This window comes from Sciurus vulgaris (genome assembly GCF_902686455.1).
Source record: "Sciurus vulgaris genome assembly, chromosome: 2".
In the NCBI taxonomy this organism is placed as follows: Eukaryota; Metazoa; Chordata; class Mammalia; order Rodentia; family Sciuridae; genus Sciurus; species Sciurus vulgaris.
The window spans coordinates 204,168,826-204,310,847 of record NC_136462.1 but is presented as its reverse complement, the minus strand read 5'-3'; the positions used below and the strand labels follow the sequence as shown (position 1 = coordinate 204,310,847).

At 51.9% G+C, this 142,022-nt stretch overlaps 4 protein-coding genes across 16 annotated transcripts in view; 1 reads left to right on the top strand and 3 right to left on the bottom strand.

Moving 5' to 3' along the window:
* Positions 1-18,780: 18,780 nt before the first annotated feature.
* On the bottom strand, positions 18,781-36,004 carry PCMTD2 (protein-L-isoaspartate (D-aspartate) O-methyltransferase domain containing 2). Of its 2 annotated transcripts, none has more exons than XM_079128529.1 (6): positions 35,851-36,004; positions 31,438-31,768; positions 27,448-27,550; positions 26,664-26,835; positions 21,944-22,067; positions 18,781-19,726 (listed from the first exon to the last, which is right to left on the bottom strand). In XM_079128529.1, the coding sequence occupies exons 2-6, from the start codon at positions 31,742-31,744 to the stop codon at positions 19,350-19,352; spliced, it is 1,083 nt and encodes a 360-aa protein (XP_078984655.1). In that variant the 5' UTR covers positions 31,745-31,768; positions 35,851-36,004; the 3' UTR covers positions 18,781-19,349. The 2 variants fall into 2 exon arrangements, with proteins under 2 accessions (XP_078984655.1, XP_078984656.1); XM_079128530.1 differs by lacking the exon at positions 35,851-36,004 and adding an exon at positions 32,340-33,970.
* An 8,666-nt stretch (positions 36,005-44,670) lies between these two features.
* MYT1 (myelin transcription factor 1) lies at positions 44,671-106,063 on the bottom strand. Of its 8 annotated transcripts, XM_079127410.1 has the most exons (24): positions 103,305-103,610; positions 87,176-87,276; positions 84,746-84,848; positions 81,485-81,539; positions 80,534-80,564; positions 76,095-76,157; positions 75,062-75,309; positions 72,828-73,709; positions 70,965-71,099; positions 70,334-70,424; positions 69,070-69,183; positions 66,121-66,335; positions 64,701-64,906; positions 64,058-64,327; positions 61,440-61,594; positions 60,560-60,622; positions 60,379-60,447; positions 57,146-57,208; positions 56,656-56,739; positions 53,109-53,330; positions 50,263-50,354; positions 49,626-49,729; positions 46,793-46,936; positions 44,671-46,473 (listed from the first exon to the last, which is right to left on the bottom strand). In XM_079127410.1, the coding sequence occupies exons 4-24, from the start codon at positions 81,537-81,539 to the stop codon at positions 46,333-46,335; spliced, it is 3,447 nt and encodes a 1,148-aa protein (XP_078983536.1). In that variant the 5' UTR covers positions 84,746-84,848; positions 87,176-87,276; positions 103,305-103,610; the 3' UTR covers positions 44,671-46,332. The 8 variants fall into 8 exon arrangements, with proteins under 8 accessions (XP_078983536.1, XP_078983535.1, XP_078983534.1 ...); XM_079127409.1 differs by lacking the exons at positions 84,746-84,848; positions 103,305-103,610 and adding an exon at positions 105,437-106,063; XM_079127408.1 differs by lacking the exon at positions 84,746-84,848.
* Positions 106,064-134,575: 28,512 nt separating this feature from the next.
* NPBWR2 (neuropeptides B and W receptor 2) lies at positions 134,576-135,586 on the top strand (the record flags this gene model as incomplete). The annotated part of the gene is made up of 1 exon (XM_079129733.1): positions 134,576-135,586. The coding sequence occupies one exon, from the start codon at positions 134,576-134,578 to the stop codon at positions 135,584-135,586; it is 1,011 nt and encodes a 336-aa protein (XP_078985859.1).
* Positions 135,587-140,144: 4,558 nt separating this feature from the next.
* OPRL1 (opioid related nociceptin receptor 1) overlaps positions 140,145-142,022 on the bottom strand; it is a 10,761-nt gene continuing 8,883 nt past the window's right edge. For all 5 annotated transcript variants that reach the window (XM_079127403.1, XM_079127405.1, XM_079127404.1 and 2 more), the window contains 2 exons: positions 141,701-142,022; positions 140,145-141,624 (listed from right to left, as the gene is read on the bottom strand). The exon at positions 141,701-142,022 is cut by the window's right edge and continues 34 nt beyond it. In XM_079127403.1, the coding sequence (XP_078983529.1) occupies positions 141,101-141,624; positions 141,701-142,022 (846 nt within the window). In that variant the 3' untranslated portion in view covers positions 140,145-141,100. The remainder of the gene's footprint in view (positions 141,625-141,700) is intronic.

Genomic DNA, 142,022 nt, shown 5'->3' with positions numbered 1-142,022 from the left:
AAATATCTGAACAGACACATGACCAAAGAAAATACAAAGACAGCAAATAGTTACACAAAATGATGCTCGGCATTGCATATCATAAGGGAATCACAAATAAAACAGTACTGAGGTAGCATGGGAGAGCTTAGGACTGCTGGACTCTAAGAAGCGGCAGTGCACCTACTGCTGCAGGATGCTGGCATTGCCCGGAGAACACGTGGCACAGCCACTTTGGAGGACAGTGTGTCAGTTCTTCCCAAAGCAAAACAAGTCTAACCTAGGACCCAACAGTGTGCCTATAAATTACCTGCATTTAGACAAGTGATTTGATAAAGCATGTCAAAACAAAACCAGCATGTGGTCATGCACAGCAGTTCTGCTGACACTGATCAGATAGAATGTCCTTGCACAGCTGAACGCACGACCAACACAGAATAGAAAGCAATGAACCACCAAACTACTCAAAGACACAGGTGTCTCCTACCTGGTGTGCTGCCAAGTGAAATGAGCCAGGCTGAAGAGGCTGCATGCTGTATGACTCGCCTCTTATGACATTCTAGAAAAGACAAAATTAAAGTCAAATGAGGAGATGTGTAGGATAAGGCCAGGAGTGTCCCCAGTGCAGGAGCCTCTGTCCACATGGAGTCAGGAAGCACCACCCTCCCTGCACATGGATGTGTTCAGCAACTCAGAAATTCCCTGAACCACTTATCACAGAGACTTCTGTGGAGAGTTGATCCTGCAGGCATGATGAATTATTAACTCAATCTCCAGTTTATTTCCCCAGAGGATGGGTAGGGGACTGAAAATTTCATACTTTTAGTCTTAATTTTTTAATATATTTTATTTTTTAGTTGTAGATGGACACAATACCTTAATTTCATTTGTTTATTTATTTATTCATTTATTTATTTATATGTGGTGCTGAGGTTCGAACCCAGTGCCTCACACGTGCGAGGTGAGCATTTCGCCACTGAGCCACAACCCCAGTCCTGCTTTAGGCATCATTTGGTCTTTCTTTTGACCATCCTCCATTTTGATGCTGCCTAAGAGCCAACCAACGGTCCTTATTAGAGCAAAAGACCCTCTATCACCCAGGATATTCTGCAGGAATTATGAGCTCTGTGCAAGCAACCAAGGTCAAATAATCAATATTAGAACAAAAGATGCTCCTAACACCTCTATCACTCAGGAAATATGAGGATTTTAGGAGTGCTGCACCGGGAACTGGGGCAGAGGCCAAATGTGTATTTCTTATTTTGACACAACCTGTAATCTGGAACAATAAAGAATTTTTTAAATTGACATTTATCCCAAAGAATCTTTGACTTTATTTTGATTCTATGCATACCCTTTAGCAGTAGCAGTAACAGAATCAAATATTTGCCCCTGAGACAAATAGTCAAGGAAATGAAAAAGATAAACAGGAGTAGCAACTACAATGAGTGATGCCTTGTGAGCAGAAGAGCTTCAAAGAACATCAGCATCCATCTCCTCCATGGTGCCCTCAGGAAGTGGTGAGACAGAGGAGCACAGGTGGCAGCTCAGTCCAGGAGTGATCCTAGATGCTGCTATGTATGGAAAATGCTTTACCTTTCAGAAATCACAAAGCATTAATGAATGCCCAGACTCGTGAATGGTTCCAAGTTCGGCTAAACCTCTAACTGATTTCGTTACCACTCTAGCTAGTCATGAAGCTGATGATAAAGGATCTATGGGGCTGGGGATGCAGCTCAGTGGAAGAGTGCTCGCCCAGCATACAAGAGACCCTGGGTTCGACCCCCAGTACTGCAAAGGGGAAAAGAAGGATTTGTGCCTTATCTGTGTAATCAAATAGAAAATGAATAATCACCACATGTTGAGCCTGAAACAGTTGAGACTATCAGAATCAGAATATTCTCCCTACAGTGGGTCGCACAGCTAGACCATCATGCACAGTGGTGTCACGTCATAAAGCATGTTCACATTAAGCATACATCAAAACAACAAAAGCTTTATTGACTCTCAGGAAGTAGAAAAATGAACAAAGTCTAGCCTAGGAAATCATTATACATTGGAAACATACGATATTGAAATCAAAATCCTCCAGGACATGACAGGCATTTTGACACATGCCTGTCATCCCAACTACTTGGGAGGTTAAGGCAGGAGGATTAGATGTATGAGGCCCACCTAGGCAATATAGCAAGACCTTGTCTCAAAATAAAATTTAAAAAAGGCTGGGGATGTATATAGCTCAGTGCTTGCCTAGCACATGGAAGGGCCTGGGTTCAATCCCCAGTGCCAAAAAATTCTCTAGACCAGATATCTGATCACAGATGGAAGCCATTATGTCAACCTCCCAAACGGTACTTAGTTCAGTTCACAACACTAACATGTCTAACCTCTGTTTCTACTAATTCAAATATGACAACCCTTTAAATATGATTTAAAAAAGTATGTACTTTTCTAATGAGTCCAACAGATAAGAGAGAAACCCACTCTTCTCTAAAAGCCACCTTTCAAGCACATAGGGGCACCAACATTAGGATAAAATGTAATCATGACACTTCCCACTTGAAATTCCATAAGTACTAATAAACACACAGTCTCACAAGAAGAAAGTCAAATTTATGAAATCAAAAGCACATTGGTACATTTTTAAATGATACCTTGAACAGAAGGGAAACACTTAATAGAGTTCTCCAACAATAATTCCTGACAATATATAAAGCATCATGTTCATTGGAAGGCCTATTCCCTTGCTTTCAAGGAATAAGAGAACTAACTTTCTGATGAATGTACATCTTTAATGAGGCATACGGATATGCTTCCTAAATTTAAAAAGTATAAAAGAAAATGTCTGTTTTAAAAAAGTTCATTTTTAGTAAATGTATTGAATTACACAAAGCAGCTACTAACTTGTCTATTACATACTGTAACGATTTGCTTCCTCAGGAAATTTCATCTATAGCGGTTTTAAGTATCAGGCGTATCAAATCTGCAATAAAAATATCACCATCCTGCTTTTATCTCCTCAATCTGATTTGAAATTTTTGCTTAAAATAATTTCATACATCTGGAAAAGTATTGTGGCATATGTGTAAATACATAATCTTTTAAAACCATACCTCTGGATACCTCTGATGCTTAAGTCCTGTCCAAGACATCTGTGTGTGTGGTGCTGGGATCCAACCCAGGGCCTCTCACCTGCTAGGCAAGTGCTCTGCCACCAAGCTGATCACCCAGACCCCAAGATATCTTAATAAGCAGAAATTAATTAAAATCATTAAAGATAATCCTGAGAATTCTCAATCAAGACAATTACCTCAATCAAAAACAAAGTAAGCTAAAAGTATACTTTTAAAATATTGTTGACGAAAAGCAGCAGAAGTTTGCAGGATTGAGAATTCTGTAGAAAACTACAAAAAAGAGAAGTTAAAAGTTGAATAGGAGAATACTGCATGGAACTGGAAATCTGGAGGACATGGGGCATTTCCTAGTAAATACAGACAAGGCAACATGACTCTAAAATAAGTAGACTATAAATCAATTAATTAGCATAGAAAAACTTGGACTAGTGCTTAGAGATCTCCCACTGGAAAAGACCGCAGGTCACTGGGGCTCACAGCTAAGTGTCACCTTTAACAAATTCTGATATTATTTTAAATTCTCATAATCTAGAGAAAAGAGAAAAAGAGGTGATTTTCCTAAATTCATTTTATGGTTTATCAGAGCCTGGTACAGTCAAGATATTTCATCCAATGTAGGACTTCAATGTTTGTACAACAGTCACCTCTTTGTGCACCATTGAAAATACAATGCCAATTAGTACACCGGGGTGAGGCAGCGCTGTTCCACCTCACCCAGATGGGGCAGGGACTGGAGGAGGCAGGGCCTGGAAGAGAGGGGTCTGGAGGAGGGTCAGAGGGACCATGGAGGCAGCAAACTCAGTGGACCCCAGCGCAGAGTCCTTCAATCTCCAGCCTTCCATCCCAATATTCCATCCTGAGGAAACAGGCTGAAGTTGGGTGCTGTCACACTAGGCACCAGTAGCTACCCTAAGTCAAAGGGCACTAGTCCCTGGGCCACCCACCGCCACTGCCTGCTTAAGGTATCAGCTACCTTAAAAAGCTGTGGAAGTGACAGGTATTTGTTACAAAATGCTGAGAGAGAGGAGTCAGGCAAGGTGGCCCATGCCTTTAATCCTAGATACTAGGGAGACTGAAGCAGGAAGATTGCAAGTTTGAGGTCAGTCTGGGCAAAGTGGCAAGCTCATGTCTCAAAAAACAACTGGGGATGTTTCTCAGTTGTAGAGTACTTACCTAGAATGCATGAAGTCCTAGGCTCAAACCCCAGTATTGCCAAAAAAAAAAAAAAAAAAAAGGAGAGATATGCCTTTATTATGAAGCCCATTTCATTTTACCTATGTTCATCTTTATCATTTTAGTGCATTTTAATGTTCACGGACAATTAACTATTAGGAAGAAAATGCAGAGCATTCCAAAACTAAAATGTAAGATGCTGTTTATTATAGATCAACCAAGTCAAGATAAAGAATTTCTAAAATGAAGCTGTAAGTCAGTGGAAAGGCGAGATTGGGCTCATAGAACACTGAGCTCCAACATATCGGCACAGGCACTGACTTCCTTAACAAGACCCATAAAATTCAAAAAATAAAGTCAAGACTCATTAAGTGAGATGGCTTCGAATTTAAAAACTTGTGTACAGCAAAGGAAACAGGAGTATGAAGGAAGAGCCTACAGAAAGGGAGAAAATCTATGCCAGCAATTTTCCAATGGGGGATTAATATCCAGAATCTATAAAAGAATTCAAAACACTGAATACCAAAAAAAATTAATAACTGAATCAAAAATGAGCAAAAGAACTAAACAGAGATTTCTCAAAAGAAGAAATACAAATGACCAACAAATACATGAAAAAATGTTCAACATCCTTAGCAGTCAGAGAAATGCAAATCAAAACTACAGTAAGATTTCATAGCCAGTTAGAATGGCAAATATCAAGAACATACATAATAACAAACTCTGGCAAGGATGTGGGGAAAGGAACATTCACACATTGTCGGGACTGCAGACTAGTGCAACCACTCTGGAAAGCAGTGTGGAGATTCCTCGAAGCACTGTGAATGAACCACCATATGACCTAATGTTCCACTCCTTAATGTTTATCCAAAAGAACTAAAACCAACACACAATAGTGATACAGCCACATCAATGTTTATAGTACCACAATTCACAGTAGCCAAGTTATGGAACCAGCCCAGGTGTCCATCAATAGATGAATGCATAAAGAATATATATAGCTTATAACTTAACCATAGAGAAGAATGAAATTACCACATTTGCTTGGTAAGTGAATGGAACTGGAGAACATCATGCTAAATGAAATAACCCATATTCAGTCAAGGGTCAAATGTTTTATCTCACATGCAGAAACTAGAGTGAAGTAAGAAAATAGAAAAAGGGGGTGATCCCTTGAAGATGGAAGGAAGGTCAGTGGAATAGAAAAAGGGGAGAGAGGGGGAGAGAGGAGAGCGGAGGGATGGGAAAAGGAAGAAACTGAGGAACAAAAGTGACCAAATGATGTGTGTGTACATATAGGAACTGACACAGTGAACTTCACCTTCATGTATATCTATAAAGCACCAATTTAATAAAATGATAAGTAAATAGAAGGAAGACCAGTAGAGGAGGGGAGCAGGGGGAGGGAGGAAGAGAAGAAAGTAGAAGTACTGGGAATGAAATGGAGAAAATTATGTTCCATGCATGTCTGCATCAAAATGGACCCCGCTGTCATGTGTCACTAAAATGTACTAATAAAACATTTTAAAAAGAGGGGAAATGTACATGTACTGCCAATTAAACTCTGACCTTCTCAGCCAAAGTAAAATGTGGTTAATGAGTTCAGTTCCATGAAAGCCATGGAATAAATTTTTAATAAATTCTGACTTTGTTAGAAATAATAAATTTAAACTTAAATAACTTAGGGGACTTAATACATGTACTTCTGAATTTTTCAATATTTTCTACTACTTTAACACTGCAAGAGAAAAATGAGCCATTAAAACATTAAGGGAACAAGTAATGGGGTGTGCTGGGGCCTCCTCCCCTCAGGCTCAGGACCCTCCCTCAGCATTCCTCCATCTCCCTGCCAGGTTCCCCAGAAACCACCCAGGATTCTTGTGTTAAGATGATGGGGTGGGAGGAGGCGGGGGATGGAAAGATAGTAGAATGAAACAGACAGTATTACCCTATGTATATGCATGATTGCATGAATGGTGTGAATCTACATTGTGTACAACCACAGAAATGAAAAATTGTACCCCATTTGTGTACAATGAATCAAAATGCAGTCTGAAAAATAAAAAAGAATAAATAATTTTTTTAAAATTACTGGGGCTATGACCCACTGATTAAGCACCCCAGGTTCAATCCCTGGTACAAAAAATAAAAAAATTATTTTCAAAATGCTTAGACAACTGAAAAGTGCTCTAAGGTCAGAAATGTGCCTTTTGAGCTTATCCTACACTTGTGTTCATAGCAGTGTATTCATAATAGGCAAAAGTGGGGTCAAACTAAGTGTCCAGTCAATGGATGGATGGACAAAGAAGACGTGGTATATAGACACAATAGAATATTATTCACCCTTGAGGAGGATGAAATTCTGCCACATGCTGTCACACCAATGAACCTTGAAGACTTTATGCCTGGTGACATAAAGCAGTTAGATAGAACAAATATTGTATGATTCCAGATGATTCCACTTATATGAATTACCTGGATTCATGAAGTTCATAGAGACTAAAGCAGGTTCAGAAGTTCTCTTTAAGATGATGAAGTGCAAGGCAGTGGTAATGTAGCTCAGTGGTAAAGTGCCCCAGGTTTAATCCCTAGTAATCCCCCACCAAAAAAAAAAAGATGATGAGGTCACAGCCTAAGGAAGGGCTGCTGCCCAGCGAGAACGGGTGAACAGTGAAGGAGAGCGTGCGGCTCCCAGTCCGCTGCCTCAGCTCTTAGGCCCAGGATGGGGCTCTCTCCACACCCTCCCCACCTTTCCCTCACCTGCTGCCTGTTCATCCAGAAGCTTCTAAGGCGTCTCCCTCAGGCTGCTCTGAGGAGAAGGGAGCTCCAGGTGTCCCTAGAGACGTGACCCACAGTGTCCCCAAGCCAGGAGTCTCCCTGAGGCTGCTGAGGGGAAGGGAGCGTGGGGTGTCTCTAGACACATGAACCACAGTGTCCCCAAGCCAGGGGTCTCCCCCAGGCTGCTCTAAGAAGGGAGCTCCAGGCCTCCCTAGAGACATGGCCCAGTGTCCCCAAGCTGGGCGTCTAACTCAGGCTGGACTGAGAAGGGTGCTCCCGGCCTCCCTGCAGGGAACCCACCACATCCCAGAGCCAGGGCTCCTCCACACTGGTCCTGAGGAGGAGGCGTCCTCACCCTGAAGGAAGATGGAGCCCAGCGCCGCCCCTGCTGGCCACGCCCAGCGCAGGGCACTTCCCTGTGGGCTGCTCAGAAGCAGCTCTCCGGGGTAAATCTCGCCGCTCCTTCCTCTGCCCTCAGCAGTTCCTGAGTAAAATCTGTTCCCACTTCTTTAACTAGGCCTGGCTGTGTAAATCTGGCACCACCAGAAGTGGAAACGCAGGAGAGGAGAAAGGGGAGTCCAGGAGACCACCTCCGACGGCCGGGCCACACACTCCACCAGGCCAAGGCGGCTGCAGCCAGGCGCCAGGCCGCAGAAGTGTGGTAGGGAGCCCCGACTTCATGCCTGCGCCCAGGGCACAGGCCGGAGCAGGCCATGGCAGAGGCCTCTGGGAAGTGCAGTCTTTGAGACAGAGTGACTGAGCCATGGGTTGCCAGACAATGAAGGGCAGCTCACGGTGGTCGGCCCGCCATCAAGGTGAGGAGAACCCACAACTCGGAAGCAAATTCCCAGCGTCCTCTGGGAGCTGCAGGATGCACCTCACCACTTGGGAGATTCTAAAGACTTCTCCTTTGAGGCCTCTGGGAGCCCCAGGCTTACGTCCACTCTTTCCCAGGGATCCGGACAATGTATTCTGGTGTTCTGCCCACGCAGTCCTCGCCATGGAGGACTGTGGGAGCTGAGTGCCACATGCGGGCCCAGGAGCCCCAGAAAACTGGATGGCATCATGCATACAGCCTTCTCCCCAGAGGCCTCTGGGGACTGCAAGTCAGAGGTTCAGTCTGGTACCCCAGAGATTCTGGGTTATCTGGGGACCCTCACCACAGAGGGTCCTGGGAGCTAAAAAAAAAAAAAAAAAAAAAAAAAATCTGAGGATTGTGGGCAATGTAGTCCTGTGCTTCACTGCACAGACCTCTGGGAGCAACCTCCACCCAAGGATCATGGTTAGCACAGCCTGTTGACCCACTCACACAGCCTTCACCGCAGAGGCCTCTGGAAGCTGCAGGCCCCCAAGATTATGTGTGGTATGGCCTGTTAACCTACTCATAGTCTTTCCTGAAGTTTTTGTTAGTTTGTTAGTTTGTTTGTTTGTTTGTTTGCAGTGCCTGGAATTGAACCCAGGTCCTCACATATGCTAGGTACCATTCCACCGCTGAGCTCCACCCTATCCATACGGTTCTTCTTTTAACAGACACAAATATAATATTTAATCTTAAAGTAATTTTGAATTTTAATACGTCAACTTTTCGAAATTTTTTCAAGAACTTAAATCAAGCAATAAGGTGTGCATTCGCCATTCCTCACAGGCCCCAGTGTGGGCCCTCCCTGCCCTCTTACACCATCCTGAGGTTGTGCCTGTTTCTCCTTTCTGTGTCCTAAGATTTCTCCACAGAAAAACAATAATCCATACAAAGTACTTTAATATGCTGATGAGTGGCTGCAGCCTCAATAAGGGATACTTTTAAAAGTAAGTCCTGCTAAAACATTACCTGAGAAAGTAGAAAATATGGCTGAGCTGCTTCCTCAGCACACAGGCATTACACAAAGATTTTTCCTGCCATGGACCTCAGTCAACCAGAAGCCACAGTGGCATCTTCATGGGTAGGTGCCCAGAATGGAACTCTGGTCCCCAGGACATGTTCATCCCCCAGGGTGGATCCTGATGATAAGGAAGCTCTCGTCCTCATGACATGGCCCCTGGGCTTCCCCAACCATAGCACCTCCTGGCTGGATCCTGAGGAGAAGGGAGCTCTGGTCCTCACTGTGGACACAGCTCCCAGGTGTCCACACCCATGGAATCTCCCCCAGTGAGTACCGAGGTAAAGAAAGTTCAGTGTGGACACTGGACACCTGGCCCAGAAAGTGGACTCTTCACTGGGTCAGAGAACGTGGCTTTGAACGCCCCCTACTGGACACCATGGGAAGTGCCAGATGCTCAGCACCATTCAGAGCTGCCTCTGTTGCTCGGAACAGATGAAGCTCTGAAATTCATGGATCTGATTATTCCAAGTCATGATTTTGGAAATCAAACATAAATAGAGCCCACCATCCCACACCTTGGTCAGAATGAATGAAGCTAGCAAGAAGAAAATTACACAGCCAACAGAAACTTTTAAAAGCATTACAATTTATAATACCACATCCCAAAATTGAAATCCTTAAATATAAGTCCTAAAGTGCAAATCATATTCTCAAAAAATCTGGAAACACAATGGAAAGAAATCAAGTGAAACAAATGCATGCAACAAAGATATCTGCATCTGTTGCACAGACTAAAGGAGCAGCTGGAAACCATGCAGGAGAAGAGAGGTGGGCAAACTCTAAGTCCACAAAACTCCTTTAGTACAGAATTACATTCAGAATGTGGACCTGTAAAAAGTATAGAAGATATGCATAACACATTTCATGATGAGTTTTTAAATACAGCCCAAAAAAATCCATGAAAGAAAAAATTGATTATGTGGACCTTATTAAAATTAAACATGTCTACTCTGAGAAATCATATCAAGAGAACAAAAGGACACAACACAGACTGGGTGAAATACCTGGGAAGCATGTACCTAAAATAGACTTGTATTCAAAATACAGTGAGAAACTCAATGATCTGACTACCCACAAGGAAGATGTGTAGATGGAAACAATGCTCACATCACCCACCTGAGGAAAAGGTGAGCTACCAGTAAGGTGCACTGTGCTGCACAGAGCAAATCACTTCAGACTTTTTTCTAAATGCAACATCAATTGTGTGGAGGCCGTGGAACAACAGGCACTGTGCTTCATTGCTGGTGGAGTGCACAGTAGTTCTCCACCTTCAGAAAGATGGGCAGTTTTCTTCTGAAGTTAAATATGGTCTTATCATATGATCCTAAGAATTTAGACAGCTGTGCTCTGAACAGGTGAAGCTCTGAAAATGTATGTCCAAATACAGCATGCAGCCGCATACAGCAGCTCCATTCACAATAGCCAGATGCTTAGGGAATCAGGGTGTGCCTCACTGGATGAATGAACAACAGAACTTCAGCGCATTCAGCCATGAAGCCATAGCCTAATCATGGCATTCATCCACTTGGATGGATTAACCGGGTGGTAACTGTAGGCAGGGAGGGTGTGGCTGGACAAGGTGCATCAAAGGGGGCATGCCTTTGGGGCTTATAGTTTATCCTTGTCGAGTGGACCGACCAGTCTATCCACGCCCTCCCTCCAGGTGCCATGTCCTGAGCTGCTTCCCTGTTCCACAGCTTTCTGCCATGATATGCTGCCCCACCTTGGGCCCATAGCAAGAGTCAGCCATCTACGGAATGAGACTTTTGAAACCAGTAGCCCCAAATAAACTTTTCCTTCTCTAAAGTTGTTCTTGTCAGGGCTTTTGGTCACAGCAGCAAAAAGCTGACTAAAAAGGACATCCAAACCAAAGCAGATCCCACCTTCTGGGGCCTTGATCCAGAAGGCAAAAAAGGACATCCAAACCAAAGCAGATCCCACCTTCTGGGGCCTTGATCCAGAAGACAAAAAAGGATATCCAAACCAAAACAGATCCCACCTTCTGGGGCCTTGATCCAGAGATAGTGCTGTAGTTCAATGGCCGTGCTCCAGAGTTTATGCTGGAGACTTACTCCCCAGAGTCACTGCCAGGGCATTGGAGGGCGCCTTTGGGCAGTAGCTGGCTCATGAGATCCATTCACGAACTGGGAATCAGTGCCTCATCACGGGAGTGGCTCTCCTCACAACAAGCTCTCTGGCACACTTTGTCTCACCATGGTGGGCACCCCTCAGGACTCTTCAGAAAGGACCCACCAGCAAGGAGGCTCTCAACAGTTACAGCCCTTACGCTTAGCCTCCAGAACAGTAAAAATTCTTTATTTATGCATTACTCAACCTCAGGTGTTCAGTTATAGCAACAGAAAATAGACCAAAACAGATGGAGATAACCAGAAGCAAAGCAGATGGACAACAGACAACAGTCAGTTGATGTCCTATATACAGCAACATGAGAACAACCGAATCTGAATTTAAAAAAAAGAAAATACCACTTACATTAGCACCCCCAAAACCGAAATATAAATCTAACAAAATAATACAAATTTGTACTCAGCAGACTTTGAAACATGGCTAAGAGAAATTAAAAGAAAAATAAATAAACACAGAGATATGGGCTGCGGATACAGCTCAGTTGGTAGAGTGCTTGCCTTCCAAGCACAAGGCCCTGGGTTCAATCCCCAGCACCACCAAAAAAAAAAAAAAAAAAAAAAACCACACACACACACACACACACACACACATATGCGCAGAGATATTCCTTGTTCAGGAGCAATTCAATCACTATGGGTGAAGATCTGCACAGACACCTCAGTAAAGAGGAGACAGACAAAAAGTCAGCACACAAAAGGGAGGTCACACTAGCTTTAAAAGCAAAGTAGCCAACTGTGATAGCACAACTCATCTACTAAAATGGCTGAGTTCTAACAACAGAATGCCAGCAGCAACTGCACCAGAAACTCTGATTCATTGCCAGTGGGACGCATAATGGGACAGCCACTCTGTTCAGAGTTTTCCCCAAAGCTAAACACGGGCTCATCAAATGAGCCAATGACTGTACTCCTAGATGTTCAGATAACTGCTTTGAAAACTTACCTCCAAACAAAAACCAGCGTGCAGTTGTATGTAGGACAGCTCTCCTTATAATAGCTGGCGCTGGGGATGGAACCCTAGCCTTACACATGCCGGGCAAGTGATGCACCACTAAGCTGCCCAACAGGCAAATACTTTTAAGGAATCAGCAAGACCTTTGTAGGTGAATGAGCAACCAAGCTGGGAACACGGTGTGGTGTGCTACTATTCAGCAAAAGAAAGGGATGACTATGAATTCATGCAAAGACAGGGGAGAATCACACACACATCGCTGAGTCAAAGCATCCAGTCCAAAGAGGCTATATTCCATTTCTGTTACAATATGTAACAGGAAAGTTACAGAGATGACCAACAGTCTGTGATTGACAGTGGACTATAGCAGGCAGGGTGGTGGAAGAGGGTGCACTCCCCTGCAGATGGAAAAGCCTGTGGTGTGCAAGGCCAGGGTGAACAAGACAGAGGCTGACTCCTAGCAGACAAGGGTCTTCTTTTCTTGTATGTGGATCGCGATGGGAGATCTGTGTATAGTAAATGTACATAAAATCTACCACCTAAATTCTTTTCTTATGGTAACTGATACAAAAATTTTCCTTTTTTATTTTTTAAAATCTAGACAAAATTTTCATTTTAACTATATTTAAGCATACAGTTGAGTGGCATTATGCACATTCACTTTCATTCTTTCTTTCTTCTCCTGGTAGTGGGGACTGAGCCAGGTGCTCTACCTCTGGGCCACACCCCAGCCCTTTTTACAGTATTTGGACACAGGGCCTCAGCTGCCCAGGCTGGTCTGGACTTGCGACCTCCTGCCTTGGCCTCCAGAGCAGCAGGAGGACAGGTGTGCTGCCGTCACCACCACCTTTCACACTCGGCAGCAAGGCACAGGGCTCGTCTCAGCGAATAACTCTTGTTTCATAACAGCCACTTCCGAGGGGCAAAAGCAGCATCTCACGTGGCTTTGGTTTTCATTTATCTAATGACTAGTGATGTTGAGCATCTTTTCGTGGGCTCATTGGCATTGGATTCAGCAAGGATTTCTTGGGAACGGCACCAAAAGCAACAGAAACAAAATTTAGAATAAATTGTGCTTCATCAGAATTTAAAAAAAAAAAAAACCTCTATGCATCAAATGACTATATCAAGAAAGTGCAAAATAAACCAACAGAATGGGAGAAAATATTTGCAAAACACATACCTGGTGCCAGGCACAGTGGTCCCAGCTACATGGGAGGCCAAGGCAGGAGGATTGCTTAAGCTGGGAGTTTGAGGCCAGCCTAAGCAACATACTGAGACTCTATCTCAAAAATCAACAACCAAAAAAAGAAAAGTACAAAAAATAGATATATATCTGATGAAGACCTAGTATCTAGAATATATAATTCTTACTGGGTACAGTGGTGCATGCTTGCAATCCCAGCAGCTTCAGAGGCTGAGGCAAGAGGATCACAGGTCCAAAGCCAGCCTCAGCAAGTTGGCATGGCCCTGAGCAACTTAGTGAGAACTGTCTCAAAATCAAATATAAAAAAGAGTTGGGGGTTGGTATTGTAGCCCAGTGGTAGACCACTTGCCTAGCGCCTGTGAGGGTTCAATTCTCAACATCACATAAAAATAAATAAATAAGCTAAAGGTATTGTGTCCATCTACAACTAAAAAAAAATTAAATAAAATTTTAATTGGGAAAAAAAAAAGCTGGGGGTGTGGTTCAGTGATTAAGCACCCCTGAGTTCAAGCCCTGGTACCAAAAATAAATAACTTACAACTCAACAATAAAAATACAAACAATCCAGTTTAAAAAATGGACAGAGAGCCTGAAGAAAGTCCTTTGAGTTTTTCTCAAAAGAAGACACACAAATAGCACAGGTGCAAATTGAAACCACATTGAACAAACAATTAAAAATGTAAAACTCACAAGCATTGGTGAGGAAGTAGAGAAATGGAACACTACCAATGGGAGTCAATGTGGAGCAGCAGCTATGGAAAACAGTTTGCTGTTGTCCACAAAGCTGAACAGAATTGCAGAGTTTACAGCAATTCCATTCCTGGACACACACACACGAGAACTGAAAACAGGAATTCAAACAAAAGACTTGTGGGCAAATGTTTAGCAGCATCATTCTCAAGAGCAGGAAGATGAAAACAGTTCAGTGTCCATCAGCCAATAAAGCAACCCAGGAAAGGTGATCTACCCACACAATGGAGTGATATTCAGACAAAGGGAGGTAATCTACTGCTTGCTACAATGTGCAGAGACCTGGAAAACACTGTGCTAAAGGAGAGGAGCCAGACATGAGTGGGCACATGCTGCATGAACCTGTTTGTGAAATGCCCAGGACAGGTAAATGCATGGAGACAGAGCAGATAAGTGGTTGCCAGGGTCACAAGGGTGTTGCAGAATGAGCACTGAATCCTTAACAGGTAGATTTCCTTCTGGAGATGAACATGTATTGGAGAGGATGGTTGCACAGTTATGTACATACTAAATGTCACTGAAATTACAACTTAAGTCAGTTAAGAATTATGTGAAAATCTGGACCCAGCACCAAGGAGAGACCCTTCTATGGTGCTCCCTTGGCCTGGCTTTGGAGTCTTTCCACAGCCCAGTGCTGCCTGGGGCCTGGCCAGTCACATTTTAGACGCTTGTGCTCCAGCCACAGTGACCATTGGCTTCTAAACTCAGTGGCCATTTCATCCTTCCAGGTCCAGGTCACCTTCCCTCAGACACCACCATCAGCAAGGTCTCCTCGGGGCTCATGGGTCTGCTATAATCCTGGCTCAACACATGGTTTCAGAGGATTGCCCTACCTCAATAAGAAATCAGCAGCTAAGGAGCACCACCTGCTCAAGTGTCCTGTCAGGTGAACTCACAGCAACTCTGCTAGGCAGAGGGAAGTTGAGGCCCTCCAGGCGCTGGAGACCCCCTGTGTGGGTCACAGCCTCTAAGTGCTCCACACTCAGTCTGCAGCCCAGGCCAGGACTCCAGGAGCCACTCAAGGAAAATCTGAGAGCCAAATGGACCTGTGTCCAGGCCACACAGGACAGTGCCCCCGCTGTGAGTGTCGCTTGTCTGGTCACAGGGTGGCCCAGATGAAGCCTCAGGAGCCTCACAGGCACATTGACAAATAGCAGGTCAGCTCCAGGAAGTGGATTCACATTAATATTTTACATGGAACCAGAGCAGAGGGTGTCTGCACCCACTTCAAGTCACATACCTCCCACCCTCTGGATGCTGAAGATCCATTCTGGGCCTCCTTTTGGCCCCACTGACCAGGATCTGGTGCCACTGAGGTTCCCCACAAAACCTCAGAGTCTCAGGACACACGGGGCAGGAGGGATGCCTATCTGACCCAGAGAGGCTTTTGCCTTTCAAGTGTCTGGGGCTGCAAGTACTTCTTCCTGCCAGCCCCCAGGGAGCTGTCCCCCATGGCTCAGTGCCCAGAGACTGGCCTCCATTTTATCCTAGTTCAAAATTTCAGTGCCTCCAACCCAGATCCCACAACAGCCCCCACTGGGCAGATGACCCAGCACCAGCCCCAAGCCTGGCAGTCAGGCCCTGCTGTGCTCTGCCTTGGCAACCTGAATGGGGGTGGGGCATGCCAGGAGGGCTACGGAGCCTGGGACCAGCAGAGAGATGTAGGGCGCTGGCAGCAGCAGGGACACTGTTGTGTTGACTCGTGTACCCAAAATTCACATGTGGAAGTCCTCAGCCCCAGTACATGTGAGGGTAATCTTATATGGAAATAGGGTATTTGCAGATGATCCAAGTTGACAGGAAGTCCTTAGGGTTGGCCCTAATCCACTCCAGTTGTCTTTATTAAAAGGGGGGATTCAGACACAAAGCACACATAGGGAAAACATCCAGTAGGACTGGAGCTGTGCTGCCACAGCCGAGAAACTGCAGAAGATGGAGCAAGGCCTGCAACAGAGCCTCCCCTAGCACCTCAGGGCCAGCAAGGCTCCACAGACACCTGACTTCCCGACCTGGGCTTGGGAGCTGGGAGGCAGCGGCTCTGGGGTTCGGAGCCACAAGCTGGTGGGCAGCGTTAGGAGAACACCGGCTCATAATGCTCTATCCACCACTCTTCAGACCACACCTGCCTCCCCACACCCACCCCACAAGCAGGTGGGGTGGAAGCAGGGTCCTTCAGCCTCACAGCGCTGCCAGGAGGTCCCTTTCATCTCTATCTGGGAGCTCTGGCCTCAGCTCTCAATGTCCAGAGGCCAATGGGAGGATGAGGACAAGAGGTTGGCCTCCCTGGAGTGGTCACTGAATCTCCACCCTGCTGCTTCTGGAGCCCAGAAAGCACAGAGCTGGACACCCCACCTCTCACACCTCCTCCAGTCCTAACCCTTGATCCTGACCTTAATGTTGACCCTGACCCTCAACCCCTGACCCCACTCAAGGCCAGCAGGCAAAACTGTTCTTCCTGTAATTACTTCAGTGCTCTCTCCTGGGTCCTGCCCCTTGATCAGATCCCCAATATTTAAAATGGGGGACTTTTTCCCACCTTTTTTGTGGCTTTGGTGGAGCTAGATTCTCAATGCTCCCTACCTGTCTGGTTTCCAGCACATCATTCAGTCCATTCCTGCTTGTACCTCAAGTTCAGACCCCTGGATCCATTCGGTTCACTAATTCTTTATATTTTTATGTTTCTCATGTAAGTCTCTGAAATCAGATTTTGTCTTCCTGGCATACAACTTCCACATGGCACAGACAAATATTTACATACAAATATACAATTTTATATGGACTGCACCAATTGAAGCAAATAATAAAAACTTCCCCGTACTTTAAGACACATGCCTTCCTTCAACATCCTCAGAACATGGGGACATTGTGTCAGACAGACACTCTTCAAAGTACTTTTCAAGCTGCCTGTTCATTTATTAGTTAGGAACAATGGCTGGCCTTCCCTACATCTACTACAAATGCTGAAGAACCAAGCAGTCCAAGTACCCAGTGAGAGGAAACACATGTTAATGAGGAGGAAAGCTGTATTTTTTGAGATTTTTTTTTTTTTAAAAAGAATGCAGTCAAGAATTTAAATCCCACACAGAACACAGAAGCAATGCTGAGAGTAAAACATCATAACTACCTTTATTATTCACTGTTTTTATTCATGTATGTCAGCTCATTAAAATCGATGTTTCAGATTTCTTAGATTTTTCCTCATAAGTTCCAGGCTGGAGAAAGGATCTTTACATACATGCTGACTCTCGTATTATGTACTTGTGCACAGATCTATGGCTTTTACCACTTTTCAAGATAACGTGAAAACACACACCTTAACAGTAAAGGGCCATCAGGACGGGATGGCACTGCCCAGCTGACAGCACAGCTACAGGACGATACCTCTGAAACAGAAAGTGTGTTGGGCTGAATTCTGTGTAAGGTGCTTAATCACAAGAAAACTTACTTACAATTTTCCTTTACACCAACCTATTTCTCACATATGTTACAACTGTATTTTTAATTGAATTCTGGTTTAAAAATCACAAACCGACAACATGTAAATAGAAAATGCTAGAAAAAGTTTAACATATAGAGGGGAAACATGTCTTATGTATTATAGTCGTTTTTATAATCTAGCAAAAAGGCAAATGTGGCTTTAAAATAATGCACTCCATATATAATTATAGGGGGGAAAAATCAGCCAAGTCACCTAATGTAACATTTGACAGGTATCATTCATTTAATATTATATCCAAAGATTTCCATGTAACACAGAAGTCTATACATCAATGAGAATAATGTCAACAGGATCTGCAAACTACAAAGTATCAGCAAGTAAACTTAAATCATGCATTTCTCTCTGAAACAAACAAGCCTGGTTTTGAGTTTAAAGGCAGGTAAAAACTATGAACTAACTTTCCTTAACTAGTGTATATTTACCAATCTAGGTCAATATATGTTTTCCCAGCTACGCATGCAGACTGTATTGTGGTAAAAATCAAAAAGCAGGAAAGATCCAAAATAACCAGTCGAGCTGCAACACCCACAAAACAGCGAAGGCTGCCCTGTGAGTCAGCTCATGCCCAGGAAGGCAAACCAACACATGGGCACTGGACTCTACGTCAGCACATGCGCTCATTATTAACAGTTTACACTAGTCTCTTCTTTGGATTAAAAAAAAAAAAAATTAACAAGAGCCAATGTTCTGGAATCAGCAATGGAATCAGTAACTTCAAATCATTTTGCCATCTGACTGCTAGACCCACAACTTGATAGAAAGCACTCAAAACACAAGGCCTAGAGAAGGTGGATCTCACAAATCACTGAGCTAAACTGTTCTAACCCAATGGAGCTACCAAAATACATACATCTGTTAAGAAAATTTACAAAACTAACAAATCTCTTTTTCTCTGGAATTATAAAAGATAAATCTATGAATCAATACTCTAATGTGATCAGAGAGAGAGAGAGCAAGCAAACTGAAGCTGAACTGCACAGGCCATCTACCACGCTCCCTCGTCTGCTTTCCACCTGCTGAGGACTGGGCAAGCCAACACCCTAGAAACCTCTTATGGTCTCTAAAGTGAGGTAAGCCATCATCCCTACAGGCAGGGCAGAAGCAACTGGTGTATTACTTACACATGTAAATAGAGAGTTTGCTTTGTTTTCAGGGTGTGCTTCAGGAAATCACGTGACAGTGGTTCTTTACAATTTAGGTAGCAAAAGGGTTCAGGAAAAGACTGCTTAGAAGTCTTTTGAAATTTCCAAAAGACATCTGGCAGCCTGATGTTTTTATTCCTCCTCCTCCCCCACACACAATTTTTCCTTCCAAAAATCACAGTTGACAACTCACATGAGATTTAATTAAGGTGATTAAAATGAGGGAGGGTGTTTCAATGTCTCCCCTCTAGAAAACTAAAGTTCAGTGGGACTCAGTGCCAGTAATTAAGAGGCCAATACCATAAACTTGGGCAGTGGTGCATCACACCAAGAAAAGATTTCATGTATTTACAGAGTTGAGCTTCACCTCCCATAGGCGGTTCTGCTTCTGGGCACCTTGAGGTGTGCGTGCACCTGCCCTGGGCAACAGTCACAGAACCATCTCTGCTGCAGGTTAGGGTTTCAGCAGAGCTGGACCAAGCCTCCAAACTTGAGGAAAACACTCTTCTATGCAGCATGCGTCCTGTCAGATCATGTGTAAAGAAATCACAGCATTGAATCAGAACTTCGGAGACACAAAGAAAGAGAAAACTACGACATGGAGGGGTACAGCAGTCCCTTTCCCAGGCGTCCGCTCCCAGAGACACCTCGGGCAGCACACTCAGACTCCGGTCGGCTCTTCCTCGCTTTCCCCCTTCAAACAGAAGTTTATTTTTCTCTGTAATAAAGCAGGTAGTATTTCAGGGGGTCTGGCAGAGGGAGGCTCAGGACTTTCTGGCGTAGGAAGTTCACCGGGGGGTCCGGCTTGGTTTCAGGCAGGGTCTTCTCTTCTTCCCGCCGCTCTTCTTCCAAGTCTTCACAGCTGTTGTCATCAGAGGGGTTGGAAATACGACTGGCAAAGACCTCTTTGTCCAAAAATACAATTGTTTCCATTCTACGGCGGCGGACCCTCCTTCGTTTACACCGAGGCGTGTTCTTCAGTCCCCTTCCGCTTCTGCTAGCCGCTTCCTGATGAATGACCTTCTTGATGGTGCCCCGGATGGCGATGCGGGCCAAGTCCTGCAGGCTGCGAACAGCCAGTGGCGCTGCAAAGAGCAAGAGGGCAAGAGGGTCTGAGCCAGCAGCACAGCCTGATGGGGCAAGCCTAACCGTACCTCAGCTCACTGGCCACCACAGCGCTAGACAAGGGGAGAGCGTGCTCAGCAGTGCTGATCAGTGCTCCAGTCTGCATTCCGGGCTCTCCCAAAGCATGTTCAGATGCAAGGACTCTCAGCAATGAAAAGGGGAGGAAGGCGGTGCTGCTGGCAGAATCGACTGACGAGCTGTCGCCCTTCCCTGAGATCACTCACGGATTAGCCCCCGCAGGGTGACCAGCAGAACTGACATTCTTCCAGCTATTTTAACACTGTTCCAGCAACTTACAAACTGAGTACTTATTTGTTCCTTTTCTAGTTAAAGTAGGTAAATGCGAATTTTTCATTAAAGTGGAGGAAAAACAAAATCCCCAGAGCACAGCAAGGAAAAGAGCACCTGGCCGGCCACCCGAGCAGAGTGACGCTGTCAGGGAGGTGAGAGGCACGCGGCACACAGGGCTCTTAGGACCAGCTGGCTCCCTAGACACCACAGGACGGCTGTCCCTAGGTCAGAGCCCCTCCTCCTGCCATCCCAGCGTCCACTCCACTCCCTTCCTGGCATGCCTGTGCATCCCCACTCAGAGGACCAGCTCCCCAGGTTCTAGTCCAGGCCCAACAGACAGCCACAACACACCAGGGACAACTCAGGCTCCAATGTCCTTCCTCAGACAGGCCTGTATCCCTGAACCTTTTCCACTACGGAGGCCAAGAGCAGCCTGTCTGGGTCTGGCCTCCAGTCTGCCTGCTCATGCACGTGGCTAAGAGATGACCCACGTGGGCATGTCTAAGCTATACACCCTCAGGATGCACTGGCTTTGTCCTCACCAGTTTCCTACACACTGTCTCCATCGGCTTCACTCATCTAGGAAACTCTGACCCAGGAAGACAGAAGCTCTGAGTATCCTGACTGTTCACTTCGGGAGGCCTAAGCAGCATCAGGTGACTGCACCAACAGCACTGGCTCTGAAAGCCCCCTCAGAACAAGCATCTCAGGGCAGCCAACTTGCCATCAGGATGTTATCCAGGCCTGATCCAACCTCACACGGAAACAATAAGACCCACAAAAAGTCTTACAAAAACTCCAAAAGAACCCTTATCTTCCCAAACTCTGCTCTGGCTCTTGACGTCACACACTCCCTTACCAAGGGCAGTGCCTGCTGGGAAGTTTTCACACCAGGTTCTCCAGAATGTGCATCTAACAGACTCCCCTCTGCAGGCAACTTGCTGCACCTGAACATCTGGTAGCCCCCCACAGCCACACAGCAAACTCAATGGAGCCTACACACCAGTCCAGCTTCTTCTGAACACCCCAATTTCAACCACACTGGCAATGTGCACATTTAACTTTGCCCTGCTTCTGCTAAGACCTTTCCTCACCTCCTCCTCTCTTTAGGAACTCCTTTTCACCTCAAGACCAAGCACAACCACCACCTTCTATCCAACCTTCCCTGGTCCCTCTAAGCCCCTTCTATTGTTGCTTCCACCATTGCTTATTTTCAGATTTCAAAGACTGACCTATGTCATAGGACTAGAAAGCATGATTATTTGATAAATGATTCCTCTCAATCTGAAAAGCATTTCTGGAAGAAATTCACTAAAGCGTACTGTCTTTGGGTGTTGGGACTATGTATGATACTTTCTCTCTCTCTCTCTTTTTTTTTTTTTTTTTAAATCAAATCAACTGGAACTCCCATTTCTGTGTGAACTGTTTAAACCATAAAATCTTAGAACAAATGCTGCTCTGGTGCCAGCCCCTCCCTCTCTGCACCAGAAGGAGGGAAATTCAGAGGCTCAGTGCAGGGCTTCACAGGAAGCCCCACCCAAGAGGCAGAGGAGCAGGAACACTCTTCATCCACCCTTGGTCTGCCAGGTGGCGGCAGGTTCAAGTGTGGTCACTCTCCCAGTAGGTAAGTCAAGTGGTCTGAGTCTCCACAAGGCAGAACCAGCTCCCTTTCTGAGAGCCACTACTCTCAATGCTAGATTTAAAAGAAGGCTAAAATAACCCAAGATGGACTACAAACAGGTTACAATTTTTAAATACCTAAAATTCCCTGTACAATTTTAAGGTTTCAGGGGGGGTGAACATCCAATTTCCTTATAAATCTTGTTTCCTTTTGAATTCTAATGAGATTAAAAGATCTATAAGACAAGTACGGTGCATTTACTCACGTAGCTGGACAAGCCTGGACTTTCCTGACTCCGAATGGCAGGGCTGGACCAGAGGAGCAAAGGAAACAGCCAGAATCTTTTTGGTTTCCCAAGCAGAAGGGCCTATGCGTGTTATCTTGGTCAACTATCCCAAAGACAAAATGAGAATATCCAAAAGATTTGGTTACTAGATAGCTTGTAAGTGCAATCATTCTTACAAATAAAATCTAAGAGTCAGAGATACACTAAAATAAAACTGCCCGACTACGTGGACCCTAACATGGTACAGCATGGGTACAACTCACAAGTATTCCTAGAAAAAGTCTTAAGACGGAATATACCCAAGGAAGTATCTATGACAGACAAACGAGAGAAAGGCCAATAGGAGGAAATGACTGCAGATCAGAACAGTGGGATTCTCAGAAGACAGCTTTCTTAGGCTCTTCAAGGTCGGAGAGGGGCTGACTTCAGGAAAAGTAACTGAAAATGCACAACCCCCACCCCAGCCCAGCCACGTCTGATCCGAATCCTGGCCACACTGGGTACAGGGAAAGCACCAAGGCAGGCACTGCCGCACTTGGACTCTCTTTGCACTTTTGCACGTCATTCTGAACACCTGGGGTTACCCTGCTCCTTCTGGAGGAATGTCCTGAGAGCCCCAGAGTGCACAGGAATTTGGTGGGGACACACTGCAGAGTGGGTCATCAAGACATTTCTTCTCAGTCAGAGGATAAGGACCAGAGAACCCCATCACACAGCACGGCTGCCACGTGCCTAGGACAGTTTCCAAACAGCCTAAGCAGGTCACAGTACTATTTTTGATCATGCTAAGATTAGATGTTAGTCTTTTAAAAATATCTAAGCTGGCAAATCCTATAAAAGGGTTAAGCAGCCATGTACTATAAATATCAACAAGTTAATTATTTTATTATATACTAGCAAAAACATTAAAAAAAATTTTTTTTAGTTGTAGATGGACATAATACCTTCATTTTGTTTATTTATTTTTATGTGGTGCTAAGGATTGAACCCAGTGCCTCAGACATGCTAGGCAAGTGCTCTTCCACTGAGCTTTCAACTGCAGCCCCATTTTTAAATGTTTTTAACAATTAATAAAAAAAAGTCTAGCTATAATGAACATCAAATATTTAAATATAATCAATAAATGTGAGACCTCAAATAAAACTATAAACCCCCATGTCATATTCTAGGTGAACAGATGAAATATTATAAATATTATAACTATGTACACAATCCTCAAAATTATCTGAAGATAAAATGATTCCATCAAAAATTGAGTGCATTTTTGTAGCACGACACAGAGTTCTAACACCTGAGTAAGTAGAGACATTCACAACACTGAGTGGAAGAGCAGAGGCGATGGGGCCCAAGCCCTCACACAATGCAGCCCTCAGAAGCAGCAGCAGCCACGGAGGCGGCAGCTGGACAGCACACGGCGCTCCCACTGTGCTGTGGGCTCTGTCTCAAGTGGTCAAGCTTACAGCACACAGCTCTGAGCAGGCACTTCTGCTTGTGAGGTTGTACCTGGAGAAGACATGAGAGCAATCACAAAGAGAAAGACACACAGGCCCTCCTGGGAGCACTGTCAGGGACAGCAGAGGACGAGTGAGCCACACTGCCGTCACTAACCACATTCACTCTGTACCAGTGAAAGGCTTTAAAAATAAACAGCAGGAGGGAAAGGATTTCTAGATACAGTGAACACCAGATACTTAGGAATAAACAATAAAATGTAGGTATGAAACCTACAAAGAAAAAAAAAAAAAAAAAACTACAAACCCTTACCACAGATGGCCGGGTGGGCAGACAGTGGAAGCACTGAGGGAGGTAGAAAGAGGTTTGCCTGCAGACATTTTTAAGCAAAGAGATGCACTAAAAGCACACCAAACAGTGGTCACTACAGGCAAGGGAACAGAGGGACAAGCACAGGAAAAAAATTCCCTGTAGACTTTAGAGCCTGGTAAACCCTTCATGAAGCACACCTAGAATGGCAAGCCCTAGAAACCGAAGGGAAAGGAGTGAGCCGTGCATTGGGTTGATGGTGTAACCTACTGAGAAGCAGAAATCCAAGTGACTTTGAAACTAACTGGACGGCACATGCCGAGTGGAACTGAAGGGCAGAAAAGTCAAAAGAAGTAAAACCTCAGCTGGGGTGCAGCTCAGTGGCAGAGCACTTGCCTGGCCTGTGGAAGGCCCTGAGCTTGGGCCCTGGCCCTGGGTGGGGCAAGGGGGGGCAGTAAGAACCCCAACAGGTCTGAACTGTCTGGGTGGCACCGTGGCCAAAACGGGCACCCCGTCCTGACACCTGCCTGGAGGCTGCCCGTGCGAATGCTCGGCACACCATCTCCACACTCAGGCAGACAGCCAGCTCCACAGGTCCCCGCGCAGACCCAGTGTCGAGGGCACCGGGCCAGCTGTGGCCTCTACACAGCAACCCCAGTGCAACCCTCAGGTCAAAAATGTAAAAACTGAGTCTGGAACACCTTTTCTTAACAGAAAGCAGCAGAGCTATCACAGATTGTAGAGGGAAGATCTGGCCAACGACAGGGCAAGAATCACACCAGGATTAAAACACGAGGCCTGCTTAAATCCAGGAATTCATAAACGGTGAAACACAAGCAAGAGCTCAGTGATCACCACATTTGGCAGACAGAGAATCAAATTATTGAGAGAATTTATAAATGAAGATTTAAAATCAAAATGCATCCTCTCTTCTATAAACTTATCTCAGGGGAACCAAATTAGTAATGAGAGGTTTTCTCTTCATAGAAGTATACTCCTACTAAATAAAGAAGAAATGACAGAATCCAAAGGGTCCACAATCATGGCCATAAGCATCAGTAACAAAAACAGGCCTGGTGTGCCTACACATGAAAGTCAAGTTGGCCCTCTGGATACAAGGCTTAGGCATCCGCAAATTCAACCAAACATATATCAAAAATACTCCGAGAAACAGTGTGTACTAAACACGTACAGATTGTTTTCTTGACATTATTCCCTAAACAATACAGTATACAACTATTTACAAGGCATTTACATTGTATCAGGTGTTGGACCAGAGGACACACACCATCTATATGCCAATAATATAACACATGCTTTTATGAGAGATCTGAGCATCTGCAGATGGGGCATCCTGGGCACAGAGAAGGGTCCTGGACCCAATCCCTACGGGTACCAAACAATGACTGCATATTCAATACCTGGCAGATATTCCTGTACCCTCCTCCCCAAACTATATCAAACATTATCTGATCAAGTATCTAGATCCAACCAGCAATAGAAAATAGAGAGGCAGAGGAGGTAACCTGCAAAATCCAGACTGCAGGAAATTCTACAGGACATGTCAGCCAAGTCCTTGAACAAATAAGCTGCCAAAAAAAAAAAAAAAATGAGAGCAAAAGATACAAGAACCTCTAGACCTGAAAGCAAGCACTTCAGAGAAGTACCAACCAAAGACATAGATAGCACCAGCCTGAAACACGATCCCCTTTCAAACACGCTACTGAAGAAACTTCTCAGTCAATAAGGAAAACATGAACATGAACTGGGGACTTGAAGATATTAACAAGTTACAATGGCTCCTCGATATCAGTGTTACAAATGGTCTTATGACAATGTCTTTAAAAAACAGAGCTTTTATCTTTTGCAGATACATACTAAAATATTCAGTTTTTTTTAAAATTAGGGACCTCATTAATGTCTTTATGATAAAGAGTAACAGCAAGACTGTACACACCACCTAATGCTTGCAAATAATAGCCAGTAATGAACAGCTCAACAGGTGATTGTGTAGGCACCAAAATGTCATTGAATAATGGATGCCTAAAAATCACAGTCTTGGACTCTGATAGGTAAAACAATGTCAGTTGTAAACCACTATGTTCAATAATCTTTTCAAAAAGGGAGAAGAACAGATTAAAAGAATTACAAGGTCAGGTGCAGTGGCACACACCTGTGAACCCAGTAACTTGGGAGGCTGAGAGAGGAGGATCGAAAGTTTGAGGCCAGCCTCACCAAGTTAGCCAGACCCTCAGCAACCTAGCAAGACCTGAGACTCAAGTCTCAAAAATTAAATAGGGCTGGAAATGTAGCTCAGTGGCAAAGCCCCCTGGGTTCAATTCCCAATACCAAAAAAAAACAAATAAGCAAAATAAAAGTATTAAAAGAATCATATGCTAATAGTCATTAAGTTAAGGACAGTGAGCAGTTCTTCTTAATGTTCATATTTTCTGGATTTCCTAAAATAAGTATTACTTCTGGAACAAAATAAATGCTAATATTTGAAACTGCACAGAAGTACACAATCTCCTGATTTTTAGCATTTCTATTTTTCCTGCCTCTTTGTAACTGACAGAAATCTCCTGATAACCAATTCACACCTGACTAACAAAATGACATCATTCTAATGATTTTATAAATAGTAATTCTGGCATTAGAACAATTGTAATAACAATTAGAACAGCGAGGGTGAGGAAGAACGGAGAAGAAAAGGGAAGGAGAGAGGAGGGAGAAAAGGAGTGAGAGGCAGGAGAGAGAGGAAGAGAGCAAGAGAGGAAGAGGGAGGGCCACACGCCTGAGCCAGAGCTGCCCAACACCACACCTGTGCCTGCCTCCCAGCTCATGAGTTGGTGGAAGCCGTTACTAGGGTAAATCCACATAAAACGTGGAGGAGACCTTGGCCAACAGGGCACAAAACATCAGCGGCAGGGAGCCTGACCTTCTCTTCCAGGGGCATGACCAGGATCCCTCCAACCTTGAGAAGACTCTTCATGTACTCTTCATGCTCCTTCTGCACGCCAGCCCCACAGTACACACGATCGTACTGAGAACAATCTGGGGAAATCTCCAGGCAATTGCCAGTAACAAAGGAGGGCTCGCAGAAGTCGAACCTGAAGAAAAAACACACGTTCTGTGACCAAATGTACCACACTGAAACAAGACCACACAGAAAATTCATATTGACCACCGGTTAGGGTTCAAGATAAAACCAGGAGCACTGCCGGTGGGGAGCTGAAGCCACGATTCCAGAACCCACACAGTGTGAGTGAATACCACAAGCAGGCTCCAAGTTTAAAGCGATCTGCAGTCGAAGTCAGCTTGACAAGGGACAGAAGGGAAAAGCACACCATTTCCCTAAAAATTCTAATTCCTAAAACAAGAACTTCTATGCCTTATCTTAAACTGGCAAAAAGAAGTTAGATAAACTGTTTAGAGACAAAACAGTTGTATTTTAGAAACAATTCGGTGATAAAAAGTTATTTATATTGGAAACACGAAAATTCAGCAAGACAAAATTTTTGTTTTCTTCTATTAGTGAAAAATGGCCTTTACACAGGAATCAGAAAACCTAAAGTCCTTACAGAACAATCAGAAGAGACACACAGATGACCTGGGATCACCCCCACATGGCACAGGCATGTTTGCCTGCAGGTGCACACTCCAGCCAACTTCTGACTGATCAAAGCTTAAGTTTCAGTCACACCCTCTAGAGTCTGACGTACTTGTCGAAGCTATCACTCGTTCTGATGAAGAAGTCCAGTTTCTGCTTTGCATACTCTATAACGTCTGAATGAAGTTCCACCCCATGGTTCACACCAAAAGGACCTAAAGGTTTCAGAATAAAAAAGCTTTTAGAACTAGAGGAAGAATGCTTGCTTTTTTCTACTTTATTAATTACAACATATCTAATTTAGCATGTATTATACAGAAACCTACAAGGTTTTTGGTTTTTTGTTTTTACTGGGGATTAAATTCAGGAACACTCTACCACTGAGCCACAGCACAATCCTTTTTATTTCGAGACAGGGACTTGCTAAATTACCTCGATTGGCCTGGAACTTGCGATCCTCCTGCCTCAGCCTCCCAAGTCACTGGGAGGACAGGTGTGGGTACCACATCCAGCAAAAATCTAAAGGTTTTGGTATCTTGGCCCACAGGCAGGTCTGAACTCCTTGAGCCACTCTTTGGATGTGTATGGCAGCCCCACTCATAACAGTATTTGTTGGATACTCAGGTCTCTCTGCTCTTAAAGAATCTTTTGAAAATGAAAAAACAAAAAAGAGCCAAGAGCTCAGGGTCTTCCTACTGCATTACAGAAGCGAGGTAAACAAGCAAATGGGACTGACAGAGGCCTCGCTGTGCTTGTCCAGAGGCAGCAGTTAGGGCAATTCTGTTTTCCACTAACAGGTCCCCCAAAACACTGAGACACAGGCATTTTAATAATTCTCACAAAACAAGCTTTAATTATCATTAGAATAAAACTATAATCAAAATGAGACTTTCTTACATCACAGGAAACATATCCGTACATTTGTTTGTTTGTCTGTTTGCTTCCTGCAGTACTGGAGAGAGAACACAGGGTCTGTGCACGCAAGGCAGCACTGAGCCACACCCTCCAGCTCTTTTTATTTTATTTTTTGAGACAGAGTCTGGTTAGGTTGCCCAGGTTGGCCTTGAACTTGCAATCCCCTGCCTCAGCCTTCTGAGTTGACAGGACTACAGGAGTGCCCCACCATTTCTGGCTATGTGTCCGTAATTTGCAATAAAACTGTGAGGCCATTCACAAGCCCATGTGATGAGGAAAGCCATTCCCTCCTGTAAACATGCCGCTAAGCAGCTTCCATCTCTCTACACCAACTTCAACCCAAGCTCAGTTCAACAATGCAATGGAGGACAGAGCATGAGGGCAGGGTGCGAGCAGCTTCTCTGCACTTAGTTCTGGGTGGTGCTTACTTGGAGGGAATTTGGTGTAGGAGTTCACCAAACTCAACACTTCACCTTGTTCCTTCCCTAAAACTCAGCATTAGCAAACCAACAGGGCATGTAAGCATTTTATTACTAGACATACACAGTACAGTCACAGTATGGCACTCAAACCCACAGTCCAACAGAAATATCGATGAATATCTATGCAACTGTCTATGTACCCCACATCTGTACTTTGGCTCCTGGATACATCTGGACAGCCCCTACCCAAGGCCAAGCCTCCCTGTCCCCCTTTAAACACAAGCCTCTACTCTTTTCTCTGAGCACATCTCACACAGGTTTAGCTGCTGCTAAAACATTCCCTCATCCTGAGAAGTACTCTGTTTGCTAGTTACATCAAACCTCAAAGTATTTCAAATTTTAAGACCCTTGCCAACTCACTGACCTGAATCCGCGTTATTCTAGCTTGGGTACACTTGACCCCATCTTTTTCTCATTAACCCCCAACTTCACCATCACTCACTAGGCCCGAATTCCCAGCCCTTGGGAAGCAGAGGCAGGAGTATCCCTTAAGCCCACAAGTTACAGATCAACCTGGGCAACACAGCAACACCCCATCTCCAAAAAGAAAAATTTTACAAAACACTAGTTTCTTCTATCTACTAGTGGCTATGGGACATGCAGTTCACTCTCAAACAGCACTACAAGTCCCTCCACTAGCAGAGAAGCATGATGTGGTGGGCAGGGGGTTGCCTCAGGACACAGGACCATGCATGCAGTAGTCGTACTGCAAGCCCCACCTCCCACCAGCAGAGAAGCTCCCACATACAAGTCCTTCCTTCAGGCAGGTTAGCTCGTGAACCACCACCCAGCCCTTGCTGGTAAGACAGAAGTGAAGGAAAACTCTGGCCAAGAGGAGAGAAGCCTACAGAACAGCAAGGCAGGTGAGATGGGATGAACCAGGGGAAGGCAGTGGGGTCGGGAGGGCCTCTGCACCAAAGGAGACCCAGACCTCCTGTGCACAGGAAGATCAACAAGGCCCTGGAAGATCAACAAGGTCTGATCTCTGGAGTGAGATGTGTGAGGTGTCAAAAGGCCAAACAAGCCGGGCATCTGGATGCAGATGGACAAGATGTCTGAGCTCAGAGCACACCCAGAGTTGCTTCATCCACACCCACCACAGCAGAAGACACATGCTCTTCCTGCAGACCTCAAGTGAAATTCCTAGCACCCAGGGGACACGGAAAGGAGAAGCAACAGTACCTAGGGTGTGCAGGGTACAGCGTCAAGCTGCAGGCACTCTCTTCATCTCCTCTAGGGCATCCTGAGCAGCAGATCAGCCCAGGCTCACTAGTCAGTCTTCCCAGGTAGCTCCTCCTGTCAATAACATTTCTAATCTAACCAGTTTTGAAATCTACTTCCCCAAAACACCAATTTAGCCAAGGCTCTTCTGATTATTGTGCTATGAGGAAGGAGACCACAGGCAGGTTTAGAAATGATAATTATCTGGACACCGTGCTCTCAAAGCATGGCAACCATAGCAGTCTCAACGAAAAACAAATTGAGGTCAACGTACACATTTTAAAAGTTAAAGACAACAATCTATAGCCTAGAGCCAAGTGACCAGTCTCAAAACTTCACCAAATTCCAAAGTTCACAAACCTAAAAAAGAATACATAATTTTTATTCCATATCCACAAAATATCAATTGACTTAGGGTTCTCTAGAGTGACAACAATTACAAAAAGAGGGGACTCTGACATACATGGGGATGAGTTCTCCTCGACTCGTAAGCCGTTCTCAATATTCAGAATTCCACACTGCAAATAATTAGGCCACTGTGAACATCCTTGTTTTGTTTTGAAACAGTCTCGCTGCATTGCCCAGGTTGGTTGCAAATTCCCGGGCTCAAGGGATCCCATTTTCTTGGCCTCCTGAGTAGCTGGGACTACACTATGGACATTCCTGTTTCGTTCACAACCATAACCGGTCCAACAGCAAAGGTGGTCAGATCCAACATCAAGAGATAACAACTGCAGCCACGCCACGCGGGCTCCATTCAGGGTCTCCCACCCCGCTTGCAGCAGCAGCCCAGCCCAGTTCCCCTTCAGCCCATCTCTCACAGCACAGAGCCACTCCTTCCCATCCCCTGGGAAACACACCCCACCTCACTCAGAGTCAGAGCACACGTCTTTCCCCCAGTGTAGCATTTTACACAAAGCAAACATTTAACAGCCCCTGGATCTGACCCCACTGCTATCAATATTAGAAATGCCCTTATTCTCACACCATTATCACAACGTGTTTGGGAAAACAAGCTAAACTGCTTCAAGTAAGATAACCTGTGAAACTGCTTCCATTCCTAAAATTTATTTAAAAGTACATAAACTTACAGGTATTACTCTTTTAGTATTAAATAACAAAACAAATAGAAACTGCTCGGAAGAACTTAAACTACCAAGAAACATTATGACCCTCAGTGGAAAAGAGAAAAGGGAACACTGTAGCCAAGGCAAGAAATCACAAGGTCAGGATCTACCCTTCTTTCCTGGGGGTGCATCAGCCATGGCAGACTGCAGGCTGCAAGTCAGAAGAGACAGCAGAGAGGCCCTGAGAACTCACAGGTGCATGTCATCTGGTCACCCACCACCCAGTGACAACACTTCTGGCAACTTCAGGGAGGCCAGGTCTCTCGCAGGACATGCAGCTGGCTGACTATTTTCTGCCCAAGGAGAGTGATCTCAGGCACTGATCCGGGGAGTTGCACACTCTCCTTCCACGCTCACCTAGAATGAGGCCCACCATGGAGCTGAGGTAGCCAGTGCCACTACCCAGGTTCAGAAACGAGAGCCCGGGCTGCAGATCCAGGGCCTCCATCACCTCTGAGTAGATGCACGGAGCGGAGAGGTGAATGTTTCCATGTTTCCATGCCAAGTCCTTGTAGGCATTTTCTTTAAACTCTTCAAGATAATAATCTGCACGATCAATAGCTCGGAAAGCCTGCTCTACCAGTTCCGTCCGGATATACTGCGCTTCCTTCAGATTATCGATCAGCTCATCGTTGTCCTCTCCAGCACTCACAGCACCGCCCATGTTCAGAATTACACTCAGGCAAGACTAGAACCAAAATTGAAGAATTATTTACATTAGAGATAAGAGCAAAACAATAAAAGTTCTAAATACACTAAATTCAAATTCTGAACTCTGAAAATAATACAGATGGAATATCTTTTGTCAACAACTACCCCATCCTCCAAAGATACCAGATTTAGAAGAAAAGCCCAATTCAATTAGGAAGTTAGACCACCAACATACTAAAAAATTATTTGATTTTTATCTGAAATTCAAATTTAAGTGGTGCCCTAAACTTTATCTGATAATTCTACACCTGTACACACAAAAAGACCAACCTAAGTCAAGGCCATCCAATGTGTTCACTTGGTTATTTTTATGTTCAAGTTTTGGAGAAAACATCAACCACATTATCTTCCCAAACAGAATACATTGTGGCAAACACCTTATTGTAACAAACACAAAATGAGCTTCAAAGCTGAAGCTAGGGAACAGGATCAGCAGCTACCAGAACGCCCCCACACCCACTTCTGAAGTGCCACACAACTCTCCAGCTCTTCCCAAGTGGTTTCTTACTTTCTCCCAAATTGCCTTCAGAGAGGAAAATGTGCCGCACCTGCCTGTCACCTTTGAGCCCCCGTCTACTGCACAAGGAAATGCTCTTTCACCTGAAGAGCTCTGACTCCTCCTGAAACACAGCTTATCCTGGCCCCAGGCAACTTTTCCAAAGCCAAAGCTTTACTTCACACAAGATAGTGGCTCTGGTGCAACTGCCGGGGAAAAGTCCATGGCAGGAAGACAAACCCAACCACTCTGCAGTGCTTCTCCTCAGTCCTGTGGGTCTCCACCTGCAGAATGAGGGCAGCGAGGAAACCCTGGGACAGAGAACGGGCAAACGTGGCAGAAGCCCTCAGCAGGATGAAAACAAACACTACCTGTACGAATCTCCAGTTTCTCACAGAAGGTGAACAAACTGCGTCTCTTCTATTTACCAATCTCCATGATCAATATCTGAGGGCTGAACATGAGACTTCAAATCACGATGCAAACACTACACGTCAGCTCCACTGCAACCTGTTTCAGACCACTCCACGACAGCCAGGCTGGTCAACTTCAACGGGGATTAAGTGCCAACATTTAGGTTTGATCCTGGATGAGCTGCTTTGTTCTGAAGCAACACCCCTACCTAGCCTAGCAGTCATCTTACAATTCAGGTCACTGTTTAACAGTGCAGTCATGCATCTGGATTCTTAATGGCCTATTTAGAAAGCCATATATCCTACCAAGTGTCAAGTCAGGAAAAGCACCTCTTTACCCCAAAGCCTGTGCGTGATGCTGTCACTCTACCTTGACGCTGTTTTATCTTTATGAGAGAGTGCGAACTCTACGTTAGGCACGTTTCATTCTTCACTAAGTACCTACCACTCATTCCGGACTTTTCCTCATTTGAAAGTTTATTCCATATCAAAGAACAGCTATTTAGAAAAACAGTTACCTCCTTTCTACTGGTGCCACCTGCCAGATGTGACCCCACAAGTGAGTTGGAGAGGAGCAGTCACCTGGCTCACTATCATACAGCCAGGGCATGCAGGAGCTGGAGTCAAAACCAGGACCCTGTGGCCAAAGCCATGTTTTCACACCAATGCAACAGACAGGAGAGCAACACTTTTCACCTGAAATGTCCTGCTAACCTTCAGGGCAACCTTATCTACTGCCATAGTGGGTGTGGGTTCTTACTGGCTTTCTCAGGTAACCCAACACTCCCTCCTAAGGAAAGATCACTGCTACTGCTGACATGGATGTGGTCAGTCATGACACCACACACCAAAAAGACCCACAACACACTTGAAGACATCCTCACCAAACCTAATCCTACCACTGCATCAGTTAAGACCAATTGCTCAAAGTAATGGAGAAGCACTTATAGGGTATTGCCCTTGATTGTACTTTACTGTTTGCTGAATTTCTTAATACAGTCCCTGCCCAGCAGTGACCAGCAGGAGGAAGATGCACTGAGCTACAGCCACATGAGGTCTGTGACTGAGGCTGTGTTGACACAAGCGAAGCTGCGTTATGGGAGTGGGTGTTCCTGACTATGATCTACACTGGTCTGGGCAGTCTACACAAGGAGGTCCCATGGTCCAATCTGAATGTGATTTCTTAAGGGGAATATGAGGAGGATGAGCTGGGGACAGGGACTCAAAAGCACACGTCATGAGAGCAGAACGATGGAAAACAGGCCTCTCCTCTTCAGAACCAGAACTCATAAAAGTTCTTATCCATGGAGAAAAGCCTGACCAGTGGTCCATGTTGTAGACAGATACTACTAAACACATAAGAAAGCTTTCTAACAACTGAAATTGTAAAAAAAAAAAAAAGGAAAATAAAGAGAGAGGAGGAGGGGGAAGGGGTGAGAGGGAGGGAGGGAGGGAGGAAGAAAAGAAGACTGGTTTCTCAGAACACTCCCGCCAGAGGGGCCAGGGAAAATCCCACCATCCCAAAGGGAAGGGCAGCCACAATTCCTGAGCCTTTACAGGCATCTCAGTGTCCCTCATTCTTGAATGACAGGTCACCAAGGGCATTTGCTTTAGCCATTCCTGCTGACAGAACAAAGAAAAGCACTGTAGGCACAGAGTAGCAAGGGGGAGATATTCAGATGACCACTGTGAAGGGAGGAACAAAGGGAACCAGCCCAGACAAGTTCTCCTTGCCACTACTTAGGACCCTTTCCAAATGCCCAGGCCAATTCTACTCTCTGAAAAATTTCAAGGTAAAATTTGTTCAAACTGCCCACTACCCACTGGCTTCAGAGAAAACTGCAAACACTTCCTATTTATGCAAGATCAGGCTGTGGCCCTGGAGTAAGCAGATCCCAACTAAGAAGATGGAGGGAGGGAGGTGATGGGAGAAAAGGAGGGAGGGAAGGTGGAGAGAGGGAAGGTGGAGAGAGGGAAGGTGGAGGGAGGGAAGGTGGAGGGAGGGAAGGTGGAGGAGGGAAGGTGGAGGGAGGGAAGGTGGAGGAGGGAAGGTGGAGGGAGGGAAGGTGGAGGGAGGGAAGGTGGAGGGAGGGAAGGTGGAGGGAGGGAAGGTGGAGGGAGGGAAGGTGGAGGGAGGGAAGGTGGAGGGAGGGAAGGTGGAGGAGTGGAGGGAGCGAAGGTGGAGGGAGGGAAGGTGGAGGAGTGGAGGGAGCGAAGGTGGAGGGAGGGAAGGTGGAGGAGTGGAGGGAGGGAAGGTGGAGGGAGGGAAGGTGGAGGGAGGGAAGGTGGAGGGAGGGAAGGTGGAGGGAGAGAAGGTGGAGGAGGGAAGGTGGAGGGAGGGAAGGTGGAGGGAGGGAAGGTGGAGGGAGGGAAGGTGGAGGGAGGGAAGGTGGAGGGAGGGAAGGTGGAGGGAGGGAAGGTGGAGGGAGGGAAGGTGGAGGGAGGGAAGGTGGAGGAGTGGAGGGAGGGAAGGTGGAGGAGGGAAGGTGGAGGGAGGGAAGGTGGAGGAGGGAAGGTGGAGGAGGGAAGGTGGAGGAGGGAAGGTGGAGGAGGGAAGGTGGAGGGAGGGAAGGTGGAGGAGTGGAGGGAGGGAAGGTGGAGGGAGGGAAGGTGGAGGAGGGAAGGTGGAGGAGGGAAGGTGGAGGGAGGGAAGGTGGAGGAGTGGAGGGAGGGAAGGTGGAGGGAGGGAAGGTGGAGGAGGGAAGGTGGAGGGAGGGAAGGTGGAGGGAGGGAAGGTGGAGGAGGGAAGGTGGAGGGAGGGAAGGTGGAGGAGGGAAGGTGGAGGAGGGAAGGTGGAGGAGGGAAGGTGGAGGGAGGGAAGGTGGAGGAGTGGAGGGAGGGAAGGTGGAGGGAGGGAAGGTGGAGGGAGAGAAGGCGATGGGAGAGAAGGTGATGGGAGAGAAGATGATGGGAGGGAAGGTGATGCCGAGGGAAAATGGAGAGAGGGAAGGCGGAGGAGGGAAGGTGATGCCTGGGGAAGGTGATTCGGGGCGCGCCGTGTGCAACCCCCCGGACGGCCGGGCGCAAACGCTCCCCGTGGACGGGAGGGCGCGAGGCGACCAAGACGACGGCCTGGTGACGGCCTGGCGTCGGGAGGCCACGGAGGTCAGCGGGGCTGCAATGGCGGGGCCGGGGCGGCAGCTGCCGTACCTCCGCGCTCGGCGGCCCGCGGGTCTGGGCCGCGACGGCAGCTGCTTGGGCGCGTCCCTGGCGTCCGCGGGCCGGGCTCCGCTCCGACCTCGGCCGCCGTAAACATCCGCCGCCGCTTCTGCGTCTGCGCGCGCCGCGGCCGCACTGCGCCTGCGCACCGCGCTCTTAAACGGGCGACAGCGAAGGCGCTTAAAGGGGCGAGGTCACGGTTGCGGGGTCCACCCCGCCGCCCGCACTCGCCGAGCCGGGCCTTGGGTCCCTGCTCTCTTGGCCGTGTCGTCGTCGTCGCAGAGAATATCCTCGGCCTAGTGACCGCGACGGCACATGACACTGGGAGGGCTGTGGGCGTGTCGGCAGATGGGGCCTCTGTCCCGCTGCGCGGGGGAGAAGCTGGAGAGCGGGAGGCTGGCCTAGCCGCGGGGCGGTGGGGCCCGGAGGGAACGGGGTCGGCCGCTCCAGGACTCCGCCCTGTGCAGGTGACTCGCGGGGGGTCGAGGCGGAAGTGAGGAACAGGGCAGTGGAGTGCTTCCCGGATGCTGCGGGTCGACGAGGGCTAGTCGCTGCCCGCCAGGCACAGCTGAGCCGGGCGCCGCCTCCACACCAGCACCTGTCAGTGCGCTCAGCTCTTGTCTGGGCCTCGGCAGTGAAGCGTGCTGAGCATGGTTCACAGCCACCTGTCCAGATTGCTTTGCATTTTGTTCTTCCAGTTCAAGTGAGAAACAGGCCTGTTCCGTCACCTCTCTCTCGCACCAAAACCCTGGAGACTGCAGAGTGAAGATGATAGCATCGTAAAATGAAGGAACCTAGACTCCTGAGTAAAACACTTATAAGAGGGCCATGCAGCCTACAAGTAATTGTGATATGAATTAGGAAAAGAAATGATCGCACAGTTTTAGAAAAAACGTCAATGTGGGAAGGAAAAAGACCCAGAGTAGTCAACACATTAATGATGGAAAAGAACAAAATTGAACAACTGCTGCTACCTGACTTAAAGACTTACTAGAAAGTTCCAGAAATCAAGACAGTGTACTATTTGGGGGGAAAAAAACCCCTAGACGAATAGCACAAAATAGAAAATCCTGAAATAGACCCATACAAATGTTGTCAACACTTCTTAGATAAAGGAGCAAAAACAATTCACTGGGGAAAGGGTAATCTTTTCAGTAAAAGATGCTGGTGCAGCTAGATATTCACACACCAAAGAAAGGAGGGGGTGCAATCTAGAGACAAATCTCAGTTTCCATATAAAACTTCTAGAAGATAACATAGGAGAGGATCTAGGTGACCTTGAGCATAGTGATGACTCTAGATTCGTAAGTCCATGAGAGAAAATTGGCAAGTTGGATTTCATTAAAAGTTCTGCTCTGTGGAAGACACTGTTAAGAGAATGAAAAGGTACAGACTGAAAGAAAATATTCATCAAACACTCACTTGATAAATGACTTTTAAAGAACCCTAGAAACAATAACAAAATTCTAAAATGTGCAAACACTGAACAGATGCCTCAACAAAGTAAATATACAGATGGCAAATAAGTGTATGAACAGATGCTCAACATCGTAAGTTGTTAGGGAATTGCAAATTTATAAAACAATGAGATACCAACACATACCTATTACAATGGCCAAAATCTGAAACACTGATGCCACCAGATGTTGAGGAGAACATAGAGCAACAGCAGTTCCCATTGCTGAAGGTAATGCCAGGTGTTCAGTAAAGCAACTTCAGAAGACAATTTGGCAGTTTCTTACTAGGCTAAACAGTCTTACTGTAAGACCCATAATTTGTGCTCACAGGTATTCTAGCCAAATGACCACTATGCATACACAACACACATGTAAATATTTATGACAGCTTTATAACTTGGAAGCAGCTAATGTAGTCTTCAAAGGGTGAATGATAAACAACTGTGGTATAGCCATACACTAGAATATGAACCAGTGATAAAAAGAATGAGCTATGGAGCCATGGAAAAAGCTTAAATGATCATTGCTAAGTGAAAGAAACCATCATGAAAAGATGACAGGCATTCTGAATAACAAACTAGAAACTATTAGTGATTACCAGGGACCAGGGCAGAAAAAGCTTAAATGATCATTGCTAAGTGAAAGAAACCATCATGAAAAGATGACAGGCATTCTGAATAACAAACTAGAAACTATTAGTGATTACCAGGGACCAGGGCAGAGAGGATGAACATGTGGAGCATGGAAGATTTTTAGGGCAGTGAAAGAATTCTGTATGATCCATGTAATAGTAGAAGCCTGTCATTATACACCTGTCGAAATTCACAGCAAGCTCAACACCAGGTAGGAGCCCTAATGTAAACTGCAGACTGTAGTTAATAGTAATGTATCGGTATTGGTATTTCAGTTGTACCAATGTGTGACACCAATGCAAGATGTTAACAGGAGAAGCTATGTGCAAGGGAGAGAGGGAATCTCTACTATCTGCTCCTTTTCTGTAAACCTAAAACTGTTCTCAAAAATAAAGTTTATTATAGGGCATGATGGCACACACCTATAATCCCAGTGACTGAGGAGGCTAAGGCAGGAGGATTGGAAGATCAAAAAGCTAGCCTCAGCAGCTTAGGTATGCCCTATCTCGAAATTTAAAAAAAAAAAAAATAAAAAAGAACTGGGGATGTGGCTAGGTGGTTAAGCTCCCCTGGGTTCAATCCCCAGTACCAAAAATAAATAAAATAAAGTTTATTATTTTTTAAAGCAAAAGGTTTTTTTCCAGACACCCAAAATGTTTAAAGAATTTAGCAACAGACAGATATAACATGAAATGTTAAAGGGTGGTTTTCAGGCAGAAAATAAATAGCGCCTGATGGAAATATAGATCAGCGCAAAAGAATGAAGACCCCAATCACTGTAAATATGTAAGATTGCTTTCTTAATGCACCTCAACCCTGAGGACACCTCTTCTTTATTTACCTCTGTGTGGTGGTGGTTTTATGATGGGTAAGTGTTACTTCTGCAGCTACAATAATGACAACATATTTTTTATCCTCTGAGAGTCATAGACTGTGCCTGTTCCAATCCAGACACCAGGTAGTGGCTGCCATGGTCTTATTTGCTCAGGACCTGATGGTCAAGGGAGGCCATATCAGGGGTGGCTACAGGAAATGAGGATCACAAGCCCCAAAGATCATGTGCCAGCAGCTCTCCCCACCCCGTGCTCAGCAGAACGCTCCCCCAAAGCCCTGCTTAGTCTCTTTTGCAAGGGAAGTGGTGCCACACAAGGACAGGTGGCCCTGTGCCAACCGCTCCAGTGCCTCAGCCCCGTCCCTGCCCCACTCCGACATCTCCTCTGGCTGCTTTTTGCTTCAGGTCTGTGTTCTCGGCCTCTAAGATACTTGCTCACAGCTGTCAAACAGTGCTGTTTTGCCAGTGCCTCCAGTGTGTGGGCCACAGAATCCTACGGAAGGGCTCAGAACTGGGCAAGGCTGAGGCCACAGGAACGACAAGATACAGGATTTGCCACAAGGTGTCACCACTGCCTTGCTGCTGTGGTGGGAGGAGGAGACAAAAGAGGTCATCTTAAAAGGAAGAAAGTAGTTCTTCCCCATTTTAAGCCTTTTGTGGCCAGAGACTGGAATTGATAGTCTTCAGACAAGAGTCAAGGCTTCTCTGCTATTCACGCCACAGTTACAACACGTCAGCGCTAATGGGAAAATATCGGTGAACTTAACATGCTCACGTGCAGAAAGGTTGGGGAGGAGCTCTTCATATTTTCTCATCTTGAACCACTTTAATAGAAAGCAATACCCAGGCCCTGAGAAGAGGTCTGTGAGGGCCGATTTTAAGTCACACATCTATCTCTGATGACCCTGCTGGTACACTGTCCTTACAAAGAAGAATCAGCTGGGGTCATACTTCAGTGGTAGAGCACTTGCCTAAGGTGTATGGAGTCCTGGGTTCCATCCCCATCACTACATGAAAAGAAAGCAGTCGTGTCAGATCAGGGCCATCCCCAGGACCCTGCAGGGGAGCTGCCTTGAAGAGTGGAGTGTCCTGGGAGCTGGGAACCAAGGCCTTGGTAGCACTACTGCTCCAGACAGGAACCTGGGGTCCCTGACCTCCCCCATGCTCCAGCCCTCCTGCCACTGCCCACTCTGCACTGTCTCTCGTGAATCCTGAGAGGAAAATTCAAAGGGAGGTGGCCTTGGAGATGTAGGGCCATGCCAGAAACCACTGCCTGCAGCTGGGGGTGGACCTGACTACTGTGTGAGGGGACAGCCACAGCAGGCAAGTCCACTCCATGGGCTCCAGGCAGGTAGCAGCAGAACTGCATATGCAAGAATGCCAAGGGTGGCAGCCAGGGTCAGACAACAGGCAGCTGGCAACCAAGAGTGGACCTCAGCTGAGAGGTGCTGATCAGCTGATGGGAGGTACAGGAAAGGGGAAACAGGCCTGAGGGTGTCATTGGAGTGTCAGAGGTGGTGAGTAACCTGGGCCACGGGTTTTATGTGGCTGGGGGTGCCAGGCACTGGGAGAGGCAGAGAGCTGCCAGGTCTCAAGAGGCCCGCTCCAAGTTGGTTCCTCCCAGGCAGCCCAGAGCCAGGAGCTGGGTGGAGAGACATAGCACCCACCCAGAGGTCCTCGGTGACGCAAGGCTGGCCCTGGACCACCCCCCTCACCTTCCTCCCTCTGTTCACTCTGCACCATGAATATCCACTACAAGGGCAAATCCTACTCTGGATGCTGAGGCCTAGGGATGGTGTGATGGGCCTTTGGTTTCAGGAATCTTATGCTGATGAAAAGCCAGAAGCAACTCAGCAAACCACACCCTGCCCACTCTCCAGTGCTTCAGATCTCACAGAATGCCAGGTGATGCCCAGTCCCACTCAGCCCTCACTCCTGCACTCCTCCCTGGTCCCTGGCTAGCCCCACAGGTTCTGTGTCTTCCCTCCTTCACACCAGGTTCCCTGCCCCTGCCTTAACACTGGCAGAGCTGGGCCTTGCTCCCCTCAGGTCCAGAGAATCCCCAACCATCCTCATGCCCACTTCCCCTCCCTGCTTTCTGATAGCTCTTCTCTCCAAATATATAATTCTCTAGATGAGTCAGAGAATCTGCCTCCACTTCGATGAGTCTTCAATGTCTCTGGCCAGCTCCACTTGCCCTGGGGAATGTCCAGGGCAACCCAGAGGGCAATGGCATCAAGTTGGCCTTTCCTCCAGGCACCCAAATGGTGCCCAGATACTTGCCACCTCTCCTCAGGCTGGGGCAAGCCACGCATGAGCTCTGGTTCTCTCCGCCGCACTTGGGCTATCTCCTTGACTTGGGGACTGTGGCAGCCCCTTCTCTGGTCCATTGGACATCCCCATGACTGCCCATCAGGATGCAGCTGACATGGAACTCCTCCTACAGAGACAGGTCCTGGGGGCATCATCATGCCATCCCTGGAACTAGCAGGCATATCCTGGCTGCACAGCCAACCCTCTGTGTTACCTGGAACAGCTTATTGGGTCTTTCTGGGCCTCAGTTTTCCCATCTGTATGATGGGGACAATTCTACTGCCTGCATCATGAGTGACTGAGAGGTAGAAGGAGGCTGTGCATTTTTAAAAGGCTCAGAATCAAATGGGCCCTGTTTCTATCCTGTACCTAATCAAAGCAGAGTTGGCTAGGGCCTCTGTGGCAGGGGAGCTGGAGCAGCTATTACTGAGCCCCACTAGGTTTGTGTCTCAGATTATCATTCTATGATAGAGGGCCTCCAGCAGTTGTCCCAGGGATCATGGGTGGAACCAGCGAGCAACCTTGGTCTTCACAGCTCTGCAGGTGGGTCTCAGAGGGGCTCCTCATGTTTTTAGTACTAGGCACCGCCCAATCTGTCTTCTGTTATTTTGACAACTCTACAGAAAGAGCTATGACAGAATTAAAGACGAGGAAAATACTTTTGACAGGTTGTGAAAGAAACAGACAAAAGTATGCCTGATTTAGCAGAAGGTGCCCCTAAAGCAAAGATGAGTGGACAAGACACACCAATTCCAGGACATGCCCCCAGTGGCCTACTTCCTCCAACTAGCCCCTACCTGCTAATAGTTCATTCAGCTATGAACTTATCAACTGACTAATAATCACTAATGAGATTGGAGTCCTTATGATCCAACATCTCCCAAAAGCCCCACCTGACTCTGAGCATTGCTGCATTTTTCAGCACATGAGCATGTTGGAGACATTCCAGATACAAACCATAACAACTCTTCCCTGATTTCTGCACCCCACACAACTGTCCCTGAGTGCTCCTCAGGGCCTGCCCCAACCCTCAATCTGGCCCTCGTTTCCCCTCCCCACAGCAGATAACTGCTGTGCAGAGAATTCCACATAATCCCCAAGCCTACCTGCCCCAACTCTGTGCCCCAGTGGCCACAACAGCCTACTGGGTACTTACTCTCAGCCTGGCCCTTCCTGAGCCAAGCAAGGCAACAACCCCATCAGCTCCCAGTCCTCACCCAGCTGAAGGCCTCATGGCCACATGGTCACATGAGAGCTGCCATGAGGGGCAGCACTTTTATCTGAAAGATATTAAGGACTCAGAATCCCAAACAAGGCTTCAGTACCTCCCATAATCCTGGAGTTGGGAGAGCAGAGTTTAGAAAACCTAAAGGTCATATAGAGTCAAAGCAGCCTCCTTGAGTTTCTTGAAGGATCAAGGGTACTACACCCAGTATTTCTCGCACACTGCATTCCCTCTGCAGGAATTTCCTCCATTCCACACCCACAAACACATCCAAAACATCATTTCCCCCAGAGATCTTCAGAGACCTGCCTGGGGCGGGGGGGGGGGGGGGGGCACAGGAAACCCTGCATGCCTGCTGCAGCCCTTGGCACCCATCTGTTGAGGGGACCCATCATGACCAGCTCTGGGCCTGGCCAGCTATTCTGGGCAGAGTTATACTTTCCCCAACTGGAGTCCCTGCTAGGGTCAGGCCAGGACTCAGTTTGAAACCCACCCATGACGGGGTGCTGCTCTTTCCTTAGTCGCCCACAAGTTCCCTGCTTATTAGCAGAGATCTCTGCTGGGACGTGGCCCCTGCACCCTGTCCCCACTTCCAACAGCCTCCATGGCCCCTACCTATGCACCTACCTCCAGGACTTCTTTCCCACCCATGAGGTGCATAGTCTCTGGGAGCTCCACAGAGATCAGAGGCAGATGAGTGAGTTGTCAGACCCCAGCAGAGTTCACTGAAGATGAGCTTGCCCACTGCTTTCATGTGCATCAGAGGGTCTCAACACTGCTGCTGTTTGGAATTATCTGGAAGGCTTTACAATGAGTCTTGCATCTATGCTGAGTCATTAGGAAAAGGTTCTGGTCTGAGAGGCCTGGGGGAGGCGGTTCCCCTGACCTGCAGTGTTGAAGAGCCTGGATGGATGCAAGGCTGACAGACCTTCAAAAGTGAAAGGCGTGAGTGCTGGGCTGTGGCTCAGTGGCAGAGCACTTGCCTAGCCTGTGTGAGGTACTGGGTTCAATCCTTCATACCACATTAAAAAAACAACAGATAAAATAAAAGCAGTCTGTCTCTGTCCATTTACAGCTATTTAAAAAAAAAAAAAAAAAAAAAAAAAAGTTTTTTTAAGTGAATGGAGTAGAGACCACGTGCTACATGGGGAGGTCACCAGCAGTACCCCTGGAGGGTGAATGAGACTCTCCACTGGGTGGCACCTGGTTCCTCTGCAGTCCTGGCTCTGCTCCTCACCTCCACCAGGTACAAGGGGCCTTGTAATGCCCCTCCACTCCCACTCCCTACCCTAGAAGGGGTCAGCACAGCACCCACCTCTGGTCAACTCTGTTTGGTTTCAGAATGACCATCTCAGCCTGTAGCAGGACACTTCCGAATCAGCCTTGCCCACTCCTGGCCCACACCCAACGTCTGCTGTGCTGCCATGAAGTGATACAACCCCAGCTGCTGTCCCCGCCTCCAGTGGGACAGCAGCAATGGGATTCCCAGGAGCCTTCCTCATGCCTGTACAGGTTCTGCATATCCCACTAGCCCCCCTGGACACAACCAGTGCCCTCGAGGTGTCCTGGTCCCTGTGCAAATGCAGCAGAAGCTGGAAACAGCGGCTTGGATTGTCTGAGAATTGTCAGTGAAGGAGGGTCCTTTGTGTAGAAGAAGGAGCTCTGGGTCAGCTTCCAGGGCCAGATTCCCAGGAAATAAAAAGCACATTGACACTTTGACAGTTCCGTTAGGTTGAATGTGACTAGAAATCTCAACTCTAAGTCTCACCAGGGGAGGCTAGAGCTCCACCCGACACAGCATAACAATGAAGAGCTTCTACTATCAGACCAAAAAGCCAAAGCACGTTAGCTTAAGGATAAAAAAAAAAAAAAAAAAAAAAAAAAAAGTAAAGGAATCTATTGCCTCATATAACCGGCAAGGGTAGTTCTCTTCAGTTATGGCTTGATCCAGGCCCTCCAGAGAGTTCATCAGAGTTCTCTCTTTCTCTCCCACATCATTTCCCAGCTCTGCCTCCTTCCAGAGCATCTGCATGCACTTTCTGTAAGGAAGTGCAAGGAAGGAATTCCATAATCCCAGCTAAAACCCCAGCAGGGACATTTCCCCCACAGCCCTCCACCCACCCTAAGAGAAAATCCCTGGGAGGAACTCAGATTTGCATATGCCTGGTCACATGAGGAGGGATAGGGCACAGTTACTTAGGCCTCTATGACCACACCTGGGAGAGGGCAGCTCCAGCAGATGCTGGCTGAGCTGATGGGGGCGGGGCCCAGGTTACTTTGTCCAGATCAGAAGTGGAAGAGTCGGCCCACTCTGACCACCCACAGCACCCCAGGAGGTAAAGCCGGGGTACCCCACACACCATGGCACAACGCACAGTCAGACTTTTATTAGGAAATCACCCTCCAGACGCACCACGGAGTACTGTGGGTCCAACATGTTTCCTGAGGAAGGAGGGTCACAGTACCAGAGCTGTTAGGGGCCAGGCAGCTGGCAGGGAGTCCCAGCCACCACTTGGACCCCACCGCGACCAGTACTCCCCCACAGCAACATGACTCAGCCCTAAGAACTGCCACAAATGCGACAAAAGACATACGCCAGGGCACACACGTCTGCGCTACTTAAATAATAATAAATACAGAATCTCGTTTGCTGTCTTTGTGTCTGAACAAAGGAACCCAAAAGGAAAACGGACACCAAAGCATGTTTCTCTCCACTGGGCCAAGGGAGGAAATCCCCAAACTATCAAAATTCCTCAGTTACAAAATACTTCTTAAAAATTCCATATTAAAAGAATAAATAACAAAATATATAAAAAATAACTTGGTTGCATCAAAATCACAACTAGGAGTTTTATCCTGGTTTCCGTGGCCTATCTTACAGTCAAGTAGCCACCTTTGCTTTGATTTCACTTATTCCACTCTTAGGGTGCCTTAGTGCAGGGTCTAGTCGAAATAGTACAAAATTAATAAATAAAATGTTAAATAAATAACAAACATTAACATAAGAGGATGTGAATATAGATACTTACATCTGGACAAAATTAAATAATTTACAGAATAAGCTAACTACCTTCAGCGTCTTCCAGGAGCTGCAGCTTCTCTACTTTTAAATACTAATTCAGAATTGCAGTCACAAGCGACTTGGCTCTATTTACACAGTCGGTATATTGTGTTCTTAACACATTAAATTAAAATTCACCATTTTTTCACATCTTGAATGGATCTAAAAAGAAGTGAAACCTTGGTGGTCTCCCCCTAAGAATTTACCCCTGACCTCACAGACACTGTCCCCACCTCAGCCACCTCAGATGCAGAGATCAAGGCCAGACAGCCATGACCAGGTGATGTGGCAGTGATAGGCCAGGAGCCTGGGTGGAGGTGCAGAAGCTGGGGACTGGCCCCCAGAGATGGGAAGCTGCTTTCCAGGGGCCTCCCAGCTTGAACCCCATGAGTCGACTGGGCTGTGATGCCCTCTACTGTCTGGATGTTCCTCTGGAAGGCCTACTGCTTACTTCACCTCTGGCACAGAGCTCTGCTTCACCCTTAACACAAAGCTGCTGAACTAAACGAAAACAAAAGCACACTTGCCACAAGGGCCCTCACTGAGCACAGGCATGCAGCCCCAGCCACGTTCTCTGGGCTGAAACGCTGGCCCACCAAGCCCAAGCTACCCTCCCAGCCTCTACAGACAAAGAATACTGTGGTTGCAAACTCCAAAACTTCCCTGAGAACCTTGTCCATGAGCTTCCACTGGAGATCTTGAGCTGCTCTTCAGATTTCTTTCAGAAAACAAAAATAAATCACTTTGTAACTCTCCAGCTTCCCCAGGCACTTGCATGGGGAGGCCTTGGCCCCAGAGACATGATTTCCAGGCACCCTTTGGATGAACCCACCCAAGGCCACACCCAGGCTGCCAACTAGAAGTCACTGTGAATTAGGGACCCTGCTTCCAGGAGCAGGGCAAGGGAGGTAAACGAGGGAGCCAGGGCAGGGCGCTCCTCCAGGCATCAAGGCCTAGACCTGGATGCCCCTCACGGCCTGCTTGATGCTCTCCAGCAGGCCCTTGTTCTCCGGGTTCTGATAGCAGTCCTGATTGGAGTACATGTCGGTGAGGGTGCTCACATAGGCATCGAAATTCTGTTCACATATTGGCTCCTAGAGAAGAGAACAAGGTAAGCAAGTCCATCCAGGGAGTGGGCCCCATGCAGGAGAAACCAGTCCCACAAGACCAGAGGCAATGCTGATGGCTTCTCCCTGCTAGAAAGCCCGCCAGGGTTTCCGTCTGCAGCAACCCCAGCGACAGACCTTCTGCCACCAGAACCTCCTGCCCCAGATTCACAAACTGCTCAGGAAGGCAAGAGCTCTGCAGCTGACAACTGGCTCTGGTGATCTACAAGAGCAGGGCCCAGAAGCAGAGGGGTGAGGGGCCCGCCACCCTCCCCTGAAGGCCCAGGCAGTGCAGCAGATTGTATACCAGGTGGGGAAGGCGGATGTTGGCGAGACTTTGGATGAGAGCCTGGCTCAGGCCGGACAGCTCTAGAAACAGGGCTTCATTCTGCTCCTCGATGAGCTTGTTCTCTTCCTCGATGCTCTTCAGGTTCCTCTCCATGGAGGAGATCTGAGGACGGAACACAGGGTGGGGGAGAAGCAGGAGCCTGCTTCCCTGCAGGGCTCCGCCTCCAAGGAAGGAGTCGACCCCTGCCCCTGGGCGCAGGAGGCAGAGCCCTCTGCAAACAGCCTGTGCTCAGAGAGGGCAGGCATTGATGTGGGGCCAGGGGCTATGTGTGGCCATGGTTCTATGCCGAGTTCATTCTAGGGACGCAGCAAAGGCACAGGCACAGAAGCACCCTGAGCTCAATCTCGGCCACACCAGCTATGCATCTCACTTCACCAAGCTTCCGATTCTTATTTGTAAGTTGTGAATGCCTGTACCCACCTCATGGGTATCAGGCTGCCTCTGGATCTTCCCCTCACCAGAGATCAACAAACTGCTTCCACAGGTCTCCCAAGCAAATCTTCTGCAGGCCAGGCACAGGGTGGCCCCTCCTTGCTTGCTACACCCTGGCCGAGCCTGCACAGGGCCCAGGGTCTCTGGTATCAAGGGACAGCCCAGGCCTGTCTGGATGCCTCCCAGGACAAAGGCTCAGCTCACATGATGGCTGTGTATGGCCCTAGGCAGGGATGGTGAGCTCCCTGTGGGAAGCTGCAGGTAGGACCAAGTGAGTCCTATCACCTAGTGACCAGTGTGGCTTTAAAGGACTGGAGGAGGGGGAACCCCCCCTTCCCTTTGCATTCTGCAGCGAGCACAATCCATCAAACTCCCTCAAAGGGCAGAAAAAACCTTCCAAAATAAGACTAGTAAAATGTAACAACTTGTCTTTTAAACAGACAGGCTTTGTATTGTTTTGATATGGGGTTTCACTGAGTTGCCCAGACTGGTCTCAAACTGGTAGACTCACACTTCAGCCTCCTGAGTAGCTGGGACTATAGGCAGAAACCACTACAGGCCTGGCTCTTAAAAGGTGGGTTTTGCTTTCTGGAAAGCAGTATGAAGAATCCTTGAAACACTAGGGATGGAACTACCATAACACCCAGCTATCCCACTCCTTGGTATTTTCCCAAAGGATCCCAAAATTGGCATACTACAACAATACAGTCACATGAATGTTTATAATAGCACAATTCACAACAGCTAAATTGTGGAATCAAGCCAGATGTGCATCAATAGGTGAATGGATTAAGAAATTGTGGAATATATACACAGTGAAATTCTACTTGCCATAAAAAAAAATGCAGTCATGGCATTCGCCAGTAAATGGATGGAAGTGGAGAATATCATGCTAAGTGAAATTAACCAAACTCAGAAACTCAAAGATTGAATGTTTTCTCTCATGTGTGAAAGCTAGAGCAAAATAAAGGAAAGGGGAAGAAAGGATAGGATAACATCCTTATAGAATAAAGAACCAATCAAACACAAATTAATAGACAAGCAAAAGGAAGTCTAGTAGAATACAGGAAGAACATGAGAAGGGAGTGAGGACAGGTGGGAAAAGGAGAAATTGGTTTCCATGCATGTCTGAGTTTGTCAGGATGAACCCAACTACTATGTATAACAATAATTAAAAGAAGAAAAAAAAAGAGGTGGGTTTTGCAAATAATGAGAAATAAGAGTTACTGACCCAAGGACACTGCCACTGGTAAGGGCCCTTGAGACTCTAAGAGGGAGTGACACCCACACATACTGTCTCCCAGAATCTTCGCTGGGGGTGGGGGTGGGGGAAGGCCCTGGCACCCCATTGTCACTGCCTGTGAACCTGGAGGACTCAGCACTGACATGGGCAGGACACAGTGAAAATTCTTTCTGAGCTCCATGGCTGATGCTATTTTTATACAGGTCCTTGAGCCAGCAGAGAGAAGAGCAGAGCAACAAGACACCTGGGCAGGACCATGTCGGGAAGGGGCTGCCTACAGGAAGGGTCTTGCCATCTTCCCATCTTCTCATCATTCCCTCTGCCCTGAAGGAGTTCCTCCCACATTCCCTATGGGGGAATGGTGGACTCCTTGTCCCTTTGTTCCTCCAGCCACTATGGGACTCTCCTCCCATGCCACCAGTTCTGTTGTGACCCAATCAGCAACCAGAGGTTGAGGTATGTTCTTGTTTTCAAAATAAGGCCTTTACTGCTTTATTTTTTGATTACTAATGCTCATTTGGGGGAAATCCTTTAAGTGATGTGTGACTCATCCAAGGTCACTCAGCAACAGCTGGGCTCAGAGGCACATGCACTGTGCTTAGGCACAGTGGTGGTCAAAGCCTTCCTCAGAGCAGTGAATCCTTGAACAACAACCAAATGGAGCAGGCCCCACTCTGAGCCCCATCATACTGAGAAAGAAACAGGGACAGAGAGGTGGAGGTGTACAGGCTACTCCACCAGTGTGTGGCTGTGCTGGGGAGTCTGGTTCCAGCTCAGGCTAAGCACCATTCTCAAAGGCTGCCAGTACTAATGAGACTAGAAACTCCAACAGGGCAACTATTTCTCATAGTGTACTGACTCTGAAGGACCACTTACACCCTGGGACTGATCCAGTAGGATGCCTAGCACCAGTAGGACCCAGGGCCCCAGGAGTGAGACAGCACCAGCACTGCCAGGTGGTGCATGGGCAGCCAGCCAACCCACACTAAGTGTCCTTGCATGCCAGGCACTGGGCTCTTGGCCAGCTCAGCTCAGACAACACTGACGGACACTATGCAATCTCCAGGATGAGCTCTGTGTGGGAGGGCAGAGACAGGCAGGAGCAGCAGCACCCACCTGGGACTGTAGCTGTACCATGGCAGCCTCCATCTCAGAGTTGGACTCGTTCAGGTCTCGAATCTCCTGGTTCAGCTGCTTGATCTCCTCGTCATTCTCCAGCACTGCCCCCAAAAAGAAACCTCAAATGTAGCGCTGACCTCAGGCCCAGACCAGCAAGTAGGGTTCGAGGGGCCTGCTTTCTTGGTAGAGCAAAGGCTCCCACATGGCCTTTAAGCTTATCTCTCTTGGGCCGGGATCCCATGTTTCCCTCTGGGAAACTGTCTTGAAATGACAGTTGTTTTGCTTATTGGCCTGAGCCCTGGTGGGAAGGCATGGGTCTATTTGCAGGTTCTAACTGCTGAGACAAAAGGGGAGATGTGTCCAGAAATGAGTCTCCTGGCATGGGTTGGGGTGAGTCACACTCTCCACAAACCCACGGACATGGCTTCTGGTGCTGCAGGAAGGCTCTCTGATGCTACTGATCACCAAAGCCCCAGGTCAGAGCAGGCATGACCACCTAAACAAGGGCATTGAGAACTTCAGAAGTATTATCAGGCCTGGCAGCTCAGGACAGGGCTGTATCTACATGACTCATTCCTGGAGGGGCTGGCCTCCCTACTCCCTCCCCAGAGATATCTCCAAAGAGCATCCTTACCATCACTGGTCTTGAATTTTGGGCTGAGAACCTCGTCCCCTGAGAGTTTTCCCTTCTTTCCAGCAAATGTTGCTCTGGGACAGCCAGACAAACTGGAAGCAGAGGTCATTCATCACTGATCAGCCCAGGGTCACACACCATGACCAACCCTGGGACAAGAATCTTGGACCAAGCCAGGGTCGCACACCATGACCAGTCTAAGACAGGTTCCTTCTCACTCAGGTGACCTTGAGGTTCTCCCTATGGTAGAACTGCCCCGCATCAGCTGCCTACACTCCTAGGGAGTAAGAGGCAAGAGTCCAGGCAAGGCAGGGCCGGGAAAGATCCCCTTAGAGCACACCTTTCTGGTACAGTCACAGCTGGCCCCAAAAATAGTGTGACCCAGGGCATAACTACTTCCAGGCACTACTCCTCCTGGGTTCTGAGGGCCACAAGACCTTCCTTCTGGCACCTGAGGTCTGACTTCCCAGAGGAGCCCCTTGCAGCTAACTCAAGCCAAAGGAGCCTCCAGGTTGTGATCAGCAACACTGATGATTCCTTGGACAGAGATGTTTTCACAGTGAGATGCACAAGAATCGCAGATCATCAGGCATGATTTCAGGTTCATGCAGTGACTCCATCCACAGCAGGAACCTATGCTGCTTATGTTGAAAAACAGATTCTTTACTTACGCCTACAGATGCCCAATGAGTAGTAAAAAGCAGATGAAGCTTGGCGGCTCTGTCTTCATTTTGTATCTATCTTCTTATTATCTTAAACTTTAGGTTGGATTCCTGCTCAGTTGTACATCTAGCATGTTAATCATTTAGAGTGTTTTCTAAAAACTGGTAACACAAGGTTGATTAGCCCTAAATTTACCTAACCCATCTATCTCATTCCCCTTCAAGATTGAGAACCCCAAGATAAGAGTAACTAAGGTATTTTAAAACAAATTGACCAGCTTTTTTTTTTTTTTTTTTTTTTTTTTCTAGTACTGAGGATTGAACCCAGGGGCACTTTAACCACTGAGCCACGCTCCCAGCCCTTTTTATATTTTATTTAGAGACAGGGTCTCACTAAGTTGCTTAGGGCCTCACTAAGTTGCTAAGGATGGCTTTGAACTTGTGATCCTCCTACCTTGACCTCCAGAGGCTGCTGGGATCACAGACATGCACCACCATGCCTGGCTCAATGACCAGCTCTTACCAGGAGTAGCAGAAGCTTGCAAGCAGATGGCCTCATGATGTGGCTGTCCACCTAAGCAGGACAGTCATCTCTGGGATCAATCATCTCACAATGGGAACCAAATTGCCCCTCAAGCAATGACAAAGAATGAGGCTTCCCCAGAGCTGGAGCTTCCCAGAACCAGATCACAGCTTGACAGAGACTGTTTAATTATGTACACCTTTAAGCCCTGGCCAAGTTCTTCCTCTGTTCAAACCTAAAGCTCAGGATTGGGCATATAGCTCAGTTGGTAGAGTGCTTGCCTCACAAGCACAAGGCCCTGGGTTCAATCCCCAACCCCCCCCCACACACACAGACACACAAAGCCAAAATCAAACCTAAAGCTCATGTCAGCACCCATGAAGGTAGGTTCCTGTCTTCCCAACATAGCTATGCTGATTTGACTTCTTCCTTGCTTCTCACCATAACTTCTGTTTCCTTTCTTCTGGATGAGTAGCTGGACCTACTTTGTTAGGACCCCAGAGTTGGGTCTCTGGACTAGGAGTCCAATAACACACCCACATCATGAGTGTAAGTTGAGGAAATGCTTCGGAAGCCCCCCTGTACACCTGGCCCAGCCCAGCAGCCTCTTCTTCAGCCTTCCTGGACCCTCCCTTGTGGCCTGACCTAATGTCTTCTCTGCCCCAAGCCAGGTCACCTCGATCACAGAGGCAGTCTGGAAAGATCCTAGCTCAGGACTTTCTGCCTCTTCTTCATCCTGCTCTGACCCAGTCCAGCAGGTCAGGTCCTCCCCAGCTCCAGCCATGCCAAGGGTCTGTTCCACAGTCAGCTGGGGTGAGTTCCTGGTTCCCTATCAGAGATCTCCTTGCCACCTTCTCTGCTGTTTTCCCCAGAGCCCTGACCACCACCTCCATTCAAGCTAACTTACTCTTCTTCCTACTCAGTCTGTGTCCCCACTCACCCTGCCCAGAACTCTGAAGGCAAAGGGCTGGCTGTCTCTCAGCCTCTATTCTATCACCAGGCCTTGGAGCAAGAAGGACTCTCAGTGAATGCTTTGTTGGATGAATGCATTAATTAATCTTGCAGATGGAGGAAGGAAGGGGGGGAAGGGACTTCTGACAGGACTGGGCACTGACCCCATGCTTCTCAACCATCACTGTGACCATCAGCACAAATAGGAAGGAAGGATGATGAAGCAAAGCTCTGCCCCAGCAGGTGAGACCATGAGTGTTGCACAGGCCCACAGCCCAGGCAGGAGGGGTCTAGCTACCAGATCCTGTGCAAAGCAGGGTCTCTGCCCAAAGTCCGGATGAGAGGCCCCAGTGAAAGGGGCAGGACAGGAGACATTCTTTTCCTGAGAAGTGTACAGTCTGAATGGAAACGTGAGCCTAGACAGGCCTCTGTTCAGACATGGTCTGTGTCAAGTGCAACAGCCTAAAGGGATTCCCTCGGGTGTGGAGAGCAGCTAACACAACAGACACAAGTGAAACACAGAACAAACGCCATCAGGTAGACAGAACCTCTGTGGGCTTCCCCTGGGAAGCTGCCCAGCTGGCTTTGATTCTCCCTCAGGAAGCTACTGGCCACACTGAGCCCTCTTCCCTCCCCCAAGGAGCCTTGTCCCAGCCCAAGATCAGAGTCCCTGCTTGCTGACACTGAGGCAGAGTGTGTGGGGCAGTTACCTCCGGTGGGTGAGGAAGCTCCCGTTGGCATGGCCAGAGCCATCACAGCCAGGGGTGGGGCAAGTTGGCCCCTCGTTCTTCAGCGCCTTCCAGGAGAAGGACGAGCCATTGAGGGAACCCTCTTTCTGCCTCCGGGCGGCCAGAGGGCAGCCAGATGCACTTCTGTGAGAGGCATATTTGCCACTGATGTGACCAAGCCCCACACAGCCTGGAACCGGGCACCTGGACACAGAAAGGCTGAGGTGACCACAGGGGCACTGGTGTGGGGGGACCTAGAGACCCACAAGCTCCTGAGTGAGGCAAGAGGACAGCAGAATGCAGCCCAGGTGGGAAGCCCGGCCCTCAGGGGCTGCCTTCCCTCTCCCTCGGCCCCATGCCCCTGCCTGGCTGGGAGGCCTGAAAATCAGGAGGACAGTCAGGGGCGGCAGGCTGTCCACCCCACAGTCTCAGGGTGGAGGCCAGGTATGATGCCCATGGTCATCCTGGGAACATGAGCTCAGACATCCCATAATGATTTTGCCTGTGGCTGGCCAAGAGTGGCTTTTCCTTTGCTCCAGATGTTCAAGGAGAGGGGCATAAAACTTTATGTAATACGTGAATGCAGAATGAAAATGCCCCAGGTACAGCATGTGGGACCCTCTCTGAGTGTCTGTCGTCACACCTCAGGGAGGGCCATGGACCAGGGACATCTGGGGGACCAAGCCGCCCAGGAACCAGCCTGACCCAGAACAGATCCTCAACCTGCCCATTCTCAGTCTTCTCCCTCCAACAAAGTTCATCCAGATGGCCTGTCACACGCTCACGGTGTGCAGAATGCCTGGAAATGGGACAGGTCCCCAATTAGCACAATTGCCCCATTTCACAATGGTCCATGGGGTAAGGGAAGTTGGGGGCAGGACACCCTCAGGAAGACAGAGGGCTGTCAACAGGGGCTCCTGCTGCAGGGGCAGGGGGTGGTGCAGGGCAACATCACCCAGGAGGAGGTCACTGCCTCCCAGTGCCACCAGGGAAGGCAGTTCCAGGGCCTTTTCCCACTCTTCTGGCCTCATCTTGGAGGCCACCCTGTAGAGATTTCTCAGCCACCTTGTTCAGGGCTCTTCTTCCTCCTCTGTCCACACAGCCCGTCTCTTGCCTCTCCTCCCCTTCTCGCTCATCTGGCTGCCCAGCATAGGACATTGTAGGGTGTCCATTGGGCCAGTGCAAGGTCATCTCAGCTTCTAGTCCAGAGCAGGGATGGTGCCCAGGGTCCCCGTGAGGCTTTGGGGGATCACATTCAACATCCAGTCCCTCATACCTGGGTGCCTCCCAGCCACAGGGCCTGAGGACTCCTGGCCTGACACAGCCAAGGCTGAGGTTGAGGGCTTCACTGAGAAGAAACAACTGCTGAGGACCCAGCCTCACAAGATCCAGATGCCAAATGAAGGTGGTGCTTCAACCACTCCATGCTGTTCTGTCTGGATTCTTCCTAATTACTTCCTTGCAAAACTAACACTTCCTAGAACTGCATTCATGAGGGTTATTTCAGGGATGGCTTCTTTCTCTTAAAACTTAGCATCAACTCTTCAGAGCCATCGCATGACTGTGTAGAGAAATACATGGGGCACTGAGCCGGAGGGCTTCCGTGCTCCTCAGGTGAGCTGGCACTTCTTGGAGTACATAGTGGGGTGCAGGAGCTGCATGTGGTGATATGAGCAATGGAGCCAGAACAGCAAGGACCAGAGGAATATTTTACAAGTCCAATGCAGGGTGGCGGTAGCAAAGACCTCCTCCAGGTGAGCAGAGTGAGCAGCTCCTGACCCCACACTAGAACACCTGTCGACTTCTTGACCAGTTTTAAGGTGGTGGCAAGTGGGATTCACCACAAAGTGCCAACATGACTTATCTTCCAACAGTAAATGTGAGATGTCATAAATGGGAGCTCTTCCTCCACAGCCCTGTACAATCACAGTTCATGCCTGCTAACAAAATTCCATCCTTCAGCAGGACATGGTGCATCCATTAAAGTTTCTGTTTCAGTCTTCACTTGCTAAATCATGTTAGTTGATTATAAATATGTTTAAGGTTTATGGCTGAGGGGAGGCCTTATAAAATGGAGGTGCCATGGAACCATTAGGAACTTCGTCCATCCTGCATATACTGGATAGTTTCTAAAGGTCACAATCTCCACTTAGCTGCAGAACTCTTGCTTTTTAAAAAGCAAGGTTGACATCACCTTAGAAGGAGGAAGATCATTTTCCCCAGTCAATCTGAGAAATACCGATTTTGATCTTAATAATTTGCAAATGCAGCATGATTTCATCAATCTGCCAGCAGGTTCTTGCTAAATCCATAAAAGCATTGTATTTATATGGTCACAGGTAACTCCTGGACTCTCAGGAGGAAAAGAACTTTTTCTCCATCCAAGCATTCAGCAGACTTATGATAACAACAACCACGTATTTTACATTGTTAACTTGGCAGTTTACTGTAAAAGTTGAGTAACTACATCTTCCTAGACCAAGCAGCTGGCGAGGGCATTTCTGAAGGCTGCTTCAGGCCCCTCCTCTGTGGATAAGTAGATGTTTGGGCATAGCTAGGGTAAGCTCTGAGCAGCAGTATTGGAACCTTGGGCCCAGGTGCCTCTCTATGGGGTAAATGGTTGTTTGTGGCCCAATAAGTGACACAACGGGGGCAGGTCTGCTTCCTGTGAACCCCTTGGGAGCTACCCCCACCAACCAGCCCCAAGGCCCCTATCAACCAGGTAGCCAGAGCTACCATTTTCACTGTTCTGGAGGGGACTGCCCACTTTGGCAGGTGTTGTCTCTAAAACTCTCATGTCCAGGGCAACACTTCTGTCCTGGGCAAATTGACCAGTAGGTCCCCCTGCTGGAGCCTGCAGCATAGCATGGTCTATACCTGCAAGTGGACAGTGCAGGGGACTAGTTCCCTATAGAGAGAACAAGCCTGCAATGATGCAAGATCCCCAAAACAGGTCAGCCCTTCTCTGCCCAGTGAGAAGGTGAGCAGCAGCAGGCAGCCTTTCCACCCCAGGGACCTGGGTCATTTAAGGCTAAGAATGTCTTCTTTCCTCCCCACAGCAGGATCTGGTCCCACTTTCAACACTCCCAGGCTTTCCCACTCCACTGGCTCTGCACAGGTAAGCAGGTTGGTGGACACACAGAATTCAAAGATTTGATGTCCCCCTACCCATCCTCCCTCCTGACTCTACCCCTGACTTTTCCTGCTAGAGGAAAGTTGTGCAGATTGCAAGACCCATGGGCACCTTGTGGCCAACCTGAGGCAGTGGGGCACTCAGCCTCCCCCATTAAACACCTCCACCCTGAGTTGAGCCCAGAGAGGGACCAGTACATGTGCCTCATTGCAACACTCAGGCACTGATGCACGGGGTTTGAGCACTTCATAAAAAGATTGACACTGATCAGCTTGATGATCAGTTGTAATAGAAGGGAAATCTAGAATAAGTTTGGTTTTCTTAAGTTACAATAAAATATTTCCTATATATATAAATTCTGCATAGCAGTGAAGAAACCAGGAGAGCCAAACATACTTCATCAACTCAGGGTCCTCCTTGTCATCCTTGGTGGGCGCCACCTTGAGTCCACTCTTCTTGGCACGTGGGCAGCCTGACAAGCTAGTTTTGAAACAGGAGAAATGCCACCTCAATCCCAGAACAGCACTCCCTTACCATCAACCCCATCCCATCCCCTTGGGCTCTGTGACCCCTGCAGGGCAGGAGGGAGCAAGGGCAGATCTACCAGTCAATCAGTCATTTGGAGCACAGTCCACCAACACAGAGCCTTTGCACAGGGCAATAGAGTCAGGAATGGGAAGCATCTTTGTGAGCCTCTAACCTTGACCCTTTGTCTTTTTCTCTCACTGCAAAGGGCCACCTGGCCGGGTTCCAGAAGTACCAACAATTCAGAGAGACAGAAGAGGGTTCCAGTTGTCAGCAACATTAATGGTGCCTTGTTCCAAACTTTAGAACTTTGTCTAGGACAGAGACCCCCACACCCCACCTTGATGCAGGCCCCACTTACCTCCGGTGTGAAGCGTAGTTCCCTGTTATGTGGCCAGAGCCGTCACAGCCCGGCGTGGGGCACCTGGAGGGGAAAGTGAGATGAGTGTGGAGCCCATGATGGTGTTCACCTCTCTGGGCCTGGCCCTTGAGGAAGCACACTGCTTCCCAGCCCAGGGCCCATGGGTAGCCACCCGCCTTTACCAGCAACACACCCAGCCTACTACTGCCAACAATGGGCATCCACAGGGTCATTTTGGGGCCTTAGCACTTTCCCCATTTGCCTGAAGACTGAGGAGAGATGCCCAAGGGACCCAGCTCTACACCAGGACACTGTATCCAAGAGCAAAGATGGGCTCCAGCTTGGCTATTTATATGGCTCTCACCCGGACGAGATGCATCCAGAGTACACCTGAGCTCTAACTTTACACACGAGGGCTCAGAAGGGCACACTTGCTCCTGAGACAGCTCTGCCCTCCCAGCTGCACTGTGGCCTGCTCTCAGGAAGAGCGCACTGTAGCTGAGGAGACACATGGGTGCTCACCGAGCACCTGCACGTGACTGCTGTAAAACTGGTCTGTGCAGCGTGTGCAGAGCTCAGATAACCAGGGACTTCTGTGGGGTGTTGGTCACTAGTACAGGGTAAGGAGGGAAGACACAAAACACAGAAGTCCAACTTCATATGCCCCAAAATGTTTGACAAACATATCACAGAACATGGTAAAATGATACCCTAATATTACAAGCATCGATGTTCTTATTTTCTTCCAAATGACAACCAAGATAAAACGTGAGCCTTCGTAGGTGTAAGGGTGGGGAGGAGGGCAGACTCTGCAGGTGGGCCTGTCTCCCCTTTAGATCTGCTCTGCACTTCAACCCTTATGAGGGTGCCAGCCTGCAGGCCAGGTGAGCACTGCCTGACACTCAGCACCAGGGAAGTACCTGGAAGACCTCAGGTGGACACTGAGGATGGTGGTCATTTGGTGGCAGACCCAGGCTTCTAGGCAGAGATGAGTAGCACCAGTGGTGAGGTGCAGACACACTCATTGGCTCTGGTGAGTCTCCACTGGGTCCCTGACTCCCACAGGGCAGCATGACTTGACCGGAGGCAGGGCCACCCCGCACTCTGTGCTGAGCTTGACACAATGGCTCTTCCCAAGAGATGTGCTCAGGAGAAGACAGTGTCCACACCATCAGAAGGGCAGTTCTCCTCTATACAGTCCTATGGGCTGTACAAGGTCAGCCATGGGAGCTGGAGCCCCCAGCACCCCTCCCTCTGCTTGCGTAAATAAGGCAGAAGAATCCATGCCTTATGGACATGCTGTGTTTGGGCAGCACATACTCTGATCCCATCTGCGGGCTTCAAGAGCAACCCTGCCCTGTGCAGAGCCCACCATGCCCTGCAGTTGTGTGGCTGCACCTGGACTCCTCACATGCAACTCCTGGGCACGCAGACACATAGAATGGGGAATGAGTGCCAGTGGGCTCTCTTATGGGACAGAATCTTCTTAGAGTCTTTGCATGTATTGAGAGGAAGGTCACCAAAAGACTCATCTGCCCCAACCTGGCCAGCTCAACCCCCACTCAGGAGGACAAGGAGCGAGAGCCCATGCACCAGGAAATGGAGACGTGGAGGAGCCAGGCCACCATCACCCACAATCGCCAGGTCTCACTGTGGTCAGGAAATGTGTGGTCGCACTGTGGGAGACAGGCAATGGCATCCCAGAAAGACCAGGGCAGAGAGTAACTCTGGAGAGTGGAGTACTCAGCCACTTGCCCACACTCACTGAGGCTGAGTGGTTCCCTACACATAAGGGAGAATTTTTGCTGCTATTTCTATAGAAGTTTTGTATTCTTCACAGGTTCTGTCTCAGGAGGACCCTGACCTCCCAGCAACTGTCTCCTGACAGGATCTTGCAAGTTTCCTCCGACAGCCCAGAGCATTGGCTTTGTCTGCATAACTAGCTCAAGCCCTTCCCTTGGAAAACCATGAAAACTGATCATCATGAGAAAAGAAAGCAGAATTGGAAAGGAAAACAGAATATAAGAAAGATGACAAGAAAGAAGGGTGGTGGAGGAGCCCCAAGGCTGCAGAGCTCAGTGCTCCCACTTTGGGTTTCCAGGCCGGAAATGGTAGGGCAAAGAGTGAATGAGTAAATGTGTGCACCCACCAAGGTGCACACCTGCTGTTCACTCCCAGAAGGAAAACCAAGTGGGGCACACTCCTCCACAGGAGGGTAGAGACAAGGTTGCAGGGTGGTAGCTGGAGACCCAGGAATTCCAGTCCTGCCCTAAGCCAGCTCTGTTATCCTGAAGCCTTCACGTTCAGGCTCCTCATCCCAAAGGCACCCTGTCCAGCTTCTCTCTGGCCCCCAAACTGGCCAAGGAGCCTTGACCTGGATTCAGGGCCTCCTAATATAAGTCTCACAAGAGCCAGTCCCAGGGGCATAAACTGTGGGCTGTGGCCTCCACTTGGCCCTGGGGTCCAGGATGAGGTCCTTGCAGATCAGGATCATGGGGTCTGTAATGTCACAGTTCAGTCACAGGCATCAGAACCAAAGGAAACAACTGTTCCCAACTCCAACCCCAGAAGGACAGATACCTTGAAACCTCTGGGTGCCTGCCTCGTGTGTGCAGGACACCTCAAGCAGCTAGTTGGTGCCCACAGGGCCTGTCCTGCCATTTACTAGGGGCAGGGAGGCACAGAAGCAGAAAGAGGCCAGCAGAGAAGGCAAGAGCAGGAAGCAGGTACCGCTGGGAGGTGCTGGGACAGTACAGAGCAGCTGAGGGTTGCAGGAGAAGGAGGCAAGGAGCTCTCTTGCATCATTGATTCCATTTCACTTAGCAAGAGCCACACAACCTGCAGCCACTGAGCCATGGCAGGACTTGCAAGCCTCAGCCAATTCTGGCCTTTCCCCAGACCTCTAGGACCGTGGGCAAAGCAGACCCAGGAAGCCCTGCAGGGTCCTCCAGAGAAGGTAGGGAGGGGCCAGGGCTGTGTAAGAACCTGTGGCAGCCCTGGCTCCAGCCCAGGGGAGAAGCAGTGGCAGTGCCAGAGCAGGGCCACAGGTGGCAGTGCAGCCCCAGCCAGGCAGAAGCAGCCCTTCCTTGGGCATGCCCCCTGCCCCCTCCAGGAGAGCAGGGGCCAGCCCAGGTGGCATCTTGGAGAGAACCGACTTTGGCAGGAGCCTCATGAAGGAGAGAGCAAAGCAAGGGAACTGCCCAAGAGACAGGGGTCAGGGAGCGCAAACATACTTGAGGTCAGCAGAGTGGGCAGCCATGAGGTTTCTGAGGCTCTTGTCAGCAAGAGGGCAACCAGAGAGGCTGAAAGAGAAGAGATGGGATACGGGGTAAGCCACAGAGGAGGAGCAGAGGAGGAGAAGAGGAAGACCCCCCAGAAAGCACCAGGGCCAGGCTAGAGGAGCAGGGGACGAACCTGCGGTGGGAGGCATAGTTCCCAGTGATGTGGCCACTGCCGTCACAGCCAGGGGTGGGACAACTGGACAAAGGAAAAAGAGCATCAGAACAGAGCGTGACGTGCACTGCAGGTGCCGCAGTGGGCAGCCAGGACCCTCCTGGCTGCCCCCAGCCCTAGGAGGAGAACCCTTGTCTCAGCCTGAAAGCTTATCCCACACAGCTTAACTCAAGAAGGAAAAGTTGGACTTGAAGTTAAGATGCCTCCAAAGCACAAGTGCTGAGCAGTTGCATGTGTGCTGTGTGCTCCTGTATGGACACGTAGGCCAGGGCCCCTTCCAGCTTCAACTCCTGAACCAGCATGGCCTCTCCTAGGGACAAGAGACTGGAGCCAGCACCCAGCGAAAGCCAGCCCTGAGGCAGAAGGGCAAGAGTGGGGTGCCCTGGGGAGAGGAGGACTGGGTCACCCTGGCACAGGTGCCAGGCATGGCTCTAGGGGAGGCAGTTAGTGGTGGGGGGGGGGGGAGTGAAACAGAGGCTCTAGCTGAGGGTGGAGACCAAGAAGTGAGCCCCAGGCCCAGGCAGGGATCCAGCTGTGGCCTCAGGGAGAGGGCTGGGCTCCTGTGAAGTTTCCCCTGTGACTCCTTGGTCCTCATCCTGCTCTGCTCTGCTCTGTCCTACTCTGCAGGCTGGCCAAAGACTCTTCCTGTTCTTAATTGCTTTTTGGAGGATCATATCAACGCCCGGCAGAGCACAGCAGTGACAGGAAGTATCTGTTGCCATGAGGGCTGCCTGACTGGAAGTGGTAGAGCCAGGCAGGAGAGTCCCTGAAGGGAGAAGACCCAGCTGCCACAGGCGATGATCAGGCCTGCTCCTCCCATACTGGAGGTGTAACAGCTTACGTGAGCAGCTCCTTCTTTATGTCCTTGGAGAGAAACTTCAGCTTGAAATTGGTCAGGGTGACTTCTCCTGGGTACTTCCGCTCTTCAAAGTTCTCTTCTGACACCTCCTGGTCATCTGCTTCAGAAGAAGCAAAAGAATGTGCTGCTGGCTCTGACTGCAAAAAACCAGCAGGGAGATGTTTTAACGGCTGGTGGGGAGGCCCGGGCACCCAACCCGGTGGGTGAGGGAGAGGGACGCTTCAGGACAGTATCCAAGAAGCATTCCTGGAATTCTTGCCTTTTGGAGGAGGGAAAAGGTCCAGTTCCCCCAGGGAACACAGAGGGCAATCTGTGGCCTGGACCCTCCCTACACCAGAGATCTTGGACCACCAGAGACAGGAATCTGCACTGCCTGACCTCAGGTCACCTCCACCAGGTCACCCCACAGAATGAACACCTGGGAGGAGAGCCCTCAGGGCAAAGACAGGGCCCAGATGTCCACAGGCCCTATCAGGAAGCTGCACTGGTGAGCATGATTACCACTTGTTATGACCTGGTGACCCCCCACCCACCCACCCCCCAGGCGTGGTACTTCACAAGCCATCGGCTAAACACTAGCTCTAGAAGACTGTCTACCAACCCACAGGTGGGCAAGGAATAGCTCCTTCCAGTAAGGGCGGGGCTCTAGCAGGGTCGGACAGCCAAAGTCCCGCAGGATGGCTGCATGGTTGCAGGGCTGGCATCAACTTGCCACGGGTCCCAGTAAATTATTCAGGCACTACCCCCACAGACCTGAGAGAATAGCAAGTAAGAAGGTGCCCATGAGCCAGGCAACTCGGGCAACTGGCGGTAGACCTGGTCAGAGGCTAGTGCTGCCTTTGCCTCCACTGAACAGGCTCAAAGAGACTTATTTGCTTAGCCAGTTGGAGCAAGCTCCTTGGCAGACACACCTAGCCTCAGGATGTGTGAGGGCTCCTAGAAACAGAGGGGAAGACATTGACCCAGAGGACCATGGATACAAAGGGCATAAAGTACCTGGGGACAGGAAGGACGGACTGCTCTGGCAACACGGGACCTCAGGCAATGCTGGCAGGAGGGCCTGAGTCAGAAATCCAGGACAGAGATAGAGGGACAGGAAGGGCCTGTCTCTGGAGGCACTTCTGGGGGTGACTTATGCCTAGGAAGTGGGTGGGTGAAGAGGCAGGGTTTGGGGATGAGCCAAGGCTACTTGCTACAGAGTGCGTAACTAGCCACCACTGGTAGCACAGGCTTCAGTTGGGGGACCTCAGGACCTTTGAGACGGAGTCACCGTATAGATGATTGCTTATTCCTAGGGGTAAAGAAGTGACCCAAAAAGATGTATTAAGTAAGGGAGAAGAGGGGGGACCAAAGCAGCCTAGGGAGACCAGCATTGAGCAGGGGCCAAGGAAGGGGCAGAGGAGGGCCCATTCACTGGGCCAAGAAGGCAGCTGGCTGATAAGTCATGGCCATAGGGTTAGAGGGGTGAGGAATGCAAGTATGCGGGAAGGAGGTGGTGGTGGTGCTGAGTCCTAGGAGTAGAGCATGAGTGTTGAAGCTTGTAGACCTTCGGATAAGAGCTAGCAGCAGGGACACTGCCCAGGAAGTCACACCTGCCCCCGGCCCAGGCAGGACTCCTGCCCACCAAGGGAAGGAAACCAGCCTCAGAAAACCAGGCAGAAGCAGTACCAGGTGTGGCTTCCCTCCAAAGGGACCTCCTCCAGGACCCCGACACCTGATGGGGGCCATGTGACCTAGCCAGGGAGCCCAGTCTATCCCTCTGTAAAATGGGGTGATCCTGAGTCCCACCCACGGGTCAAATGAGGAGCATAGCTCACACTGGATGGGCCAGGAGGGGTCCTTGCCACACCTCTCCACCTTGAGCACTTGGTTCCACCCCCTGCAGAGGGATCCCCTCCAGAGGAGCCTAGGAGAGGTAAAGAAAGGGGGAGCCCACAGGCCTCATGCAGCTTGTGTGCTCTTGGAGCTGGACTCTGCTCCTTAGGAGGCCCTCTCGTGGGGGAAAAGCCCTAGGGAGCCCATGTCCAGGGCTCTTCATTTAATAGATCAGATAGATGGGATGATTGGAAAATGAAGTTTCCACAGCTCCAACACCAATGCTTGGCTATCTTCTCTTGGGTTGGTCCTGGTCTTGGGGACTCAGGCCACTGCCCACTATAGAGTTCCACGCCCAAGAGGGGTCTGAGTCAGGAGTTTCTCACTATCTTGGCCCAAGGAGCCAAGTGGCTGAGCCCCTGTGTGGACAGCAGATGTGTTTTGCAGGTTAGTGGGAGGCTCACAAAACCAAAGAAGCTTGAGCTTTCTCCAAATCATCCCCATGAAATCTGAAATAAGGCCCTCTCCTCCCCACACTCTGGGAGCATCCACATTGGTGCTGTCCATGCATCATGTCAGGTGAGAAGACCACCTTTGTCAATGGACAATGCTGAACATGGCTAAGCAGGAGAAACCCTTCCTGGAGGGCAGGCCCTGAGTCCCAGCTGCCCAGAAGGTGGAGGCTCCTTCACACAAAGGAAGGGACCCCACAGCCCTACCAGAGCCAAGAGGTGGAGCCATCTAGGAAGTGATTACCCACTTGTGCCAGCCTGCCCCACACCCACCTCCTCAGGCTCCTCTTCTCGAAGGCGGCTAGGCTTGGTGTAGTCCAGGGGCCGGTCCCACTCATCCTGACGGGAGGCCTGGCTGGACTGGGGTGAGGTCATGGAGCTGCTGGGGGCACTGGTGCTGCTCTGGCGCTGGGAGGCATCAGGAGACTTGACACCTGGGCTGCTGCTGCAGCTGCTGCTGCTGGGGAAAGCACCGTCCCGCTGGCGGCGTTTGTGCATGCTCAAGTCCAGTGTTCCATTTTCATCTACCTCGATGTCCACAGACTAGGTTGGAAGGTGAAAAAATATATGTGAGAATCAACCCCTTCCACGTGTGCTTTCTGGTGCATTTTAATCAGATTCACAGAGAGCCCAGAACACTGGTTCCCATGGAAGGAAGCAGAGCAACAAGAATAGATTACTGCAGAGAGGGAAGGACTGGCTATTGCTTCCTGACCACAGGAAAAGGAGTCTGTGGTCCCTCTTGCTCCCTTCAGCACAAGCCAGTCCCTAGCTCAGTCCTTCTTCCATAGCACACGTAACTCACTGGGGGCAGGCCAAGACCAAGAGTAAAGTCAAGTATGAGAGTTGTCAACTAGGCCCCAGCTGTTCCGGAAGCATCTCCTACAAGGAGCGGGTGGGACTGCAGCCTCCTCACCTTGCTGGGTAGGTCCTGTGGCTTTGTGCTGAGGTTCTCAGGCATCTCCCAGCAGCGGGTCGAGAGGTTCAGGATGGCGGTGGCGGCCATGTGTGCAGCCTCAGCGTCGTGTGAGTAGTCGAAGCCTGCAGAAGAGGGTGGGGTGCTCCTCACATAACTACTGGGGGGCTGAGCCTCGGGGGAGGAGGCCTTTGGGGAAGTTTTGGCTGCAAAAAGGGAACAACACCACTGACTTAGACAGGGACAGAGATGGCAGACGAGTGGGGCATGCTGGGGCCAGAGCACAGCCACTGCAATGCAGGCTTGGGCACAGCTGTCGCCCCTCCAATGCCCCCCAGCCCTGAGGAGACCTCTCATTTCTAGCCTGACCAAGATCTAAGCAGAAAGAGCAAAACCTTCCAAAGACATCTCAGCAGCCCTGATGTTCCAAGCAAAAATAATGTGTCCATTAGCAAGTGCTTGATGAGAGATTGGAGAGTTCTATGGAAAGGGTGTTTGGAATGTCACTCATGAGGGTCATTTTGTCACATGGTATCAGAAGGTGTCACAACACCTCAGCTGACTTTGCATCCCTAGTTAGTAGCTGCTGCCTTAACAAAGCAACATTACAGACAACACAAATGAGGGAATTGTCTTCTCCCCAAAATGTACTGGCCATAGAATTGCTCTTCCACATGATACAGAGGAACCACAAACACCAGTGTTTCCAGCTCCGGCTCTGGGGAATGCTGCTGGAGGGCGCTGCCCAGCCTGCAGGCACCCAGGTCCCAGTCCTGGTGAGCAGGCTCTCTGCACTACAGGGAGGAAGAACCTCCCTCCCAGGGGCAGCTCAACAACAGAAGGAAACTCCTTCTTGCCCTGTCCGCACCCACTGGGAGGCACTGATCCCAGTCACCAGTGAACTGTGTGCTTTTCCACCTCACATGGGTTTCCAACACTGACAAATGAGTGCAATGAGGGGCAAGAAAAGATGGGAGATTGTTCTAAAAGATAAGCAGGAATTATCTTTGTCAATATAAATGCTGATGATGTCACAGTGTTTCCAATTAGATGGTTCCTGTGCAAGAAAGCAAGTGGTTTCCTGCCAGGGTACAGGTCCTGCCCGATCCTACAGTCTGGCATTGCTAATAGACACCCCACTGCATTGGGAAAGGAGCTCTCTCAGGGTGGACCATGTCAGTGAAGTTATTCTTAAGTCTCTGGATATACACCCATAAAGGACCTGGTTTTGCTTTACAGATACTTGGGAAACATGTAAAGTCCCCAGAAGCACATGGGAGAGATGTGGGCCTCAAGGAGGCCACAGCAGTGACCCCTGGGCATCTGAAGTTTCAGACCTTCACCTCAGACCTCCTAGCTCCTCAGAGCACTGGACCCACCCTCCCAGGAACAAAGACAAGAATGATTCTCCCCAACTTACATTGGAAGGCTTTGGGTGAGGTTTCGCTGGTCTGAATCTTTGGGGCAAGCATACGTTTGCCAAAAACCTGAGCGTCAAAACTTGCGTAGTCAAAGGTGACCTTGGAGAACTTCTCCAGCTCCTTGGCCAAGTTGGCCCTGGGTGTGGCAGGAGCCACATTGGGCCGGTAGCTCCCATAAGGAGGGACCTCAAGCTGCTTCACAAAGCACATGGGCCTGGTGTAAAACAGAGATCAGAGCCTGTAAGGGACAGGGGACACAATGCCACCCTCCCCCATCCTATCCAACAGCCTAGGCAGGGACCCCACATAGACCATTGAGAATGGAGACCCAGGGAAACACCCCCATATCCTGCCCCTGAAGACCATCAGAATGTCAGCTCCCAGGGAAAGGGCCCTGTGGCAGGTCTGTGGTCAGTACAAGGAAGGACTGCCCACCAGGAGGCAGCAATAGGAACCTGCGAGGAACAGCACCACCTCCTCATACAGAGGGTACTAGCCAGAGGAAATGACCTAAAACTCCTCAGTTCAAATACAGTTGGCCAGCCCTTGGCAGGGAGCCCGGCTCTGGCATAGCCCAGCACAATATTAGGCCACTACATAGCAGAACAACCCAGCACTCCAGCAAGGAGACCATCAGGGTATCTGGGGGGACATCAGCTTGGAAGTAGCAGCGTGGCCTCGGACCCAACTGGACCCAGATCTCCCCTCAGGCAAGGACTTAGCCCTTAGTGGACCTCTTCTCAAAGTTGAGTTAAGACAGCCCCATGAGGGTCTGCTAAAAGGGTCAGCAGCAGGCACAAAAAGGCCACAGAAAGTTTTCAGTTCACTGAAGTCCATGGAGAGTTCTTGGGAAAAGGCTTGAACAGAAAGGAAGCAGGAAGGCCGTGGGAGGCAGGGAGCGAGATCAGTGAGCACAGAGGGACTTCTGAACCCGTTGGCTCAGAGGTGGGAAGAGAAGAGACAGCACCAGTGAGCACCCAGCAATCCTTGTCCCCATCTGGACCGAGCACTGACTTCAGTGATGTGCTAGGTCTGAAAGTGGGTGAGGGCCTCAAAGCACGGGCACTCTAGGAACTTGAATGTGGCCAGAGAAGAGAGACACCAGGTGGCCTGCCACCATCAGGCCAGCTCTCAAGGCCAGACACCAAGAGTATGGGATGTGCCCAGTCCCAGGAAGGAAGGGGCCCAGGATGGACTGACCCAGCAGTGCCTGGGGAGGCTGCACTGGCCTCCAGTAGGGACACATCAACTCTGACCTTAGCATCTGTGCCACTTTTTCTTTGGCCAGGCTTCTGCTAGGATCTTTAGACTTGGGGTCATAGACACCAGGGAAGTTTTGCAAGGTCTGTCCTCATATCCCAGGCTAGGACCTCAGAAATGTGGGCCAGATGGAATCAGCAGCCCAACAGGTAGTCCTCTGCCCCTGGCCAAGTGCCCCTTGACTATAGGTCAAGTGCTCACCAGAGACTGGGGAACACATCATGTCTCTGAAGTCTGACAAGAACTTTCGAGTTCCAGAGGTGGACAAATATGTCCCAGTCCCAGGGGGAGCAGCCTCCAAATCTGGGGCCTGTTCCTCTTCCTGACCTCACCTGGCATTATACCCAGGACGTTTTCATATTTTATCAGGGACTTAGATCCTGTCAGGGAAAGGATGAAATTAGCAACTGCTAGGATGCTGGAACGAAGAGCAGAGTGTGGAGGAAAGAAGCTGTTTCAAACCATCTGAGAGTCAGCCAGTGGGAACATGACAGCTGGAACCCGCAGGGCTATAAGAGCCCATGGATGGGACGTGAGCACACCCACCTAGAGCAGGAACGTTGAGCCCTGCCCCAGTCAGAGATGCAATGAATGGGGCCACTCCTTCTGAGGGGCACTCTGGAAAAGCCAGTCAAGGGCCATTGTGTGGCACAGCCATGGTTGGCAGCCAAGATCTTCTGACTGGGGCTCTGCAAGCCTGTGCCAGGAAAGGCAGAGGGCAGTAGCCATGGGGCCCTGCAAAGAGGTGGCAATACTGTGCCAGCCTGGGCTTGGCCTCTGCTGGGCATGATGGACTGTCTCCTGCTCTCTTGTCTGGGGAGACAGACATGGAACAAGGGTAGGAGAACCAGGGTCAGAGACATATGAGCAAGTTCTGGCTCCTCAGAGAAATTGGGATCAGCATGGGGGAAATGAGTCAGTAGTGCCTCTTGGCCCAAGGACTTGGCCCCACCAGTGGAAGACTGTGGTTGAGAACAAGGCTCTGACAATAGGCTAGTTAGGAGGTGTAACCTTGGGAAAGTGCCCAAACCTCTGGCTTTATCTGTGAAACCCACTTCCCAGGGTCACCTGTATGGAGGGAGCTGAGCAGATACATTCTGGGTGGTCTTTCAGAGGGTCCCTGCATTGATGAGAGTATTCTACACATGCATACACACATGCAGTTGCAGACATATGTAAATGCATCATGGATGCACACATCCACACAGGTGTGCAGACATACAGGCCTATGTGCACACAATCAAACTGCTGTCTCAGATGCTCACAGGAGGCAGGGCTAGGAGCAGGGCCTGCACCCTCCCTTCTCCCTTGCATTAGGGTCTACCCTAGGATGGGAAGACAGACAGGACAGACAGGAATTAGTGCCATGGTGCTTCCTGGCCATCCATTGCCCTTGACTGGTATGGTCTTCTGTCTCCAAATAGGAACAGGGCCTTCTCTGCAAATGGGTCCCTGAACAGTCTCAGTGATTGGAGCAGGCACCTTGGAGAGAGCAAGGCAGAGCAGCCTGTGCCTAAGGCCAGAGTGGCCACGCAGTGTTCGCATGTTGGTTGAGGGTCTGGTGAGTTCTGCAGCAGGGGATTCTCCTGGGGGCTGAGTGGTATGCACCACACCACATCTCAGAGGAGACTGAGAACCCCTGCAGGCACTGGGGAGGCCCCTTCAGTTCTGCAGTTCATCTCACCCACCTGAGGATCCGATCTGAATTGGAGCTATTCTTGGAAGGATCTCCTGTCTGCGGTGGCTGCTTCTCATGAGATTTGGCTAATTTTTCAGCAGCAGCAATGGGACACCCAGACAAACTAAAGGAAAGAAAAGGAAAGAGATCTGAGCCTTTTCCTCCAGGCCATGCTGTCCAGGGTGGCCAGATGTGTGGGTCTGGGAGCAGCATCATTCAGACATGAGAGCTCCAGATGTGTTCCTGACTCACATTCCCACAGGACAAGTTTTCTCTCTGGCTCTGTCCTGAGCCCTCAAAGTACAAATTGCTCAGTTTCTGTTTTGGAAAATTTATGCCAGTGACACACAAAAATGAAACGCATACTAAAAGGAAGCAAAGCTCAGACAGAGACACCTCCTCTGCTAGGCCTGGTGCCAGGCCTGCCCTCTGACTTGCTCCTGTCACTCACCAGCTCCCAGGGTCAGACTGGAACCATCTCTGGCTGATGTTTGTAAGCTGACTTGGGGGAACCAAGGGCCCCACTCAGATCACAACCTGAGTGCTGTGTCCCTGGAAGATTCTGGACCTTCCCAGAAAATGACCAGAATCAAGGCAGAGCAGTTCCCCTGTCAAAACTGGGCTGACAGTGAGCTCAGGAGCCAGCTCTAGGTCATGGAGGGTGACACAATCACATGGCTTGGGATCCTGGTCTCTTTTCCAATGAACAGAGTTGGAGAGCTCTGGCACTTCCCCCAGCTGACTGTGCCCACTGGGGCCCAGGCCCATCCTGTCCAGTATGGCCAAACAAGATGAGCTAAAACCATGGACCCCTCTCATGGAGGGAGATGACCAACAAGTAAATATAGGCAGTGGCCTGGAAGCCTCATGTCTACCTGGCCTCTGCACTTGCTCAGAAAAGCCCAGAGTACAGCCCCAGCCACTGAGCTTCCTGCTGGGTCCACATTTGTCCTTCTACACATTAACAGAGGTTTACCAAATGCTCAGTACACAGTCTCCATCTGGCCTCTTCACAAGTGTCAGACTTTTCAAAAGAGGCCCATGTACACTGCCAGCTCACAGGAGTGTGGGCAGCAGCACCAGCAGGTGGTGCAGCTCCAGGGCCACTCTGCCCATACGAAGGCCCCTCGAAAGCCCAGGCCCTAACCTTGTGCCCACTGTCCCAAGCACAGATCAGGTCACAGTCTACCACAGCTGAGGGTTCAAGGCCAGGGTGGGGACACACTGCAGGCCCAGCCCAGATTCCCCACCACAGCCTAGATCAACCCCGGTACCTTCTGTGTGTGTTGCGGTTGCTGTTCACATGGCCCTGGCCCGTGCAGCCAGGAGTGGGACACTTCAGCACATTCTCATGCATGGCCAAGACTGTAAGAAAACCAGAGAAGGCAGAGAGCAATGACATAGTGTTGGGGGAGGACAGCCCAAAGAGGGTACCGGAGCCCTGACTGAAGCCTGCAGCTTTGTAGGCAAAGAGGAGCCACAGAGGCTTGAGGCAATAGCTCAGGGTGGCTCTCCCTGTAGAGCCTGCAAACATGAGCCTGCCCTCAGCCAAGTGAAGCGTGTCCCTTCACCACGGAGCCTGCCTCCGGGGTCAGAATTTAGAGTCCACTTTGAGACCTCTCATTTTTCTGTTTTGTAGTTCTGGGCTTCCAACCTGAAAGCAAAGGCTCCACCTTCTCACTCAGGTGTCAGCCCCTCCAATCCTGCCAGCCTGAGTCTGTGCAACCTCCTGGGGCTCTGATCAAGACTGGCATCTCCAGGGGAAACTGGGCAGGTTGCTGTCCCAGCCATGTTGTAGCACTAAATTTTGGGCTTAGGCAGTTTGAGGGAAACCCAAAGGGACAGGGCTCTGGATAAGCTGCCCCTCCCACAACACCTCCAAATACCCTGAATGGAGCTACTCACTCTCTGGGGGGATCCTATCCTTATGGGGACAGCCAGACAGGCTACGGTGGTGAGGGTACAACCCGGTAACATGGCCAGTGCCATCGCAACCTGGCGTTGGACACTTGATCTCACGCTTCTCAGCTCTTGAAGCATCTGAAACACACAAGACACATCATATAGAGCCGAGGCTGGACAGGGGTTGTGAACAGGGAGGTGCAGGGAGGCAAGACTGCCCAGAAACCCAAGAGGAACAGGAGCTGGACAACAGGTGCCCCTGGAGAAGCCAGTCCAAAGCACATGGGCTGCTGGTTTCGACCCCACAAACAGGGTAGGCAACATTTTGAAGAAAACCTCCCATGTGGGATGGAGTGTCTACCCCTCCCGCTGGGTGTGGAGCATGTGAGCAAGCTTCCGCATGGCAGGGGAAGTCAGTTTGCCTCCCACTGCCAAGAGTATCCTTGGAATTCAACAAAATGAGGAGGGCCAAGCTCAAGGAGCTTATCCACAGCTGTGTATGCAGAATTCCACACCAAATCTCAGTCCTTGGCTTCCTCTGACCTCTGCAGGTCCAGGTAGGTCATTATTGAGTGTGGGGATCAGATGGACTTGGAAGAGCCTCAAAGCACAGCACATCTCAGAGATGCTCCTTCTGGATGAGCCACCCTTCAGGAAGGCAGGAAACCCCAGAACCAAGCTCAGAGCCCCAACTCAGAGGGCAGGCCTGCATCAGGCCCTAGAGGCCTTCCAAGTTAGAATGGGCTCCCCAAGCCACCACTGTCCCAAAGCAGGAGGATGTACTTCTGTCCCCACAGGCTGAGAGTGCTGCCTGGTGCCCGTAGCTCCACCACCATGTCCCTTGGGTCCATGCAGAGTACCCCTACTTCAGATACAGGTACTCTGCCTCTATAAGTCTCTCCACATGTGAACCAGGCTGCCCATGGCATCTGTGTTGCCTGTCAGTGTCCCTCCAAAGCAAGCCCTGACCTACAGGCCTGCAGCCTGACAAGCCCAGGCCCCCCAACCTGTCCCTGAGTCTGCCCCACCTTCAAGTTATGTGTCCTGGTGCTCAGGCCCCAAGTTCTGAGCCTGGCAGTGCTGGCCTCCATCTGGGCCCCCAGAAAGTAACCCCAATTTGTGTCACCAGAAGGGTATCCCATCAAGAGTCACTGTCCAGGTCCACCTTGTGCTGAAAATCATATCCCTGCCTGTGCCCCCTCATTATCTGTCCCCCTGGGCTTTTCTTATATGTGTGGGTGTTCCCAGGAATTGTATTCCCTTGTCCCCACCCACTTGACTGTGGTGCTCTGAGCTACCTGTCACTCCAGGCTATCTCCGGGTGATCCAGGTATGTCTTCCAGGGTTCCCCCATGTACATGTCTCTTGCCTTTTTGGTTCCTGATTCAACCCCAGCCCTCATCTGCCTCCTGGTCTGCCTCATCTCTGGTGTCAGCTAACCCTTCCCAGGAGCGAGCAGTGGAAGCGCACAGGGAGTACTGCTGCCCAGTCCATCCAGAGAAGGCAGCCTGGCCTGGGATAGGAAAAGGAGTCAGCAGTCAGGGCAGCTCCCTGTCTTAGAGGCCAAATTCAGGCCCAATACAAAGCCAGCAGCAGGCTCCTCCCTCAGAAGGGCAAGAATCAGACGGACATCCCTTGCTCCCTGCCTGGCCCTTCTCACACATCTCAGCCGTGTGTGTTTCCCCGACCCGGGCACACAGTGGGGGTCCCCAACCCTCACCCACAGTCCTGTGAGTCCCTGCCCCATCTGCTCTTCCGTCCCCTGTCACCACATCTGCGGCACCACGGTCTCTCTCTCAACCTTTATCTCCACGCCTGGAAACCAGGAGGGAGGTGGGTGTGCAGGGCAGGTCACTGCCAGCCTACCTTTACTGTAGCAGCTCTTCCGCACAGCGTCCAGGGGCTTTGCCGACTTCCCTGGCTCACCTGGGCCCAACTGACCCTGCTCAGCAGACGGGCAGCCTGGCTCACAGACGGTGCGCACCTGTTCGGCCTTCAGGGCGATGGCCTGCTCCAGAAGGCCCAGGTTCCCTCGGGTCATCATGTCATACATCTCCGACTCATCTGTGACTGCTGACTTCTGGGACCCCGCGTCCTCCTCCTTGTCGTCATCAGAGCGGACCTCCACAATGACGGAGTACTCAGGCTTGGGACTGGGCAGCTCTGGGTGCCGGGGCTCAGGGGACTTCTGGGCAGAGTTGTGGGAGGCATCCTCCTCAAAGATGACATCAGGAGTGGCCGCCTCCTCCCCCTCCTCCTCCCCTTCCTCTTCTTCCTCCTCCTCCTCCTCTTCCTCCTCCTCCGCATCCTCCTCCTCCTCCTCTTCCTCCTCTTCCTCCTCTTCTTCCTCCTCCTCCTCTTCCTCCTCCTCATGGCCCAGGACACCTTTCTGCTTGCTGGAATCCTCACTGGCCACATCCTCCAGGGACGGGGGACACGGCTCCTGGGAACGCTCATTGGTGACTTCAATGACTTCCTCTGCATCCTCTGGCTGGATAAAGAGATCTTTCTCACCCTCGTCGCTGGTGGCCCCCTCCACAACCTCTTCCTGAAGCAGGTGCAAAACGCTGGGGCCCGTCTTGACTACCTGGCCCGCATCCTCCCCCACCAGGGTCTCTCCAGCAATTTGGCCCAGGTTGAGGAGAGAAGTTGCGATGATTCCCTGGCAGCTGCTGTAGCTGCCCTTGGAGGAGCCAGTGGGGCTGCCGATGGGGTTAGGTCCAAAATGGGACTTGACAGGGCTCCTTCCTGCACAAAACCAGAAACGCCATGGGGGCTGGAGAGAGTGTCAGGGGTGGATCCAGGTCTCTGGCTCCTAGCAGCAGCCCACCCTGCCCCACCCACCCTCCCTCAGCACAGCCCAGGAGATTGGGAAGTCCAGGAGGGGGGTGCCAGGTGTGGTTGCTCCTGCCAGTCCTCCGCCTGAATCTGGAGATCATGGAAAACTTGTTAGAAGGTGGGTCATAAGCCACTGCTGCATTTTTAAAGTCAAGTATTAACTTTGATATTTTTGAATTCATGTTTTTTCTCCATTACATTTTATACAAAGGAGCTTAAAGAGTAAATCAGATTTTTAAAAATTATTTCATAATCAAAAAGCATTTATATTTTTAAAGGATTATAATTTAAATATCCAGCCACAATAACTAAGGTGTGGTCACTACAGGCAGACCCTGTGGGGCTTGGGACAGCACTCCTGGCAACAGTAGGAGCCATCCTACCATCATGTGCACCAGGGCAGATGCTCTGGTCACAGTGCCCAGCCCAGGACATTGGACACAGGTGCTCTCTTCCAGGAGCGGGCAAGTCAGGATTTTTCCACCTGGAACACAGGCTAGCTTGGCTCCATGCGCCCCTTGCTCACTCCAGAGTCCCAGGGAAAGGCAAGTAAGAGCCCAGCCTGGATCTCTCTCACAGTAAAACAGACTCCATCCCCAGCCCTCAGAGTCAGATGACCCCAGATACTCTGGGGATGCCACAGTTGGCCTGGAGCCTCACCCTGACCCTAGACTCCCCAGGTCTGCCAGGACTCCTGGGAATGATACAACTCCTCCCTATGGCTCAGGGACCACCTTTACCCACATTTACCAAGGGCTGTACCCCCATCATGACCAGCCATGGTGGACCCCAAGGGAAGCAGGCCCCTCAGCCTCCACTCTCCCTCTCTCAGCTTCCCCAGGCACCACACCTGCAGAGGCCCCACTCAGTTCCCCCCACCTAATGCTTAACCTGAGGTGCCTCCTCAGCACCTGCCCCTCAGTGTCTGGGGACAAGTGGACCCACTCCAGGCAGCTCTCCCAGAGGGCCAGGCAGGACACTCTTCAGGAGCCACCCACAGAGACGCAGCCTGTGAGGCTCTCTCTCACATGCCCCAAGTGCGTGTGCACGCAGGCCTTCACCTCTCCCTGTGCGGTGTTCCCACACACCACAGACCATGTGCCCTGGGCAGCCTCCCCCCAGGAAACCAGCACAGGTCAGGACAAGACAGGCCTTGTTCCCAGGAAGACTCCCCCTCACTCAGCGTGAGCTCCCCCCACACAGGCTGCATTCTCCAGGCCACACTAAGCGCCCTTTATTCAGAGGAGAAAGCGACAAAGCACCTTCAGCTGGCTCCGGACGATGAATCTCCTCCTGTCCCGACATCTCAGCCTCGGCCTCCTCCAGAGTTCCTTCTGATTCATCTGAAACAGAGGCGTCCTTCACCTCGGCCTCCTCACTGCCATCGCTGTCCACACTGTAGCCCTCGTCCAGAGCCAGCTTCAGGGGGTGTGACTTCCTCTTGGACACCAGGTGCTCAGCCTCAGTGCCCTCCAGCTTCCTCTTCTTGGCCAGTGGGCAACTCTGTAAACTGGAAGGGAGAGAAGGAAGGGAAGAGCCAGGTCAGGGTCGTGGGAGGCCTTAGAGGCTGTGTGAGCAGCCCCCTCTGCAGTCACTAACCGGAAGCCCCAAATGCAGATGTACTTGAAATTTCACATCTAATTATGTACATTTAAAGTTTCCAGGGTTTGGGGGTGTAGCTCAGTGGTAGAGCACTTGCCCAGCACGAGCTGGGCCTTGGTTCAATCCCCAGTTGCATGACAATGGGCAGCCACATCCACCTAGAACAGGCCTCCCGGACCCTCAAGGGCTGCTGGCCCAGGCTGCTCCTCACAGAGGGGCCCATGAGACCTGACCCACATCCCACATGCTCTCAAGCAGATCCTGGCCGTCTGCTCCACCCTAACCTTCCCCTCACCTGAGACCGCTACACCCACACCCACCCTGTGAACCTGCACGGCAGGGGAACCTAAGGCGAAACTGACCACATGGGGTGACCACACTGATAACCCAGAAGCAGCCCACACCATCCCCACTGTGTGCCAGGCCTGTTCCAAACTCTGCTCACAAACACACCCAGTTCTCACAGCAGCCCCAGTAGGAAAACCAGGGTACATAGCACAGTGTATCTAGCTGCCAACCTGGCAAGCTCATCCTCCTCAAGGGCCCCAGGAACACGGTCCAATAGGAGGGCTATGGCTCAGAAGGGTGGGAGTCAGCCTGGCCCCAGGCTACAGAGAGAGATGGAAGGTTCTAACCCATGAAAGGGTCCCGGGCAGGGGAAGGGCTGCCCCTGGCGAGGCAAAGGCTGCTTACCTGCGGTGCCTGGAGTACTTGCCCCGGACATGTCCAGATCCTGTGCATCCTGGGGTGGGACAGCTAGGAGACAAGCAGGAAAGGTCACCTCAGGCAACAGGATCTGGGCTTAGGGCCACCCTGGTCCTGACTCTTGAGGAGAGGAGATGGCCTCCCAACAGCTCATCACAGCATGGCCCATGGCAGTTTGTTAAAAAAATTAGTGAACTAACTCACCCCATTTAAATAAAGGAATGACTCGTTACGGTTTTATGGGCATTTTAATTAAAGTTCTGTGTGAACAAGAGCAAGGCTTCTAATGCTGGCATCTGCTGGACACCTAACTTCCCATTGCAGACCTTCTGCCAGCTGCCACCCAGCTTCCAGGTGCTGCAAGACAAAGCTCCTTGAGGGGTCCCAGGACACATCATCTCACTCTAGAGCAGGCCCTTCACTTGTCTGGGCCAAGTCCAGAGTACAAAAGCTGGAACTCTTGATGGCTATCACTGACTCTATGGCCTGTGGCCACTGAGGACATAGTCCAACACTCCTGCCAGGTGAGCTGAATGAGGGCTGCCAGGTAGGCTGGGCTCTGTGTGACCCAAGCCAGAGACCCCAGCTGGCAACACAGACTCTACTCCAGCACCTTCAGCCTGGTGTGGGTCCCAACTTCCCACATAGGGAAGGGAAGCCAGGAGAGCCGATGAGCAGAGCTGCCCCACTGCCTACAAGGACTTTTCAACTGTGTTAGGAAGGGCAGCTCCCAGCCCGGGGCTGGCAAGTACAAGGGGTCAGAGGTAGGCCTCTGGGTTCCTTGCCCTCAGTCATTACCTGTCTCCCAGCATGACCAAATTAATAGGAACCTGTGGGCACTGACCTCCTCACCCAACCAAGGCAGCAGGAACATGATTTTGTAGGTTCCCTCCTGGAAGGGCAGCTAAAGTGGAGCCCCATGGCACCTGAGGATGGGTTTGCCACACCTCATGCTCCTGGGGGCTGCAAGGAGCTGCCAATACCCCAAAGCACTGCAGACCAGCAAGCAAGGGAAACCAGGAGAGACACCCTGTAGGAGGGGTAGGGAGCCCTGTTGTGAACAGGATTGCTGAATGGAGTCTGAGCTCCTGCCCGGGGTCAGGCTTTCCTAAAACAGGGCACTTCTTCCCCAAGCCTGCAAAGGGAGGGAGGTGGGGGCACAACCCCACCTAGGTCCAGATAGCCCTGATGGTGTCAGTGCAACTGAGCATGGCCCAACTGCAACCTGGAGCCCAGCTGGTCACGCGGCCCACATTCACCAGCTTTGTCGGGAATCACCAGAACTGTCTGTGGAACGAAGTCACAGCCTAGGGCCGAGCCTGCAGCACACCCTCCCCCACAGGCCACCACACGCCCTGCCCCCTGTGCTGATGCTCAGTGTGCTAAGAAGCAAGCAAGAGGCTGAGGAAGGAAGGAGGGGAAGGGTGGGGAGGATTCGTGTTGCAGTTTCCTTCCCAGACAGAGGGGAGGCCACTGCCCCTGGAGGCCCACACTGCTCTCACTCTCTCAAGAAATAGCTTTGAGACTTTTCACAAAAAGCTCCTTGTTATTGAGGATTTGAAGCTGAGGTCCCAATTAGTCGATTAATCACTGAGTTAATCAGGCAATTAGGCGACAGCTGCTGCAGAGGCCTGGGGGGCACCGCACTGCCCCACACACGTCACCTGCTCCAAGCAATCCCTCCACCCGGTGCAGAAGAACCCTGGTCTCCAGCCAGGTGGACTGGCATCTTCCCATCCTGCCACCAAGGGTGAGAGTCCCAGCTGTAGGCCCAAGTGCACGGAACTGGCAAGGGCCACTCTGGGACAGAAGTGTAGGGAGGAGTGGGCAGAGCCCACATGAGACCTGCCAAGGCCTCCGGAAGCTGAAGTGGCAGCTTTGAGCCTCACGGTTTATACCGGTTCACCCTTGAGAATGCATGGGTAAGCACCAGGAGCACATGGGGGCACCAATAGGGTGTCTATAGTACCTCCATGTGATCAGGTGTAGGGCCAGTGAGCAGTTGCAAAGGCTCCAGACCTCCAGAGCCTCCTCTACCCACTGTGGGAAGAGACAGGCTCTGTCAGGCCCTCCCCAGCACCTGGAGGTGCCCACGTGTGCTCACAGCACCCAGCAGCAAGCCTCCTGAATGCTCCAACCTGGCCCCATGCAACAGATGCTGGCGTCAGTCATCAGAGTTGAGCACATAACTGGCATGGTGGCAGAGGGCCTGGCTGGAGGCCACCTCTCAGCAGGCACCCCAGACCACAACCCTGAAGGGCCTCAAGTGAACTATAGGCATCAGAAACCCAAGCTGGGAGAGGGGCCAAATCCCAGCTAGGAGCCCATGCTTTGGCTACTGCCCTTCAAAGGATCTGTCTTCCCTCCCACCCTGGGGCAGCAGAAGATTCCCACACCACCTGTGCTCCAGGTGGGAGCTGGTCCACTAGTAGTTCAAAGAGGAAGTCCCTCTGAAGTGGAAGGGCTGGTTGCAGGGACCAGATCTTCGCCCTTGAAGACAGCCCTGAGTGGCCCAACGACATGTCTTGAAGACACTGACCCTATCCCTAACCCTGACCTCCAAGAGAGTCCCAAGTGACTCTGCTGGGCCCAGTAGAGTACGAACAGCCAGTTCCCCCTCGGGTGTGTAGAGAAAACATCGAATCCCTGTCTTCTCCCGAGGACTGGAGTGTTCATTTCGGGGCTCAAGGAAGATTCATTGTCCCAGAGGCCAGAGCACCATAGGTCCTGCTTGCTCAGGGCCAAGCCCCTTGCTCACCCCACAGCAAGCCCCTGCTGCCACCCAAGAGCCAGCATCTTCCTGGGAGCTCTCCCTGAGCCCTGGGGAGCCCATGCTGGGAGTCCTGAGGTCTAAGGCTCTGATCCTGAGCCCTGCACACTGGGCTCCCCAGGCAATTCTTCATAAGCTCACCAGCATGGCTGTTTGCACCCAGACATGATGTTCCCCTCCCAGACACAGCTCAGTTCTCTGTTCTGACACAACAGCATGAGGCCCCCGAGGACAGAGTCTCATTGCCTTCTGATGGGAACCCATGGTGGACAGATCCTGTGGGGAGCAGCACAGGCCAGCTCCTAGATGCTCCCACCCTGTCTGATGTACACAGCAGAGTCTCCTGGCCCCTACACAGTGGGCCGATTCCTTGACTCAGTTTGGTTTTACCGTAAGCATCGCTTCTCAAAAATGAAGAATTGCCAAAGAAATTATTGCTAAAACTCTAGATGCAAGGTATTTATCTCCGGTTTCTCCCCAGAAAAGTTTATGGGCATCACTAGTAGCATGTAACCAGGTGGAGAGCACAGGCCAAACGCAGGGACAAAGCCTAGGTGCTCACCAGCCTCATGCGCTCTGCCAGACCACTAGGGAGGGCTAGCAACAAGCACAGCCATTTGAGTCACTTTTCCTTCTGCTCTGAAAGTTCATTCAAAGCCTGAGTGTCCTCCCTTGGCCTCCTCACCTGGGCCTCCCCTTCCACCTGTGTTCAGAAGGGGTCCCCAGGTGAACACCACCCCCTCCTGGGCTCGGCCCTTCAGAGGTGACTCCCCTTCTGGGAGCTGGCTAGGCACTCCAGGGAATGCCTGTTCTGGGCACCTCTGGGCCTTGTGGGGTGCCAGGCGGCCTGGGGGTGCCTGGTGTGGCTGCAGCTCCCTCACACCTCCTGGACCCAGGGTTAACCTCCAGCAGTATACAGCTCTGGTCCAGTTCTGGTTGGATGCAGCTTAACTCTGAGGAGGCTGAGCTTACACACCTAACAGACAGGACACCAGGCAGCACTTCCCAGAGAGGCCCTGAGCCTGGGGCTGCGACCCACAGCATCCCAGAGCCTGGGACCCAAAGCAGCCCTCCCCACTTCTCCATCGCCGGCTTACAGTCCCAAATGCTGGAGGGACACTAGCATCCTGCTCCACCTCTGCACAAAGCTTATGGAGTGACCTTTGGGGTCTTGAGTTTTCCTGATTGGCAGAAGCCATTCACTCAACCACTGTGTGCTGAAGAATAGACAGTTCCCACCCCATTGGTTCAGTTTAGTGAGAATCTTTACCTTAAGCAGTGAAGGAAGCTCTCAGAACTGCCAGCTGTACCCAACCACTGCTAGATCTCAGTGCATGACACTCCCATGGACATCTCAGGTCCACCAAGACTCAGAATGTGGAAGACCCTATCTCATTTATGGTCAAACTGAAGCGTTTGTGAGATTCACCAGGAATCACCTACAGCTAGTTTTGGGACATGGTGACCAGCACTGGGTCCCTGCCATGAAGCTGGGCCCCTCATGGTGGACCAGGACAGAGCTAAGGAAGGCCACAGTAGGGGTAGGAGTACACATAGCAGAAATGACACAGGGAAAGCAGGGTCTCTCAGGACACCCAGAATATCTCCAGGTCATAGGCACACGGGAAGTGTAGGGCCAATAGGAAAAGTTCCTCACCTGAGGTCGGTGCCTGTGGTCTCTGGGTGTCCTAGTAAGAGAAGGAAAAACAGGGAGACACATGTGAGGCTTGGAATTTGGAAGCCATTTTGCCCTCAGAGCTCACCCTAAGTAAAGCGGCCAAGGGCCTACAGAAAGGTAAACCAGGGCAGCACTGAGCTGCTCCTCCAGCACCCACCTCTCCTGACCTCTAAGAACATACTCCAAGGCCAGTGGAGGGAGTGCTGCCTCAGCCACATTGCTCACTCCAGACCCTCCCTGGGAGGTTTTGCACAATGGATCTGATCCTCTCTGGACCCTCCAGGTCCAGGGTGATATTTCTTTCTACTTGCAGAAAAGTGTTGGCTTTCAACAGAAGGCACAAGCCACCAGATCAAGCTGGACAGAGAAGACAGATGGGCAAGTGACTGACCCTCCAGTGATGTGTACTGGCTACGAAGAGGCGCAGGGGTCCAATCAGGCAGGCATTCCTGAAGCCCAGGGTTCCTAGACACTCTGTGGGGCGTGAGAGGAAGCCACCGGGACCCAGGAGGGGAGACTAGCCAAGGCGTTGGCGCTCAGTCCTAGCAGGGTGAGCAGAGTCTCAGCCCCCTCCTCCCACCCAGTTATATCCAGCGAGCTCCCACTCCCCACAGTACCAGAACTAGCCTCGGGGGGAGAGTGGCCTTTCATTTCCAGACAGAAAGGTCTCAGCTGAACTTGGCTACCCCTCGCAGTAGAGCCATATCCACCTCCACCTCTCCACCCTGGGCAGGTTTATCTGGGCCAAAGGCCTAGACAGCCTCCAGATGGGTCCCCAAGGCCCCAGGGCCCGGTGTGGGCAAGGGCATCCAGTTCACCAGAGCCCTTGTTATGGGCTTCTTCTCCGAGCACACCACTGGGGAGGTGGCCCTGAGCCGAAAAGAAAGCAGCAGCCACAGCCAGGGCCCCAGCTGACCAGACAGCACTCACCTCGGAGGGCCTTGGATCGAGTCCTGGCCCGCTTGTCTTCATTCTCTAAGCTCATCTGTAAGAAAAGATAGCTGCCATGTTAAGAAGCTCAGCCAGCTCCTCCCATGTCAAGAACCATTAGGGGCATCATCCATTTTCTGGATCAAATTCTGGTCCCTGTTATCCTGGCCCTATACCTGCCCACACAAGCCAAAGTGTGGGGCCTGCCCTCCTGAACCCTCATGAGCATGGTGTTTCCTAACAACAAGGGGGCCCTGACGTGGCAAGGAGCAGCACCTCATCTGCCAGGCAGATGCTGAGGCACCAAAGCAACTTGCCCACCATCCATGGAGTGAGTCAGCCCCAAATGCCCCAGGGCCTGGCTTCCCAGAGATGGACGCTTCCTTCCTGCTCAGCAGGGGTATCCGTGCCCATAACACACTGCCTGAGGCAGCCCCTTTCCCGCATAACCTCTAGCCTCAGGGTCCAGCTGCCCTGCCTGAACCCCTCAGTGACCCAACTGCCTACACTTCCCACCCTCTGTGGGGATGTTGACCATAACATAGTCCTGCTGGGAACCAGAGGAGAAGCCCCCAGGAGGGTGACATTCACAGAACGCATATGTCTGGGGGTGAAGCCCCTGGGTGCTACAAGCTGTCCTGTGTCACCATGACGGATCTGGAGAAAGTAAGACCCTGGCACACTCTGTGTGAGCAAAACAACCCTCTCCTCCAGAGCCAGGCTGGGTGGGGCAGGTACACACCCCAGAAGGAGAGTGGTCGGCCTGGCCTTCACTACCTGTCACCATGGTCAGAGAGGGAGCAAACCTACACCTGCCACAGACCACAGACCCCAGGACAGCCAGAGCTCCAGGCATGAGGCTGTTCAGGGGGAACAGGAGAGTGGGGAAGAAGCTGTTGAAGAAAGGAACGGGCAGAAGCAGGAGCGTCTGCCTCAGGGGGGCCTTAGGTCCTGAAAGCCAACAAGAGGGAAATGTCTACAGTGCCACCTGGGAAGAAAGAAAAAGGAAGTTCACCAATTAGTGGAATGGAATTTGCAAAGTGAATCTCCCCCACATAGCAGCATAACATACAATGATTTATGTGATTTGTTAAGGAAAAAAAATCAAACCTGGGTAATTTATGAAACCCGTCAGCTCCGGGCTGGAGAGCAGAGTGCTATAAGCCACACATTCATTACAGCCCTCCATAAAACAGAAGACAATTACTGTGATTTCTACTTTTAAAGCCAAGGTTCCCAGTGGACCGATGGCTTACATTTAAAGCGAGGCGAGGAGCAGGTGTCAAAGGGACTTCGTGACATTTATGAGCCTTCAAATGTCGACTGCTCAGAGCCCATGCACACGGCCTCCCGACGCAGACCTCACAATGGAGCTGTGCATCTGACGGCCAGGCGCCTGCATTCAGCTGAAATGCAATCTATAGCTTTTTTTTCCGTTCATTTTCCCAAGGAAATTGGCAAGCGTTCTGTTAGGTTAAAGCGTGCCTTGGCAATTTGGATTTCCTGCAGATAAATTATTCAAAGAGCAGAGAATAGAGAGGGTTGCAGGGATGTGTAATGGGCGCTGCTCGCACACTGTGAGCGCCATTGATGAAGCTAACAGCTGCGGCATTCATTCTGCTGAGCACCTTTCCATTTGCAATTTATCTGTATCAAATGGTCAAAAAGCAAGTTCTCTTCAGGGTGTGAAGCTTTGATTCTAAGGGAGAAACCTGGACTACAGAGGAAAAGCCATATTCTTTAATATGAGAATGAATTTGTAGGAGCGGGCCACTTGTGGCCTTGACACCAAGCAGAGGCAAGGCAATGCCCCTGAGTGCTGAGGGCTCCTGGCAAAGCTCTGGTGATGCTGGCCACAGGGTCTACGAGGCTTCCCTTGTCGGAACTCAAAGTGCTGCAGAAGGGGCGTCCACTGTCCTCTTGCCTTGAGGTCCTGCCCCACAAGGTGGCCATGCCCAGGGCATCCCTGTGCCCCCACTCCAGCTCGCTCACCCCTGGGCTTGGAGGCAGCCCCCAGACCACATGCCCCCACCTCCACACAAGGACAGACCCTGCCCTCAAGGGCAGCTCACTGATGCTAAAGACACGAGGTGCTCAATTTCTCACTGATTTGTTTTTTTTAAAAACTCGTTTCAAGCACAAACCAACCAGGTCTGTTTTTGCACAGCCCTCTTGCCTTCAGGGTGAAAGGGTCAGGCCAGCTCGCCACTCCCACTGCAGGGTCAGTGATCTTGCTCAAGAGTAACGTCCACTCTGCTTCTCTAACAGCAACTTTATCACGCTGCCCCGGCATGTCTTGCAGTTCTAACCAATATTTCAAGACTTCTGCCTTCTATGGAAAACCGTGGGATGAGAACGCTCCACAGATGCAAATATGCTGTGTTCTGCCATGTTAACCAGACAGATGTCTCTGTCTGTCCACTCAGCTTGCATTCTTGGTACTGCGTAAGACCAGCCTCCCTAGAGGGTGTTTTGCTCTGTTCTGGTTTGTATTTCTTTTTAGTGAAGTCAAGACCCATCATGTAAGTTCTTTGCAGACATGTGCACTCTCACAGTGATCAGCTCTTCTCAGACTCTGCACAGTACCCTTGCCAAAACCTAGTTCCCTGGGCTGAATGTTTACCAACTCAGGTACCAAAAAGCAAATGCAGGGGCACTTTCCTAGCATGTGTGAGGCCCTGGGTTCAATCCTCAGGACCACATGAATAAATAAAATAAAGGTACTGTGTCCATCTACAACTGAAAATTTTTAAAAAATCAGCACATGCAGCATCACCTGAAACCTGCAGGTATAGCCAGGAGGACACAGCCGACATAGGTGACCCATGCCAAGACTTGAAGGGGCTCCCGCTTCCCTGCACCTGGCAGGCTCCCGCTGACCTTCACCCTTCTATCTACACCTCCTAGCCCAAGCTCCACTGCCCATAACCCTGCCTCTCCTCCCCTCCCTCCCTCCTCTCTCTGAAAAGCTCCCCCACCGGCCCCCAGAAGGAGGTGTCCTGGCCACAGATGGCACCAGCCTAGGCCTTCCCCAGGTCTGCACTTCATGCCGGGAGGTGGGAGCAGTGCTCATGAGCAAGCACCAAAAGGAGGGGCTGACGGGGGCTGACAGACCGACAGGGTGGGAGGGCAGGCTGAGCAGGGAAGACCTGAGGACGCCAGGGCAAAGCCCCAGTGGGGTGGACTCCCCCAGAGCTCGCGGCCTCGGGTCCCAAGGCCGGGTCTCTGCCCTTCCACCCACCTCTCTGCTCTCCTCCGCACCTGCTTCTCTCCTTTGCAGTGTTCCTCTCAGTGAGCTCACTCCTCTCAGACGGGAGTGAGGTCACCCACTGTATCTCCTGCAGAGCTGCCCAGCACACTTCACCTACGAGGGACAGACGGGAGTTGGAGGAAAGGGTGGGGTGGCCAGAACTGTCTCTGAGTCCTGGCATAGGAGGGCGAAGGGGCACCTTCAGAGGGGCCTGGGCAGAGACAGCTGTGAGGGCCTCAGCTGAGGGATCGGGGCTCCTGATGCCAGGGAACCACTCATCGCCCTGGGTGGAGGGAAGGCACACTGTTGTTTTAAATGTGCTGCCGCAGCCAGCAAAGCTGGAGAATTAGGGTGGATCTAGGACGAGTCTTTAAATCCATAGATTAGTGAGCCTCAGTGGCCTACAGGAGACTCCAGCCTTTTGTGCCACACTGTCCTTCCAAGACCTAGATTGGGGACAGGTTCCTTCTGACCCCCAGGGACCACAGGCAGCTCCTGCCCAGAAGGAACAAGCTGAGGGAAACATGTATAAAAGAGGTGGCAGGAAGCTGGCCCCCACCCTGGCTGGTAGAGCAGCACCTCGCTGAGTTCAGGGAAGGGAGAAGGGAGTGCAATGGTCTCCTCCTCTCTGCAGGCACCAAGGGGGCATCAACTCTGAGAAGGGGCCTCTGCTGAGCAGACCTGGCAGCAAGTGACATGGACCTGTATAAAGCAGGCTCCGCCTTAGGTGCTGGCCTGGACACCTCCACAGCATTGCAGGGGTCCCTCGGGGTCCTGTTCCTTTGCTGCCCACTTGCATGGGCCTCCAGCTTCCAGTGTGAGCTCTAAGCCAGCTCTGCCCATGTAGTGCAGAGCGCTCCCTCAGAAGCCTGACATGCCCTACTTCCCCTTTTTGGCCTCCTCCATCATAAGACACCACCTGTGCCAGGCCTCTGTCCTGGGCAGCCAGCCTTCACCTCCTTCCCCTCCTCTGGCCCTTGCCTATCTGAGCTGTCACAAAGCACAGTAACTCAGGTCCCACCTACCCAAACAGAGGGAAATGGCTCTCTGGGCAGTCATGAAACCACCACTGCTGCCCGAAGGACCCGAGTGAGGGCCACAGGCTGTCTGAGGAGGTTGCAGTCTGGATAGGTCCCTGTCGTCCCTCTGAGCCTAGGCCAGGAAGGACCAAAATTCTCCTACCCAAAACTGACGGGGTGTTGGACAGTTGCAGAAAACATGACCTAGCACCCTGGTCACAAGTCAAGCCACCTTTATGGTCACATGATCTTGTGCCAGTACTGTTCGGGGACCCTCAGGGTGGGATGGGGTGACGGTAGTGAGGCCAAAAACTCAGTGATCAAGAGAAATGATATTTTAATGTGATATTTTAAAACATTAACAACAATGTAAAAAATCCATGATAGACACAATGTCACAATTCCAGACAGAATCATTATTCCTGTGCCTGAGGCTCCAATGCGGATCTGCAGAACAGAACCAAAATGAGAATGGGTGCTTGGCAAGTTGCCATAACAGACCCATTAAAATGCACATTCACCAGATTCAAAAGAAAAATGTTAGCCAGGTACAGGGGCCACACCTGTCATCCCAGCAACTCAGGAGGTTGAGGCAGGAGGATCGCAGGTCTGAGGCCAGCCTGAGCAATTTAGTGAGGCCCTGTTTCAAAATAAAAAATAAACAGGGCTGAAAATGTGGCTCAGTGGTTCATTCAGCACCTCTGGGTTCAATCCAGAAAAAAAAAGATGGTGGGGGCAGGGGGGAATGTTGTTCTCTGACAGTAAAATTCCAGTGCCCTCAGATAAATTTCCCACTTCTAGCAGTACAAGCTCCCTAATCTGCACTCAGACCATCCACATCACAGCAGTGGGAGATCATCACATTGGGAAGAGAGGTCACCCTGGGAAGAGCTTCCCTCTGCCTGCTGTCTACCTCAACTCCCAACTCAGGGTCACCTGACCCTGGGGAGCTGGTCTCACCCACAGCAGGACAGCAGGAAGCCCTGGAGCTAGAGGGTGACGGAAGCAGTGAGCACAGCCTGCACGGTCTCTCGGTCTGCAGTGTCCCTGGGAGGGGGGGCCCAGGTCGCCGCCATCCCGCCTTCTGAGCAGGCATGGGATGGGCACACCATCTGCCACACTTAGCAAGATGCCAACAACCCAGGTCAAGCAGGGTATGTGGAGAGCAGATTTCCAAGGCCCTCGCGAGGCCCAGGTGCAAGTACCCTCAAGAGAGTGGCTGGGAAGGTGGGAGTCTGCTGTCAAAAGGTAGCTCTACTCTGCCCAGTCACTGTTCTTCCTTTCAGTTAGAGTGACTAGCCGGTCCTAGTCCCCATTCACCCTTTGCCTCGTCAGAGTCCTGATGATGACCATCTCCTCAAGCGTCATGCCTAGCAGCCGAGAGGAGGTTGGCATGGGCAGCCCGTGAGGTCAAGCCCTCACCTTGGTGTGTCTGCCCAGGAGACGTCTTCAGGTCCTGCAGCTGTGGGCCTTGTCCCTGTGTGTCCACTTCTGGGTCAGCAGCTCATCCCGGAACTCATTTTCTGAGGGTTTAAAAAGATATGGGGTCAGAAAACAAAAGCCTGATGAGTACCAGTGAGGCTGGCTCTAAGGAAAGGAGAGACTTTGGACGCTTTTCACACAGCATTTATCCCCCATTTCTGCAATCCACCAGAAAGAGACAAGTTCATGGCCCCATAGCTATTCCAGGACAAGAGAAAACCGCTCTCTGCTTTGGGAACTTCCCAGAGGTCCTGCCGTTGCCCCGGCTCCGTTGGTGGCATGGAAGTCCACAAACACAGCCTTCCAACCACAGGAACACAGGCACTGGGGCAAGTCAGGCGAGACCTGCCCGACGAGACCTGGCCTTGGGAAATCAGCTGACTAACAAGTAATCACTTCAGCACAACCAGAGCCCTCGCTGCCCCCAGAGAAAGTGGCACCCAGACCCACTTGCAAACAAAGACTGACACGTGGCTTCACCTGTCGAGGAAGGTGAGAGCCACCCACAGCCCACCAGCTCCATGGTACTCTGCCCACCCTCGCCCTGTGTCTGTTTCCTGCATCTTTTCTCTCCCTGTGTTCTGCTCCTCTCCAGGGCAATGACTCCAGTTAATATTTAATTCTTCACATAAATCCATGCACCCAGGCAAGGCTGAGTGCATCAGCTGGACATGACAAAGAGATGCATCGTGCACCATTCCCTGCACGTCACTCCCCGTTCCCATGACAACACAACTGTGGAGCTTCAAAGGAAGGTCATCAGTAACCACCAATAACAACAGGAAACGAATATTCCTGCTTTCTGCTCTCTCCTTCCCCTTGGAAGGGAGTTTGGATTCTGCTGCAAACAGGTCAGGTGCACTCTCGACAAAAACAGTATCTTTCTTCCCCTGATTTTCAACGCGCATTCCCAAATGTTGTTCTTCTCTAGAATTCCACTATTGCAGCCCTGTTTCACTAAAGGACCCTGGTTTCCTTTGGAAGTCTGGACACAGATAAAAGCAGGTTTGGTTGTGAAGGAGATTAATACTTGGCACTCACTGTGTGCACTTTCTGTGTCTCCCCACTGGGCGGAGTCACCCCAGATATGACTGAGGACAGCCACCTCACTTCCACTAGTTAGGAGTGAGCTGCAGGAGCTAACCCACAGCCCAAAGTCTCTGGGCCCCTAGGGGCCCATCTGTAGAGTGGGGTTAACTGTGGTCAGTCCTTTCCCACAGATAAATGGACCCTAGAGCCTATGGCAGGGAATTAAGCCTAATAGTAGGACACCAAGGACACAGAATTCATGGAGAGGCTGCCAACAGCATGAAGGGGCCTAAGGACATGTCTCCTCTCTCCTCTCCTCTCTCCTGCATGGGGGAGAGGTCAGACAGCCTTACCCCACTAAGAAAAGAGGAGGAAGAACTTGCTCAGAAGATTTCAGGAGTGAGCAGACAAGCACCAAACCAGCCACAACCACGTGGTGCACTTCACACTTTGCAGCTGGAATACAAGGGTGCATCTCCATGGTGACAGGAGGAGCCTAGAGGGTTCATCCTCCAAGGGCCTATTCCAGGAAAGACAATGCTGCAGAAACCCGAGGGCTGGCTGGTTTGCAAGACTCACGCAGAGCCTCCTGCTGCATGGACACACATGACCTGTGAGGTAGCTGGCCATGGCTCATGATGACTGGGAGAAGAACCTAAGGTCTGTACCCCAGAAGACACCTCCCGAGGCCTCTGCTCTAAGTCTCTTCTGCTTCTCAGACACCCAGTGGATATGAGTTGCATATATCTCTGCAACAGGAAATAACTAGCTCACTGCTGCTTCTTTACCCTCACCACCCCTAGGAGTCTGGAAATGATGCCTGTGGAATTCTCCATTACCCATGTCCCTCGTGCTCCCGTCCCTAGGTCAGCCTGAGGCACCACATCTGCTCAGCAGAGCAGATGCAGTATCCATCTGCTTCTCCAAGGGGCTGCCCCTGCCTCCTGGGGGCCACAAAGCTAGAGTGACTTAGGGCAAGAGCAGAACACAGCCCTTTGCTTCAGACCCGTGAGGCAGAGTGTGCAAGTGATCAAAGCGCTCACTCACAGACTAGAACCGCGTGTTCAAGGACCGTGCTCAACCATGACACAATTCTGCCCTGCTTTTCCAGGGAGTTTCTTGGTCATGATTGAGAGTTGCCACTAGAGGCCCAGGAAAATAGACCATTTTTCTTTGACCCTTTGGTCTCCACTGAGACCTACGTGAGATCAGTTCTTGCCTGTGGACTTTGTATGCTCTGCCTCAGCAAGATCCCCGTCTGGATGTTCTGCAAAGCCATGTACCTGGCAGCACACTAGGCCCCTCCTCACCTACGTGACATGCAGGATTCACAGGTAAAGGAAGTCCTGCCCAGCAGCAGCACTGCTCACACACCCATGCTGTGGCCACAGAGCCCCACAGCTCACTCACACCTGCCCTGTGGGCCACCTAGCCTCTGTGAGACTTAACATCTGCATCCATAAAGCAGGTGGAATATGTGGAGATTGGAGCAGTTGTGGAAAGAGCCCTCAGAGACACATGGAGCACCTTGGCAACATTGCCACCACCCTCTTTAGAATCTAGCAAGGAGAGATTTGGGCCAGTTTTTTCTTAGGGGTTCCTAGATGTCTGATGGGCTCATCTGAAGCCTGCTCATAGATGCAAATAGGTTCCATATCCTTAGCACATCTCAAACAAGCCAGTCACTCAGGAGCAAGCAGCTCCCACTGCCAGGATGGTGGTGCTGGCTGTGATCCCTATTTGGGGACCTCAAACCCTGCCTGTTGAATGTGGCCCAGTGTCTGTCCCCACAGTGGCCCAGATCCACCTCCACTCTTAAGGAACTCTGTCAGGCAGATGAGTTGGCAAAGTGACCACGCTGCTCAGCCCAGTGGTGGTGAGAGGACTGGAGCCACGGAGAAGGCAGTCATCCTCGGCTGGGCCAGAGACCCAAGGCTGGGACATACTCATAGCCAAGCTGCAGCTCAGCTGTCCCTCTGCCAATGGGGCTCACTTCCTCAGGCTGACCACGGCACAGGCACAGGCCTGAGAACAGCATCCCAGGGAGACCAAGATGGAGTGCCAGAACACCAGCCTGGCTGGTCCCCAGGAATCCTGCTGGCCTGCCCGATCCTGGTGGCGTCCCTGTCACCTGGGCAAGGACACTGCTCCAGGGCCATTACAGCTGCTCATCCTCGTGGAGGATCCCGGCTCTCTTTAGTCTGACCCAACGCGTCAGAGGGGCGGCGTGTCCTCACAGCCCAGGCTCCAATCCTGCTCACACTGCAGCTTCACTTCCTGGCCAACACTCTCCTCCCCAGAACAAGATTGGACAGCAGGGAGGCTGCACAGGAGGTCGGGTGGTATGGAAGTTCAAACGTTTTCAGTCCTTGCTCGCATGGGCGTCTCTGGGCCAGCAGCTGTCACAGCCTGCTCAGGACATCTAGCTCACAAACTCCGTGGAGGGACCAGGGCACGTAGTGGACAGACCAGCCCCTCAGCCCTCCTCCATCCCCCACAGGGTCTTGCCTCCCAGCTGAGCCCATCTGTCCTCTGGCTTGAGACACCTACTCTCTGCTGTTGGTCCAAGGGTCCCAGGAATTCCAACCCCACCCACCTTCCTCCAGCTCACAGAGCCATTCTCTCCAACTCTTGCACAGCTGAGGCAGATGCCTTGGTACATCATGGTCGTCAGGACCCCACGTGGATCCCCACTGCCTTCCCAGCCAGCCCCCACCCAGCCAGGCCCTGTCAACCCAACGGCACAGTGTGCCCCCCTGCCAAGCCCTGCCAACATTGTTTTCTAAATCTCACCAGAATCTAACCACTTCCAACCTCTTCAGCTATTTTTTGTTTGCAAAAAATTGACAGACCAATTCAGGGAGCATAGACAGCTAAGACAATTCTGAAAAAGAAAAAATTGGAGAACTAACACTTCCCAGTTTCAAAATTTACCAAAAACTACATCATAACAACAATACAATACTGGCAGAGAGTGGACATGTAGATAAATGGGGTAGAACTGAGGGCCCAGAATAACCCTTATATTTATGGTCAATTGATTTTCAATGATGGCACTGACAATTTTATGGGAAAGAACAGTTTTTCCAACAACTGGACATCTAAAAGAATGAAGTTGTCCCCTCTCACACTGCACACAAAAATTAGGTCTCAATGGATCACAGAAATGTAAGATCTAAAACTCTCCAAACACACAGAAGTGAATCCTCCTGGCCTTGGATCAGGCAGTGGTTTCTTAGCTGACACCGCAGACATGAGCTATAAACAAGACTTTGGAATGTTTTGATGAAGTCTAAAACTTCTGCACTTCAAGTAACACCAACCATAAGGCAAAAAGACAACACAGAGACCAAATGGAAGTATTTGCAAACCATCTGTCCAATAAAGACCTGGGCTCAGAGGGAAGAACTCACAACTCCAGAATATAAGATAGACACCTAATTTTAAAATGGGCAAAGGGTCTGAACAGATATTTCTCTGAAGACAAAATACGAATGGTGAATATGCACACACAGACACACTCACATCCATCACTAGGGAAATGCAAATCGAAACTGTGAGATGACACTTCACAACCACTGCCAGGGTGGAGAAGTTGGGACTCTCAGAGAGTGTGAAAAGCAAAGTGGTCAGGGATCAGGCCAGACTTGCCCTCTGGCCCAGCCACTCCACTCCTAGACATCCACCCAAGGGAAAGAAGGCATGTTCATGCAGAGGCTTGTGCGCAGCAGTCTGCAGCTGCTTTATTCATGCTGGCCAAAGAGGGGGAAACCTAAATGTCCACCAACTACTGAAGGAAAAATACAAAACAAAACCACACAGTACTTGGCAATAAAATGGAACGAAGTACTCACTTGTGCCACAGTGTGAGCAAAACTGGAAAACAATGCAACTGCTGTCAGAAACCAGACGCGGAAGACCACATATGCATGCTGCACCTTCACGGACTCAGAAAGCAGACTCCGGTGCCTGCAGCTGGGAAGGGGTGTGGAGGGCTGTCCCTCTGGGGTGATAAAAGTGCTCTGAGATTATGTGGGTGCTGCTGAAATGTTGAATGGCACTCTTCTAATGGAGAACTGTGTGGCACACAGACCATTCCTCAACAGAGCTGCTTGTGAGGGAGCTGGTGGCATCCACGAGGGTCCTGTACCTGAGGTCCTAAACACAACCTTGCTGGTCTCACTCCTTTTCAGCAACATGCTGGGCCCACATCCAAAAGAAGGAAGCTGGACTCCTCACATCACAGACAAAAACTAACTGTTGCCTAGACTTCCCTGTCCAGGTAAGACTAGGACCAGGGTGCAGGAGAAAGTGGCAGTGCTGGGGGGCCACACTTGAGGCCCCTCGCATCCTCACTGCCTGGGGCTCACTATCAACACAGCCACCTCTGCATAGCCAGGAAGCCTAGGACTCTGCTGCACAAATGCCCCGCTCTGCCCACACCACCTTGAGCCAGGGCTGCAGCAATCTCTCAGATGACTAGGACTGCCACAGAGCACAGTCCAGCTCTACCTGCCTAGTGGAGACCACTGCCCTGCAGAGACCCGGTCTCCTGAGCTCTGGTCATTTCTTAGACGTGGTGCAATGTAAAGGCTGAGCCCAGGGACTAAGCAAGAACCTACATCTGGCCATTTGAAAGGAAAAAAATTCCCTACATTTCATCTCAATCCCTCATCCTCCCCTCTTTGCTGCCGCCCAGGTTTAAAGCAAAGCCCAGCAAGTCAAAAAGGGAAAGTCAGAATGAAAGTGGAAAACTAATGCAAGGGCTCACAAAACCAACAGCTGACCACAGGAGACCGTGGGGGCACAGTTCAGAACCCACTCTCTGCCCCAGAACCTGAGCCCTGAAAGCCAGCCATGGGAGAATGGGACCCTTGGAAACAGACCCAAACCCCAACCCACATCACCCAGAGGAGAGTCAGGTAGAGCACCTCTCAGGTTCAGCATGAGGTCCCTTCCCTGACTGCTGGATGAGCCAGTGGAATGTCCATTTGTGGACAGCAGCTACAGCAGGGACCAGCTGGACCAGGGAGGTAGGTCAGAACAGACAAGACCAGCCTATGCAGAGATCACCTAGGAAGGTTCAGTGTCACTGTGGTGTCTGCCTTCCCCAGCCTGGAAGTGAATCATAAAGCCACATGAACAATTCCATGGAAGAGAAGAGGAAGGATAGAGTGACAACTAACATCTGACATGGGATCCAGCAACAGAGGACCAAGAAAATGGAAAGGAAAAGAATTAATTGAATAATAAAGAAAAATAATGTCCCAGAACTAAAGGAAGAATTTTTACATCAAAATTCTCATTAAATGCCCAGCACAGTGACCCACCTGCGACTCAACCCAGCACTGTGAAGTTCTAAAACACCAGGAGCAAAGAGCCCCACAATTTTCAAAGGGGGCAAAGCCACTAACGAAGCCTATGACCATAATGGCATCGTGTCACTCAACAGCAGCATGATGGGGCAGGCAGCAGAGAAAGATTTTCCTGCCCAGCATTTCAGTGGCAGTGCATGCCCTCTGTGCCAGAGACAAAAATGGTGACCGAGGGAAATGATAGAATAAATACACTTACATATACACACTGCCTGCAAAACTGTCCACTGGACACTGACCAGAGGGGTGGTGTGGGGATGACCACCTGCAAGTGAACAAAGACTCTGAAAGAACTCTGACCTGTGCTCCTGGACCCAGCAGAGACATATTCAGAAAGGGAGAAGGAAGAGAGGGAGGAGGGAAAAGGGAGGGAGGGCAGGAGGGAGGGAGAAGGAAAAGAGGGAAGGAAGAGGAGGGAGGGAGGAAGAAGAGAGGGAAGGGGGAGGGAGGAGGGAGGAGTGAGGAAGGGAGGGAGGAGGGAGGAGCGGGAGGGAGGAGGGAGGGAGGGAGGAGGGCCCTTCAGTGCTGTGAGGGAAGCCACAGGGTGCTATGGCTAAGGCAGCAGCAGAATCCAGTCCTGGGCCCATGTAGAAGCCAACTGTCCCATGATGCTGGGGACTGCCATGTCCACGTCTTGAGAACCCCATGGTCTGGGCACTGGGCTGGCAAGCCTCCCTGGTCCAGAGCTGGAGCAAAGCAAGAAGGTGCCCCCAAGGCCTGGGCTGTCTGGTGACCACAAGCTCACGTGGGCATTCCTGCAAATCCAAGTCCAGTCACAGGCAGTTGGACTGGCAAACAGAAGGGAATTCTACAAAATAATAGACCTCTTCAAAAAACTCAAGGTTGAGAGACAGGGGACTCAAACCACTCTACCCCAGACTGACAAGTCCAGGCACCAGGACCCAGCACAGCATGTGGTTCTGAACCCAGAAGCATGTGAAAGCAGACCCTGGCTTGGAAGCCCACCCAGCATTCTGGAAACAGCATCTCAATGGTTCAGGAATCAGTTCTGCCCTGGACTTGAAACCTTCCTGTAGGTTTGAGATGTGTTCAGAAATATTTTTTTTAAATAGTAGACAGGGGAGGTTGGGGATATATCTCAGTGATAGAGAGCTTGCCTAACATTCGTGAGATCCCGAGTTCAAAACCCAGTACCACCAAATCCACCAAATTAAAAAAAAAAAAAAAAAATTATTGGGACTGGGGTTGTAGCTCAGTGGTAGAGCACTTGCTTAGCATATGTGAGTCACTGGGTTCGATCCTCAGCACCACATAAAAATAGGTAAATAAAATAAAGGTATAAAAATACAATAATGTTAAAAATATAAATCTTTTTTTTTTTTTTTTTTTAAATAAAGGTGGTGGGAAAATTATCGGTGGAGTCTCTGTGAGAGGGAGGTTGAAGCAGGACACAGGGGAATCTCAGGCCCCTCCTCCTAGCAGGACACTCCACACGCCTGCCCCCCAGAACAGTGCATCTTGCCCCAGGCCCCAGGTCCACCCAAAGGACTGACTCTGCCTCCAGGTCCTGGGAAGCCAGGGGCCAGGCCTGGGACACAGCTGAAACTCTCCATGGGGGAATTGTGACCTGCACCCCAGATCTGGGCCTCTGGAGGCTGCAGGCTGCCTGGGTCCCACAGGACCCCGGGGATTCTGCCTCCCTGCACTTCCTGCAGGGGCCCAGATGCCCCTGTAGCTCCAAAGCAGAAGCCCTTTCCTCCCAGCCAGAGCCAGACCCCAGTGCTGGAGGTGCACAGGTGCAGTAGGGGGTTCCATTCCTGAGTTTGGGGGGCCCCCAGGGCTGTGCTGGTGTCCCTCCCATTAAAACAGCTTTGGGTAAGAAATACAAATAGGGCCAAGGGGGAAGTAAAGGCAAGTCTGGCTCTCCTTTCTTCTTTTTTTTAAGCTAGAATCCAGAGAGTGAAGAGTTGCTGAGCAGAGCAGGCAGACCTGCTTTTGCTGAGTTTAGGTGAAAAATGAGAGAGGAAGGGGTGGGCAGGAGGAATTGGCAATTCTACAGCTTTGCACATTTCTCTCATTTTGCTTCTAACTCAGTCTTGCTGGTACTTTCTCTATTCAATAAAAGCCAAATGCAAGCCGTGCCCCTTAATCTCTCCAACAGCAGCTCACTGCTGAGAAAATAATGTGGATGTAACCTCCAGCATCATACACTTTCTTTTCCATTTATATGCAAATAGTGACCTTTCACCCAGGCTGTCTCAAAGAAGTATTTCCTTAAAAATGCAAATAGCATGTTGTAGGCAGTCACTGTGGCTGAGTCTTTCTTATATTATTATCATCATTTCTTTTAACCTTACCAATGCTGCAAAAGCTACAGCTAAACTGCTAGGCAGTAATAACAACTTTCCAAACTGAGTCATGGGACTGACGCTCCAGGCGGTCTGCCATCCAGGCTGCCAGCAGGGGAAGAGTGGGTCCAGTCCAGGGCACAGTGTCGCAGGATCACCAGTGTTACTCCAGAGTTGGCAGGGCTAGGCCTGAGGCTAGAATCCAGAGCAGACCAAGCGACCTGCTCTACAGGGTGCAAACAGGGTTTTCCTTCTGAGGCAGGAACTCCCTTAGCCCCAAGTGGACCTCAACATTTAGCCCCGACCTCTACCCACTGGGTGGCATAATCCCAGGATGCTCCTGGAGCCCCAGGGAGCAGACCAGATGCCTGCACACCAGGATAAGGAGTCAGAGGAGGTGATTCCAGAATGGGGGCAAAAGGAAAGGTGCCGAAGGAGGAGCTCAGGGTGAAGAAACAGATGCAGCCCTGTGAGAAGCATTGATGGGCTCCCTTCTGCCCTGACACCACCCCTCTTGGCCAGGCCAGGCCACAGGCAACGGTAAGTCCTAATCCCAGGGAAGGCGCCCCCACCTGCTGCTGCCTCCCAAGGCAGCCAGCCCTGTCCTGTGTCAGGAAAGGATACTGGTGGACAGCGAGGCTGATTGACCGGCCCTGCCTCATAGGCCATGACCACAGGCACCTTTTCAGACCAGGCACAGTTGAACTTGGAAACCCAGAGGGAATGGGGGTTTGCTAATTTCTCAACCTGGATGCACAGTACTTAATACACAGAGCCAACAGAGACCAAAGTTTGGAGAAAATGCAAACACTTCACTCACAGCCTGAGCACCAAGGCACCTGCAGAGAGAGTCCCCCCAGGTCCCAAGGTCATCCCCCTACACAGGCACACAGGTTTTCAAGGCCCCAGAGGGTTCTGTGGGAAGGAGAGTGAGACTCTATGTCTCCTACCCAACTGGCTCTGGTTCCTCCAGGTGCAGGAAGCACAGGTTGCTAGCCAAGGACTGAAGCTGGAAGAGGAAATGAAGGAGCTGCACCCAGCAGCAGTTCTAACCTGTGATTCACAGCCAGATGAGCAAAGCCCATGGGAATGATGATTGAAGGCACAGGCAGGCACGGGAATAGGGGCTGGGCCAGACCCCTGCAGCTGTCTCCTCCCTCACCTTTGGGTAACTTTCCAGGGGGTGCAAAGCCTTCCCAGTTGCAATTTGAATAACAAATCCACTTTTCTTTCCCTTCAGACAGATACACATAGGAAGAAGACTTCTGAGGCAAGAAGGTGACAAGCTGTAGTTCACATCCCAGAGACTGGGAAAATTGCCTCCCAGTGTGTCCTGGGGAGGGAACACACAGCTGACCAACCTGAAACAGAAATGAGATCCTAAGAGGTGACCATGGCTGAGAGTGACTTACCAAGGCCAGGGTTGGGCATGGTTTACATGCAAATAAAACAAGGTGCCACAGAAATCTAGGTAATCTAGCCCCCAAAAATCTAAAACCCAGAAAACTTAAAAAAGAATCCCTTCAGCATGAATTCATAGTCTACTCTTTATCTGGGTAGGCATAGTCTCCAGTGGCCAAAAGGCAGGGCCCAGCCTCCACCTCCACGTCAAAGCCAGACTTAATCCTTCTCTGGCTACCTCCAGTTAGCTGTGGAAAGTTCCCAGCAATGTACTGACAGGGGAGCCGGGGCAGTCACAGGCTCCTGTGCCAGGCAAGCCCGAGTGGGTAGCCTGTGGCCCCAAGACAGAGGCCCAGACTTCTCTGGAGGCAAGAAGAGACCCCCCACTCACATGCACAATGTGACAGCAGAGTTACTGGGAAAGGTGTTTGTTTTCCTTTTTTTGTTCCAGAGATTGAACCCAATGGCTCCTAACCACTGAGCCACATCCCCAGCCCTTTTTATTTCTTATTTTGAGGCAGTCTCACTAAGTTGTTTACCGCCTCACTAAATTGCTGAAGCTGGCTTTGAACCTGAGATCCCCCTGTCTCAACCTCCTGAGTGACTGGGATTACAGGCAGGCACCACAGCACCTGGCAGGAAAGGTGTTTCAAAGATGAGACTGGTTGAACATTACTTTCCTATGTCCCTATATGAATACAAGACCAATGTAACTCCACAACATGCACAACCAAAAGAATGGGAAGTTATACTCCATGTATGTAAAATATGTCAAAATACATTAACTGTCACGTATAACTAAAAAGAACAAATTTTAAATTTTTTTAAATGAAATAAAATTTAATAAGCAAAAGAGAGAGAGAGAGAGAGAGAGAGAGAGAGAGAGAGAGAGAGACTGGTCAAAGTAATAGCCAGGAACCCAAGGATCCAGGTGGCATTGGGCTAAGCCTTGAAAGAGAAGCAAAAATTCAACAGCAGAAGATTAAAGGAGTTGGGGACCTTTGTCCAAGAATCCTGGGGTTAACCTGACTGGGGATGGAGAATAAGTTTGAAGGCAGGCTAGGGCATACCAAGAAATCGAGGATGTCTCCCAGGCTGTAGAAAGAGCCAAGAGGGCAGCAAAGGCCAGGCTCTGGGCCGAGGATGCCCTCCAGGGCTGAAAGCCCAGCAGGCCAAGTGGGGTCTTAGAGGGAAGGCTCCTCCCAGAGCATCCCAAGCCCAGCTGCACCATTCACCTCAGAGGGGGAGGGCCATGCGTGACCACAGTGTCCGCTGCCTCTTTGCCCCCTCACACCCCAGGCCTTTGTTTTTCTTTTTGACCCACTTTATAGACAGTAACCTGTGTCAATGGAAAAAAATATTGAATATCACAAGCCCTCTCAATTTTTTAAGTCCCTGGTTTTTTCCTAAGCAAAACTTTGGTCAGAGACTGGGGATACAACTCAGTTGGTAGAGTGCTTGCCTAGCATGCACAAGGCCCTGGGTTCAATCTCCAGCACCACCACCACAAAAAAAAAAAAAAAAAAAAAAAAAAAAACTTTGGGCAAAGTAGAAGAATAGAGTATGCAAGAAATTGTGCAACTCCACCTGCAAACTGATGATTCACAAGTCAATTGTTCAGTGAAGGACAGGAGGCACTTTCACCAGGGTCCCCTGGGCTATCCACAGAAGACAGCTGCTGAAACCACCTCACTTTCAGAATTCCACGAGCCCATAGGTGAGAAGTTCCAAGTACCTAGACAGAGCAACTCAGCAGGGTCACAGAAGTAAACGATGGGTCTCAGGGCCTTGGAGCTGTGGGCCACTAATGGAGGACACCTAGAACCTGCTGGTTTGAGGTCTGGGGAATCTGCCAGGGATTTGTAAGCAGGACCTGGGGCCTCCATGGAACATTCAAGCTGTTGCCCAAGCAAAGAGAACTTGGCAGAGAGCTCTGCCCTGCAGGTCGCAGACCCTCTGCTCCCCTAAAGTGCAGTTTGGGGCAGCAAAATGGGAACCAGGAGAGGACCCAGCTGGCTTCTACCTGAATCCTCAGACCAACGCTGAAATGACACTGAACAAGACTGAGAAGTGAAGAGCCAGGCCCAGGGTAAGTGGGCCCAGCAAGCGGCCTGCCAGCAGCTCAGGCTGTGTGGTGCCTCCACTCCCCTCCCAAGCCTGGGTCACCTGTGTTCACTCCCACTTTGCTCAGCCACCCTATGCAGTGCAGACACAGGCTGACTCCCACCGTGCACAGCAGCCCTTTGAGAGCGGTCCCCTGCAACCTCCTGGACAGGACACACTCCAGGTCCCTCATAAACCCAAGGCCTAGAGGGCATGTCCAAAATGCTACAGGCAACCTCAGCAAACACGGTCCAACAGCTGCCTAAGTAAGAGGGTGGGACTGCTGATGGATGCCCCCAGCCACAGGAAAAGGGGTAGCCATAGGCACAGACACCCTGCCCGACAGCCTCTCTCTACCCAAGGGAAAGACTAAACCTGGGCAAGGCAGACTCACATACTAGAGTACTCAGAACAGATTAAAATGCCCTCTGAGGGGCTGGGTTCTGGCTCAGTGGTAGAGTCATGTGTGAGGCACTGGGTTCAAGCCTCAGCACCACATAAAAATAAATGCACTGTGTCCATCTACAACTAAACAAAAATTTTTAAAAAATATTTAAAAATGCCCTGAGTTACATATGTTCCTTAGGATTAAAATAACATTGCATCTCTTAAAGCGTAAATTTAAAACTGAAAAAGAGAGTGAAACAACAGTGAGTCCATCTCACAGAGAAAGCACAGCATGTGCCCTAAGTCCACCAATGGGGACCCCAGACCACATCAGGAGGGCCTGCACTGCTGGAGATAAACAGGCAGGACCCCGTGGCTGTTTCCCATGCAGGTGTTATCAATCTGAAGACATGGCTCTGTCCCTTCTGATTGACCTTCTAGTGATGCCGGTACCCAAAGACCATGTTCCTTAAACTCACACCACGAAATTCCCATTAAAACTACATCTGGGGCTGGGCTGTGGCTCAGTGGTAGAGCACTTACCTAGCATATGTGAGGCACTGGGTTCAATTCTCAGCACCTCATATAAATAAATGAATAATATAAAAAGGGCCATCAACAATTTAAAACGTATTTTAGAAAAATTGCATCGGTAGATAACTAACTTCTGGTTTATTCATGAGCATTCACAAAGAGAGAGCAGAAGGAGCAGCCTGAAGAGGAGGCTCAATGTGCTGGGGGACAAGCAGGGGCCAGGAGAACACCCCCACCTAACCCCTAGTGTTCTGCAAGGGAAGAACCAACAACAAAGGGCTCTGGACAGGGCTTTCCAGGGTTGGGACGGCCAGAACCCTTCCAGGATGCCTGAGTAGCATTAAGTCTGACTGGCCCCTGCCTAACCTGCCCAGGGCTCAGCTGACCATCAGAGCCACTGCTGCCTCACAGTCACTCCTGAGCTCTGCCAGGTGCACAGATTCCCTGTCACTGCATCCACTCCAGGTCCAGTGCTGACCAAGATGGTCTAGCTGTCCCTGCATTCACCCCCAACCCAGGCCAGCCTCACTCACCCTTCCTCAAAGCACTCATACCTTTCACACCAAGCCCACCCCGGAGCACTCTGTCCCCATGAGCCAACCTGCTTCTGTCAACCAGCTACTAGAGGCCCAGGAGGTCTCTGGCACTTTTTCAATCTGTAGACTCCTCACCTGCCATGTCCACCCAGTGCTGGATCATGCAAACCAGCATTACAAATAGCCATTACTGGGCATGGGCAGCTCCAAGAAAGTGGGCAGCAGAGCTCTGGCTGGCAAGGGTGTTGGGTAACCAGTGTGGTCGGCACCTCTACCCAGTGCCACTCACTGATACAGAGTGTCAACCGTGTCCTCGTCTGCATATTCAGTGACTCCAACCAGAAAAGGCCTGGGGGACAGAGAGAAGGGGTGGGGACCCAGGCAGCATCAGAAGACTGTCCACCACAGCAGGAGGCAAGTCCAGCTCTTGGCCATGTCCAGGTGGCCACTAGAAGCACCCCATGCCAGCACACTCTCTCCAATCCCTCTGATGTGTCTGGGCACACACAGGTTTTCAGTGGGGGTCCAGCCCCACACATAGCAGCCCTACAACCCAGGACTCAGTGAACGAGTCTCTCAGAGTGGGCACTCCCTGACCAGAACCACAGCACCTGGGTCATGTGGCTGCAGCACTGGCTCCAAGCTCTGGGGTCTGCTTCTGAACCTGTGGCAATGCCCCATGTCTCACTTCAGATGGAAGCAGCCCCCTGGCCTAAGGGACTCCTAGGGCCACCTCTGGACTCTGCAGTCTGTGGGGCATGGACAGCAGACCATACTGATAGAAAGCCACTATGTCCAACCCCTGGAGGCTGGTGCTTGGCCCCTTGGATCAGCAAACTGCAAGGTCCAGCACCACCCAGGTGCCCCACAGCAGGCCGGGGGTGGGGGGGCTCAGACACCAACTCCATGGGACAGAGCAGTTCAAGAAGCAGCCTCCTCTCCCTGAGAAAACTGCCTCTAAGCCTCAACCCAGCCTCCCCTGCAGAAGGAACACAACCTGGGGGAGAGGAAGGGTCCTGGCGAGGCTGCAATCCCTGCTCTCTGCTCTTTTGTTTACCATTAATTAACAGGCCATATGGAAGGAGGTGATAATCACAGCCAAGGACCAATGGAAAGGGAGGTCTGAGGGCACGAAGCCTGGGGCTGGGGGCCTCCCCCAGCAGCCCTGTGGGGGGCCAGCACCCCCACTCTCCCAGCACCTCTGAGGAGCCAGAGGGAGTCCCCTCAGTGCCAGCTGGGTGCTCCCTCCCTCCAGGTTTGCCCCAGCATCCTTCTGTCTTTTGTTCACTCAGCCATTAGCCTCAGATAAGTCCTCGGGTTTCTCTAAGATTCTTTTCCTTAAACATTGGAGTGAAATTTCTCACCCCCTCCTGAAAGATAATTAAAATCCCCACTGTCATTATCATTACTATAGTGGTGCAGCCTGATGCCCCAAGACCAAGCCACTGCAATCATGGACCCACACCTCTCAGAGGTTTCGTTTGAGAAATTAAACACCCAACTTTGCCAGCCAATGAGTCTACTGACTCAAAGGTGATGCTGAGAGAAGAGCCTTAGTGGTCTGGAAGGAGCAAGCAGTGAGCACCCACAGCCCAGACAACACCACCACGGCTTCTTTATTTTCCTGGTGCATAAAGATGGTGAGTTCAGTGGACAGAGCCAAGCCCATAGCCCCAGAACATGCTGTCCTGCAGGCAATGGTATTCTGGTGTTCAAAGCTCAAAGTGACTTCCTAATTCTAAATATGCAAATCCAGTTATACTGACACAACAAACAACCACACTTCCCAACCCACAGCCACATCATAAGAAGGTGCTGGGAACGGCAGCACTCAGTTCTGCACATGGATCCCACAGATGCACACCCTGGGCGTCACTCCTAAAGTTTGGAAGTTCAGGACTGGCAAAGACAGGACGCTCCTATGAGCATCCCTGAGCCATACCTTGGATGTGAGTCCCACCTGAGACCCCTGATCTCTCAAAGCCCTGCTCCAGAGAGATTGTGGTTAAGGAATCAGCCTCCTCCCTGGGCCGGGGGCTGCAGAGTCCCAAGACCCAGACATATCTGCACTCCTTTTCCAGAAATGCACATAAAGCTGCTGCCTCCATCCAGTGTCTCCCCCTAATGTCTTTTCTCTCTGACGCACAACATGCCCATGAGAATCTGGGTATGGAAGGAGGAGGGGCAGAGAGAGGGGAGGAACACAGCCTGGGCAGACCAGAGGAGAAGAAAGCCTCGTCCTCAAACAGCCTAAAAAGCATCCCCAACCTGCTTTTCCAGCAAAGAGAGGCTCTTCACAGAAGCCAACTCTGCTGGTGCCCTCCCCTGCCCTGTCCAAGGGAAAAACCAGCGTTGGGTATTGCCTTTGTCAGCAAAAGAACATAAAGTGACTTACCTTTCCCCACAGCTATTGTCTGTCCTCCTTCAAAATGACATCACGGAAAGCAATCATGAAATTTACATGGGGGGTGCAGAGTGGACGGGGGAGGGGCGGGCAGCTGCTGCCCTCACAGCGGTCACATGTGGGGAAGCCTGCGTGCGGGTTTCAATTAAACGTCTTCTCCCCTCAGTGCGAACTCCTAAGCCAGAGAAGGCGCCGTCTCATTTCCTTAATGACGGCTCTCATTAGCAGCGGTGGCACGGGCTGGCGGAGGAGTCTCCTTTGTAAATACGCTACCCATGAACCCTTGGGGCTCCAATATATCTGTTTACTCTCTGAGGTGAAATAAATTTACAGTATAGCATCAGAAAGATGGATCTGCCAAATCGGGAGCGAGAGGTGCCCCAGACCAGTGAAGCTCCTGTCCCCTGCTCTCTGCTTCACCAACAGAAGATGCCCACAGCTACCCACACTGATCCATAATCAATATGCAGCATGTTGGTTTTTTTTTTTTTTAATGAAAACTACACAAGAGGGCAGAGAGCATCACCACCACCACGCTCACCCCCTCCACTTTCTCTGCCAGTGGTTCAGTCCAATAATTCCTAATAGCAGCGACCAGAATGACAGATGCCCTGGGTTAGCATGGCTCCAGTGAAAGTGCTTTACAATATTTATTGGTGGTTAGGAATATGACCTCCCATCATAAAGAACGGGTTACAGAATTTATTACTCAAACAAACCCGAGTATTACACATGGGTTCATCTGCATATTCAAGTACCAGGGATTTAAATGGATGGGTTGTTGTTTGTTTTTTGTTTATTTGTTTGTTTTCATGCATAAAAAGCACCAACAAAGTAAAGTCACACACAGAAAACATCAGGAAAAGACATTTTTCTTGTTCACATTCTCCCATTTTACTTTTTAAAACAACAAAACACTCCCAAAGACAACTTGGAAACTGCTAAGCATTGGTACCCTACCCCTAAAAACACTGAGCTCATATCAATCAGAGAAGCACAAGTTCTCTGTCCTGTCTTTCCCTGAGTCCTTCCCAAACTGTCTGCAACAAGCTATGCCACAAGCATCAGGAGAGTCTTCTGACACACCCTGGAAGTGCACACATTGTAGGCACCTGCTGTCTACTTCCTCATCTGCCCGTGTGAAACACAGATTTCCTCAGTAAGCATCTCCAGAACCAGGTGTTCTTGTTTGCTGACCAAACCCCCTCCTCACACTGAGAAACCAGAACCAGGACATGGGAAACTTACTGGGAAGGGAATTCAGACCCCTGCAAAGACAATACAGCCAGCCCACAGGGGCAAGGGTAGCTTGAGTTCTCAACAGACAGCAAGCATTGTTTCTTGGCAAATCACATGGGGACACCATACTCATGAGCTCTGGAGGGTTCAGGCTGCCAAAATCATGAACAAGACAGAACTGGAGCATTTGGCTTTCTTGAGAGAGCAGGTCCTGAAACCGTGGTGGATGTTAACTGAGCCCCCTCCTCTGTGAGCCACTGTGGTCAATATGCGTAGGAGCTGTTCACATGAATGGGGACTAAGAGGCTCCATCCCCAGAGCAAGCACGGTGGAGTCCTACACATACACACCATTCTCAACAAATAGAATGCAAGATGTATGCAGGACAATTGTGTAGATCAGCAAAAGGAAATACATGCAGCCTGCAGCCGCCAAACTGAGGATGAAATATTAATTAGCCAAATGAGAACAGTTTGAGTCTCCTACAGTGACTGCCTACCATTTTTCTATTCTTTCATGAACTCATATCCATTATCATAAAAGGATGCATTCAGCCGAGAATGCTCCGAAGAGCCGCGTCTATCTCCTCTGAACATGTGAGTACTGGGTATTTTATATCCCACACCTTTGGCATTCAGAAATTCTACTAAACTCTTATCAGCCGACTGCAGGCTCAGAGCAGCTTCATGCACCATTGTTCCTGGGAAGGTAGGAGCCAAGGGAGGCCCAGTGCTGAGTCAGTCTTGCTCCCAGCAATGCCAAAGTTCTGGAAAACCTCCAGTCCAGATATGTAAGAGTCAAACTTAAGGAGCCATGCAGAACCGGGAGAGAGCAGGGAGAAACCAAAGTGTGCCACCAAGAGCCTCATGAGGTATCGCACAAACCTGTCTGTCAGCAGCTCACATTCCCCTCTGAGTGGCCATGGGCTCCGGGGTGTCGCTGCAATCCTCGGGAAGGGGCCCAGACCCTGCTGCTGGAGGAGTGCCTGCGATGCCCCCAGAAACTTCACGTCAGAACCTGCAGCCGGCAGAACTCACAGCCCGCAGCCCCGCTGGGAGGTGAGGGATGTACCGGCGTTTTCGGAAGATGGGCTTTGAAGAGCCAGGTTCAAAATCTTTAGTCGACACCATCAAGAGAACAAAACGGGAGTCCCGGGAAGGAGCAGGGCGGAGGAGTTTGCCGGCAAGTTTCTCGGGTTTGGCCGGCTCTCTTCAGCCCAAAGGAGTAGAGGCGGCGTCGGATCAGCACTTCGGACAGCGCTCTCCCCCCACCGCGCTCGCCTTTGTTCTCACAGGCTCGAGTGTGCGTTTGCACGGGGTCGCGGGCGCTGGATTCCAGGCTGCCAGCAGCGGCTCCAAACCCAAGGCTCCGACCCGCAAGTCCCGGCTTGTGACAGCTGCCAGGTAGAATCTAAGACTCTCTTCTTACACGGGGTGAAATTTTGTCAAGGTTTTTTTCAATCATGAAATATTTTCTTTTACACAAAGTATGGAGCTCAGGCTTCCCGTTTTATCTCATAAAAATCTGTGGAAAAACTGTATGTGCCTTTTTAACTTTATGTTTAGAAAGATCCACACGGAAACAATTCCTGTTTGATTGGTGGGCACTCAGACTCCACATGGGGGGGGTGAGTTTGTAAAACCAAACGTGTGGCTACAGCCATGCTAGGAAAGTGCTTTGTGTGAGCCGGGGGAAGCAGGCTTAATGACCGCTTAGCTGGTAAGATCATTTCAAATAAGGTGTAATTACTTGTGCAAATCTGCACACAGACATTCCAAGTGTCGATTCATCTGCTTCATAAAAACTCTTTCAAGTAATCTTGGTCTCAACTTTCTGCATCTGTAATTGGCACCACCTCTCCGGTGGCCAGCTGGGGGTGAGGTTTCCTTGTTTCCTTCTGAAAGCTTCCCCGCAGATGGGCGCCTGCCCTAATGCTGCCGGCGACAATTAGGGCGTTGTGTGCGGAGCGGAGATGGTCAGCATTAATATTGTATAGAACAGCTGAGGGCTGGGGGCGCTGCCCCAGGCAGGCCCTGGCAGATGGAGCAAACAAAACGGAGCCACTGTACCCACACTCCACGCTGACTGTGTGCCTGTCTCACACTTGCAGACGTTTGGCATCCAGCTCGTGAGACTCGCACACTCACACACCGCTGCTGTGGCAGCCTGGCCAAAGCCCTCTGCCACAGGAAGCCCCAGTGGACCTCACACACTCTGAGTCACCAGAGCTCCAGCTGGCTGTGACACCTACGCCCGCTTCGCACTTGGCAGACCTCAAGGACGAGTAAATTAAGAGGAGGCCCCTGCCCAACGCCCTCCCACCTCCCACCTCCTGTCAGCTCCTCGGCAGGCCAGAGTCCCCAGAAGTGAGTACACGGGCAGCTCCAAGCGCCCGTGTGGCATTGGGGATGGGGGCATGTTTCATTCACTTCCTTGGTGCCCAGAAGAGAGCAAAGGGCACGAGTGGGGGATCCTGGCAGAGTTGGGTGCCCAGGCTGGGAGGGGCACAAGGGGTGTAGGGGCTGGAGAGGTACACACCCAGGAAGCTCCCACAAAGCATCACCCTGGCCAAGCAGGCAAGCCTCTCTCCAGACATGGCACGTGTCACTTCATGAAAATGTTGCTGCACAAACTTCTGTGTCCCAGGGCCCCGGAGCCCCCACAGGCAGCCAATCACGACCAAAGGAGATAATCACAAATTGATGCCCAGAACTTGCCAAGGAGGCTCCCTTCCCCCACACAATGGCCTCAGGCCCAAACAATGGGCCCTGCCTGCAGGGCCCTGGAAGGGGCACCGGGAGGAAAAGATGCCACCCTCCCCACACTAAAGTACCAGCCGTAAGGACAGGGAGGGGCTGTCTGACAAGGTCAAGCCTGAAGCCCAGGGGAGATTGTCCAAGCTGGGTGGGCAGGGCCGGACAGTGGGGCCTTCTCACAGCCCTGAAGACTGACCCCACCTGGTCCAGGCAGAAGCTGCAGAGAGAGGCAGGGTGAAGTGGAGGATCAGGACGCCTCAGGAGGCCCTGCAGGCTGAGGGGGACCATGCAGGGAAGGGGGCAGCGGGAGAAGGACTGCTGGGGACCAGGCCTCCTAGCAGCTCCTTCAGAATAGGAGTGGGGAGGCAGGGGAAGTGGAGATTGGGGACCTTTCCTGGGACAAGTCCTCTGCCTCACCCATGTTCAGGACCCTTCACTGTCCACTGAGGCCTGTTGCAGCAATGGACCTGGCCACACGGGGTCCACACTGGGGGAGGCCACCATTCCTGACAGGTGGAGTCCTCTTCCTCCCAGCTCATACTCACAGTGGGGCGGGGGAGCAGCAGCATTCTGGGCAAGGAGACCAACAGGGAGTTCAGAGCCCTGGGGGAGGCAGATCTGGGGAGCTCTGGCCTGCCCAGTGAGGGCTTCAGAAAGTCAGTGGGCAGTAGAAGGAGGAGAGGTTGGGAGGCTCTGGCGCTGATCCCACCTAGGCTGGAAGAGCGCCAGAAGACAGACCGCAGGGGGTCTGCACGTGGTGTGGCCAAGAGACGGCCTCCAGAGCTCGCCTGACCCAAGGCCGCGGTAGGGATGCAGAGTGGGGTGCACAGCTCTGCGTAGATGCCGAGTACCCTTAGTTATGTTGCCAGGCCATGCCACTAAGTCCGAAAAGTCAGGGCAGGGCTTGGGCTGCAAATAAAAGTGAATCATCACAGGAAGAGGGAGCCTTGGGGAGCAAGAAGGCCCCAGAGGAGGCTGGGAGAAGGGACAGGAAAGGAGGAGCAAGAGGAGGTGAGTGGGGCAGGAGGGGACCTGCTGCTGTCAGTACAGTCCTTCTTTTTCTGTTCCTTTTCCTCTTGGTAGTGGCAGATATGATGCCAAGGGCCTCATGGGGTTACTGTCCTCTCTGATTCTCTCCTCATATGTCAAATCAGGGCACAGTGGTGCCATCAGGGCAGGACTGGCTGGTGTTGTCTCACTGTGCCTAATATGCCCCTGGGTCCCTGCTCTCCTGGGAGACAGCAGTCCACGGTCCCTCCAAGCATCTCAGCACCACCGTGCCTGCCTGTTACCACGTCTCTCTAGATTAGACCCTCTCCTGGGGGAAGCCATTCTTTAGATGGAGTTAATTGAGTGATTATTTAAAAATTACAATGGTAGGAAATCCACAAATTGCTTTTTCTCATCTTTATTTAGAAGAACCAAGTAACCTCGTAATCCAGCCGGGGGCAGAACCACTTGGACACATCAGAACCAGGCTAGTGCCCCACTGAGGTCCCTGGCTCTGAGGTCCTCCAAGGTCAGGCTCCAGGTGTGCTCAAGGACCAGCAGGGCCTGCACCATCCCATCTGAGCCCAGCGGGTAGCCTGTGTGCCACTGGAGTTGGGAGTGTTGGTCTCAGGCTGCCTGGCAGGGAGGGAGGCGCATCTGTGAAAGTGGATCTAGGTCCAGAGTGAGGGACTGGGTTTGAGCTGGGGGCACACATGGGGTGTCAGCCCAGAAAGCTGCAAACCATGTACATGGACCTAGGCTCACTGAGGCAGGAGAGGCAGAGAAGCAAGGTAAGTGTGCTGGGAGATCAGGTCGCACGGAGGAGGTCCTCACCCCTGGAGCCCTGCAGGCAAAGTCAAGAACAAGTGTAGTTGCCCAGGTCGCAGAGATAAGGGAGGGATGCAGACCAAGGCCAAAGAACAGAGCAATGGCCAGGGAGGGACTGGAGACCAGGGCAGCATGGGTCAACACAGATGGACACAGAGGGAGGTAGAAAGAACACAGACAACCTGGGGACCGAGGACAGAAGGCTCACCAGACAGAAGGACAGAGAGAAATAAGCACAGAGAGAACAAGAGGGAGGTTGTAGAGGTAGACATAGACACACAGATGCCACAGACACACAGACACACAGAGTTGCCACAGACACCCAGAAACACACAAATGCTACAGACACACAGAGACACCCAGAGGTCCCACAGACACACACAGATACCCACAGACACAGAGAGACATACAGAGACTCCACAGACCTACACACAGAGATGCACAGACAGAAACACACCCACAAAGACAGACACACAGAGACACAGAGATCCTGTAGACAGAAGCACACAGACACACACAGGCAGACACACAGAGACACACACAGGTAGACACACAGAGACACACACAGGCAGGTACACATAGATACACACAAACACAGAGATATACATCATCATGCAGAAATACACACAGATACACAGGCACACACAAACACACATAGATGCAGATGCACAGATATCCTCAGGTGCACAGAGATGTACACTGACACACAGACACAGACACACATAATCCGACACACACAAACACACACAGGTATACGGAAACAACTTGCAGACATGCTACTGTGCACAAATGTGACTCTGCACATGTACACACACAGACATGCAGACCCATATCACAAGGCTGCCAGACGCATTTGAGGACAGCAGGAAATGAGCTGCTGCTGAGACCTCCCAGCTTCCTGGTCATCGTCTTTCACCCCACAGGGCTAACACCACCTCTGTTCAAGCTCATGTGAGGCAGACGCATGCCCCACTTCAGGCTCTGTTTAAGTGGCTTTGGAATTGTGCTCCTGGAACAGATGGCCTCGGAGATAAAGCCGCCTAGGCGCCTGGACAGAGCTGTGGCGGTTGCCATGGAGGCTGGGCTGGCGAAGTCCACGTAGCAGCAGACAGGGAGCAAGGCCACAGAAGTCAAGGCAGACGTGGGAGGGCGCCCTACGGCACAACCCTTGGAGGTAAGACCCTGGCCTGAGCCACTCTGCAGTTTAGAGCCCAAGGCTTGGGGCCGGCACTGCAGCTGCAGACACAGGGCTGACGCAATCACCCTGAGAGAAACAGCCTCCTGAGTCTCCATCCCAGGGGACCAGGAGCCCAGCACACGCTGATTCTGGGCTGGTTCCAACTATAATAGCCCTGAGGCCAGGAGCCACACCAGGCCATCCACCCTCTAGAGTCCAGAAAGTTCCCCAAGTATGTGAGAAGCAGGGAGGGTGGGAGCTCAGAGCCTTCCCACCCCAGCTGAGGATGGAACCCATCAGAGGCAAAGTGCTCCTAGTCGTCCCAGCAAGCACACCCAAGGCCACATTCCAGCAAGGAGTCCCATGATGTCCCAGTGGTCCCACCACCCGAAAATGCAGCCCTGAGGGAGGGAGAGTCAGACAGGGAGAAGCCCATCTGCGCCAGGCACTAGGTGCCTTCACCCATGGACCCTCAAGGCGGCCCTGTAGGCCAACATGCTCTTCCTGATTCATGTGTGCAGCTAGAAGGGCCAAGAGCCCACAGCTCCCAGGGCAGAGCTTGGACTGTAGGTCAGGATTGTTGCACCAACACTGCAGCTGAGACTTCTGGACCAGAGAGGGGCCCAGGGACACCTTGCTTGGCAAAACCCAAGCAGTGGCAGTCTGGGTAGGGAGCATCCTGTGCTCGGCTCCAGGGAAGAGCAGAGCTAGACCAGACCCAGAATGAACAGGAGGAGTTCAGTGGGACGGGAGCAAAAGGGAGGAGGCTGGGATGCCGAGGGGCCTCTGGGCCAGTGCCTGAAAGATACTCCCACCAGGAAAAGTGGCAATGCTGGCCACAGAGCCTTGGGCCTGGGCAGCCCAGGCAGCCCAACTCTCCCAGGGGACTGAACAATGTCAGGCCTGGCAGCTCTTTCCAGGGCCCCAAGTATACACATTCCCAGACCCCCAATCCAGTACAAGCTCCAGAGATCCCAGACTTTACAGATGAGAGTAACTTGGGTCTCCATGCAGCTCTCCCACTTCCACACATAGGCACATTCAGATACACACATGTTCACATGCATGTATGTCTATGCATGTGCAACCATGCACACATACACACCACAGACATTTACATACTCATGCATAGGTACACAAATGTGTGTGTACACACACACCACATGCACATACATCACAAGTGTATTGTATGTGTATGTATCTGCATGTGTTCATGCAGATACATGCATGTTCTCAGCATTGCACGTGTGCACCACATACACAAGTATACACATATACAGCAGACATACGCACTTTTATATACACCACATGTGTGTACATGCTACATACACATATACAGCCCTGTGTACAGCTGCATGTGTGTATACATGTACTTGTGCATGTGTGTGCACCATGCCATGCCTGTGTGTATACATATATATGTGCATGTACGCACGTACCAGAGCCCTGAGCCTGCTATATGAGGCTCATCAGAGCCTTCGACAGCCCTGAACTGCACAGCCCCAGTTTTGAGCCTAATAAGCATGCACAAATGGGAGTGAGACATTGAATTTGCTGGTGCAGCTAAGTAAGTGCGGGACCATGGTGGGTGTGGCTCACTAGGGGCCTCGAGTTGAGAACACTGCATGCCCTCACTACCTAACCCCACACAGAGCTTCCCTGAGTCTGGGAGGAAGCAGGAAAGCTACAGAGTAGGGCCACCCCAGCCCCAGGAGACAGGCTATGGTGGGGGAGGTTCCTGGAAGAGGGACATAGCAGGCAGGAGCTGGTGCCATGTGCCCAGAAGCTCCTCAGGCACTCACCAGGAGGCACCAGCAGGACCTGAAGTTGTCCAAGGGTACTCTCTAGGTCCATGAGGCAATGATAGCAAGTCCATTTTACAAATGCCAGGTGAGTGGCCAACATGCACATGCTCAGCCCTTGGTACAGTTGAATATTCACTAGATCATCACTGAATAAATGAAGACACACAGTGGACACATGGTCTGCAGATGGATGTCAGTGCCCCACTAAGCCTTGCATCCTGTCTGACTGCGCAAACTCCATTTGGAGGGAGCCCCGAAGGTCCTCCTGAGAGGCGTTGTGTAGCCTGGGCTGAAGGGTCCTGCTGCAACTCTCCCTCAATGTGCAGACCCCCCAGGACACTTATGCCAGCACAGGGAGGGCCTCTGTCCTTCCCCAGAGCATCAAGGACCCAAGGCTCAGTGACTAAGCTGGCCAAGGTTCCGCTAAGGGCAGAGCAGGTGCTCCCCAGAGTCCAGACACCACAACCCACCTCCCGCTGCTGACCCAGGAGCGAGACAGAAGTCCCCAGGAGGCAGTAGGGAATGAAACTCACCACCACCTGGCCTCGTGTGTTGGTCATCCAAGCCTGGGCTGCTGGCCCCAAACTACATTCAGCTGCACCTTTTGCTTGTCTGCAAATCCTGGAGGGCAGCTGAGCAAACTAGACCTAAGCAGGGTGTTAGACAGAAGCACAGGGGGGAGGTGACCCCAGAATCACAACAGGAGGAATAGACAGGACTGTGGGAGGAAGGGGTGCAAACTCCGAATCTAGGATCCTGTGGCCCCTGCTCTGAAGGGGATGCCAAATTGAGGAACCGGATGCTTAGAACCACAACGGACCTGGGCACGTCACTGTGTGGAGAGCCAGTGCTGACCCCTGCATTCACACAGCTGTGAAGTCCCCCTGAAAACACGGCATTGAACCTGCAGATGACAGTAACAGCAAGCAATCATGGCAAGAGAAGGGCCAGTGCAGCAGCGCCCAGCAGCAGCGTTGCCCTGGCAGAGCATCCCTGCAATCAAGGCAGTGATTTCACCTGCTTTCTGGGTTCAGAAGGGCTGAGGGGCTGCTGTTTCTGAGGTCCTTGAGCATAGCCAAGTTAGGAGTCTGGCCACTCTGGAGCCCCATCATTAGTACACCAAGTGCCAGGCCCTGTTCCATGTCACCCATTTGAACACGGAGGTTCAGGAGGGTCAGAGCCTCCGGCGAAGCCCACCTGCAGACCCACAGGACAGCATACACACACCAGCCCCACAGAGGACACACATGACCTTGAGACCACACAGCACCCAGGTCAGACTCCAGGTAGCTGAGACCTGTCCTGCACCGTCACGGTGGCCATGCCCTTGCCTTGGTCAGTCCCAACCTACCTGACCCGGGCACCCAGAAACACAGAGAGTATATGCCACTTGCTTCCAGATTGTAGAACTTGCCGGACACCCCTTTCAGCCCCATTTCAATGAGGCAGCCTGCAGACTCCCCCAACACCTCTTCCCTTTGTGCACCAAACGCTCACCAGTCCCGTGTTTGAAAAATCTGACCTCTCCCATCACCACTCAGAAGGCAGATGCAAATGGAACCAGCAGGAAGGAGACTGTGTGTTTACAGGTTGAAACTGCCACCTTGGTCTCCGGTCTCTTACTTGAGCGCCTCTGGCTTGGGCCTGGAAGAACGAGGGACAGGAACCTCCAGTAGCCATTCTACACAGAAGCGAACACACTTGCCTCCCCTGGCACAGGGGGAGTTTTGTGCGCTGGGAAGCACAAAAGGACACAGGATGAACCCAATACCCTTCTTGTGCAACCAGCTTATAACTCGGGACCTCATGCCACTCAGTGCCCCTGCCAACACCAGGGCCCTCAAAACCTCCACACACCTGGTGTTCGCTGACATGTTCCAAATTCCACTCACCTCTGGGACATCAGATGTCCCCAGCCCAGTCCTGTTCCCACAGCACAACCCTCCTTGGCCAAGGAGTGACAGTTCATGTTGTGCATAGCTCCCTTCCACTGATATGTTTGCTCCCTCCCAAGAGGTCCTGGAGCATTGACCATGCTCCTGAAATACATGTGAGGCAGGTGCTGAGGGCACCCTGCATCCACCTCCACACTGGGCCGGGCTCACCAGCTCAGGCGGCTCCAACTCCTCCCGTGCTGGCCCTAGCCTCACATCCTCTAGGCAGAGCCTGGTATCCAGTGAGTGCTTCCTGTGTGTACCAGCCTCATGGCTCTGTCCTTGAGCCTATGAACCTCCAGGCCAAGTCACAGAAGACCCTCTGCTGACCTCTGCCCTCCCACAGCGAGGCCCTTATCCACTGCTCTTCCCTGAGAGGCGCTGACATTTACCCATCCACTTCAGACCAGGGGCAGGACCCAAGCACCAAGCACTTGACCGTCAACTTCTACCTTGGTTTCCACAGGGGTAGAGAGAAAGCCACGCCCACAGCACCCCACCTGCAGTGAGCCCTGCCCTCCCCACGCTGCTCTCTGGGGAGCTCTGTGCTCTGAGGAAGGAAGGATGTGGAAGGATCACTGAGGGCCCCTCCAGTCTGAGGGAGGCTGCACCACCACTGGTGGGGGTTCACTGAGGAGGCTCAGAAAACAGGCCTCCTTTGAGAGGCTGTGGGAGTGGGGAGGGGCAGCCCGGAAGATGGCATCCCCACACAAAGGGGTTGGTCTGTAAACTCAGTCCTGCACCTGCCCTGATGCCCCACTCAGTCAAGCCCAGAGCCCTCCCCCATGGAGCAGGCAGGGGCCTGGTGATGTGCAGCACTGAGAAGCCCTCTCCTGCACCCAAGCAGAGGGATGGTGTGGTCCAGAACTGGCTCAGAGGCTGTGCATGTGCAGGGCCCAGGCTAGGCTGGTGGCAGGCAACAGAGACCATCTTGCCTGCTGTGCTCGGAGGACTCCTCCTGAGAGCAACTCTCTACCCCACTGAGGGAGCCAGGCCCCCACCAGACCTGGGGGTGGCCAGAGGCCACAGGGCACAGGGGCTGGGCCGTGCCTCTGGTCAGCACTTGGAATTTGCACCCAGCATGCTCACTCAGCGTGAGCTTCTCACCAGTGCCATCCCTGTCTCCTCCTCAGAGTAAGCCCAGGCCCAGGACCTCAGGGGGAAGCTAGCCAATCTGTCCAGGCCCACTCAACCCTCCCAATCCCAGGGCCTTTGTCCCCAGGCACCCACCTAAACTGCCCTTCAGACCCTTGAGAGAAGACAAGGTCTGAGCCAGATCTCTAAGAAAAAGAACAAAGCTGGAAAGAAGGTGCACAGGCCCAAGGGGTCTCCCACCATGGCGCCCAGCCTGGGGAGGAGGATGGGTATGAGGTGTTCAGCATCTTCTGCAGAGCCTGCCCACTACTTCTCTCTAATTGCTTTACAGTTGAACTAATTGATCTGATCGAAAACAGTCTGGGGATCTGGGAGGTGAGTCATTTGCCCTAGAAGCCAGTCAGCCACCCTCCAACCCAAGCAGACATCAAGGCAGGTTGGAGCCCTCAGTCACCAGGGCCTCAGCCAGGGTGCACTAATCCAGGCCCAGCCAAGCCCTTGCCAGATCTGGGTCAGGACTAATGAACATGCAAGAAGGAACAAGCTCAAACCTGGGCATGTCCAATCACAGGATGGGAGATCGGCAGGACCGACGTGTAGGCTGAGACAGGACCCCCAGGCTCTCTTAGGTGTGTGGTATCCACAATCCACCCCCAGACCCCCAAGCCCAGTCCCCAGGCTACAGCAGGTCCTGTGCATCCTCAGGCATCAACCCACTGTGCCTGTCCCAGTGCTGACAAGGGGCCCTGGGGTAGCACCAGATGCCACAGCCCTTGTACACAGGCCACATCTCAATGCAATTATGACACATCTGTTCCCCACCAACCAGGAGGCCTCCAAGCAGGACTGGGAAGAACCTCCCCTGGATTCTGGGAGGAGGGAGAGAGAGTGCCTGACTGTTCCCAGCTACAGGCATAGAACACAGTGGGCTTTGGCATGCCAACAGTGCACAAACATCCAAGCCACCAGCACAGAGCCTGCGATGTCCTGATGTCCCCTGAAGTCCCTCCTCACTCACACCACTTGTCCAAAAGCACTGTGCCAGGTCCAGCGTGGGCACATCTTGCTCCTATGTCCTGGAGGAGCTCCACAGCAGCCAGGTCCAGTTGCTCCACCAGGAGTCCCTGCTGACCCTGCTGACCCTGCACAGCCCTGTGACTCACACAGGCCTATCACTTTGCTGGCCTATCCCTGCAGTGGGGTCTCAAGGCTGGGACTAATCAGCTCAAGCCTGGCACAGACCCAAGCCTCAGGACTTCTGGCATTAATCCCAGGGTCCAGTGTTGTACCCTCATGCCTCCAGGCCATGCTGGACCCAGTTTCCCCTTAGAGAATGAGCCCCTGTGGGACTGGTGCCCTGTCTTCCCAGCCAAAACCCATCAGGGTACAGGGCTCTAACAAGCCCTGTCTCAGTGGTGAAGGGACTGGAGGAATTGGCATGGTCTCTCCCTGAGCCCTAAGGCCCCAGGGCCAGTGTCCCTCCAAACTTGGTGTGGCAGTGTTGCTGGATCCCCAGCAGAATGCAAGGTCTCACAGGAATATTTTGAGGGCTTCTGTCCATAGGAAGTACTCTGCCAACTTCTCTGCCCTGAGGGCACCTAGAGATGACCCCAGAAGATTACTCAGTCACTTTCAGAAAGATGAGAAACCAAAGCTGAGGCTCTCCCACCACTAAGGGAGCTCAGGGACAGAGAAAATTCCCACATTCTCCTCTCTCCACCTCCCCTGCCTGAAGAGAGGGGCAGTCTGGCCCAGGAGAAAGTACACCTGCTCTGACACCTGGCACACGCTTTGACCCTACACTGCAATGCCCATTGGGCACTCTGACAGCCAAACACACCCAAAACAGCTGCCTGTGCTCACAGTCACACACAGAGCACACACCACACCGCTAGCATACCATGCACATTCACACACATATGCACATGCAACCATCTGCAGCCCAATATTCAAAAAGCCAGATGCCCAGGTCTGGCCTCTGTCAGAGGGCAGAACAGAAGAACTCTGAGCACACACCAGGCAGAACTTCTAGCTGGAGGTTAGCACCTCAACCCTGCTGCCAGGTTCTCATGACATCTCCTCAGCCTCCCCTCCCCAGAGCTAGCAGGAAACTCCCTTCAAACTCAGTTTGAAGCCTGTGTGCAAACCCTTTGCACACACACATTACCATTCACACGTGTGACATATGCATGACATCTGAATAATATGCATATGAATGCTACTCATACACCATTTTCATAAATATGCATGTTCACATGTATATAATGTGCACACATGCATGAGCACACCTATGTGTGCATGTACAAACTTATGTACCACTCATGCATGTATACATATGCATGCACATGCACACCACACATGCAGACATTTGTGGACACAAGTACATAGGTACATGTATAAATATGTGCATCATATACACACCACTCACATGTACACAGGTATGTGCATACACGTGTGTACATGTGCATGTACTCATGTGTGCGACCATGCATGCATGAGTATATTTATATGCATAAACTTACCATGCATGCAATGTGTACATACATGAATGCCAATGGATGAACCAATGCACATCTGCTCACATCAACACGTTCATGGCACACATGTATATGCATACCTGCATGCATGTTACTCACACACATATACACACATGTCCACTTACCTAAACACATACACATGCCCATTCATGGGTACTCACACTACACTAACACACTCATGAATGTCCCAAAAGTTGGTGTTGCTGAGGACCCACAACATGTGAGATTCTGGCCTCACCCACCCAGGGGACTGCTGCCTCATGGAAGGGCAGGCATGCAGAAACAGGCCGGGTTGTTCCACCCTGAGGCAGCCCACAACAGGGACCTGAGAGGGAGATGGCCACAGTCAGACAATGATCATTCAAGGTGCCAACCAAGGCAGGCCAGGCTCGGCACTCTAAGGGGCACAAGCCAGCGAGGAGCCCAGGGGAATACTGCCAACAGGCCACTGTCACAAGGGCCAGAAGGGTGCCTGCCTGGGGTTGGGGATACTGGCTTGCTGTTTGCCTCCTGTAACCCTGTCTTGTGGAGAGAAGTAGGGAGACATCGGGCGGCAGGGGGACAGGGAGGCCAGGATACCAAGAACAAGGGGTTTGGGAGTCAGAGGAGAGAGTGGTCAACGGAGCACAGCCAGTGCCTCACAGGCTGGGCCAGCCTGGAGGACAGCTGCAGGGAGTAGTCAGAGCAGCAGGGTTTGTGAACGGAAGCCAGGAGTGGAGAGAGGTGGCTGGATAATGAGCTGATTGGGGAACGAGTAAACAGCAATTGCTTGATGAAAAATGTTTACGGTGCAATTAGCAGCTGTGCCTAAATAAAAGTTTAACCGCATTTATTGTGAACTGGTTGAGCCACAGATCGCTCTCCAAGACTGAGCCAGCCTCTGAGACTTTGGAAACGTCTCTGACACGTGATTCAGCGTCCTTTCTGCACCCATCTACCCTAGATCACCAGCCTTGCCCTGAACCAGCACCCAACTCGGAGCCTGGAACTGACCCCTCCCTCAGCCACGTGCTGCCTCTGCTGCCCACATCACCATGGTGGGAGAGCAGGAGAGTGACCCCACTGGGCTCCAGGTTCCCTGAAGTGCCCTTCTGCTGGACTGGACTCACTCAGCCCAGCCCAGCCTGGATGAAAGCAGAACACGTGCCTTACTTTGCCTTACCCGCCCGCTCCAGCCTTCCCCTCCTGCTCTTCCTCTTCCTGTAGAATCCTGCCGAAGTGCTCGGAATCCTCTCTCTGCCCAGGCTCACCTCTCCACCAGATATGACTGTCGTTCCATAGACTGCCTTCTCACCCCACTCTCAAAATCTTTTGTTGTTTAATTTTTAAGCATGGAAATATTTAGCCTCATGGAGGGGGCTCCCCTGAAACAGACTTCCACCATCTCTCTGCACATTTTCAGTTTTAGCTTCTATATACATGTCCAAGGACATGCATGACCTTTTTCAGTTTGCACTAATGTGATCATGTGATCATGCAAAACAAACCCTTTGCAAGTTCCATTGGCCATTCAATATTATTTTTAAGTGTAAGCTGATCTGAATGATCCTAACCCATGGGGGCATCTTACCTCCTGCTGAGGGACAAGGAGGCTTTTTGTCATTCTAAGCACATCAGTGACCTGCATCCTGCTGTTGGCTGGTGCCTCAGACCAGGCTCTCCAGGCTGTCCTCCCACCACCTGAGGTTCACCGATTCACAGGGACTCCACAGTGCGTGGGGCATCTGAACCCCGAGTTTCACTCGGAAATCTGGGTGTGGTGACAGACTCACAGACAGGAAGGAGGTGGCCCACAGGCAGGTTCCCTCTCGACATAGAGCCGCCAAGGCCACAGACAATGGAGAGGCTTTCTCCTGAACTATTCCTCCCCAGGACCTCTGGGGCCTGGAACATTCTCTACATCAAAGTGTGATGGGTCATTGCCTGAGACACTCTGGGGATTCACCGAGGTGGCTATGCCCACCCCAGGAAGAGCCACAGACGTCTGGGTCTCCTACATCCCACACGCAGTCAGCTCCCGAAGGACCACATCTCAGAAAAGGACACAGCACACAGCAGTCCCCGGGAAAGTTTCTGCTGTTTCTCTGCCGTTGTGGTTTTCCTGTTGATTTGTTAGCACTTTTCCCCATTACTTGAAAGCTAGCCCTGGCTAGTAGTGTGCCCACAGCCAACTCGTCACTCCTTCAGAAACAACCTTTGCACCTTTAACCTGAGCCCTGCCCACTGGACAGCTGCCTCCCTGCTCCTGGTGGAATCCAGCCTCTTCTGGGATCTGCCCATCCTTGACACAGCCCCAGCAATTTGCTGCTTCACACTTTAGAACTCCTTTTCATCACAGATGGGTTAGGACAGCATTGCTGACTTGGAAAATGAGGAAAGAAAAGCACCTCTCCCAGCCCTGGTGTCTCTGCATGCCCCTCAAAGCAGCCACGTGGCATGAACCACAGATGGCACCATGTGTGCCATCTCTCCTGCCAGGCAGACTGCCTGGCAGTGCAGAGGGTGAAGAGGGAGGAGGAGGAGAACACAGGCCCAGACGGGTCTCAACTGCGATGGGTTGGAGACCGAGAAAGGTCTCTGCTGCTTTCAACAGAAGAATCCTGCTGTGAAGTCCAAGGGCAGGGCTTGGCTGATGTACAGGAGGGGCTGTGTAGGGACTGGAGGAGGGCGGCCTGGTCCTGCTCCTCCCGTGGGAGAGTGCTTCCCCATCCTGGGTGGCTGTGCACTGGCATCAGCACCCCCCAAGGCCATCGCTCTCACTTTCCTGCCTTCCTCCTTTCTTTTCCAGCTGGACGATGAGCTTTGTGAGTTCAGGGGCTGCACCTGCTTATAGGAAAGCACTCTGGTCCCAGGGGCTACACCTGGCCTCAGAAGCACCTGCCTTCCCTCTGCCCAAACCTCCCGGGACCCAAGGTGGGGACAACCTCAGAAGTGAGGGACAGCCACTGCCTCTTCACGCAACCAGGTCCACTGTGTGTTCCAGGCAGGCCCCAGCAGGGGACCAGGGGCCTCTGGAAGTGAGTCCCATGTAGCCTGAGGACTGTGGTGCCAGTGACCCAGGAAGTCTTCTAGGAAGCTGTCCTTGGTAGAGTTGGGCAAGGCCATTACCCATCCCTAATCCCAACATTCTAAATTCTAAAGAGAAGCCCCTCCAGATGGCAAAGACAGACCCACAGCTCAGAATACCTGATGGCCTTTAAGAGCTCTTCCTCCATCCACAGGAGGGCCAAGTCCATGGTGAGTTCCAGCAATAGAAAGAAAGGAAACAAGAAGCCCCTGGACAAGGAGACCCCTCAACCGCCCTCTGCTCACTCCCTCCCTGGAAAAACTGTGCCCTGAGCTCCCAGGTGCAGCTCTGAGGAGCTGTCCTCCTCTTCTTCAGGCTTGGCTTTCCTTCCTACCAACTCTCCCAAATGCTGGCTCTGAGCTGTCCCTTGAATAGCTTCCCAGGTAAAGCCTCCAGACTACAAAACAACATTTTGATTTAAATTCCAATTCCACATTCATGAAGCAGCAGCTCTGAGCAGGGATTGTATTAAAGGCTATAATGGATGTTATAGGGCTCATCACACCAGAAAGGGATGGAGCAGCTGCATGGTCTCCACTTCCAGGACTTCGAGGGCTCAAAAGGAACCTGCGCATGGAATAGACAGCCTGCTCTCCCAGGAGACCACAAGAAAGTCAGGACCAGGTCGGACACAGGTAGCCCGGGTTCCAGCCCAGGCCCAGTCCAGCACTGCGGAGGAGGACGGGCACCTCCCTGTGACCCTTCTGCCCTCAGCTCCCTGGGTTGGGCAGGAGAAGCAGTTTGTTCCTTGACCTGGACACCGGGGGTCAGTTGCTAATCAACTGGGCCACATCAGGGACAAAGACACATAGCAGTGGTCCCAATGCATCAGCCAGAATGGTGGGCACAGAGCTGGACAAGCAGCAGCTGGCCAGGCCCACCCCACAGGAGGACCTCCTTGACTCCACACTGCCTGCCCTTCCAGCCCCTACAACATGAACCCAGGCCCTACAAGCTCCCCAGAATCAACCCACCACCAGAGCCAGGGGCTCGGGGTCTTGCTGGGGGCCTACTATGGACCCTGAGCCACGACCTGTCCAGAGTAGGTGCACTGACCCTTACCAGTGCCCACCTGGGCCTACTTCCATGGCCTCTATGCCCTTCTTCCAGATGCCCAGGAAGAACCAACAGCCCTCTGGGCTCCCACCATCCACACCACACGGTTCACTGCCCGGGCCCTGCTCCTGGGCGAGGATGGCAGCCACAGCCTCCCTGGGCACCTGCTCCCCTCTCCATCTCTGCCTGCCTGGGCACTGAGCTTCTAAGTCAGAGCAAGGCTCACAAGTCTGCCAAACAGGGCACCAAGGGTGATTTCATTTTAAAGAATTTGGCATTTTTTCAAAAGCATCCAAGTGGTCATCCCAGGGGAAGTCACAATGTTTTAGACTTTTTTACACTGGTTTCATAGTTTAATATTGTTTATATATTGACTTTTTTCAGTACCAGGGATTGAACCCAAGGTCTCCCACACTAAGCCACTTCCCCAGTCTTTTTTATTTTTTATTTTGAGACAGGGTTTCAAAATCCTTTGTAATTTTTCCTGACATAAAATTTCAAACAAAAAAGTAAAAAGAATACAAGGACATTGGTGAGCCCCTCATCCCACTCCATGAGGCCACTCTGGCCCACCTCTGCTTCCTCTGCCCTCCATGCAGCAGGACACGTTAGCGGGAGGGGCACTGCCAGGATCAGCCCTGCCACCCGGAGTGGGCCTCACACCAGTTGCCGCAGAAGTAGCTAGAGTTAGGGTCTTGTCCCAAGATGGGGAGCTGCTCTGGGTGGACGCGGGGAGCCCAGACCACCCCGCTCAGCCCTCAGCCTGGCTCCAGCACCTCAGGGAGCTCGGGGTTCCTGGTGGGCTCATCTGAGACAGCAGTTTTCACGCGGCTCATCTTGTAGAGAACGCATCAATCTGCACAAGCCCTGGGGGCCCTCTGTGATCATCACCCCACTTCTCAGATGAGGAAACTGAAGCACTGAGAGGGTTGCCAGGATGTGTGGGAGCCAGAATCGGAGCCCTGAGGCCTAGGCCCAGAACATGGGGTCCTGATTACAAGTGCAGCAGTGGTTTCCTGCTGCACAGAGTCTCATAACTGCCCAGCATGTGGACAGTGAGCAGATTAAAAACAAGTGGAAATCTGATGTAATCGTGATGAAACTACAAAAGAAACCCAGGACAGCTGGGTCCGAGGGGCTTCAGGGACCCTAGAATCCCCTGAAACTGAGTGAGGATGTTTGCGCCATTACCCTAGGAGAGAGCCCCACTGGCTCTCCAGGTGTTGCCCACCCCCAGGATGCAGAATCCCAGGGAGGCTTCACAGTGCAGAAGACTCCAGCCACGTCCGGAATACAATGGAAGCTTCCGCCCCCAGGCAAGTGCTAGCAACACGACTTTTGGAGTTCAAGAACTGGTGCCCAGGCCCCTCCTGGGCCAAGCACACCAGAGCAGGGCCTTGAAGCCCAGGGCCATGGCTTCTCTGTGGGTGGTGCTGGGGACTGAAACCTCGCGCATACTGGGCAAGTGCTCCACCACTGAGCGGCATTCCCAGCCTCCTCATGGCTTCTCAAAATGGCCCAGGTGATTCTAATGTGCATCAAAGGAGAACCGGTGACATAAACATTTCTTATATATTAGCACACAAATTTCTAACAGCAGTTTGAAGGTTAACCATTAAGGATATTTGCCTACTGCTGAAATCCGTGAACATATATCCTGAGTTTAATGTGTTCCGCAGAATTGACTTCATTCTTTTACAAACTGCAGGAGAGATGAGAATGAATTGCTGCACTGAATTCTGTGGTTGTCATATTGCTTTGGGATATAAATTAACTTAATCAGGCCGCTGCAGTATTGGTGTGCTACCCTATAAACTAGCTCAAGAACAGCTCTCCCAAATCCGTGCTTTATAGCTCTTTCTGGCGACTAGAGGCAAAGTCCTCCCTGGCTCCCACACCTTCTCTTCATGTCCAACTTAACCCACAGTTTGCCTGAGCTGGCCTCTTGCCCCTCTATCCACATTTACTGCAGCCTATCCCAAGCCCAGGAGAGATGGCCCACCAGTCTCTCCTGGATCCCCTGGGTTGTTCTTCCCACACTCTTCTGGGCTCCTATTCTCCCACTAGATTCTGCCTCCACCTGCTGTTCTCCTCACATTACTCCCTCTCTGCAGCACAGCACACTCACCTGCCCCAGAGCACTCACCACTCCTGGATCTCCAGGCCATATGGACTGACAGAGGCTGCAGCATCTGGAAACATACAACATCTTGCCTCAACACACCAAAAACAGACAGTGTTGTCATTCCCAAACCCTGCTGCCCTTCCAGCTTGAGTCCACAACCAGCAACCAAAGTGCTGACTTCAGTTTCCCTCAACCATTGAACATGCCCACTTTATCAATATGGAGCTTCAGGGCTCCACTGCCCAGAGCTGAAGTGAAGCACCTGGGCCCCAGGCCAGGAGATGGTATCAGGATTGGAACCAGGGCTCATGGAGGGAGAGTGCTAGGCAAGGCAATCTGAGTGAATGGGTGGATAGGTGGATAGGTGGGTGGATGTATGGACAGATGGTGGATGAATGGATAGGAAGATAGGTGGATGGGTGGATGGATGGATGGTGGACAGATTGATAGGTGGATGGTGTATGGATGGATGGTAGATGAATAGATAGGAAGATACGTGGATAGATTCTGAATGAATGGATAGATGGATAGAGTATGGATGGATGGTAGATAAATTATAGGTGTATGGACAGATGGTGGATGAATGGATAGATGGATAGGTGGATAGTTGGATGGGTGGATGGATATGTAAGTGAATAAATGGACGGATAGATGATGAAAGGATGGATGAGTAGATGGATGTGTGGGTGGGTGGGTGGAAGATATGTAAATTAATGGATGATGGATGAATAAGGAGATGGATATGTGGGTGAATAGATGCATGAGTGGTGTGTTAGTTTTTGTCACAGTAACCAAAATACTTGACAAGAATAACTCAGAGGAAAAGTTTATTCAGGGCTCAGTTTCAAAGGTCAATTCCATCACCCTGGGCCAGAGGTGAGGCAGCACATTATGGTAGAAGAACATTGCAGGTGAAAAATGATAGCCAGGAAGAAGAGAGATCCCATAAGGAGGCAAGGATAAAATATAAACCCCAAAAGCAAACCCCCAGTGACCCAGCCTCCTCCAGGCACACCACTACTGCCCATAGTTACCATCCAGTTAGTTCATTCAAATTATTAATCATCAAATGGATTAATCCACTGAATGAAGTTACAGCTCTTATAATCTCATTTTACCTCTGAACATTCCTGCATTAACACAGGAGCTTTTGGGAGACATCTTATATCCAAACTGCGGTGGGTGGGTGGATGGGTGGATGGATGGATGGATGGATGGATGGATGGATGGATGGGCGAATGGACAGATGGGTGGATAGATGGGTAGACTGGTGGATGAGTGAATGGATGAGTCAGTGAATGGATGGATGGGTAGATAATGTTTCCTAGTTTCCAAGGTACTCTGACCCACAGGTATCTCAAAAAAGAAAGTATTGTTTTCCCCATTGTGCAGATGTGAAACTGAGGTTCCAAGGAGAGAAGTGGCTTACCCAACATTACGTAGTGGCCAAATGGCAGATGTGTGACTCCAACCCAGGCACTTCAGCCTCAGAACTAACCATTCCCACCCCTTGGTGTTGACATTCATAATTCCCTCCAAATAACACTCCAAGCGCCCAGCCTGGGTCAAACCTCTACCCAGGCCCTGCCCATGCCCCTCCATTCGGTTGAGTCTCAGTAGCTGCACTTCTGACTGGCCATCTGCTTCTCTCCACCTTTCATCCAGCAGCCAGAACGCTTGTTTCGAAATACACAAGTGGCCATGTCACACCTCTGCTTAAAATTCTCTGTGGTCCCTACTGTCCCCCTCCTCACAATGCAGCCCACCTTCCCTGTAGCTTCCCTCCCTGACCCACGTCCTGAAACGCTGTGCTCCCGCCAGCCTCACATGGTTGCATTGCTGCCTACGGCTCCCTCCCTCCCTCCCCAAGCACCCCTACTCTCCCTTAGCAGCTGAACTCAAGAGGCCGCCCCCCCCGGAACCCTGCCCTGATGCCCATCAGAGTCGGGGCCATCACATAATGAATCTGTAGCTTAATAAGGATCATGGCACCTTGGGTCTCTCAACACCAGAATAGAGTCCTTGGCAGCCCTCGGGACGTGGTACCCTCCCCTCCCGCTCCCGTGATTGCCCACAAAGCTGCACCCAGGGGCCTCCCTTGAATGGGTCAGGCTATTCTTTAGTAAGGTCCCAAGGGTCTGGACTAGGATTCCAGGACTTTCCCCTGTCTATTCCAACTCCTCTGCATCAGAACTTGGAACTGGCCACTGGGGGTCAGGGTTGGACTGCATTGCACAAAACCTTCCCAGTCTAGAGCAGAAGGGACCAAGCTCATCTACTCAGCCCTGGGGGAAACAATGTCCCTCTGAGAGACAGAGCTAGTCCAGGAGGACCTCCTGGAAGAGGGGGCTGTGAGGTGCTTCCACTCCATGGCAGATCCCCACACTCTGGCCATAGCTGGCTGCCTGGACTCCCACTCCAGCATAGGCTGAGAACCTACACACCACCTGTAGGAAGCACCCCTAGCCTCCTGCCAGGTTACCCACAGCTGAGGTGAGGTCAGTGTTCCCCCAGGCTGAAACCCAGACTCTGTCCAGAGCATCAGGGCAGGGATACCTCCTTCTAGCAGCATACAAGCTCCGAGTGAGCCCTCAGCCAGCACCCCTCAACCTGTTGCTCTCTACATGCTAAGGCAGAAAAATTACCTCAAATAAGGAGATGGGGGCTCAGAGAGGTGGAGTAACTCACTCCAGGAACACAGCAAGGAAAAGCTGGATGCACACCTGTACTCCTGACAGTACAGTAGGTCTGCCCTACTGTGCACACCACAACAACACCCTTGACCAGCACAGGTCCATGAGGCTTCTCATGCTTGCACAGCAGAGCAGTCTCTGAAGACCCCAGCAGTACCCTGGGCATCCCACCTGCCCTCAGGGCACACGCGAGAGTGTGGGGCAGAGGGGCAAAGAACGCTGCCTGCATGACTAGTGTTCTGAGCCTTTGAGGGTCCTGCCCACCCCCCTGAGAGGCCAGAGGTGTGGACAGTATCCACAGACAGGAAAGGTCATCTGGGGTATGCAACCTGTCCTCTGGTGGGACCCAACTCCACCTTCCCTGGGGAAAGCCACAGGCTCAGGGTCTCCAGGAAGCCAGGGATGGAACCAGGGCCAGCTCCTGGGAAGCTAAGCAGACGTCCTGCAGCTCTCTGACCAGCAAGCTCCTGACAGCACTACCTGCACCTGCACCACTCCTCACCTGTGCCATTCCTCACCTGCACCAGGCACACCTGTGCCATGCTTCAGCAGCACCACAGCACCAGCCCAGAGTCACCCCGGTGGCTCCCACACATGAGCCACACGTGGGCATCACTTCATGTCTAATGTCCACCCAGATTCAGCAGGGATGAGGCTCCTAGGGCAACCTCAAGGCCTGGAAAACCTGCTTTTTGCCAGTTCTTCCTCTTGTCCCTCCACCTTCTGTCCCTGGAGATGGGGGGGGGGGACCATCTGAAACTCCTATGATATACCCAAGTAGTCCCTTCCCTCCCTGGGATCCTGGGCTGAGCACACTGGGAAAGGGACAGGATGGACCCAGGACCCACCCAGGACTCCATGCAGGTCGGGGCATGGAGGACGTGTGTCCTGTGGGGCACACAGCCAAGAGGACCGGGAAGAATGAAGAGACTGAGCCTCCAAAGGCTTCCCAGACCTGAGGCCTCACCACATACTCTTCAGCCCAGTGCCTCAGACCAAGGCCCTGCCCCAGCTCTGAAGGCAGAGCCCACACTGCCTGGCCAAGGGTTTCAGGCTGGGGGAGCTGCAGTTCTCAGCCAGGCCTGAGGGTCCCAGCCACAGCACCTTCTCCTGGGTCTTGCCCAGGTGGTAAGAGTGTCCCTTAAGCAAGCTCTTGACAGAAGCATCACCCCCACCCCAGCCAGGTCCCAGCCAGGTCCCAGCCCAGTGTGGACCTTACATGCAGTGGGGACATCAATTCAGACCACAGAGATACCAAGGAGCAAAGGTACCCACTGGCAGAGAGTGCCTCCCTGAGTCCTAGCTCGTACCACAAAATGCCCACCTCTAAGTAAAGGTTAGGGTGCAGCCTCCCTGGGCCACCCCTTCCTCAGTTGCCCCAATACCCTAGCCCCAGACTCAGCCTGCTGAAGGCTCCCTATACCCCTCCCAGCATCAGGATCTGTGGGTTCCTCAAAACCCATGGGCTCCCCTCCATGTCCCCCACTCAAGGCCTGCCTAAGATTTCACCACAGCAGGACCTCTGGTCACTGGCCACAGGGGCCACAGGGACCACAGGGAAGAGTGTGTGGTGAACAGAGTTGGCCCCTCCTGTGCTGACCACCCAGCACCCCTCCTAAGGCTCCTCACCCAGGGCACTCAGAGAGGACAGTGTCAGGGAAAGGACCCCCAGGGAAGAGGAGCCCCCAGGCTTGGAGCATGTAGAGCTGGCACGTGCAGTCGGGCAGGCAGGAACCTGCACCGAGAGTCACGAGGTGGACCTGTGCAGTGGACTGTACCAGCCTGGGCTCGAACGATGACCTGCATGGTGAGGTGTCCTGGCCACAGGCATGAGCCCTAGGCAGCAAGCATGAGACCAGGCTCAGCAGTGCCCTGCCTCTGTCCCCAGCATCTGCCCTACCCCAGCCCCTGTCTTGGGGAACCAGCCTTACCCTGTTCCAATTCATCTGGAGAGGTCCGAGCAAACGTGGTGAGCAGAGTTCATGTGTGTTTGGGATGGTGGGGAGCTAAAGCTCCTGCCCAGGCTCAGGTCAGTGTCTGCCCTCTGAGCTTGAGGTCGACCAAGCAGCTGGGAAGCAGAGGAGATGGCTAAGCAACTCCCTAACCCACAGGGCCCATCAAGCCAACCCCTTCAGCCACCATCCTGGGGATGCCAGAGACCAGGGAGCCTCCCCCAGCCTTTGTCCCCAGGCTTCTCACCTCCAACTCATCAGCCCACAGAGCCTGGTCTGAAGGCAACCAGTCTGGCCACTGGAGCACCCCAGAGCAGTGCCCACACACCCCAGGACCAAACTCCCGCTAAGCAAGGGCACAAGCCACATGGGGACTGCCCACAGGGTCACCGCTCTGTAGGAACCAGTGAGGAAGCGAGAGCCCACAGCACTGAGCTTGACTCAGCCTGCCTGCCCTTCGGCAAGAATCACTGAAGATAAAAGGTACTGTCCAGCATCGACTCTTGGGTCTTCTGGACCCATCTTGGGAGCTTGGGTACCCTGCCGTGCAGTGCCAGAAGCAGTGAACTAGCGCCCACCTATGTGTCACACACACTGACATGCCTAGGGGCCCCTCTCCCTGGAGACACGAAGGCACCCGCATACTGCCTGCCCATTTTGTCTATGCTGTCCCCCAGCTAGGGACAGGGTTAGACCCCTGCAGACCCCTCCTATCCCTAGAGGACTCTACATCTTCAGCCATGCTTACCACACCTTCCTGTGCACTAAGACCCTCAGAGACATCCCCAAGGAAGGGTGCAGGAACTGTTGGTGAAGCCCTCAGGGACTGAATCCCTGGGCACTAGGCAGCTGCTCCAGGGCCTATTTGGGTTTGGGGCTGGAGTCCTGGCCAGGCAGCTGTGGAAGGTTGCCCCTGGGACTCTGGGCTTACTCCCTCCCACCCCTCCTGCTTGGAAGAGGACTTTGTAATTGACTTCTACAACCCCAGCAGTGCGGCTGAGATGGGTCTGGGCCCTGGGGAGCAATTGGCTCCTTCCTGTTAGCTCATTTGAGTCATGCTGGAAGTTTCCCAGTCAAATTCTCTGAGCTGGGGACCTGCCACCTACATGAACCTGCAGGGTAGCAAGGGGAGTCAACAACCTCACCCCCAGTTCACCAGAGGGGACTCAGAAGCCAGGGAGAGGTCTTGGTGTCCTCCTAGGCTGTCCCTCCTCTCTCCTGACCTGTTACCCGTCCATCGGCCCCAGGCTGCTCGTTCACCTGCCCCCCACCCCCACTGAACCTCTGAGCTGAGTACCAGGCAGGCAGCTCTGCCTTGGAGCCCCTCCCCTTCCCTCTGGCAGGCCTCTCTACCTTCTTCAGGTAGCAAGCAGCAGGCTTTTGGTTTAGCTCACCTCCCTGCCTCTCATGAGTCAGCCCTCCAGGGCAGGACTTTCCTCTTCTCTGTTCTCTGCTGTATTCCTAGGCAGATGCTTGGGCAGTAGATTAGTGGCTAGCTCCTGCCCTGTCTGGCTGCCCCTCCCCAACCCTGAGCCCAGGACCTCCCTCCCAAGGCTTGTCTACAGAGGGGGCACCCCTAGCCCTGGCCCCTCTGAAGGCTGGGTGCTGGCTGGGTGGAGGAAATGCAGGTCAGGAGCCCAGTGGTAGGGTGGACAGTACTGAGTCTGTAAGAAACAGCACTCCCAGCTTTATCAGCACAGTCGCCTGCTTCCCAGAAGAAGCTTCCTATTCCAGGGAGCAAAGCTGCCGGTTGCCAGCTTTGAGGCAGCTGGTTCCTGAGCCTGTCACAGGTCTCAGTGGCCTGGCACTCCTGAGCGTACCCTCAGGGCTTCAGGGTGGGTCAGAGCACCTGCTCCACCCTGCAGAGCTCGCTGGATGAGCTGAGAAATGTGCTGGGCACACATAGGTATGCAGGTGCGCCTGTGTGTCTGTTGGGCCATGTGCATGTCTGTGCCAAGAACCAAGTTACAAGACACTCAGGACAGTGGTAGGAGGCTGCCATATACCCAGGATGACAAGAACAGAGCTCCGTGATCAAACTAATGTCCCAGGGCTCACTTACATCCAGTGGCACATCTTCCCTGTCCCCTTCCCTGAGGGACAAGGTGGCTCGGCGTGCCCCTGTGTAAACCCCACACACGATGCCCTAATGCAGGCCCCTGGCCCTGTCCCCTCTCTCCACCCCCAGCACCTGGACATACCTGGCCTTACCCTCCCACGCCCCATGGAGCTAGCGCATGGCTCCCTCCAGCCCCTGCTCTCATACCCCAGCAGGCTGACTCGAAAAGGTCAATTCATTTCCGAAATGAAAATCCTTTCAGAACAAAGCTCTCTAATTGCCCAACCCAGAAGAAACCTGCTCGCTGAGCCTCGGGGTAAGAGCTGAGGGTCAGAGACTAGGGCCTTGGAGCTTCTGAAAGGGCCCTGCATGCATGGCCCTCGTGCCAGGATGACTAACTCCTACAGCAGCCTCCCTGGCACCCTGGGCCTGTCCAGCCCAATGGGTCTGAGAGCCTAGCACCTACACCTGGCCCCCTTGGTCTTCCAAACCCTTGCTACTCCTCATCCCCATCTCTCCTCTGTGAGTTCTCATTAACAGACCAGACACATTTATGTCTTTCAACAGTGTCAACATTTATTGAATAACAATAAATCCACAGGTCGCATCACGTTCCTGCCTTGAAATTCACCAGTTACTTCGGGGTCACTGTGTGGCCCTCAGTTGGCCCTCATGGGTTCTTTTATTCCTACCCTAATTACTAACATCACACTTCACCCAGTGATACACTTCATACAGTGATACAGAAAGGCTGAGCCAGGGTTAAGGTGGCCCTAAGGCAGGCTCCTGCACCCAGAGAGCAGATTCAAAGGCAGAAGTCCACTGCGGGTGGTCAGACAGACACTGAGCCAACCCAACTGAAGAGGGCCATGCAAGCAGGGAGTTCCTCGCTACCAGAAGGTCTGGCAGGCCGTGTGCCCCTGTCTGGGCACCTCTCCTTTCCCATGTTTCAGGGAGGGTCACCCATAAACTCACCAGGAGACTTGGTTTCTCTGTTCTGAGTTGGTATGCCCCTGGATTCATGTGCTGCTGGGGGTTTAGGTGGGTCAGTCTTGGGGGTTTGATCCCAGGGCGCTTAACCACTGAGCCACATCCCCAGCCCTTTTTTATATTTTATTTACAGATGGGGCCTCCCTGAGTTACTTAGGTCCACGCTAAGTTGCTGAGTCTGGCTTTGTACTAGAGATCCTCCTGCCTCAGCCTCCCAAGTCACTGGGATTGCAGGTGTGGCCACCACACCTGGCTTCTGCTTTTGTTTTAATTCTGCAAGTTCAGGTGGTCATACTTTCCTGATATAATTCATTTATTTCTTGGTTTGTGCCTTATGACTGTGCTGCACATGGGTTTTCTCTTCCCTCAACTTCCATACATCCAACTGCTGGTGGGCATCTGTTAGCCCAAACAGGTCACCAGGCCATTCTACCTTGGTATTTGTACTCAGAATGGAGTACTCAGGGCTAGGCACAGCCTGAAAGCTGCTGCTCTACATTTTAGAATAATAAACCCCATTATATTGTGGAATGTGTAGAGCTGCTCTCTCCCAACCCCCTCCATACTTCCTATCACCTCCCTCTCCATGCCTGTGCCTCCTATTGCCCCCCCACTTCAGATATGATGGCCTTGGTGAGGGTCTGACTAGGACAGGTAGGAAGGGCAGAGAGAGGGTGTGGGAGGGGCTCTGGATGAGCCAAATACTGACCACAAGCCCCGAGGGAGAGTTCTGAGCCCTAAGTACTGTCCTCTGGTACTAGGTTACTCCCTTGTGGGGCTGGAGGGCAGGCCTAGAGCAGCCAGCTCTGGAGAGAGGGCAGTGCCCTTGGTGTGTACAGAGAGACGAGGAGTGAAAGGGTGCCCAGGACTCCACCCACGCAGTGCTCGGGCAGCACTGCCCTGTGTGGGGGCACCCCGAACCCTGGCCCAGAATCAGGCCCAGCATGGCCACCCCATTCCAGATAGTACCTCCGTCCCTCGCACTGAGGCGGCGGACAATCGCTCACTCCCAGCCAAGACCCGCCACTGCCTGAACCAGCCCATGCCCTGGACGATGCCTGGGCCCCACAGCAGGAGGACAAGGCCACCACACACAGGCCTACCCCTCTCTCCCTCATGTCTCTGGTTTCCAGGAGCTTTGGAATACCTAGAACGTCTGTCCCGCTAACAGCACCCCAAAATCATGGTCCTTAGGCTTCTCCCAGGTGGGATGCTCCCTCTGGGCCCAGTCACGGACCCACTGCCAGCCAGGTTCCCTTTGGACTCCATTTCCACATGGCACAGGGCAGGGAGCTAGGGGCCCACCCACCGTGCCCCTGGTCATGGCCTCAGGCCTAGTAACGTCCAGGCACTACAGGCTAGTTCCCAGGCTCCTGTCCTAAACTGGCCAGGGGAAGTGGGCACCAGCAAAAACAATGAAGCAGCTTGTGGAGGAGACGGCACTGTGACCTGGAGGGCAGTGGACACCAGCAGGCAGCCACAGACCTGCCAACAAGTCCCGAGGAACTGCCCGAGGTGTGCCACCAAGCCTCCTCTGCAGTGTGGCCTACAGGACACCGCCAGAGCGCCCTACTGCCCACCACTGGCTGAGTGAGTCAGGGTACATCCAGCCATAGGAGCAAAGGTGGGGAAGGGAGGGACCTAAGGGTCAGCCCAGAAAGCGTGCAGCTCTTGCCACCAGCCACGTGTGCAGCTGCGCCAGCGAGTGGACCAGAGCTGGCAGGGAGCAGACCTCCTTTCCACCACCTCAGGGCCTGTCAGCTTCTGCTTCGTTTGTAAAAGACAAAAAGAAGCCGTGTTGCCTGCAGTCAACAGGTTTCCACACGAGGACATATGTCCCCAGGCCTCATGTTGGGCCAAGGATACACAGACCCTCTCGGACGTAGTGTAGAGTCACCCCTAGTGCAGGTGTAGCTGCATCTACACCTGTACAGACAACATGAACCCACACACACGTGCCCACGGCACATGTCACGCACACTCAGGATCAGGCACAAGACACCCACGCACACAGATGCGGCTTTCCAGGTTCATGGTGACCCACCGATGCTCTCGGTACCAGAAGCCCCTGCGTGGCACGCCCTCCCAACATGCCGGCACACACATGCACACACAGGCCCAGACACACACGCTACTCAGTCCCCCTTGGGAGTCCCTAACTGAGACCGCATGGGGTGGCTGCCTCCAGGGGCTCACAGCGTCAGCAAGAGAGACCCGCCTCCCTCCCTGCCTGCACATCAGCACTGCCAAAAGGCAGCAGGAGAGCCGGCAGCCAGCCAGCAGGCAGGTCCTGGAAGCCCCTCCCAGTCAGGGAGGGCTCAGGACCCTGCAGGGGCCTGTGGGGGCGAGCACTCCCTTCTCCTCTCACTGCTGCCGAGCTTCGCTGCCACTCAGAGTCCGAAGGCCACCAACTTCTGGCCCCAGGCACCTGACAGGTGAGTGGAAAGAAGAGCCCTGGTGAGGGGGAGAGGGTGAAGGTGGGGACTTCCGCAGGGAGGTGCTTTGTTCCAATGGTTTGGTACTTGGGATTCAAAGGCAGCTAGGGATGCCCCCGGGAAGTGCATTTGCCAAAGGACAATAGCCTTGACCACCATAATGTGGATTGTGCTTGGGTGGACGGCAGGCATAGTGGGCAGCTCCAAGCGTCTGCCTCCCAGGTGGGTGGTGTGGCTGACCTCGAAGAGCAGGAGCAGGGTCTGGGGAAGGATGCTGAGCTGCTCAGCGTGCCTGCCTCCCAAAGGAGGCCCCCGCACCTAACAGGCTCTCACTGGCCTCAGAACCAGGATGGACAGAGTGACTCCCAGGCCTCCTTGGCCTGGTGGCATGGCCACACGCTCTGCCAGAGAACTTGAGGTGGCCACTGTTCTGATGGCCAGAGTCCAAAGTTTCTGGCTATTTCTTTCCCAGAATCCAGCCCAAGGAGGCCTCTGCTCAGAACCTGCTTCCGATCCCCAAGCCAATGCAGCCAGCCGGGCACACAGAGTTCAGTGGCAGTGGGGGTCCCTCCCCCACTGCCATGGTGGGCACCAACCTCTCACAGGACAGTGGCACCCAGCCCAACACCACCTTCCCCCAGCCGCTGTGGCCACTCTACCTGCTGCTACCGGCCGTGTACTCGATGATCTGCGTTGTGGGGATGGCCGGCAACGCAGCAGTCATCTACGTGATCCTGAGGGCTCCCAAGACAAAGACTGTGACCAGCGTGCTCATCCTGAACTTGGCCATTGCAGACGGCCTCTTCGTGCTGGTGCTGCCCGCCAACATCGCCGAGCACTTGCTACAGCACTGGCCCTTTGGGGAGCTGCTCTGCAAGCTGGTGCTGGCCATTGACCACTGCAACATCTTCTCCAGCATCTACTTCCTGGCCCTGATGAGCGTGGACCGCTACCTGGTGGTGCTGGCCACTGTGCAGTCCCGCCGCGTGCCCCAGCGCACCCCCCGGGGGGCAAAGATCGCCAGCTTGTGTGTCTGGGTGGCTGTCTCCATCATGGTTCTGCCCTTCTTCTCCTTTGCCAGCGTCTACAGCAACGAGCTGCAGGTGCCCAGCTGTGGCCTGAGCTTCCCCAGGCCTGAGCGGGCCTGGTTCCAGGCCAGCCGCATCTACACCTTGGTGCTGGGCTTCCTGGTGCCTGTGGGCACCATCTGCGGGCTGTACCTGGACCTGCTGCGCAGGCTACGGGCTGTGAGGCTCCGCCCCAGCACCAAAGCTCTGGGCAAGGCCAAGCGGAAAGTGACTGTGTTGGTCCTCACTGTGCTGGCAGTGTGCCTCCTCTGCTGGACACCCTTCCACCTGGCCTCCGTGGTGGCTCTGACCACAGACATGCCCCAGACATCCCTGGTCATCAGCATCTCTTATGCCATCACCAGCCTCAGCTATGCCAACTCATGCCTCAACCCCTTCCTGTATGCCTTCCTGGACCACAGCTTCCGCAAGAATTTCCGCACCACGCTCCTATGCCGAGGGCCCTGAGTGTCCAGGTCTTTTCTCTCCTCCCAGACGCAGCGCCCCAGCCAGGGGTGTCCTTGCTGTTCACATCCCCTCCCTGTGTTCTCCAAACAGAAGATATCAGCCCTGCAAAGACACCACAGAACGATCACACTTCCTAGCCAGCACTGGGTGGACAGCACTGGGTGGACAGCACAGGGTGGACAGCACAGGGTAGCAGCAGGCACCTGAGTCTGGACGCCCACAGAAGAGGGATCAGATGATGCCACCCGTGTCCCCTGGAATCCAGGAGCCCTGACAACAGTACTCCGCAGGGGAAGGGCCCTAAACTCTGAGTTTGTCCTGGGACCAGCACTCTGTTCCCCTGGGTTCCTCCCAGATGGGACTAGGAGGTGGCCGAACCGTGGGCACTCAGGCAGCAGAGCCAAGTGTCGCTGCAAAGGCTGGGGACACATCCATCTAATGAAGCCACAAATTCCACCCAGGCCTGAAGCCCAGGGACATCCACCCAGAGGCCATGCCCTCTGTAGCCCCTGGTGACCTGCTGCAGCACACAGGGCCCACCCACCATGACTTCTGGACCCCCACAGTCTAGAGGTTGTCTGCCCCTTGGAGGAGCAGGTATCCAAAAGTCCCAGGGGGCCTGGGGCCTGGACTAAGATGCCAGGGCAGAATGCTGGATCTCTCTTCAGGGCAGGAAAGCACAGCACATGGTCCAGAGGCCATGACTGCCCGCAGGAAGGGCTGGGGATACACCCCCAAAGACTAGTCACTCTGGCCCTCCTGGCTCTTGGTCTTAGGGCATGGAGCATCACAGGGTGGGTTGCAGCCCTCACCCCTCTGAGGTGCCCCAGAGCAGGTCCCCCTCCCTCCACTCCAGTTCTTAGGTGCAGGGCCCTCACCTAAGTCCAGAACAGTGTTGGCCCACCTCACTGTGCCCTCCATGGCTCTGACCAGCCCCAAACAACTGAACTGTCATCTCTGCCTGGCATCTTCCCTCACCCAGCATTAAATTGGATGCCTATTGCTGTTTCTGCAAAACCCTGAAGCTACAAAAAGATCAATGTTGCTTTAGCTGCTAGGGGTCAGGAGGCAGGAGTGTCCTCTCTGCCTGTTTCTGGCTCTGCCTCCCTTGTTCAGTCGGGATGTGGTGGACACGGGTCCTCTGGAGGCTGGACAGGGACTGGTGATCTGCTTGGACGCTCCACAGGCTGAGGGCCTACAGCTGACACCAGTCCCCCTGGGAGGTGACCCTAGAGCTCCAAGAGGAAGCCTGGACTTCTCTTATGACCTCTTCCCAGAAGTCACTTGTCACCCTCTCTGCCATGTGCTGTGTACTAGACAGGAGTGTTCCTGGGTCCTGGGCTAGAGGCCTGACCAAGTGTGGCCCTTGCCCAAAAACAAAATGGGAAAGATCATGATGAAAAGCAGGAGACTTTAATCCATGTGGCCACACTGGGAAGGCTAAGGGAGACGGCCTCTCAGCCCCGATTTAAACAGAGGAAGAACTCGGGCTGGGGCAAGAGGCCTGTGTGATTAAGCAGTCCTGGGCAGGCTGTAGTCTGCCCACCACGATTTCAGCTCTGTTTGGCAAGATGGTTCCAGAGAAGTCCCAATCACGAGAGGGGACGATTTCCACTTGCTGCTCGGGATATGACTCTGCCAGACCTGTGGGCCTGCAAGGGAGCCATTCCTTCCCACGAGACAACTGCTCCTGCTCGGGGCAGGGCGTCCCATGAGGGTGCCGCGCCTGCCTCTGCGGTTCCTGGAAGAATTGGGACAGCACGAAGACCTCCAGGGTCTGAACAGGGTACTGCACCCTTGCCTCTGTCTTATGAGGGGATGGGATGGCTAGGGTGATGTTGAGACTAAGAAACCTCGAGTTACAGTCTTCAGACAGACACTCCTCAAACGAGCACCATACCTGTGTGCAGAGTGGAGCAGCATCACACACAGGCAGAGACGCCGAGCTTCACGGTTTCCAGCTACCCACGGGCATCTGCAGGCCTAATGAAGAGTCACAGCCTCAGCCCGCCACCCTGAGGGGCGGAGGGTGCTTTTTAACCACCATTCACTCCCACCGCTCACAGTTAAGAACGCGCCGTGCCTGGGCTGTCACACGGCGCAAACAGCCTAATTACACTCGGAGCACGCTGTTCCCGAGCCCAAGAGCTCCTTCAGGGCCCAGGCAGAGGCTGCATCTTGCTGTGGTGGCAAAGCCAGGAGCGCTGCTGCGTGATGAGCCTGGAAGAGAGGGTGAGTGGGTGCGAAAAGCAGGAGGCAGGCTCTTGGCTCCGGAGGGCCTGGCTTGGGGAGGGCCACGGAGAGGAACAGGCCGCATCCCATTTTGTCTATGGCTCCTGCCCCCATTCACGGCCCAGCAGGGAGAGCTGCCTTCCCTTCCCTCCTCAGGTCCTTGGAGCACCATGGTGACCAAGAGACAGGCACAACCAGGGCTCAGTGACACCAAGGACAAACTTATCAGGGTCCTGCCCATGCCAGCCTTACTACTCCCACCAGGGACTTTTACTGTTGGGTAGGGAGCCACCCTGAACAGCTCACTCCTCCAAATCCCACATTCTGGCTCCTGGACCCAGGGAGAGCCTAGCCCCTGGAAAGTGCCCAAATCTCACTAGCCTGGGCCCACAGCGCCTCAGGTCCTCACCTGGTCCTGCCGTGTGGCCACAGCGCCCCCTGGTGGTAACAGTCTGAAACAACCCTTGTACCCAGGTTTTCCTGAGGTCCCTCAGGACTCTGGCACCTGCGTGCACAGCAGCCCCACTCACAGCCCCATGAGAACGGTTCTATGTCTCCCTTTGCACAGAAGAGAAAACTAAGGCTCACAGAAGCTGGACTTGGTCCCCAGCCAGGGATGGGGACGAAAGTGCAGGCAGGGGTGCTGTGGGGCTGGATGGAGCCAGAGCACAGAAGGGACCTTGGGAACGACACAGTCCTGGAGAGCCAGGGAACCTCAGCCTTCCCCCTGTGGCCTTACCTTGCTTGGCCAGGCTCCTGGCAGACCCTGGTGGGTGCTGGCCCAGGACACATGCCCTATGAGAAGGGTAGAGCCCAGAACCCCACACAAGAGCCCCACCATCAGGGCCACACTGCCTACTGGCATTGAGGACACCGTAACTCCCTTGGCAGGGCCTGTTCCTCTCATGCCTCCCTTGGTGCTGGATTTTTGTCTGAACAGCAATGTGTGATAACTGTGTTCCCCAATTCATATGCTGGATCCTAAATGTGTTGGGGTCAGGAGGTGGATTTTTGGGAAGTGAACAGGCTGTAAAAGTGGAGCCCTGTGGTGCTGCTCATCCTCCTGGATGGGACAACCCAGCTCCGGAGCCCTCTGTACACTATGTTGCAATGGGAAGTCAGCCCTCACGGGGACCCGACAGGTCCAGCACCCCACCTTTGGGCTTTCAACCTCCAGAACTATGAGAACCCAATAGTTGTGCACCAGCTGCCAGTCCAAAGAGCCTGCTTGCTACACAGCCTGAGCCTGTCCATCACTAAAGCTTGTACAAAACAGTATTGGTCCACCTGCCTGCCCTGGAAACAAATCTTCTGAACCAAGTCCACCTGTGCACCTTCAGTCTCTGACAGGGTCCTCTTGACTGTCTGCCAGTCAACTGGCAGGAGGCGAGCCTACAGCTCAGGTTTGCAGGGCCACTGGAGGGGCCAGGAGAGGTGGTTCTTGGTTGCTTGAGGAGCACTATTTGTACTGAAGGGAAGCCCTGCAACACTTAGGAACTGGTTTCCTCTCACCAGGTCAGCCTCCTAGGGACAGGGCTGACCTGTGAGCTGCCCAGAGGCCATAGGATTCACCAGTCCCACAGCCCTCTCCCACCCATGTGCCAAGCCAGACACCAATCCCATTTGGCTGGAGTCAGAAACACTTGTTCTAAGGAAAGTGTCTGATCAGAGAGCGGGTATTTATCTTTCATGACCCTGGACACAGGTTCAGGACTGGTTACACGCACAGGGAATAACACTGGGTGCAGGCATAAATACATGAAGGTGGTGTTACAACAGCACAGATTCAAAGCTCTCAGCCTCGGCAAGAAAGCCCTACAGCCAGGCAGCTCCAGCCACAGGTCTCACGGAGAGAGCCCAGGTCTCCCCAGGAACAGTCCTGCAGCCAGGGCTCCCCAAGGCAGGAGGAGCCCGCCCAAGACCGACCAAGGTCTGGGGAAAAAGAGTCTTTTCAACGTTGCAGGTATTTCAAAAGTTCATCTGCAGGAAGAGTGTTCTCAAAGCTCTCTGACTCCCTGGGTGATCACAGCAGGGTTTCCCAAAGGACAGAGTCCCCAAAGCCTAGGAAGTCCTTGAAGCTCGGCCCAAGCACACCCACCACATTCAGCAGCAGGCTCAGGCCCTGCCTGAGCACTGGGTGTAGAAGGCAGCACACAGCCAGTTGCACCTCCCCAGGCCACCAGGCCCCCTTCCATCTGCACAGCCATGGACCCAATTTCAAGCACAGGAGACAATGGAAGAACCCCAGGAGGTGGTGGGGACCGCGGGCAGAGCGTGTGCTCCTGACCCTCCTGGCGACGCTTTGCAAGCATCGGAGCCACCGCAGTGGTCCAGCAGTGGTCCTGAGCATCCCCCTCCTGAGCCACCTCCCAGGTCTGCAGAGGCAGCACTGGCTGCAGTCCATGCACACAGACCATCAGGCTTCTGGAGGGCAAGAGCCCCTGAAAAGCTGCTGAGGCCAGCCTCCCTCTGGCCTTAGGAAGGGACGTGGGAGTCAGACTCCGGGCGGAGCCACCGTTGGGAAGAGCAGGTGTTGGCAGCACTGAGGCAGGTCCTGACCCACAGGCTATGCATTGCAGCACAAGAACATTGAGAAAGCAACTGGGCCAGGACCCACATGGGGCCTTCAGCCAAGACTGACAGCCTGCTGTATACCTCCTACGGTAGCTCTGGCGGCTCAGGTGGACTCAGAACAAGCAAGTGCTCCCGGTGGCAGCTCTGGGATCAGGGCCAGTCCCACCACAGAGAAATGCTGCCCACTACACTATGGGGCAGTGCCAAGCCTGTCCAGTGACCCTAGGCAGTCAGAGCCCTGCCATGCAAAGAGCTCATAGCATGTGGGGTGCACGTGACGGCAGAGCCGCAGCTGTTCCTGGCAGGAGCCCACCTAGAGCAAGCACCAAGGCTCAGCTGACAGCAGGGGAGTGGCTGGAGGGGTCACGGAGCACAGCAGTGTGTGCAGCAGGTCCTCTTGGAGGTGTCCACAGTGCAGCGGACTCTTCTAGGCAACGTTCTTGCCTCCCTTCTGGCCCCACACCAGGAGGGCGGCTTCGTCTGATAGAGGCCACAGAGGGAAAGGCAGCCACCATCCACGATAGGCACTCTGCCCATGATGTCTGTCACTCAGGTCCTCCTCTAGGACAAGCACCACGGGCCAAAGGGAAAGCCCTCTACAGCTAAGATGCTCAGGACAGCCTACAGAGCGGTGACCTGCGTAAGCTCCGTGTTGGGTGTGGACGGGCTCTGTGGGCTGACAGGCACCATGGGCAGGTCCACGCCTAGTCACGCGGGCCGCGGCACCGTCTCAGAAGTCTTGCAGGCAAGAGCCACATCCTTGGCGATGCTCCGCACACGGTCAGACACCTGCATCTCCCGGTGCAAGGCTGATGCACAGCAGAACTTGCGGAAGCAGGCCTTGAAGTTTTCATCCAGGAAGGCGTAGAGGATGGGGTTGAGACAGCTGTTGACATAGCCCAGGGCTGTGCAGAAGCGCAGGATGGCCACAGCAGTCTCGCTGCCTGGCTGGACACCCAGCCCTTGGACCAGCACAAAGACCTGCACGGGTGTCCAGCAGCCCACAAACACAGCCACCACCACCAGCACCAGCCGAGTGATACGCCGCAGATTCCGGTCCTTCTCTCTGGAGCCTGAGAGCAGGCGGACACCACGCAGCCGCCGGATCATGAGGCCATAGCAGACAGAGATGACGAGCACAGGAATGATGAAGGAGAAGAGGAAGATGCAGACCGCAAACACAGGACCCCAGTAGTCCTGCGGGGCGGGGATCTCTACCAGACACTCAATCTCTGCGGGAGAGACATGGGTCAGCAGGGGGCGCTGGGAGCCACGGGGCCTGGTACGGGGAGAGGGGGCCCCACTGACCTTCGTCCTCCACCTGTGCTGAGCCCATGATGGCGACGGGAACGCCAACCACGGAGGCCAGGGCCCATATGGCCACGTTGACGACCTGAGCCTTGCTGGATGTGCGGACGTCAAGAGCTCGGATGGGGTGGCAGATGGCCACGTAGCGGTCCACGCTCATGGCCGTCAGCGTGAAGGTGCTGGTGAACATGTTGTAGTAATCAATGGCAATGACCGTCTTGCACAGGGCATTCCCAAATGGCCAGAAGCCCAGCAGGATGTCTGTGCCCTGGAAGGGCAGTGTCAGCAGGACCAGGGTGTCTGCCAGGGCCAGGTTAAAAAT

Excerpts from the sequence above, each read along its gene's own strand:
- MYT1 (XM_079127409.1), bottom strand. The coding sequence starts at position 81,539 with ATGAGCTTAGAGAATGAAGACAAGCGGGCCAGGACTCGATCCAAGGCC. Across the intron at positions 49,730-50,262 it reads AAAATTCAAGACCAGTGATG|TGCTGGAGAATGACGAGGAG; the intron begins GTAAGGATGCTC and ends TTTTGGGGGCAG. Across the intron at positions 46,937-49,625 it reads TGGTACAGCTACAGTCCCAG|ATCTCCTCCATGGAGAGGAA; the intron begins GTGGGTGCTGCT and ends TTCCGTCCTCAG.
- PCMTD2 (XM_079128529.1), bottom strand. The coding sequence starts at position 31,744 with ATGGGCGGTGCTGTGAGTGCTGGAGAGGACAACGATGAGCTGATCGAT. Across the intron at positions 27,551-31,437 it reads CATGGTGGGCCTCATTCTAG|GTCCTTTTGGTGTGAACCAT; the intron begins GTGAGCGTGGAA and ends TGAAACCTTTAG. Across the intron at positions 22,068-26,663 it reads TCATGCCCCTGGAAGAGAAG|TTGACCAAGATAACACGCAT; the intron begins GTCAGGCTCCCT and ends TCTTTGGGATAG.